The sequence below is a fragment of the Bufo bufo genome, chromosome 2, assembly GCF_905171765.1.
Source record: "Bufo bufo chromosome 2, aBufBuf1.1, whole genome shotgun sequence".
Classification (NCBI taxonomy): domain Eukaryota; kingdom Metazoa; phylum Chordata; class Amphibia; order Anura; family Bufonidae; genus Bufo; species Bufo bufo.
The window spans coordinates 25,552,339-25,680,117 of record NC_053390.1 but is presented as its reverse complement, the minus strand read 5'-3'; the positions used below and the strand labels follow the sequence as shown (position 1 = coordinate 25,680,117).

At 46.5% G+C, this 127,779-nt stretch overlaps 2 protein-coding genes and 3 long non-coding RNA genes across 9 annotated transcripts; 2 read left to right on the top strand and 3 right to left on the bottom strand.

Moving 5' to 3' along the window:
* Nucleotides 1–26,711: 26,711 nt before the first annotated feature.
* On the bottom strand, nucleotides 26,712–28,319 carry LOC120991154 (gastrula zinc finger protein XlCGF17.1-like). Its single transcript, XM_040420065.1, has one exon. The coding sequence runs from the start codon at nucleotides 28,316–28,318 to the stop codon at nucleotides 27,188–27,190; it is 1,131 nt and encodes a 376-aa protein (XP_040275999.1). The 5' UTR covers nucleotide 28,319; the 3' UTR covers nucleotides 26,712–27,187.
* Nucleotides 28,320–30,001: 1,682 nt separating this feature from the next.
* Nucleotides 30,002–35,480, bottom strand: LOC120991189. Its single transcript, XR_005776538.1, has 3 exons — nucleotides 35,423–35,480; nucleotides 30,355–30,479; nucleotides 30,002–30,040 (listed from the first exon to the last, which is right to left on the bottom strand). It is a non-coding gene; the product is annotated as an uncharacterized LOC120991189 (long non-coding RNA).
* A 278-nt stretch (nucleotides 35,481–35,758) lies between these two features.
* LOC120991171 lies at nucleotides 35,759–68,597 on the bottom strand. 2 transcript variants are annotated; one of them, XR_005776511.1, is made up of 3 exons: nucleotides 68,540–68,597; nucleotides 36,125–36,249; nucleotides 35,759–35,809 (listed from the first exon to the last, which is right to left on the bottom strand). It is a non-coding gene; the product is annotated as an uncharacterized LOC120991171 (long non-coding RNA). The 2 variants fall into 2 exon arrangements; XR_005776510.1 differs by lacking the exon at nucleotides 68,540–68,597 and adding an exon at nucleotides 36,626–36,688.
* A 36,645-nt stretch (nucleotides 68,598–105,242) lies between these two features.
* Nucleotides 105,243–110,140, top strand: LOC120991178. 3 transcript variants are annotated; one of them, XR_005776522.1, is made up of 3 exons: nucleotides 105,243–105,266; nucleotides 109,651–109,775; nucleotides 110,090–110,140. It is a non-coding gene; the product is annotated as an uncharacterized LOC120991178 (long non-coding RNA). The 3 variants fall into 3 exon arrangements; XR_005776520.1 differs by lacking the exon at nucleotides 105,243–105,266 and adding an exon at nucleotides 106,526–106,572; XR_005776521.1 differs by lacking the exon at nucleotides 105,243–105,266 and adding an exon at nucleotides 106,932–106,957.
* A 6,545-nt stretch (nucleotides 110,141–116,685) lies between these two features.
* LOC120991157 (gastrula zinc finger protein XlCGF17.1-like) lies at nucleotides 116,686–120,096 on the top strand. 2 transcript variants are annotated; one of them, XR_005776504.1, is made up of 3 exons: nucleotides 116,686–116,735; nucleotides 118,748–119,906; nucleotides 119,946–120,096. XR_005776504.1 is itself a non-coding variant. In XM_040420067.1 (2 exons), the coding sequence occupies exons 1-2, from the start codon at nucleotides 116,702–116,704 to the stop codon at nucleotides 119,824–119,826; spliced, it is 1,113 nt and encodes a 370-aa protein (XP_040276001.1). In that variant the 5' UTR covers nucleotides 116,686–116,701; the 3' UTR covers nucleotides 119,827–120,095. The 2 variants fall into 2 exon arrangements, 1 of the variants encoding a protein (XP_040276001.1); XM_040420067.1 differs by having other exon boundaries at nucleotides 118,748–120,095.
* Nucleotides 120,097–127,779: the final 7,683 nt, after the last annotated feature.

Below are 127,779 nucleotides of genomic sequence, written 5' to 3'. Positions count from 1 at the left end.
AGCGTGCGCTTGTAGTCGCGCATCTTCCGATCAGTAACAGATGTTTTCACTAAATTTAGTTCCCTGTCAGCAATGCAGAGCAGGGGTTCATTCACGGCAAAAGGGGGTTCTTGTCACCCAGCAATAGAACAGAGGATTTTGAGAGAATGAGGCCCATGTCACCCAGGCACAGGAGGGGTTCATTCACGGCAAAAGGGGGATCATGTCACCCAGCAATACAACAGACAATTTTGAGAGATTTAGGCCCCTGTCACCCAGGCACAGCAGGGGTTCATTCATGGAAAAAGGGGGTTCATGTCACCCAGCAATAGAACAGAGGATTTTGAGAGATTTAGGCCCCCGTCACCTACGCACAGCAGGGGTTGATTCACGGCAAAAGGGGGTTCATGTCACCCGGTGTCATGGTCTTACCTGCTTGCTGCTCTCCTTCGTTTGACATGTGCTGGCGGCCATCTTGGTTTCTGGGTGTCTTGTAGCCTTCCACCCTGCGGCTCCTCCTTCCCCTGGGAGGAGCTGGATGCCTAGCTCATATATATAGGAGGTCTGTGGCTTCAGTTCCTTGCTTGGTCCTCTTGTGTTCACATGCTTCTAAGACTGCTGCTGCTTCTGGTTCCTGATCCTGGCTTCGTCTGACTACCCTGCTGGTTCCTGATCCTGGCTTCGTCTGACTACCCTGCTGGTTCCTGATCCTGGCTTCGTCTGACTACCCTGCTGGTTCCTGATCCTGGCTTCGTCTGACTACCCTTCTGGTTCCTGACCTCTGGCTTCGCAAAGACTCTGCTCGGTTTCACCATCCGTTTGGACTTTTGCTTTACAGCTTTATTTTCAATAAAGCCTTCTTATTTTCACTTATCTCTTGTTGTACGTCTGGTTCATGGTTCCGTGACATTAGGACCAAGCCATGAATTCTGACGGTACAGGGCCATCCTCGCTACCCACGCTGGTTGCCAGACTTGATCAGCAGGATCACCTGTTGGGTCGGTTCGCTGTGGCGTTGCAAACCCTGCTTGAACGCACGGCTCATTTCGCTCCCGTTGCCGATGGGTCGGTTGTCGCTCCTGGGCTCGCTCCTACTGCCGCTCCGGTTGTTGCGCCAGAGTCTACCCCGACACCTGTTGTTGCGCCTGCGGTGTTTCGGGGTATGACCGGTTCTGCCCCTCTTCCACAGCGCTTTGGGGGAGAGCCAACTCAGTGCCGAGGTTTCCTTAACCAGGTGGGCATTTATTTCGAGTTGCTGCCACATGCCTTTCCTACTGAGAGATCAAAGGTGGGCTTCTTGATCTCGCTGCTCTCGGACAAGGCCTTGGCCTGGGCCAGCCCTTTATGGGAGAACAACAATCCGGTGTGTGACAGATCCATCTGTATAGACCTATATTGCTGGTTCGTCTGTTTGCCTTAATTTCGCTGGATTTCCTGCCCGTATGCCCCTGTTCGTGTGTTTCCCCAAATACCGATTGGAACTACTGAACGGACGGCCACCCAGGAGAAGAGTGTGCTGCTAGTTAACCCAAATGGCCTCATTGTTCACAAAGGACGTAAACTAACTTGAACTCCTGGTCTAATGCGTGCCATTTTGGGATGTTAAATGTCTGTGTATTGAAAAGGGTTGTGACATTGTATGTTTAAATGGTGATGTCTGTTCTGTTGTCCCCACGTGTGTATTGTGGTTTCCCTCTGTCTTGAGAGATAATGGGATTACTCCTCGGGTCTCAGGGCAGAGAGGAGGAGACCATGATGCATTGTGGGGGATGTATTGTCTCTGTAGTGCTGCATGTCTGCCCTGTGTCAGTCTCCAGTCTGGTCCCCTAGGGGCGTGTCCACCAGATGGAGACCTGCATAAATACGGGCGGCTAGCCCTCAATAAAATTGATTCCTGTTTGACTTTCAAGACGGAGCTTGGTCTCGTTTTTGGAGGGATTTATTATTGGGACAGCGCTTTCGTATATTGCTAGCTGTGGAAGGAGTTCGACTGAATTGCTGATCGGGAGTTGCCACTTCGTATGCTCCATTCGGGAGTTTGACGATCGGCTGGATTAAAAACTGCATTTCTGGAGAAAGGGGCTTATTCACTAAACGGCGGCTTCATCTACCTGGCGGTGAGTGTCGTAACAATTGGTGGCAAGCAACGGGATGAATCCCACCGCCCAGAAGGCCAGCTACAAATCCCAGGGTGGAAATGCAGTATGAGGAATTAAGGCGTGCTACCCTTAAAGATATATTGGAACGCAGAGGACGATCAGCGAGTAATCTCAAGAAGAGAGAGATTATTTCTATATTATTGGAGATGGATGCAGCACAGGGAACGGAGAGAGCTAATGTGCCTGGCATACTGGATTTAACACCCGAGGAGGTACAATTTAACCGGGCAGTCCAGATAAGGCTGGCACACTTTGGCCCCAACCCTGCAGCAGATATTGTGATCCAGGTGCAAGCAGCAGTAGCAGCACAACAGGCACTCCAGGGAAGAGGAGCTGCAGCAGCAGAGGTACCCCATAATAATAATGGAAGGAGAAAGGTACCTTTTGCTGCATTTAGACATTTTGTGGAAAGGGAGGGAGAGATTGACGGGTTCCTGGCCGATTTTGAAAGGCAGTGTGCCTTACACCAGGTACCCACAGAGAAATGGGTCACTATCCTCTCTGGGAAATTATCCGGCCGGGCCAGTGAGGCTTTTCGGGCCATCCCAGAGGAGGAACTTACAAGTTACCGGGCAGTAAAAGATACCCTTTTGGCCAGATACGCTGTCACCCCTGAGGCGTACCGGCGGCGATTCCGGGACACTAACAAGCAGGCTGGCGATTCTTATGTGGAGTGGGCATGCAGGGTACACCGCACCGCAGCCCACTGGATGGCAGGGTGTCAAGCGGTAACTGGGGAAGAGGTGCTGCAAGTATTTTTGTTGGAGCACTGCTTTGATCGGTTACCTGCAGGAGTCAGAGAGTGGGTTAGGGACCGCAAACCCGCTACCTTACCTGAAGCTGCTCGTCTGGCCGATGAATACACAGATGCACGGAGGCTAGACCAGACAGCAGCCAAGGTCCCTACCCGAGTGGAGTACAAACCGGCAGCACCTCCAACCACTACTGTGTATCACCCCCCAGCGCAACGCACCCCCACAATACCACCATCGAACAATTATGTTCAGCCAGCTCGGTTCAACGCCCGGGATTACTCTCAGCCTATCCGGTGCTATGGGTGCAAACAGTTGGGGCACAAGAGACCGGAGTGCCCATTGAACAATACCAACCAAGCGCAGTCGTGGAGAAAACCAGCCGGCGGACATCAGCAGCCACCCCAGTCTTCCGCTCACTGTCTTGAGCAGGAGGAATTTTGGGGTATACTACATGAGGCGGATCCAGTACAAGCAGCCCAGCAGGATAACCGGCAGCAACACAGGCAGACCGTTAGACTAAATGGCAAAGTGGTCACTGGTCTGAGAGACACCGGAGCCACTATGACCCTGCTCCAAAAGAACCTTGTTTCGGAACACCAACACACTGGAAATACTGTGGCAGTGAGGGTAGCAGGAGGCGCCGTGTTCCGTCTACCTGTTGCCCGGGTTCATTTGGATTGGGGAGTGGGCTCTGGACATGTGAATGTGGGGGTTATGAAAGACTTGCCTGCTGATGTCTTGCTCGGGAATGAACTGGCCCCTTTGGTTTCTGCTTATGCTCCAATGGGACCTGCTGATGTCAACCCAGTGACTACCCGGGCCCAGACCCGTGTTGCTGGAACCAGCCCACCTGCTGCTGAGACCCAGGTAAGACCCGATTCCCCGACTGATACCCTAGGACAGACCTTTGCTAGCTGGGATTCCCCAGAGGAGTTTGGGAGGGAAACTCAGGCAGATCCGACTCTCCAGAAGTATAGAGACAGAGCAGATACTGGAGAGGTAGGAGTAGATGGGGAGCGGTATGAATGGGTGGGGGACAGGTTATATAGGTTCCCTAAACCGTCCCAGAAAAGTGTTGCCCATCCGCCGAATCGACAGCTGGTGGTGCCCGCAAAATACCGGCAGGAGATTCTGCGGATAGGGCATGATGTTCCATTAGCCGGACATCTAGGGTCCCGTCGCACAGCCTATAGGATCATGCAGAACTTCTTTTGGCCAAATTTTAATCAGGCTGTGCGGATATATTGTAGTACGTGTGACACTTGTCAACGGGTAGGAAAGCGGGGGGACCACCCAAGAGCTAGGCTTATGTCTATGCCTATCATTGGGGAGCCCTTTGCCCGCATAGCCGTTGACATTGTGGGTCCACTGGCCAGGGCTAGTCCATCCGGTAAGAAGTATATTCTCACCGTGGTGGACTATGCCACTCGCTATCCAGAGGCAGTAGCGTTGTCTAATATAGAGGCAGAGACAGTTGCTGATGCCCTGGTTAGAATTTTTACTAGGGTCGGGTTCCCTAAGGAGATTCTCTCTGACCAGGGAACCCAATTTACCGCTGTGCTCACCCAGGAACTGTGGAGGGTGTGCGGCATTAAACCGATACTTAGTTCCCCGTACCATCCACAGACTAACGGCCTCTGCGAGCGATTTAACGGCACCCTCAAACAGATGTTGAGGACCTTTTCTGACACTTGCAGAGACTGGGAGCGATTCCTGCCTCATCTGTTGTTTTCTTACAGAGAGGTGCCCCAGGAATCTACTGGGTTCTCCCCCTTTGAGTTGCTCTATGGGAGGAGGGTCCGCGGACCCCTAGATCTCATTAGAGGCCACTGGGAGGGGGAGACAGAGCAGGAAGGGACCCCCATAGTACCGTATGTCCTGGAACTCCGGGACCGCATGGAGAAACTGTCCCTGATGGTAAGAGAGAATCTCCAGGTGGCCCAGGGGAGACAGAAGAGATGGTACGATCGGGGTGCCCGGCAGCGAGTCTTCCAGGTTGGGCAGAAAGTGCTAGTGCTCAAACCTGTGAAGGCGAACAAGATGCAAGCATCTTGGCAGGGCCCGTATAAGGTGGTAGCTCAGGTGTGTGATACTACCTACCTCATAGCCAGCTGTTCAGATGAAAGGATCCAGCGATCCTTTCATGTGAACATGCTAAAGGAGTATCAGGAGAGACCGGAGGATGTCGCTGCAGTATGTGCCCCTGCTGCAGACGATACAGAGAGTTTACCCTTACCCGATTTGTTAGAGAGGGACTCCCAGACTGACCTTACTAGTCTTGTACAGCTAGGGGATAGATTAAGCCCCACAGAGAAGGGACAGGCAAGACAGCTTCTGTGGGAGAAGCAGGCGACGTTCTCCCAAGAGCCTGGCTACACTACCCTAACTGTACATAAGGTAGAGACCCCTGGACAGAACCCCCTGCGACAGCCCCCTTACCGTATCCCTGAAGCAGTCCGAGAAGGAATGCGGAAGGAGATACAGGAGATGACCCTGCTTGGGGTCATCGAACACTCCGATAGTCCTTGGGCTTCGCCTGTAGTCCTGGTGCCTAAGAAAGATGGGACCACGCGGTTCTGTGTAGACTACAGGCGGCTCAACGAGCGGACCACCACTGACGCCTACCCGATGCCCCGGGTAGACGAATTATTAGATCGTATTGCCAGGGGACGCTATCTGACCACCATAGACCTGTGTAAAGGCTATTGGCAGATTCCCCTGGCCGAGGATGCTATCCCCAAGTCGGCCTTCGTCACCCCATTTGGCTTGTACCAATTTAAGGTCATGCCATTTGGGATGAAGAATGCCCCGGCTACCTTTCAGCGTATGGTGGATAGACTTCTCGATGGATTCCAGGAATTTGCGTGTGCATACCTGGATGACATTGCGATCTACAGTGGGTCCTGGGAGGAACACCTAGTACATGTAGGGGTAGTTTTGGACAAAATTCGGGCTGCTGGCCTGACATTGAAGCCAGAGAAGTGCCATCTAGGCATGGCTGAAGTGCAATACCTGGGTCACAGAGTGGGGTGTGGGAGCCAGAGACCGGAGCCGGCTAAGATAGAGGCAGTAGCTAACTGGCCCACACCTGTCACTAAGACCCAGGTGTTAGCCTTCCTAGGGACAGCAGGGTATTACAGACGCTTTGTCCCAGACTACAGCACTATTGCTAAGCCCCTGACTGACCTGACTAAGAAAAATCTCCCTAAGCAGGTCCTGTGGTCTCCGGCTTGTGAAGCTGCGTTTCAAGCACTCAAACAGGCTCTTGTAAATGCCCCTGTCCTGGCTGCCCCAGTCCCTAACAAACGTTTTCTCGTCCATACAGATGCTTCCATGTATGGACTGGGGGCTGTGCTGAGCCAGGTCGGGGAAGATGGAGGAGAGCACCCTGTCGCATATCTCAGTAGAAAGCTGTTACCCCGAGAAGTGAGTTATGCGGCAGTGGAGAAGGAATGCTTGGCCCTGGTCTGGGCATTGAAAAAGTTAAGCCCTTATTTGTATGGACAGGAATTTTCCCTTGTGACGGACCACAATCCCCTTGTCTGGCTTAACCGGGTCTCAGGAGACAATGGTAGACTGCTGCGGTGGAGTTTAGCTTTACAACCGTATAACTTCACCATCAGCTACCGACCCGGTAAGCAGAATGGGAATGCAGATGGATTGTCCCGGCAAACCGACGTTCTTGCTACCTCCTAGTCCGGTCATCCCCAAGTTGACCCGCTAAAGGGTCAAGTCGGGTCTGCCGGAGTGTCCCACAAGGGGGGAGCCGTGTGACAGATCCATCTGTATAGACCTATATTGCTGGTTCGTCTGTTTGCCTTAATTTCGCTGGATTTCCTGCCCGTATGCCCCTGTTCGTGTGTTTCCCCAAATACCGATTGGAACTACTGAACGGACGGCCACCCAGGAGAAGAGTGTGCTGCTAGTTAACCCAAATGGCCTCATTGTTCACAAAGGACGTAAACTAACTTGAACTCCTGGTCTAATGCGTGCCATTTTGGGATGTTAAATGTCTGTGTATTGAAAAGGGTTGTGACATTGTATGTTTAAATGGTGATGTCTGTTCTGTTGTCCCCACGTGTGTATTGTGGTTTCCCTCTGTCTTGAGAGATAATGGGATTACTCCTCGGGTCTCAGGGCAGAGAGGAGGAGACCATGATGCATTGTGGGGGATGTATTGTCTCTGTAGTGCTGCATGTCTGCCCTGTGTCAGTCTCCAGTCTGGTCCCCTAGGGGCGTGTCCACCAGATGGAGACCTGCATAAATACGGGCGGCTAGCCCTCAATAAAATTGATTCCTGTTTGACTTTCAAGACGGAGCTTGGTCTCGTTTTTGGAGGGATTTATTATTGGGACAGCGCTTTCGTATATTGCTAGCTGTGGAAGGAGTTCGACTGAATTGCTGATCGGGAGTTGCCACTTCGTATGCTCCATTCGGGAGTTTGACGATCGGCTGGATTAAAAACTGCATTTCTGGAGAAAGGGGCTTATTCACTAAACGGCGGCTTCATCTACCTGGCGGTGAGTGTCGTAACACGGTGGTTGCCGAGTTTTCCGGTTTTGTTGCTTCTCTTCGGAAGGTATTCGATGTGCCGGCTCGTGCTGCCTCTGCTGCGAAGCTCCTTATGTCCATCAGACAGGGTTCACGATCCGTAGCTGAATACGCCATTGAGTTTCGTACCCTGGCAGCAGAGGTGGGCTGGAATAATGAGGCTCTGGTCGCTGCTTTCTCTCATGGTCTCTCAGATGCCTTGAAGGATGAGGTTGCAGCTAAGGACCTACCAGTTGAGCTCGAGTCTCTTATTTCTTTCCTGATTTTGATTGACACCAGACTCAGGGAGAGACCTTCCTTTAAGGAGAACCTGCGGAGGTCTTCTAACAGATTGGTGCCTACGTTTGCTGTCCCACCCGTGCCTCCCTCTCCTCCCACGCCTCCTGGGGATGACTTGTCTGGGGGTGAACCCATGCAGCTGGGGTTTGCTCGCCTGTCCGAGGGGGAGAGGGCACTCCGGAGACGCGAGGGCCGATGCATGTACTGTGGTCTCGGTGGGCATTTTCGGTTGGCATGTCCGAACCGTCCGGGAAACGCTCGTACCCTGAGATCCTGTCGGGGGCAGATCTTGGGTGGAGTCTCCTCGTCCCCGGTTTCCCGTGTTGACAAACCACTGATCACTGTTGTCCTCTCCTGGGTCGGGGGCTCGGTGACGACCCAGGCGTTGGTGGACTCTGGTGCTGGTGGTTTGTTCATTGATAGTGTGTTCGTTGCCGCCAATTCCATTCCTCTGCAGGCTCGAGGTTCCCCACTGGCTCTTGAGGCGATAGACGGCAGACCCCTTCTGCCGCCACATGTGACTCATGAGACCCTTCCAGTGGGGATAGCCATTGGTGCCGTTCACAGAGAGTCGGTCTGCCTCCAGGTTATTTCGTCTCCACACTACTCGGTGGTCTTGGGGTACCCCTGGCTCCAGAAGCATAATCCGACTTTCGATTGGAGATCGGTCGAGATCCTCTCGTGGTCACCGCAGTGTGGGGCTAGTTGCATCCATGGGTCTGTCAAGTTGCTGTGTACTTCCTCGGACTCTCTGTTGCCTCCTGAATACGAGGAGTACCGGGATGTATTCGATAAGGTGCGCGCGGTTGCCCTACCTCCGCACCGCCCATACGATTGTGCCATAGAGTTACAATCTGGTGCCGTTCCTCCTTGTGGCAAAGTCTATCCACTGTCGGTAGCGGAGAATGAGGCCATGGAGGAGTACGTGAGGGAGGCGCTTTCACGCGGACACATTCGCAAATCTTCGTCCCCGGCAGGGGCTGGATTTTTCTTTGTGAAAAAGAAGGGCGGTGAGTTGAGGCCTTGCATCGATTACAGGGGTCTCAATCGCATCACGATCAAGAACGCTTACCCGATACCCTTGATTTCCGAGCTGTTCGATCGCCTTAAAGGGGCCACGGTCTTTACCAAACTCGACCTGAGGGCGGCATATAACCTGGTAAGGATCAAGGCGGGCGATGAGTGGAAGACCGCGTTTAACACCAGGACCGGTCATTACGAATCCTTGGTTATGCCCTTTGGGTTGTGCAATGCGCCCGCAGTCTTTCAGGAATTCATCAACGATGTTTTCCGTGACCTGTTGCAGCAGTGTGTGGTAGTCTATTTGGATGACATCTTGGTATATTCTGAATCCATGGAGGCCCACATTCTGGATCTCAGACGAGTGTTGCAACGGTTACGAGAGAACAAGCTGTTCGGTAAGCTTGAGAAATGCGAATTTCACCGATCCCAGGTAACCTTCTTAGGTTACATCATTTCCGCTGAGGGGTTCTCCATGGATCCTGAGAAGGTTTCGGCTGTCTTACAGTGGCCCCAGCCCAGTGGTCTTCGTTCCCTGCAGCGCTTTTTGGGCTTCGCCAATTATTATCGGAAGTTCATCAGGGACTTTTCCATGCTGGCCAAGCCTCTCACGGATCTGACCAGGAAGGGCAGTAATTCCCAGGTCTGGCCGCTCAAGGCCATCCGAGCTTTTGAGGCCCTAAAGTCCGCCTTTGTGTCGGCTCCGATTCTGTCGCATCCCAACCCTGGGTTGCCCTTTGTCCTCGAGGTGGACGCGTCTGAGACAGGAGTAGGCGCCCTTCTGTCTCAGCGTAGAACACCAGAGGGTCCTCTGCTTCCTTGTGGGTTTTACTCCCGGAAACTGTCTTCCGCGGAGTGCAACTATCAGATTGGTGACAGGGAGTTATTGGCCATCGTGCAGGCCCTTAAAGAATGGAGGCACTTGCTCGAGGGTTCGGTGGTTCCGGTTCTCATCCTGACGGACCACAAGAATCTGACCTACCTTTCTGAGGCCAAGAGATTGACACCACGTCAGGCCAGATGGGCTCTGTTCTTGTCTCGTTTTAATTACGTGGTCTCCTACCTACCCGGTTCCAAGAACATCAGGGCGGATGCCTTATCACGGCAGTACTCCGAGCTGTCCAGGGAGGAGTCGATTCCGACTTCGGTCATACCTCCGAATCAGATCCTGGCCGCCATTCGCACCAGCCTGACCTCTCCCCTGGGTGAGCAGATTTTGGCGGCTCAATCTGGTGCTCCCTCTGGGAGACCCAACGGCAGATGTTTTGTGCCTGAGGAGTTGCGCACTCGGTTGTTGCGAACCTACCATAACTCCAAGACCGCGGGGCATCCTGGAAAGAATCAGCTGTCCTGGGCTGTTTCACGTCTGTTCTGGTGGCCTTCCCTACGTTCCGACATCGCCGCATATGTAGCGGCATGCTCCGTTTGTGCCCAGAGTAAGTCCCCTCGGCACCTTCCGTTGGGCCTTCTGCAACCCATAGCCACCGGGGAGCGCCCATGGTCACACCTGGGGATGGATTTCATTGTGGACCTCCCTGCATCCCGAGGCCATACGGTCATTCTCATGATTGTGGATCGGTTTTCCAAAATGTGCCACTGTGTTCCTCTCAAGAAGTTACCCTCTGCACAAGAGTTGGCCACGATTTTTGCCAGGGAGGTCTTCCGGTTGCACGGTTTGCCCAAGGAGATTGTGTCGGATCGGGGGAGTCAGTTTGTGTCCAGGTTCTGGCGCGCCTTTTGCTCCCAGTTGGGGATTCATCTCTCCTTCTCCTCGGCCTACCACCCTCAGTCCAATGGGGCCGCAGAACGATCCAATCAGGCCTTGGAGCAATTCCTTCGTTGCTATGTCTCCGATCACCAAGACAATTGGGTTGACCTCCTGCCTTGGGCTGAGTTTGCCAGGAACACGGCGGTGAACTCTTCCTCTGGGACGTCTCCCTTCATGGCCAATTATGGGTTCCAACCCGCCGTGTTACCGGAGGTATTCTCTCCCCAGGATATTCCGGCTGTGGAGGATCACCTTTCCGTCCTACGTGCTTCTTGGGTACAGATCCAGAAGTCCCTTGAGGTCTCTGCGCAGCGCCAGAGACTCCAGGCTGATCGCAGACGAGCGCCTGCTCCTTCCTACCAGGTCGGAGACCGTGTATGGTTGTCCACCCGCAACCTCAACCTTCGAGTGCCCACTCCCAAGCTGGCGCCTCGCTTTGTTGGTCCCTTCCGAGTGCTTCGCAGGGTAAACCCGGTAGCCTATGCCCTTGCGCTTCCTCCTGGCATGCGGATCTCCAACGTGTTTCATGTCTCCCTGTTGAAGCCACTGGTGTGTAATCGTTTCACTTCCTCGGTTCCTCGGCCTCGTCCGGTCCAAGTGGGCAATCGTGAGGAATATGAGGTGAGCAATATCCTGGACTCACGCCTGGTCCGCGGTCGGTTGCAGTTTTTGGTCCATTGGCGTGGTTATGGTCCAGAGGAGCGTTCCTGGGTTCCCTCCGCAGATGTCCATGCTCCTGCCTTGCTCCGAGCCTTCCACGCACGCTTCCCTCAGAAACCGTTTTGTGCTCCGCGGAGGAGGGGCCCTTGAGGGGGAGGTACTGTCATGGTCTTACCTGCTTGCTGCTCTCCTTCGTTTGACATGTGCTGGCGGCCATCTTGGTTTCTGGGTGTCTTGTAGCCTTCCACCCTGCGGCTCCTCCTTCCCCTGGGAGGAGCTGGATGCCTAGCTCATATATATAGGAGGTCTGTGGCTTCAGTTCCTTGCTTGGTCCTCTTGTGTTCACATGCTTCTAAGACTGCTGCTGCTTCTGGTTCCTGATCCTGGCTTCGTTTGACTACCCTGCTGGTTCCTGATCCTGGCTTCGTCTGACTACCCTGCTGGTTCCTGATCCTGGCTTCGTCTGACTACCCTGCTGGTTCCTGATCCTGGCTTCGTCTGACTACCCTTCTGGTTCCTGACCTCTGGCTTCGCAAAGACTCTGCTCGGTTTCACCATCCGTTTGGACTTTTGCTTTACAGCTTTATTTTCAATAAAGCCTTCTTATTTTCACTTATCTCTTGTTGTACGTCTGGTTCATGGTTCCGTGACACCCGGCAATAGAACAGAGGATTTTGAGATATTTAGGCCCCTGTCACCCAGGCACAGCAGGGGTTCATTCACGGCAAAAGGGGGTTCATGTCACTTAGCAATAGAACGCCAAAAAAGAGAGATAGGGCTCGCACTCAATAATATAATGAATATATACATTTTTATTAGTGTCTCCATATGAGACAAATCGCAATAAAAACACATACAAAACAGTAGATGGTGAAAAATGAGCACACAGAATGACACGGAGCACAGCTAATATCTAAAGTGGCAAATGGAAACATCCACAGTGGGTATATAGAATATAGCACTAATGTGCATATGGGCCAAAAATAGAGTATCAGAAATACATATAATCAGGCAAGGCTATGGAAACTGAATAAAGGTATCACATGAAATGACAAGGATGTGCATATAAAGTGCATAGTGCAAATATCAAAGTACATGGATAGCGAAAGCTGGATAAATCATAATACAGCCATAGACAAAAATACCTGTGTAGTGCTCCTAGCAACCCCGACGTACGTTTCACGCAAGGCTTCTTCAGGGGGAGGTGTGTATACACACCATACCTTTATTCAGTTTCCATAGCCTTGCCTGATTATATGTATTTCTGATACTCTATTTTTGGCCCATATGCACATTAGTGCTATATTCTATATACCCACTGTGGATGTTTCCATTTGCCACTTTAGATATTAGCTGTGCTCCGTGTCATTCTGTGTGCTCATTTTTCACCATCTACTGTTTTGTATGTGTTTTTATTGCGATTTGTCTCATATGGAGACACTAATAAAAATTTATATATTCATTATATTATTGAGTGCGAGCCCTATCTCTCTTTTTTGGCGTTCTACCATACGTGCTGGCTCTGCACGGGTACTCACTTTTGTGAGTCATTTATTTTTGGTGTTTATTATCACTTAGCAATAGAACAGACGATTTTGAGAGATTTAGGCCCCTGTCACCCAGGCACAGCAGGGGTTTGTATATGCCAAAAATGGTAAAATGTCACCCGACAATTGAAAATAAGATTTTTTTCAATTTAGGGCACTAAAATTGGCACTTTTTTGCATTAAAATGGCTCTAAAATAGTCCTTGAAAAGGCTAGAGGGATGTAAAAGGCAGTAAAATGTGCTTAAGAGCATGGCAACTGCTCTGCAAACAAATGTGGATAGAGAAATAACTTAAAATGAAATAAAATAACGAAAAATTACAAATTATTAACCTGCAACTCAGAGAAGGAGGTGGATATGGAGTCGGAGGTTGAGGAGGCGGTGAATGTGGTGTTGTAGGTGGAGGCAGCAATGGAGGAGGAACAGGTAGCCAACAATGTTTTTTAAAATTTTTTATTGGGGTAGGTAGCCCCCAAAATATTGGGACAAATAAAAAAAAAAGAAAACAAAGAATCATTGCACTTGACTTGAGTACAAGAATGTATGTTTGATGGTGGTATGAATGTCTATTCTGCATGGTTCATTTTAATGAACGTGAGCTTGTCCACGTTGGCTGTGGACAGGCGGCTGCGCTTGTCTGTGATGATGCCCCCTGCTGTGCTAAATACACGTTCAGAGAGTACACTGGCTCCAGGGCAGGCCAGCACCTCCAAGGCATACAGGGAAAGCTCTGGCCATGTGGACAATTTGGAGACCCAGAAGTTGAATGGGGCAGAACCATCAGTCAGTACGTGTAGTCGTGTGCACAGGTACTGTTCCACCATGTTGTTCAAATGCTGCCTCCTGCTAACACGCTCCATATCAGCAGTTGGGGCCGGTTGTTGCGGCGAGGTGACAAAGCTTTTCCACATGTCATCCATGCTACCCCTGCCTTCTGAGGTGCTGGCGCTGACACAGCTGCGTTGGCGACCTCTTCCTCCTCCCCTGCCTTCGCCTTGTGCTTCCACTTGTCCCCCGGCGTCAGTCGGGAATGCTCTCAGGAGCGCGTCTACCAGCGTGCGCCTGTAGTCGGGCATCTTCCTATCACGCTCCAGTGTAGGAAGTAAGGTGGGCACATTGTCTTTGTAACGGGGATCCAGCAGGGTGGCCACCCAGTAGTCAGCACACGTTAAAATGTGGGCAACTCTGCAGTCGTTGTGCAGGCACTGCAGCATGTAGTCGCCCATGTGTGCCAGGCTGCCCAGAGGTAAGGGGCGTCCTCCGTATCCCCCCAGCCACGCACCAGTGATGGGCCCGAGCTGCGTTGGATACCACCCCGCTGTGAACATGCTTCATCCCCATCCTCCTCCTCGTCCTCCAGTAGTGGGCCCTGGCTGGCCAAATTTGTACCTGGCCTCTGCTGTTGCAAAAATCCTCTTTCTGAGCCACTTCTAAAAGACTGGCCTGAAAGTGTTAGAGAAGACCCCTCTTCCTCCTCGTCCTGGGCCACCTCCTAAGTGTTTTCTCAAGGAGACATAGAAGTGGTATTGTAACGCTGATAACGGCGTCATCGCCACTGGCCATGTTGGTGGAGTACTCGAAACAGTGGAACAGGACACACAGGTCTCGCATGGAGGCCCAGTCATTGGTGGTGAAGTGGTGCTGTTCCGCAGTGCGACTCACCCGTGGGTGCTGCAGCTGAAACTCCACTATGGCCTGCTGCTGCTCGCACAGTCTGTCCAGCATGTGCACGGTGGAGTTCCACCTGGTGGGCACGTCGCATATAAAGCGGTGAGCGGGAAGGCCGAAGTTACGCTGTAGAGCAGACAGGCGGCCCGCACTTTATGCAGCAGCTCTGACATGTCGGGGTAGTTGTGAATGATTTTCTGCACCACCAAATTCAGCACATGCACCAGGCAAGGGATATGCGTCAAACCGGCTAGTCCCAGATCTGCAACAAGATTTCGCCCATTATCGCACAACACCAGGCCGGGCTTGAGGCCCACTTGCAGCAACCACTTGTCGGTCTGTTGTTCTATATCCCGCCACAACTCCTGTGCGGTGTGGGGCCTGTCCCCCAAACACATCAGTTTCAGAATGGCCTGCTGACGTTTACCCCTGGCTGTGCTGAAGTTGGTGGTGAAGGTGTGTGGCTGATCGGATGAGGAGGAGGAAGCCAAGTAGGAAGAGGAGGCAAAGAATGTTGCCCTGCGATCCTTGGCGGACGAAGGACATGCGCCAAACAGCTCTCTGCCTGGGGCCCAGCCGTTACTACATTTACCCAGTGTGCAGTTAGGGAGATATAGGGTCCCTGGCCATGCTTACTGGTCCACGTATCTGTGGTTAGGTGGACCTTGCCACAGATGGCGTTGCACAGTGCACACTTGATTTTATCCGATACTTGGTTGTGCAGGGAGGGCACGGCTCTCCTGGAGAAGTAGTGGCGGCTGGGAACGACGTACTGTGGGACAGCAAGCGACATGAGCTGTTTGAAGCTGTCCGTCTCCACCAGCCTGAATGACAGCATTTCAAAGGCCAGCAGTTTAGAAATGCTGGCATTCAGGGCCAGGGATCGAGGGTGGCTAGGTGGGAATTTACGATTTCTATCAAAGGTTTGTGAGATGGAGAGCTGAACTCTGCCGTGTGACATGGTGGAGATGCTTGGTGACAGAGGTGGTGGTGTTGGTGGCACATCCTCTGTTTGCTGGGCAGCAGGTGCCAACGTTCCTACAGAGGCGGAGGAAGAGGGCGAGGCAGCAGCAGAAGAGGGAGCAGGAGGGGACCGAGTCCTTTCTTGGTTTTGAAGGAGCTTACTCCACTGCAGCCCGTGTCTCGCATGTAGATGCCTGGTCATGCAGGTTGTACTCAGGTTCAGAACGTTAATGCCTCGCTTCAGGCTCTGATGGCACAGCGTGCAAACCACTCGGGTCTTGTCGAAGGCACATTGAGTGAAGAAGTGCCATGCCAGGGAACTCCTTGAAGCTGCCTTTGGTGTGCTCGGTCCCTGTTGACGGTGGCCAGTAGCAGGCAAACTGTTTTGGCGACGGCTGCTCTGCTTTTGCACCCTGCTCCCGCTTTTGCTACGCTGTTGGCTCGGTCTCACCACTGCCTCTTCCTCCTAACTCTGAAAGTCAGTGGCACGACCTTCATTCCATGTGGGGTCTAGGACCTCATCGTCCCCTGCATCGTCTTCCACCCAGTCTTCCTCCCTGACCTCCTTTTCGGTCTGCACACTGCAGAAAGACATAGCAGTTGGCACCTGTGTTTCGTCATCATCAGAGACGTGCTGAGGTGGTATTCCCATGTCCTCATCAGGAAACATAAGTGGTTGTGCGTCAGTGCATTCTATGTCTTCCACCCCTGGGGAAGGGCTACGTAGATGCCCTTGGGAAACCCTGCCAGCAGAGTCTTCAAACTGCATAAGAGACTGCTGCATGACTTGAGGCTCAGACAGGTTCCCTGATATGCACGGGGGTGATGTGACAGACTGATGGGCATGGGTTCCAGGTGCCACCTGAGCGCTTTCTGCAGAAGACTGGGAGGGAGATAATGTGAACATGCTGGATCCACTGTCAGCCACCCAATTGACTAGCGCCTGTACTTGCTCAGGCCTTACCATCCTTAGAACGGCATTAGGCCCGACCAAATATTGCTGTAGATTCTGGCGGCTACTGGGACCTGAGGTAGTTGGTTCAGTAGGACGTGTAGCTGTGGCAGAACGGCCACGTCCTCTCCCTGCACCAGAGGCTCCACCAACACCACCACCACGACCGCATCCCTTATTAGATTTTTGCCTCATAGTTAGCATTCACAAAGCAAAGTAAAAAGTGGTTAAGTCTGTTAAAAATAATTAACCGCCAATAAAAACCCTGATGTAGGGTATTGCATTCTATTTTTTTTTTTTAACTCTATATGACAGCGGTTTTTGTGGCCTAAATAAGACACTCACATATGCATGTCTAATCCTAGATGTGCAGTATATCAGAGGGTTTTTTCACCCCAGTGACCAAAAAGCCATATTTCTGGCCTAAATGTGACAGTCACTTATGCTTGTCTAATCCCAGATGTGCAGAATATCAGAGGCTTTTTTCACCCCAGTATGCCAAAGCTGTATTTCTGGACTTGCAGATAGCCTGTGCTGGTGCACTATCGTTGCATAAAATGGCTGCCGATCATGTATTGATATTGACTAACTGAAGAAAAAAAAGTTCGTTTTCAGCAGTAGTTGGATCAGGGCAGGCTTAAAAAAATTGTGCATGCACCCACAAAACACTTTTTCTGTAGATCGCTGAGTGAATAAACCAGTTCTTGATAAGATTGCTCCCCGATCTCTCCCTCACAGCAGCTGCAGCCTCTCCCTACACTAATCCGAGCAGAGTGACGGGCGGCGCTACGTGACTCCAGCTTAAATAGAGGCTGGGTCACATGCTGCAGTTGGCTAATCACAGCCATGCCAATAGTAGGCATGGCTGTGATGGTGTTTTGGGGCAAGTAGTATGACGCTTGTTGATTGGCTGCTGTGCAGCCTTTCAAAAAGTGCCAAGAAAGCACCGAACACGGAACCCGAACTTTTACGTAAATGTCCGGGTGCCGAAAAACTTAAAGTTCGGGTTCGCTCAACTCTATTCACCATCACCCTTCTGAGGGTCCTACTCAGCCACTAAATTAGCATTAATTAAACTGTACAAGGTAAATGAACATTAGCTTTTCTCTACTAAACAACTTCAATGTAGAATCTATTCTTATCCTTTGTCGCCATCTACTGACCAAAGTAAATATTGCAGACATATTACAATTTAACATTTAACAGCATTATTTACCCATGCCCCACACCCTTACATGCCACCCCACTAAAATATTGGCTTCCTGACAACCCTACCAAATAAATTCATCTGCCACATAGCGCTGCGGGGGCGATACCTGCCTTGGAGCGTTCTGACCTGCGAAGGCATGCGTTCTCTGTCATTGGTGTAGGAACATGGCCCGACCCCTCCCAGGGTGGTAGCACATTCTAAGGAATAGTGTCCGCTACTGCACAATTGGGGGTGGACGACTAATCAGTCTGTGCTTCTTGGACTCACAGGCTTCGTTTGCCTCTCTAGGACACCTCCAGAATTATCTGCCGGGAACCGACCCTCTGAAAGACCAGGCCTAAGCATGTTATGGTGTAATCTTTGAGTTGGCCTATCAGAGTTTTCCCTTTGGACATCATAGATTGGGCCTTCCGGAAACACCTGCTGTTTCACAATATTTGGTTGCGGTTCCCAACGATCATCCAATTTATCTGTGGGCCGTTTAGCATGCACCAATACTCTGTCACCCGGCGACAAGGGTGTAGTCTGCACCGGTTGATGATCCCTAGGGGTTTGCTGTTGCAACTTCTCGTTGACCAACCGATGAACAGTCCTCAGTTTGTCTTGGTGCTCCTGCACCCATGAGTCACCTTCTGAAAGAGGTCCAAGGTTCATTTCGGCAACTTCTTGCCCTATGCGACCTAACAGCAGCATGGAGAATAGCCGGTAGTGTTATGAACATGATTATTATACGCCCAGAGTAGTTCAGGCAAATATTCGGGCCAGCGCAGCTTACGCTCTTTCTTCAGAGTACGGAGCATCTGTAAAAGCGTCCTGTTGAATCTTTCACAGGCCCCATTACCCTTCTGATAGTATAGCGTCGATCTTGACTTCTCAATCCCATGCACACCTCTTCCATCAACTTTCCTTGGAAGCAAGCTCCTTGATCAGAATGAATCCACTTCGGGCATCCGTACACATGGATGAAGTGCTTGCACACTGCATGGGCGGCGGATTCCGCCGTCTGGTCATGAGTAGGTACTGCCACAGAGAACATTGTAAAGGGATCAGTCATCACAAGGCAATACTGGTGGCCACTTACCGACTGGCCGATCAAGATGTAATCGATCATTAGGATCTCCAGTGGCACAGACGTTCTAATAACTTGATTCGGAGATCTCTGTTCAGGAGGCTTTGCATGCTCACACGCTCGACACTTCTGGCACGTTTCACAGACAATCTGCTCCAACTGCGGGCAGTATACGAATCTCTGTAACCACTTGTATGTCTTCTCCGCTCCAAAGAGAGCACCCTTTTCATGACCCTCGAGAGCCAGGCTACTAGGTATTACCATCTCCCACCTTTCTTCGAGATTGGTAGGCAGAAACACCTTCCGGTACATGATTCCATTTTTGTATTCGCAGCAGATCCCACCGCTGCAACAGCTTCTATCCGTCTGATGACAAGCGACTGCGCTGTTCAATCTTGGGCCATATCCCAGTATTCACCCAGTTTTTGATCTTTTTTAAGTCGGGATCATCATTTTGAACTTGCGCCTATTCTTCCTCAGTCTTCCCCAGAAACACTGTGCTGTCAATAGCCACCCCACTTGAGCTGGCCACGGGTGACTGCCGAGGTACTCTACCAAGATCTGGTATCTTAGTCCCTTCATCTTCTTCGTCAACCTCACCTACTGGGACATTCTAGGTGACTCTAGACAGTGCATCCGCATTTGCGTTATCTTTACCTACATGGTATTTGATGGTATAGTCAAACTTCATCAGTCTAGCCATCCATCTCTGCTCTAAGGCGTCCAGCTTTGCATTCTGTAGGTGGGCCAGGGGGTTATTGTATGTTCTTACTAGGATCTGTGCTCCGGTGAGATACCCTGAGAACCTCTCAGTCATTGCCAAGACTAACGCCAAAAACTCAAGTTTGAAGGAGCTATAATTTTTCGGATTGCGTTCAGAGTCCCGTAGGGATCGACTAGCATACGCTATGACTCGTTCTTGCCCGTCTTGTTCTTGGGCTAGTACTGATCCCAATCCATGCAGACTTCCATCAGTGTAGAGTGTGAGTGGTCTGTCATACTGAGTATATGCCAGGATGGGGGCACTAATCAGGGCTTTCTTCAACTCGTCAAATGCTTGCTGCTAAGACAGTCCCCATGATATGGGCCCAGTCATCGGACCGTGGGTTGTCCCCCTCAAGAGTTCATGTAGCGGTCCGACGATCTTCACAAAGCCCTTTATAAATCTTCGATAATACCCAGCCAATCCTAGGAATGCCTTCACTTCTTGAAGCGTCTTACTTACTGTCTCTACCTTACTCTCCGCAGGACAAACTCCCTCAGCTGATACGATGTGTCCCAGATACTCTAGGCTTGTTTGGAAAAGATGACACTTCCTCAGTTTGATCTTAAGGCCATGAGCACATGGCTTACTTAACACTTGCTGTAATCTCCTCAAATGTTCTTCAAATGTAGGGCCATGGACTACTACATCATCCAGGTAGATCAGAATTGACTCAAAGTTCAGTTCACACAGGCAGTGTTCTATTAGGCGTTGGAAAGTACTCAGGCGTTGGAAAGTGCCAGGCCAGCCCAGTGCATGGGAGAGTCTCTCACTCCAGCCTCTGGAGTAGCTCGAAATAATGGGAGACCCATGGGGGCAGCACCCCTTTTCCAATAATCAGACTGAACTGGGGCCATCGATGTGCCAATTGTCTCTGAATTTCTCCCAGGGATGCACTAAGTGCCTTCACTGCCTCTCGCAGATCCTCTTTATCAGAAGGAGTTTTTTTTACTTCCTGCAGCCTGCATCCTCATGGTATAAGCCCTATAAGCCTCTTCCTTGTCTCAGGCCACAGCCTCAGCTTGTATCTTCTGAAACTGCAATGTAGCATCTACCAGGATACATTCCCTAAGAGCCTGGTGAAGAGGAGGGCTACGCAATCCAAGGACAAACTGGTCCCAGAGGATTTGATCCCCATTTCCAAGAACGTTAGCACCATTTGCCTCTCTCTTCATGTGATCAGATCTCCTGGTGGGCGTTGGCAAACTGGTGGATCGTCTCATCTTCACGCTGGAAGAGAGTGAAGAAACGGGACCTAAGGGTGCCAGTACTCATCGTTTCTCCGTAAATAGACTCGAGAATATAGCATCCAGTGTCTTCCTTTCCTCTTCTGGATGTAGCATTACAGTGCTTCTAGCATCCCCTTCCAATGCTTTCAGAGCCACATCTGACTGTAAATCCGGAGCCAAATTGTATAACCTGAGGGTGCTCTCAAACTGTGTGGCCCAGTCTTCTAACATCATGTTTTGGCCATCAAACCGCACTAGTTGATTCAATATTGTCCCTGTGGGCAAACACATGGTCGGAGCTACTCCCACGTCAGGCGGGATGATGGGGACCACGTCCAGAGCCGTCTCGGAACCAGTTGGGTTCTGCATGGCAATAAATGTTACCTGCTCGCAGCACCAAATGAAAGGAGACCGAGGGCAGGGCCCATAAGTACAGAGGGTACACGATGCCACACAGACACAGACAGCGATTCTTTTCCAGTACTTGTCTTTGCTAAACAAATATAGTGAACAAGTAACTGAGCATATATAAGAAAACAGAACAGTAACAGAACATAAACACACAGTGAAGGTAATACTGCCTAACACTAAACCAGCTATTGAGAAATGTTTCCCGAAGTCCATACAGCAGCCTAGCTGCGCCTGAATGTTCCTGAGCTAGCTTCTCTTTGGGGTGCACCCTAAGTATAGCGCAGCAACGTGTTTCCCGGAGTCGTCGCGGTGAATCTTCCCTAGGTGCTGTTGCCAGACTCCACTGTGAGCCGTAAATCCTCTTCCAAGCTCTAAAGAGGTTCTCTCCTGACATCCTCAGCATTCAACAGGCAGACTTTTTCTGGTCACTTCCTGCTCTGACAGGAACCTCCTTCCTTGAGAGACTGTGATGCAGCAAGTGATTTTCCAAGTGCAACATCAAACCTGCATTTACAGTTCACTATCACACTTCTGAGGGTTCTACTAAGCCCCTAAATTAGCATTAATTAAACTTTAAAAGATAAATGAATATAAACTTTTCTCTACTAAAAAGCTCCAGTGTGACTATCTTATCCTTTGTCGCCATCTACTGACCAAGCGAATTATTTCAGGCATATACAAATTACATTTAACAGCATTAATTAACCATGCCCCACACCCTTACATGTATGTATGTAGTATAGTGTGTATACCTGTGTGTATGTATATAGTGATGGACAAACATCGGCTGGAGCGGTTCGTGAACGCGATCAAATGTTCGCGAACCACAAGTTCGCGGCAGACCCCATTCACTTTGAAGGCAGGTGAACCTGAAAAACCTTCAGCTCATATTTGCAGCCACCAAATACTTAGTAGAAGTGTACAAATAGTCCCAAAAAATGGACAGTGACATACTAGAAAGGGATCAATGACAAAAATTCCAACAAAAAATATATATCTTAATCAGGGGACATTTTTATGCGTCTTAAAGGGAAATTCTCAGAAATGTGCCCTGTTGGAGCCTACAAAAAATTTATTTTAGGCCACAGGAGTACGGGCCTTAAAAATTAGGCACTCACCTGACATAAAAGAAATTGCGATTATGTGGCTCGAGGTACATTATGCGGTCAATGGATAAAAATTTTACTTGAGACATGCAAACAATGGGCCCTTGTACGAGAATCACAAGATCCAGAGGTGACAATACTTTTTATTTTACCTCAAGAAAAGAACTGCAATGAATCCACATGACTCCCAAGTATCTAGAAGCCCCCCGAGTGAAAAGGGAGGGGGAGGTTTGCTGCTCCCTCCCCTCTATGTTATCTAAGTCCATCCCTCTTGGTTGGGCTTTAGGACCTTCCTCTACTAGTTAGTTTTCTATTTGGCAAGAAAGGGATGCAGATGAGTTCTTAACAAGCTCTGCCTCTAATGCCACCAGATGTAAGGCGGCTATACTATTAATCAATGTCCGACCCTTTAAATAGGCCTTAAGACTTGACTCGGATATTAAAGAGGACCTTTCATGGGTCCAAACATTGTAAACTAACTATCAGGATATGTAGTGCGGCGCCCAGGAATCTCACTGCACTTACTATTATTCCTGGGCGCTGCTCCGTTCGCCGGCTGTGACCCCCGGTATATTCTCCCGCTCTGTATGCTAATTGCTAGCATCGGAGCAATGGGGAGGAGACTGCTCTTTTTCTCAGTGGGCGTCTCCTTCTCACTGGCTGTGATCTGTCAAATCAAAGCGCAGAGCGTCACAGCCAGGGAGAAAAAAAAAACTCACCTTCTCCTTGGCTGTGACGCTCTGCGCTTTGATTGGACAGAACCCAGCTTTGCTATAACTCAACAATCCATTCACACACAGATATTCAGGGAGAAAGAGACATATTATAAATGCAATTGGCCATTTCTGACTAATAATGTACATTCTTCTTATCTTCTATCTGACTCTGCCTAACTACTGGAGTCTCATTTATTGAGAATGAACTAAGTCTCCACAGGCACACAGCACTCACAAGGAGATTCTTAGTTCAGGATAATCTGAATACAGGGTGTCCCTTTAACTGTGTCATCCATTTTCTTCAACATCCAAACTTCCAACCTTTATCAACAACTTGCTATACCTTTTCACTGCATCTCTACATTCTCTTTCTTACTCTCTCTCTCTCGCTATATTTGTTTGGCAATTTTTCTTTTTTTGTTCCCCGTAGTTACTTCATGTGGTCCCCATGGTCTGTTTCAGTTCAATCCCAGGATTTGGGTCTGGCTCACAAGGCACTTTAACACCTCAAATCCTTAATTACATAACTTGGCGGCCGGGCTTCCTCTAGGTCAGTGATGTCGAACCTTTTAGAGGCCGAGTGCCCAATTCAACCCAAAACCCACTTATTTATCGTAAAGTGCCAACACGGCAATTTAACCTGAATACTATAGTTCAATATAGTATATATTCCATGTACTTTATCATTTAGCTATTAAAGCCTGCCTACATTTAGTGCGCTGCCTGTGCTGTTCATAGTACGTCCTGCGCTGACGAATGGCAGGAAAAGTCTAAGGGATATTGGTACACCATAGACTTTTTTCACAGTGCGGGTGCCCACAGAGAGGGCTCTGAGTGCCGCCTCTGGCACCCGTGCCATAGGTTCGCCATCACTGCTCTAGGTCCTCCTCCCTCAGGATTATAATCCTTCTGGTACACCTAGTCAAAACATGCTCTAGGTCCTCTTCCCTCAGACAGTCTTTCTGGTACACCTAGGCAGGACAACTGCAGAGACCACCCTGGAGACCCACCAGGTCTATGATAATCTCAGCATAGGGTGTCCCTTACATTTTCCAGTCAGATAAACTATCAGTACATGCAATACTATCTCTACTTCCTCTATCACTATCTCAGACTTACTTCTATCCTTCCCCACATCTTCTCTGTATCTTCTTGGGCTTGTTTTTCAAACTGCAGAGTCTGGTCTTATAGCTTTGCCCTCTGATTTGGGAATCCCTCTCTTTCCCAAACAGACACTCAGGCCAAACAACTTACTCTTATTCTTTCGGGTTGACCCTGACTGCTATGATGGGATTCTGTCTTTATTCTCTCATGCGCCACATGATGAGTCTATGATGTGTTCGTGAAAAAGTCTCTTTTGACACCCTTCTTCGTGGAAGGTTCCCTTATCAGTTTCCTAAGACTTCACCATGTCCCCATGTACTTTTTCATCATGAAAATTTCCTACTGAGTATATTTCTCACACACATCCCTCTCCTTCTGTCTCCTTAAGGCCTGTTTCACACGGGCAAAATTTCCGCGCGGGTGCAATGCTTGAGGTGAACATTCATTTCTATGGGGCTGTGCACATGAGCGGTGATTTTCACGCATCACTTGTGCATTGCGTGAAAATCCCAGCATGCTCTATATTGTGCGTTTTTCACACAAGGCAGGCCCCATTGAAGTGAATGGGGCTGCATGAAAATCACAAGCATCCCCAAGCAAGTGCGGATACGGTGCGATTTTCACGCATGGTTGCTAGGAGATGATCAGGATGGGGACCCAATCATTATTATTTTCCCTTATAACATGGTTATAAGGGAAAATAAAAGCATTCTTAATACAGAATGCTTAGTACAATAGGGATGGAGGGGTTAAAAAAAAATAAAAATAATAATTTAACTCACCTCATCCACTTGTTCAGGCAGCCCGGCTTCTCTTCTGTCTTCTTCTTTGAGGACCTGGGAGGAAAAGGACCTGTGGTGACATCAGTGCGCTCATCACATGGTCTGTCACATGATCCATCACTATGGTAGTGTTTTAATTGACTGTGCTGCTCGTTGCACTTCAGGAATGCCCTAAGCCGCTTACAAAAACGTAGTCATGAGACATGATACCAGTTGCCCGTGACAACCCCTGGTCTGTGGAGACTGTGTCAACTCCACATTGGTAGTATAACATTAAACCAACATCACATCAATATCATAGTTCTTTGGACAGGACAATTATAACATGTAAGACTCACCCAGATCTTCGTAGTCAACACAGGAAGGGACAGAGGGTCATTTTGTAAGAATACATTTCTTACCGTGAATCTGCATTATGATCTGTCCGTCCCGTTGGAGGACTTGTCGATGTCGATCCGAACGGCCTTACTAGATGTCCTGCCCCACGTTGGGAGCCATTTTCTGTGGTCGCAAACAGACCTTCTCATGTGATGCTGTTTTGGCTTCTAATGAGGTCACCAATAACGAATACTACTCACAAAAAGTTAGAGATATTTGGCTTTCGGGTAAAATTTATGGAAAATGTAAAAATTTCACACCACAGGGATATTATAATCATGAAAGTAGAGCATTTAAATAAAAGCGTGCAATGGTTATTTCCTCATCTCAAACAATGTATTGAAACAAAAGCCAGCAACAGTGGTAGGTATACACCCCAAAAAATTGTAATATCTCAATAACGTGTCATGTGGCATTGAGCATCAATTACAGCTTGACAATGACATCTCATGCTATTCATAAGTCGACAGGTCTGGAGAAAGTGCAGGCCACTACATTTGAAGTACCCCAGCCATTCCCTAATGATGCAACCTTGATGAGCTTGAACATTGTCGTTTTTGAAGATGAAATTAGGCCTGGGTTGTTCAAGCAGAGGCACAATGACTGGATTAATGATGCTATTCAAGTAGTATGGACTTGTCACTATACCTAGACACACCTGCCCAAAATGCAACACCACCACCAAAGGCTTGTCTGGTGACAACTGTGGCTGATGCATAGCGCTCTTCTTGATGTCTCCAACATCATTGGAGGCCATCATTTCTGCTCAGCGTGAATCTACTTTCATCAGTGAACAGCATTGAGGCCCACTGGTCCATCGCCCTGCGTAGATGATCCCTGGCCCATGCAAGACGATTACACCTATGCATGGTGGTGTGGTCAGGTACCCTTGCAGGTCGTCTAGAACGCAGACCACGCTGACGTAAATGGTTTTGAATGGTCTGATGTGACACTTGGGTGCCTCTCACCTACCTTAAATGTGCCTGAAATTGTGTGGAATTCATAATTCGGTTCCACAGGGCATTGTTCACAATTAAGTGGTCATCAGTGTGGGATGTGGCCAAAGGATGTCCACTTCTAGGCCTTTCTGTGACTCTTCCAGTCTCTCTGTATCTTTGTTGCAACCTGCTGACAACAGTCTGTGACCCTCTAAGCTCAGTGGCCACTTCTGTCTGAGAACATTCTGGGTGAAGCCTTGCAATGGCGAGGTAGTGTTGATCAATTGTTAGGTGGTCTCATGACTAACTGTTAGGTGGTCTCGTCTTGGTCTCATGATTTCCTGGTTCTAATTGAACCAGGAAATGTATTGGGTAATTCAAGGATCAAACGCCTGTTCTGAATTTTGCAGTTATTAGAGAACAGCAAGTTGTGCAAAAGTACTGAAACTTTAAACAGCTGGACATGTGCACTCAAAAGTTTAGAGAAGCTATTACACTTTTGGTGATGTAAGGTGACAAAAAAAATATTTTTTTTAGCACTGTTTTTATTAAATTTTTTGACAATGTCCACCTGAGGGGTTAGGTCATGTGATATTTTTATAGAACTGGTAGATACAGATGAGGCGATACCTAATATGTCTACTTTTCTTTTTTCCCTATTTTTTTTACTTTATTTTGGGAAAAGGGCGGTTTTTGTTTTTTACTTGAAACTTTTTTTTTTTTTTAACTTCTTTTTTTCACTTTTTTTTTGTCCCACTATGAGACTTCAACATTTCAGGGTCTGATCCCTGTTTCAATACAGCACAATACATCTATACTGTGCTATATTGAACGGTCAGTGTCTTACACTTTAAGATGCTTACAGTTGCCTAGGAGACCCAGCCCTGGGGCTGGATCTCTTGGGCTTCCGTAGCTGGCAGTCCTGATGCCTGTTCAAGGCATCGGGGCTGCCATAGCAACCATCGGGTCCCCGTCACCCCAGCACGGGAACCTGAAGGGGATGTACAAGCTGCCGCAAACCCCCTGTATGCCGCAGTCAGCGTGACCGCGGCATAAAGGGGGTTAATCCGCCGGTATCGCTGTTTTCACCGATGCTGGCACAGCAGGGCATGTGGGGCAGCGCGTTAATCTTAGTACCTGCAAGTTAGGACGAGCATTATCGTACAGGGTCGTTAAGGTGTTAATTGGAATCGAAATCAAAGTCTAAATTCTGGAATTGTGATCGTATCCTTATTCTTCTGTGACTTCTCTCATGACTATCAAGATCTGATTTTTGCGTAAAACATTGCTCACATTCTGAACATGAATACGGCTTCTTTCCTGTATGAAGTTTCACATGTCTATTAAGATAGAGTTTCTTTGCAAAACATTTCCCACATTCTAAACATGAATACGGCTTTTCTCCTTTGTGACATCTCTCATGTCTAACAAGCTCCGATTTATCTGTAAAATATTTCCCACATTCTGAACATGAATTCGACTTCTCTACTGTGTGAAATAGCGCATGTTTAACAAGACTTTGTCTAAGTGTAAAACGTTTCCCACATTCTGAACATGAATACGGCTTCTCTCCGTGACTTCTCTTATGTGTAAAAAGATTGTATTTGTCTGAAAAACATTTTCCACATTCTGAACATGAATACGGCTTCTCTCCTCTGTGTCTTCTCTGATGTGCACTAAGACTTGAAGTCTGTGTAAAACATTTCCCACATTCTGAACATGAATACGGCTTCTCTCCTGTGTGAATTCTCTCATGTGACTCAAGATTTGCTTTCTGTGTAAAACATTTCCAACATTTTGAACATGAATACGGTTTCTCTCCTGTATGAATTTTCTTATGTCTATTAAGAGTTGAGATATCACTATAACATTTCCCACATTCTGAACATGAATACGGCTTCTCTCCTGTGTGACGTAGCGTATGTTTAACAAGAGTTTTTCTAAGTGTAAACCGTTTCCCACGTTCTGAACATGAATATGGCTTCTCTCTTGTGTGACTTCTCTCATGTCGAACAAGCGCTGATTTATATGGAAAATATTTCCCACATTTTGGACATGAAATCAGCTTCTGCGGTGTGCGAATTCTTCTGTCTGTAGAAAGAATTGATCTTTTTGTGATCTTTTGAAACCTTTCACCCCCTTTCTGACCAGCACTTGTGGTAGCAAACTGTGATTGGTCAGATGATTCCTCATGAACAGGGGGATTATATGATAGGTCTGTACTGTGAAGTCCTGGATGTACATTACGATTTTCTCCTGAAGAGCACTGCATGATGTCTTCATCTTCTGCTTCATAATTTTGTGACAACATTAAGTTTCCCTCAGAATTCTTATAGGAATTTTCTGCTAAAGATACAAAATGCAATTACTATTTTTTTTAAATCTAAATTACAGAGTCGACAAACTTATAACATTCTTATTATTGGGGTTGTCTCATCTCACTGTTACTAAGTCCAGATCACCAGCCGGCCGGGAAACAGCAGAGTGCTCCAGCGCCCACTGTTTTAGTAGCTCCTATTGCAGCGCATGAAAGTTATGGAAACTGAATAGACTGAATAGCACAGCAAACTATGCTGTTTCTGAGTTAGGGAAGCTGTGTGGCTAAAAACAAACTGCACAAAAACTGCACTTGTGATCCCAGCCTTATAAAGCTTCTATAACCTCCGGACCATGTCTGGAAACGAGCCCTGCCCTCTGCCAACACACTTTGCTTTTCATGGATAACTGGACAAATTTTTACTACAATAAGGAGCATCATGGTTGGAGCTGCTTTGCTCCTCAGGGTCTTGAGACCCGGCTACCATTGGGTGAACAAGGACTGGAGCTTAGATCTGCTGCACGGCGACACTTCTATTTCTATACTCCTATTGGTTGGCTTTTGTGTCACAATGGCGCATCTGGGTCTGCATTAGTGTTGCGCGTGAATATTCGATTTGCGAATTGTAATCGTGAATATCGCCACTATAAGAATTCGCTAAGATTTAGAATATAGTAATATATATTCGTATTCGCGAATAGTGTTGATCGCGAATATTACTCCTCCATTACATGTCACTGCACACACGTGTATACACTGCACATGACGGCTCTTACCTTGTGATATAAGAGGCTGGTGCTCCTCCATTACATGTCACTGCACACACGTGTATACACTGCACATGACGGCTCTTACCTTGTGATATAAGAGGCTGGTGCTCCTCCATTACATGTCACTGCACACAAGTGTATACACTGCACATGACGGCTCTTACCTTGTGATATAAGAGGCTGGTGCTGCTCCATTACATGTCACTGCACACACGTGTATACACTGCACATGACGGCTCTTACCTTGTGATATAAGAGGCTGGTGCTCCTCCATTACATGTCACTGCACACACGTGTACACACTGCACATGACGGCTCTTACCCTGTGATATAAGAGGCTGGTGCTCCTCCATTACATGTCACTGCACACACGTGTACACACTGCACATGACGGCTCTTACCTTGTGATATAAGAGGCTGGTGCTCCTCCATTACATGTCACTGCACACACGTGTACACACTGCACATGACGGGTCTTACCTTGTGATATAAGAGCCTGGTGCTCCTCCATTACATGTCACTGCACACACGTGTATACACTGCACATGACGGCTCTTACCCTGTGATATAAGAGGCTGGTGCTCCTCCATCATGGCCTCCTTGTACAGATCCTTGTGTCCTTCTATATACTCCCACTCCTCCATGGAGAAATAGACAGTGACATCCTGACACCTTAGAGGAACCTGACAACACAATGACACCGTCATCACCCAGACCCCTCCAGTGCTGTTACTGGAGAATTTCCCAGCATTACCAGCAGTGTCACCTCTCCAGTCAGCAGCTCCATCATCTTGTGGGTGAGCTCTAGGATCTTCTGCTCATGTATCAGGGGGTGAGGGGGAGGCTCTGTGATGGGGGGAGGGGTCCTGCTCCGTCCTCCTGACTCCTGGAGATGGATGATGGGAGTCACACAGTCCCCCGGTGTCTTCTTCACTATTGTGTACTCCTGTGGATGGAGAGAGACACTTAGGGAATAAACCCTTCAGGGGCCATGTGCTCTCCTCCGGCCCTTTCCTCCTGGTACAACGTGCCTACTTACCTTCTCATGGCTCCTACAACATGACTATTGGTCACCGGTCACATGATACATCACTCACCATATTGGGGGCTGATCTTCAGGTTGTCCATCACTTGGAAGGTCTGGAGGCCGTTCTACAGGACCCTGGACTCTTCCTATCACTTCCTATGATGGATTCTCCTCCCCGATGTCTGACTTGTTACAGAATACAATAAAGAGGAGAGAAATCTAGAAAAGTTTACCTCTCCGCTCAGCAGGGAGATGATCTCCAAGGTGAGGTCTAATATTCTTCTGCTGATCTCCTTCCTGTCCATCCTTGGTGGCTCATTCAGGAGAAGGCTCGTATTGCTGGTTTTCTTCATGACGCCTCCAAAAAAACAGGAATAAAGGTTAATCAGTGAGTCCCATGTCCCCGATAATGAGGCCGAGAAAAAGTACAACTCATCCCGCAAAACTCAGACCCTCATAAACCTGCACTGACAGGAAAAACCCTGAGCTCCGGGTGTATCTAAGCTCCTGGCAGTGCAGTGTGTATCTAAGCTCCTGGCAGTGCAGAGTGTGGAGGCAGTAGACATGTCCTGAGTATCTCGGCACGGCCCCCCGGTCTGTTGCTGGTCGGCGCGCAGAACACTGCACACACGGATCGCACACTGAGGAGAATACACTTGTGTAAATCAGGCCTAAAACGACCGTACACCTTCAATATCAGTCAGATTAACCCTTCTTCTCCTGGAAGCTCTTTTCTCATACAAATACTGCGGCGTCAGCTTCTATGTCTTTTGGATGGGGGGGCATCGAGCTGCTCTCAGACACCGCTAGTGGCAGTGAGGAGTGGGCATGCTGAATTCATTGTGCCCAGTGCCGAGTGTCCACCAGTGGAAGTGATTCTGGGGGCCTCCAATACTTACCAATGTCGTAGTTGGTAAATTTGGAGCATGTAAGCCCTGCCTCGAAAACGTCCCCAACCCAAGTGTGAACTTCAATTACTATGCTTTCCCTTTAAGTGCAAGGATGTGGTGTGTTATACAATAAATCATAACTACTGGTGTCCCTAGGACTATGTTACACCTATTGATCCTGCACCTACCTAATTAATTAAGACTTAACTTTTATTCATTGTGCTACTAATAATACTTGTGTTATTAACTAAGTCTTTAAAACTTTCAGTACATCGCAGCCTTTGTATCTATTTGATTTCCCTGTCCGGATATCACCTGACCAGGTTCCCTGCTGCAGGGTAAATTAACACTCGTGCCTGTCTGGCTGCGCGCTGCCAGTATCGTATGGAGGCACTGTGTTATACCTTAACACTATGCTGCTAAGCTGCAGAGATGTACTGTTTAAAAATCAGAGCTTTACGCTGCCCCCGACATGTTTCGCCGTGTACCGGCGTCTTCAGGGGTTAGGGCAGAGTGTAAGCGTGTCCCCTCCCGGCTGGCTTATAAGACCTTCGTTTGTGACGTCATTGCTGTGGGCTTCACTAATGGGCGTGGTTCGGATCCCTTATTGAGCTGATGATAGGACGCGCTACAGGACTCCACCCCCTGATGACGACGTCCTCCTATCCTATGTCATGAGGTTGTGCTGCGCATGTCCTGTGGACTTCGACGTTTCCCAATGTACGTCTTACTGCGCATGTCGGCGAACTTTATTCTCGGCCCTTCAGATTCCGGATGTCGCGCTTCCTTGCGGCGCATGCCCATGGACTTAGTCGCTGGCACTGGCGGCTCGATTGTTCATCATATGCATCCCGACTCCCTTTTTCCCCCCGGTATATTTTTGTCTGCGCAGAGCTTGTATCTTCTGCGCATGTCTCCATACTTAGGAGTTTATATTGTACTTGCATTTATTACTTTATCGTCTTGTGCACATGTCTGGAGACTGAGCTCCAGTCCATTATTGGTTTTCCTCATAGATATCAGGATGCATATCCATGGGCATTATTCTGCCCTATAAACAGTGCCTACTTATGCTCCATGTTATAATGCTTAGATGTTTTTAATGTCTGTCTATAAGCATCGCCAGCAACCCTACAAATTGCGTCCGCTCCCTTCAGCGTATGTTCCTGGACTTAGCTACTGGTACTACTGGCTCATTCAGCATCATATGCGTCCCGACTTATCCACCCAAGTGTTTTTGTCAACACTGGGATGAATATCTTCTGCGCGTTATCTCCATACTTAGTTTTTCATGTACAGCTCCTACACTTGCCACTTTGTGAACTTCTAAGTATGTCCGGAGGCAGGGCTCCAGGCCCTAGCGATACTCCTAGTAGCTGTCAGATTCGCATATCTATAGGTATGGATCTACCCTCTAGTTGGGTCCTGTTTGTGCGCATGATTATGGTACTTAGATGTTTTTTGTACGCGTCTGCAAGCATCCCAGCATCCCTTTAACTGGGCTGGTTTGTTTCCAATGCGTTGATTATCTCACCTCAATAGTGTCTCCCACTTCTCTCCCTATATATATGGCCTTTATCTGGACATGGCGTTCACTATACATTACCTGTACAGCAAATAGATGAGGCCTTTATAGGATTAGGATTCCTCTACCATATAGCCTCTTTAGGATATTTACATTAGCGCCACTCTCCATGTACAGTTGTATTGTTACCACAGATACTCAACTTCATTGTCGTATTTTTCTTTTTTGCTAGGTCTTGCCGTCGAGTGGGTTGCTCTATTTTTCTTAGAATGTGTCATTTTCGATTTTATTGTTTGTTTATAATGTTTTTTCTTTTTCATTTTCTTTCTTCCTAGGTGGGGGTCATGCCTATAGGAAGGACGAGTACGTGAACCCTTCATTCAGGCCTCTCGGAGATAGACTATTAAGCAGGTAAATCCATTTTGGTTCCTCCTGTTGGAGTTTTTTTTATCTATATCTCCTTTGTGTGGGCCTGACTTAACCTTCGTTAGTCCCCAGAATTTGAAATCTGTGCTTTGGTCCTTATGCTTATCTCTCATGTGTCTGGCCAGCCTGGTGTCTTCCCCTGTATTGATGCTGCTCTGGTGTCTTGAAATTCGCCTTCTTAGCTCCTTGGTGGTCTTCCCGACGTATAGTTTGGGACATGCACATCTGATGACGTAGGCCAATCAGAAGGCCAAGGATAGGAGGACGTCGTCATCAGGGGGTGGAGTCCTGTAGCGCGTCCTATCATCAGCTCAATAAGGGATCCGAACCACGCCCATGAGTGAAGCCCACAGCAATGACGTCACAAACGAAGGTTTTACAAGCCAGCCGGGAGGGGACACGCTTACACTCTGCCCTAACCCCTGAAGACGCCGGTACACGGCGAAACATGTCGGGGGCAGCGTGAAGCTCTGATTTTTAAACAGTACATCTCTGCAGCTTAGCAGCATAGTGTTAAGGTATAACACAGTGCCTCCATACGATACTGGCAGCGCGCAGCCAGACAGGCACGAGTGTTAATTTACCCTGCAGCAGGGAACCTGGTCAGGTGATATCCAGACAGGGAAATCAAATAGATACAAAGGCTGCGATGTACTGAAAGTTTTAAAGACTTAGTTAATAACACAAGTATTATTAGTAGCACAATGAATAAAAGTTAAGTCTTAGTTAGTTAATTAGGTAGGTGCAGGATCAATAGGTGTAACCCAAGTGTGAAGCCCTTTTTCTGGCGGGGCTTACATAAGCTCCATTCAGTTTTGGCCTGAGACAGAAGGAATCGGTATGTCAGTCCCTGCAAATTCAGGACCCTTGACAAATATGAACCCATCCTAAACTACATGGAGGCGCTGCCTTATATTGTTAGGCCTCATACACAGGAACGTCTGCATTGTAGCCACAACACAGTGCTCAGAAGAGAGGTGTATTTTATACCGCACTGTATCCATGTGCTATGTCTGACCGTACCTTTACATACGTGTAACATGTCTGATCATAACTCTGTGTATGCAGAACACACGGTGCATCCATAAAAAGGCAACAAAAACAGAAAAGTACCAACTGCCATTGCACAGAGGCTGCCGCTCCTCCATTACCTGTCACTGCACACACGTGTATACACTGCACATGACGGGTCTTACCTTGTGATATAAGAGGCTGGTGCTCCTCCATCACATGTCACTGCAGACACGTGTATACACTGCACATGACGGCTCTTACCTTGTGATACAAGAGGCTGGTGCTCCTCCATTACATGTCACTGCACACACGTGTATACACTGCACATGACGGGTCTTACCCTGTGATATAAGAGGCTGGTGCTCCTCCATTACAGGTCACTGCACACACGTGTATACACTGCACATGACGGCTCTTACCTTGTGATATAAGAGGCTGGTGCTCCTCCATTACATGTCACTGCACACACGTGTATACACTGCACATGACGGCTCTTACCTTGTGATATAAGAGACTGGTGATCCTCCATTACATGTCACTGCACACACGTGTATACACTGCACATGACGGCTCTTACCTTGTGATATAAGAGGCTGGTGCTCCTCCATTACATGTCACTGCACACACGTGTATACACTGCACATGACGGCTCTTACCTTGTGATATAAGAGGCTGGTGATCCTCCATTACATGTCACTGCACACACGTGTACACACTGCACATGACGGCTCTTACCTTGTGATATAAGAGACTGGTGCTCCTCCATTACATGTCACTGCACACATGTGTATACACTGCACATGACGGCTCTTACCTTGTGATATAAGAGGCTGGTGCTCCTCCATTACATGTCACTGCACACACGTGTATACACTGCACATGACGGGTCTTACCTTGTGATATAAGAGGCTGACGCTCCTCCATTACATGTCACTGCACACACGTGTATACACTGCACATGACGGCTCTTACCTTGTGATATAAGAGGCTGGTGTTCCTCCATTACATGTCACTGCACACACGTGTATACACTGCACATGACGGCTCTTACCTTGTGATATAAGAGGCTGGTGCTCCTCCATTACATGTCACTGCACACACGTGTATACACTGCACATGACGGCTCTTACCTGGTGATATAAGAGGCTGGTGCTCCTCCATTACATGTCACTGCACACACGTGTACACACTGCACATGACGGCTCTTACCTGGTGATATAAGAGGCTGGTGCTCCTCCATTACATGTCACTGCACACACGTGTATACACTGCACATGACGGGTCTTACCCTGTGATATAAGAGGCTGGTGCTCCTCCATTACATGTCACTGCACACACGTGTATACACTGCACATGACGGCTCTTACCTTGTGATATAAGAGGCTGGTGCTCCTCCATTACATGTCACTGCACACACGTGTATACACTGCACATGACGGCTCTTACCTTGTGATATAAGAGGCTGGTGCTCCTCCATCATGGCCTCCTTGTACAGATCCTTGTGGCCTTCTATATACTCCCACTCCTCAATGGAGAAATAGACAGTGACGTCCTGACACCTTATAGGAACCTGACAACACAATGACACCGTCATCACCCAGACCCCTCCAGTGCTGTTACTGGAGAATTTCCCAGCATTCCCAGCAGTGTCACCTCTCCAGTCAGCAGCTCCATCATCTTGTGGGTGAGTTCTAGGATCTTCTGCTCATGTATCAGGGGGTGAGGGGGAGGCTCTGTGATGGGGGGAGGGGTCCTGCTCCGCCCTCCTGACTCCTGGAGATGGATGATGGGAGTCACACAGTCCCCCGATGTCTTCTTCACTATTGTGTACTCCTGTGGATGGAGAGAGACACTTAGGGAATAAACCCTTCAGGGGCCATGTGCTCTCCTCCGGCCCTCTCCTCCTGGGTACAACGTGCCTACTTACCTTCTCATGGCTCCTACAACATGACTATTGGTCACCGGTCACATGATACATCACTCACCATACTGGGGGCTGATCTTCAGGTTCTCCGTCACTTGGAAGGTCTGGAGGCCGTTCTCCAGGACCCTGGACTCTTCCTATCACTTCCTATGATGGATTCTCCTTCCCGATGTCTGACTTGTTACAGAATACAATAAAGAGGAGAGAAATCTAGAAAAGTTTACCTCTCCGCTCAGCAGGGAGATGATCTCCAAGGTGAGGTCTAATATTCTTCTGCTGATCTCCTTCCTGTCCATCCTTGGTGGCTCATTCAGGAGAAGGCTCGTATTGCTGGTTTTCTTCATGATGCCTCCAAAAAAAGGAATAAAGGTTAATCAGTGAGTCCCATGTCCCCGATAATGAGGCCGAGAAAAAGTACAACTCATCCCGCAAAACTCAGACCCTCATAAAGCTGCACTGACGGGAAAACCCTGAGCTCCGGGTGTATCTAAGCTCCTGGCAGTGCAGTGTGTATCTAAGCTCCTGGCGGTAAAAACCTCATTCACACTAAGCAGATTCTCTGATCCAGCACAGAATGATGACAACCCCCACTATCCCCACTACTACTCCCCCCATCATACTAAGCTGAGGAGCGGAGAAGGATTCCTTGTGTGTAATGGAGGAGAACCTCCAGAGGTGACATGTCTGAGCTCTCCACCACACTGTCTCCTCACAGCTCATCTTACCTGCAGGCTGGAGGAATGGCTGATACCAGAGAGAACAAGAGCCCTGACTACCGACCAGGACCTGCCCAGTATCTGCTGCACTGCCAGAGCTGAAGGACCTGGGGTGACGTCACCGTCATGTGATCAGTGCAGGGGGCGGTGCTCAGCAGTGAAGAGGAGAAGAGGTGGGGAAGAAGTGATGTTAGTCATGTGACATGAGGGGCGGAGCTTACTATGGAGAAGGAACTGTAGGATTGATGAGTTTTTCTCTATACAGCCAAGGAAATGCTGGGAGTTGTAGATCTGTCACCTGATATCCTAAAATAACAACATGGACATGCTGGGAATTGTAGTTCTCTGATATTGTATAATAGCAGTCTGGATGTGCTGGGAATTGTAGTTCTCTCCTTTGATTTCTTATGATAACAGCCTGGACATGTTGGGAGTTGTAGTTCTCCTCTGTTTTCTGCACATGATTGCAGGGGCGGCCATCTTTCTGATGCTGAGAGCAGTATTTAGAGATAGGATTTATAGCAGCGACACGGACTATGGGCGCAGTAGACAGGAGAGGATTGTGGGCATGCTTTGTGACCTGAGCAGAGGTCATTGTGCAGGGAGGGGGAGGAGGTAAGCTGTGACACCTATTGTAAATGGTGGGTCCTGTCTTATCTATACTGAGGTGTTAAAAATGATAGAATTAGTCTCAAGTTGTATCTCCTCCTGTGGGCGCTGCAGGTCCCTAGTGAAGTGGGTTCAGTTCACACCAGACATAAAAAGCAAGAAGAACGGACGGCGCTGCTCCTCTAGGATCCACAAGCAGATTAGATACTAGACGGCTCCTCCTCCACTCCTTCTCCCTGCTGCCAAACACTGTTTCTTGTGTGGATTGCGGCATGGCTTCTACACGTTCCGTGTCCTCAGCTTCCCTCCCGGATCTTCTCTTCCTCTCCAGATCCCTCTATACCATTCAGACTCCTCCAGACTCCTCTCTGCTCCTGCAGACTCCTCTGTTCCCTTCCAGATCCCTCTGTCACCTACAGGCTCCTTTGTTTCCTCTATGGAAGCTTCTAGAAGGTTCTCTTTAAAAGAATGTAATGCTCATGGAAACCAAGCACTGCAGGGCAACGAGAGGGATAGGAGAAAAAAATGTAGACAAATATTATCCAACAGGTAATTGATAGACCGTCCAGCACCTCAGGATAATCAGCCTTAAGACTTCTTCTAAGAGCTCTCAGTTTCTAATGATTTGGAGAAGAAGATGAGTATTCAACCCTTACTCCGCTGAGTGGATTGTCTTGCAGATGAGAAGATTGGATTTGCCATTGAGATTGCCTCTGATATGAACTGTAGAAATGCTTCTCAAGTTGACCTCCACCCTACACACAATCTGTCTCCATTCTTCTGATAGGGAAAGGCATGTGTTTCCACCTTGTTTATGGGGGAAGAAGATCCACCATGTTGTCCATCTGAATCAGAATCCGTCTGAATTTAGGGCTGAAATATGAGTAAGGCCGATGTGATTGCCCTGAGTTTCTTCATGTTTGATGACAGGAGATCTGATGATTGCCACTTCTTTTGTACCCAATGAGTCTTGACATGGGCACCCCAACCTGATCCTGAAGTATCCATGGTGAGGAGGAACTTCTCCAGATGAAGAAAAGATTTCCTTGCAGACAAGTCGTCTTCTGCTACTTAGTTCAGATCTTTGTAAACACATAGGAGGATTCTAAAATGACTGGCCAGAGAGTTTGGATTCTTGTCCCAGACACAGAGGAGGTTACAATGCAGAGATTATGTGAGATATGGACCAGTGGACCTTCTGTATTGGTGACCAGGTCTACAACTCTTATTGAACTGTTCAATTTGACAGGCTCAAGAAATGACTTACCTCCTGGTGAATGGTAGATATCCTGTTTTTTTTAATACTAATCTTTTTATTGCATTTTAAAGAGTACAACAAACTCTTAAGGTAAAACAATACACAGACAATCCCACTAGCACAGTTAGTCCATTAGTCTCCCCTGAGCAGAGTCCGTATCGCTGGACAGGGTTACATTTACATAAGACATAATTCAGAGAAAAAAAATGGTATAAAAATCCCAATAGGAAATACAAAGTGCACAAACACAGTCATTCATACACACATCCACACAAACACTCACTCCCCCACCGGACCATACAAAAGAAATCCTACTCAATCGAGGTATTACTGTTTGAGCGTTGATCCAAGGATCCCATATTTTAAGGAAAACGGTCAGGGATTCCCCTGTGTTCATAAACAAGCTTGTATAGCCTTAAATTACAGTTAACCAGTTGTATCCAATGTTGTTTGGTGGGTATTTTCGGGGTCTTCTAGTTCAGAAGGATGGTTTTCTTGCATAATATAAAAGCAACCTGTATAGTCGCCTACTGTATTTAGTGGGGATAACATCATTAACTAATCCCAAGAGACCGGTCCTCGGCATGCAGACCTTTGGAACGCCAAGTTTAGTGTTTATATAAGTGTGTACCTCTGTCCAAAAGTTCTGAATAATCGGGCACTGCCCACCATGTGAAAGAAGCCTTCACTATCCTACCCGCAGCGGGTACATTGGGGTGTGGTTAATTTATGCATCTTAAATAGTCTGCCAGGTGTATAGTGCACCATATGTATCCATCTCAACTGTGTAAGTTGGTCTCTGGCACTAACAACTGTGGATCTCCACGTGTGGCTCAGTTCTCTCACATGAGAGGCCTCCAAATCTACTACATCGTGCCTCCATTTGGTAAAAGATCTGTCAATCGGAGAATCTTGCTCAGCCATGAATGTTGCATATAAAATGGACACTGGTTTAGTTAATTGTGCTCTTCTTATTACCGCCTCCACAGGACCACATTCCTGCCTCAGCGGACCTCTACCAAATGGAGTAAGGCAGGCATGTCTGAGCTGGAAGTATCTATACAGGCAATGTTGAGATAAATATTAAAAGACCTGAATAGACCCTTATCATAAAGTTGTGTGAGATACCGCAAACCTTTCTGAGGCCAAAATTCAAAGTCTGTCAGAGAGAATATTTCTGACAAATATTTATTCCTCCATATCGGCACTTACTGTGACCATTTCGTTTCACCATCCTGAACTGTATGTACACTCACCCACTTAACCCAAATCGCCATCGTCACAGCCATAGTAGGGGTATAATGGCGTGCTGCGTAGGCCCCATTTCTGTATACGAAGTTCGTACGGGCCTCATACGACCCCGCCAGAGCTGCTTCCAACACTACCTCTGGGTTGCCAGCATCAGATCTGATTCACCAATCCACATAACTCAACTTTACTGCCGCATAGTAAAGGGAAAGATTTGGCAGTGCCAAGCCTCCATGTCCATACGGCGCCTGAAGGGTATGTCTAGCTATTCTGGGACACATTTTGTGCCACAGAAATGGGGTAAACATCTTATCCATAAGAATGAAAGGTCTCTTCGGTAACGCCAGAGGTGCCGCTCTATAGAGATATAACAATTTAGGCAGTACGCCAGAGCTCTACTATTCTTATCCCCCTCAGAAAAACTGCTTGCCTCTGGGCCAGAAGTTTCTTCTGAGTATAATCAGTGAGGTGTAGACAGAACAGACACTGTGCTTCCAGCCAATCTCCCTGCTTCTTGTTACTGTCACGGATGTAGTAGGGGAGCACACCAAAAGACAGCAAGAAGGAAGGGAAAAGACACTAGGCCTCACCGCTACGGAAGGAAAAGGGTCACCACCTATAAAACCCTGCTCCTGGCCGTAACTCCTATCCGTATGGGCACCTCTCGATGGTAGAGATGCCCATACAAAGGAACCTAGAAAACCCTGGTGGCCCTCAGATGCCGTAAAGGTAATGAAAGGGCAGAGACAACCCGCTCCTTCCCTGGTGAAGGAACCAGCATCTCGCTGAGGCCTAGTAAACAACAAAGGGGGGGGGGGGAATACAAAACACAACAAGCGGAACACTTAACTTCTGAGGATGATGGATAAATAGGACTTGAACAAGACCACACTCCAGCTCTTCCAAAACCAAATGAAGCTATCCAGAGCAAGGAGTGATGGGTAAAGTCACACTAAATTGGGATAGGTAAAGGTCACATGATCCACACCTGAACAGGAGGTGTGGACATACCAACAACACACAAAGTGAAACCAAAAGAGGCTGTCAGATCACTAATGTGCAGATAATCTTTCAGACCTTCAAAAACCTGTCACCCTGTCACCGGTGTGACAGTACCCCCCCCCCCCCCCCTTCTACAGGTGACCTCCGGGCACCCAGGACCGACCTTATCAGGATGAGTTCTGTGGAAAGCTCTCACCAGACGACTAGCATTAACATCGGTCGCTGGAACCCACATCCTCTCCTCTGGTCCGTACCCTCTCCAATGAATGAGATACTGGAGGGATCTCCGAAGAACTCGGGAGTCCACAATCCTGCTGATCTGAAATTCTAAATTGCCGTCCACCATGAGGTAAGGAGGACAGCTCAACAGGTTCAACACCTTTCTTTAACAACGATTTATAAAAAACATTATGGATTTTCAATGCCTGAGGAAGTTCAAGACGGAAGGCTACAGGGTTAACAATGGCAGTGATCTTATATGGACCAATAAATCTTGGGCCCAACTTCCAAGAAGGTTCCTTAAGTTTAATATTTCTTGTAGATAGCCACACAGAATCACCCACTCTCAGGTCCGGACCACTCATACGTCTTCTGTCAGCCGATCGCTTATACCCGTTGCTCATCTATTTTAGGTTATTTGGGATTTTCCGCCAAATAGAAGACAAAGAAGAGGAAAATCGTTCCTTCTCAGGAATGCCGGAATTTTGAGCACCAGAAATGTACCAAACTGTGGATGGAACCCATATGCCCCAAAAAACGGCGACTTATCAGTGGGTTCCTGTCTACAGTTATTTATAGCAAACTCAGCTAACGACAAAAATGAAGACCACTCTTCCTGATTCTCTGAAACAAAACATCTCAAGTAAGTCTCCAGATTCAGATTAGTGCGCTCTGTCTGTCCGTTCGACTGAGGATGAAAAGCCGAAGAGAAGGACAATTGTACACCCAGACGAGTACAGAACGCTTTCCAGAATCTGGAAACAAACTGAGTCCCTCTATCGGACACCACATCAGAGGGAATGCCATGTAGTTTCACGATGTTGTCGACAAACACCTGCGCAAGAGTTTTAGCATTGGGTAGACTAGGTAATGCAATAAAGTGTGCCATTTTACTAAAACGATCGACAACCACCGAAGAATTCGGTATATCCGTGATAAAATCCAAGGACAAATGGGTCCAAGGTCTGGACGGGATGGGCAATGGAAGCAAAGATCCGGAAGGACGAGTATGTGTCACCTTAGCATGTGCACAGGTACCAGAGGCCGACACATAGTCCTCAACACACTTACGCAACCCCGGCCACCAGAATCTGCGAGAGATGAGATCGACAGTCGATCTGCTCCCAGGGTGCCCAGCAAGCACCGTAAAGTGATGTTCCTCAAACACCTTGTGACGTAATTCGGAGGGAACAAACAATTTCCCCTGAGGACAAGAGTCCGGAGCATCATCCTGTGCCTCCATCACCCTGGCCTCGAGATCAGGATAAAGAGCGGATATGACTACCCCTTCAGATAAAATGGGACTAGGGTCATTAGACTCACACCCCCCCCCCCCCCCCCCAGGAAAGCTACGTGACAAAGCATCCACCTTGACATTCTTAACCCCAGGGCGGTAAGTGACGATGAAGTTAAATCTGGTGAAAAACAATGAGCACCTGGCCCGCCTTGGGTTCAGTCGTTAAGCCGACTCCAGGTAGGCCAGATTCTTTTGATCCATAATTACTGTAATAGGATGAATTGCTCCTTCCATCCAATGCCGCCATTCCTCGAACGCCATCTTAATGGCCAGCAATTCCCTATTCCCCACATCATAAATCTTTTCAGCAGTCGAGAGTTTTTTTGAGAAAAATGCACATGGGCGCCATTTACTGGGTGAAGGACCCTGCGACAAGATTGCTCCTACCCCTACCTCAGACGCGTCAACCTCAACAATAAATGGCTGAGACACGTCCGGTTGCACCAGAATAGGGGCTGAAGCAAAACATTCTTTCACAGCAGAAAAGTCTTGTAATGCCGCATCAGACCAGATATAAATATCAGCACCCTTCCTAGTCATGTCTGTTAAAGGTTTAACCACCGATGAATAGTTCAAGATAAATTCACGGTAGTAGCTGGTAAACCCCAAAAACCGCATAAGCGCTTTCAGATTTTCGGGTCGATCCCAGTCCAATACGGCAAGGACCTTCTCGGGATCCATACGAAAACCTGAGGATGAAAGCAGGTAACCCAGAAATTGCACTTCCTGTACAGCAAATACACACTTTTCCATCTTACCATACAACTTATTCTCTCTTAGGATCTGTAACACCTGTCTCACATGATCCTGATGAGTCTCCATATTAGGCAAATAAATTAGTATGTGATCAAGGTATACAACGACAAACCTCCCCACCAGATGATGAAATATGTCATTGACAAAGTGTTGAAAAACCACAGGAGCATTGGTTAACCCAAAGGGCATGACCAGGTTTTCAAAATGACCCTCAGGGGTATTAAATGCGGTCTTCCACTCATCCCCCTTCTTGATCCTTACCAGATTATATGCCTCCCTCAGATCCAATTTAGAGAACACCTTGGCACCGACAATCTAACTAAACAAATCCGGAATCAAAGGAAGGGGGTACGGATCACGGACGGTAATACGATTGAGCTCACTGAAGTTCAGACATGGTCTCAGGGTACCATCCTTTTTCTTTACAAAGAAAAATCTAGCAGCCACTCGGGACTTGGATGGTCTAATATGTCCCGTTGCCAAACTCTCGGTTATATACTCTCGCATAGCCTTTCTTTCGGGTTCCGAAAGATTATACAACCGAGATTTGGGAAATTTAGCTCCGGGAATAAGATTGACGGGACAGTCATACTCCCGGTGTGGAGGCAACTCCTGATTACCACTCTCAGAAAACAAATCAGAAAATTCAGAAATGAACGAGGGTACAGTTTTAGTGGTAACCATAGAGAACGATGCATTAAGACAGTTGTCCTTGCAAAAATCACTCTAATCGCGAATCTGTCTCGCTTGCCAATCGATGCTAGGGTTATGTTTGCTTAACCATGGTAAGCCCAACACCAACGGAGCAGGCAGACCCTCCAACACATAACAGGAGATAGATTCCTGATGCAAATCACCCACTCTAAAATTAGTCATTTACTACCTGCGACAGGCATTTTTGGGCTAGAGGTGCTGAGTCAATTGAAAAGACAGAAATACTTTTCTCTAATGCATTAGTAGTCAACCCGTGAAGGCGTACAAACTGTCCATCAATCAAGTTAAATCCTGCTCCACTGTTGATAAATGCTTTGATTTTCACAGTTTTGGACTCTAGCGCCACCTCGGCAGACAGGAGAAAACGGGTACTACCAGTACAAGACAAAAGTAGGTTTTCTTGCTCCCCACCCACACTACCAATAGTAATTTGGGGATTAAACGTTTTTTCCTTTTTGTTTACACCTTGATGCTGCAAGTACGGACAAATATTCACAAAATGTCCCTTCTTGCCACAACAAAAGCAGACTCCTTTCACATGACCCAAGCTTTTGCCAGTAGTTCCAGTAGTAGCTCCCACTAACTGCATAGGCTCCTCGCAAGGCACAACCACCCGTGTCTCTCCACCATAAGTGTCAAAGGAAGCAGTACCCTTATTGGAAAGTACGTCCTGAAGGTGAGGACCCTTAAATCTCTCCCTCAGCCGTCTATCAAGACGTACCGCAAGGGATATAACTGCTTCCAATGACTCAGGATTTTCATGAAAAGCCAACTCGTCCTGCAGTCTCTCAGAGAGACCCTGACAGAATTGCCTATGGAGAGCAGGATCTTTCCACTCTGTATCGGTAGCCCATCACCTAAATTCAGAGCAATAGGTCTCCGCAGAACATTCTCCCTGCCTCAAACCCCGTAACTTGATCTCGGCCTGAGAGATCAGATCCTGGTCATCGTAGATAAGACCCAAGGCTCTAAAGAATTAATCTACCGACTGGAGGGACGGTGATACGGTCAGCAGAGAAAAAGTCCAAGATTGGGCATCCTCTTTAAGCAATGAAATAATCATACCCACACGTTGACATTCATCCCCAGAAGAGTATGGACGAAGCCTAAAGTATAATTTACATGACTCCCTGAACTGGATGAAATTGTCACTATCCCCGGAAAACCTGTCCGGGAGAGGCACCTTCGGTTCAGGGCAGGCCTGGGACCCGCCACTACCGGAACCAGCAGCCTGTAGACTCTGAATCTGCAAAACCGTCGCACGGAGGTCTGCTACCTCCAAAGTCAAATTCTGCAGCTGTTCGACCAGTGCAGACATAGTATCCATAGCTGCACAGATCAGAACAAAAATGACAGTATTTCGGCTCTGGATAATGTAACGGATGAAGTAGGGGAGAACATCAAAAGACAGCAAGAAGGAAGGGAAAAGACACTAGGCCTCACCGCTAGGGAAGGAAAAGGGTCACCACCTATAAAACCCTGCTCCTGGCCCTAACTCCTATCCGTATGGTCAGGGCCGGCGCTACCATAAGGCAGCCCAAGCGGCTGCCTTAGGGCGCGCCCTGCGCAGGGCGGAGGAATGAATGACTTTTTTTTATTTTTTATTATCACTTACTACTTGCGGCGATTGAATTTGTGCTGGCCGCTCCCAGCCCTCACTCACAGCAACAAGGTCACATGGGCTCAGGCAGGGACTAGAGGCGAGGCGAGCTGACTGACTGTGTCTGTGTTGTGTCTCGTCTGTCTCACACAGACACAGCCGCCAGCCAGATTGAAGACGCAGCCAGCAGCAGGAGTGACTCAGGAGTCAGACAGTCACAGCCCCACTCAGGTGTTAACTTAGGGTAGGTGCTCCATGAATCAATGGTAATATGGTGATGTCTGATGAATCAGTGATGATAAAAATGATGAGATGAGCGCTAGGATAGCACACTGACTAGCTAGCGCCAGAGCAGAGGCTGAGCCTGAGCACACAGCATTCAATGATGTTTTAAAAAAAAGTAATTACTCAACTACAATCATTAATATTGGGGGGGGGGGGGCAGGGGTGGTATGAACGTGACATGGAGGGAGGGTGGACAATGTAAATGTCTGTACAGAGTTGTACTCTGTCTCTCAGTATGTGACATGGAAATGGGGCCAGGCCGCCAGGAAGGGTCAGCCGGGGGGGAATGATGTGCCATGGGGGGGAAAAATTTGACACAATAGGGGGTAATGATGTGATCATGGATGGGGCCAGGGCTGTCCGGGCGGGGGGGGGGGGGGGGGGGAAATGATGTGCCATAGGGAGGGAGAAATGTGACACAATAGGGGGTAATGATGTGATCATGGATGGGGCCAGGGCTGTCCAGGCGGGGGAGATGATGTGACATGGCGGGGGAGAAATGTGACATGGCGGGGGAGAAATGTGACATGGAGGGGGGAGTAATGTGACATGGAGGGGGGAGAAATGTGACACGGAGGGGTGAGAAATGTGACACGGAGGGGTGAGAAATGTGACACGGAGGGGTGAGAAATGTGACACGGAGGGGTGAGAAATGTGACACGGAGGGGGTAGAAATGTGACACGGAGGGGGTAGAAATGTGCCATGGGGGTATGATGGCTGACATGGGGGAATGATGGCTGACATGGGGGGCATGATGGCTGACATGGGGGGCTGATCTGAGGTCTGATTAACATTGGGGGTCTGATTGCTGGTCTGACCTGAGGTGTAATGGAAAATATTTTTTTCTTATTATCCTCCTCTAAAACCTAGGTGCGTCTTAGAGGGCAAAAAATACGGTCCTCAAACCAGCGATTGTCTGAAGCAGAGAGAAGATACCAGGACCAACAGCCAGCTGATGCAGACAGGACCAGGGCCAGGTGAGCTGGGCGGGGGGGGGGGGGGGGGGGGGGGGGGGGGGGGGGGGGGGCAAAATGTAGCTTCGCATCTCAAAATCAGGAAAGAGGGCAATAAATATATATGTAGCACATTTACCAAACCGACATCCAAAAATAGTTTTATTCAGTTCTCCAGCTGCCATCTGCCGAATTGGCTGATTAATATCCCTGTTGGCCAGTTCGGTAGAATCAAGAGAAATTGTACACAAGAAGGTGATTTTGAGATGGAAGCTGTAAAAATGAAGAATCAGTTTTTAAACAGACAATACCCAGAGAAAATCTTAGACGAAGCAATAGAAAAAACAAGAAATAAAGACAGACAAACTTGGTTCCAGGAGAAAGAACTAACAAATAAAAAGACACAAGAAGGAGGCATAATTAATACTAGAATGATACTTCCCTTCAGTAATAATTATAAGAGATTGCAGAAAATCATCAGAACCCATTGGCACCATATTTTGAGTGATCGGGTGATCGGCCATTTAATGCCCACTGGGCCTCTTTTAACATTTACGAAAGCCCCTAACTTGGGACTCAAAATAGCCCCATCAATCAAAAAACCAACGAAACAGGTCAATACAACCATAGATACCTGGATGAAATTAAAAGGTTTTTTCAAATGTGGTAGGTGTATGGCCTGTAAGATCTCCCCGACACCGAAGAAAACATCAACTATTGCCTCTACACAGAATAGATATAAATGGGAGATAAAGGAATGTCTGACCTGCAATACCACTGGTGTGGTCTACCTGATCCAATGCCCCTGTAAAAGACAGTATATAGGACGTACTAAACGCCCCCTGAAAACCAGACTGGCCGAACACATCTCCAATATCCGTAAGGGATATGAGAAACATTGTCTTTCAAGACATTATAGAGATGTTCACAATAAAGATCCGTCCAGTCTCGTTTTCACGGCATTGGAGAAGGTAGACATACACTGGCGTGGTGGGAACTACATCAAACAGATGTCTAGGATGGAATCAAGACGCATCTATGAATTCGGATCTATGCTACCAGCCGGCTTAAATGCAGACCTCGAGATTTTTGGGTTCTTGTAGGCTGGGTGCCCCATATCCGACTCATACGCCGCAGTTTGGGTCGTTTACCGACACTGCGTCGTGGACTCGGTCTGGGGCCCCCAGCCCCCATACATCCAATCAATATGACATTCAATCAACATGTCCGCATGTCTTTTGTTATACATCTACTTCGCATTCATCTGTCATTGTAATCAGCTCTGACTAGTGGAATTGATGAAGATATAAAAGGGACATTGCTTTAATATAATGGTCGATCAGATCTCTGGGGTCCGTACCAGATCCCCAAAAAATATCTAGTCATGCTCTGTTGGATATATCCAATGTGACATACTTATTTTATATTTTTTATGTTACACAATTTTAAATGTTTTATGTGATTTTATGGATTTTATGTATTTTATGTATTTATATTGAAATATTCATAGTTTAACATATATGTTCACCTTTGAGATGGTCAGAACAAGATATGACAAATTACTGACCTGGATATTATAGAAGACATTATTGTTAATGAAATAATTGCCCAAGATGTTTTATCTTTGTTTAACAAGTAGATATAACAAAATGCTTTCTGATTCTAAGTCCATATGTAACAGCAGAATTGTATAGCACAGAAAACGCATATATGCTCAATAAAACCGCATGAATACCGCATGCATAGAAATTGGAAAACGTATTCCAAAATGGAAATCCAGGAATCCACAGTTTTGGTGTGACATTCAGGATATAAAAGGTGGAGGTCCACAGGTGTCAAGGCACCACTGAGGAAGGGAAGGCTAATTCCCGAAACGCGTCTGGGCCGGACACCTGTGAGCAGCACCTCCGTGATCTTTAGCGTGGCCACGCTACTTCCAACTGCAGCCGCAGTCAACCTTACAGGAACAAATAAACACAGACCGAAGAGGTAACTTCTTTGTTCCAGCCGGAGGATTATCACACACGGACGCATCAAGTCCCGCTCCAACTCCCGCGTTAGTTCGGGACTAGCAGCGTGAACAGTGTGGAGCGTGACGCCGGCATTAACCGGCACCGCTTGCGACCGAGTCCACGACTAACTTGCACCGTCAGCCGTTTGTGTGAATAAGAAGGAAGGTAAGATACCATTCCTCCCCAAAGGATTGACTTTCATCGTACGGTATGATCAATACCTATAGCCATTAAGCTTGTGTTTAATCCCACTGCACCGACAGCCCTGTGGAGGAGATATACTATCTTAATCATATCTTGGCTATCTATTTGTGCTTGATGTGTCCCATATATGGGATAAAGATTGACAATCATATTTGAGGATTGACATTTTTGGAATCGACACTGTGACAGTGGATTTGTGCTCAGTTACTTGCTGTGGCAGTCCACACTGCTTGGACAATTTCAATACTTCATTTTAAGTGTGGAAACTCAACATATGCATTCCCATTGGTGATTATAATTCATGTTATGTTTTATATCTATCTTAAATGGTTTTATGACTAGTACATGTACTAATAAATTGATTTAATTAAATTTTATCAAGTCCAAGTGCTTGAGTGCTCACCCACTACCTTTTTATTTATTAGCTTCGCATGTGTTGGCAAAAATCCTTGCACCGGCCCTGCGTATGGGCACCTCTCGATGGTAGACATGGCCATACCCAGAAGCCTAGAAAACCCTGGTGGCCCTCAGATGCCCTAAAAGGTAATGACAGGGCAGAGACAACCTGCTCCTTCCCTGGTGAAGGAACCAGCGTCTCACTGAGGCCTAGTAAACAACAAAGGGAGGGGGGAATACAAAAAGCGGAACACTTATCTTATGAGGATGATGGATGAACAGGACTTCAACAAGAACCACACTCCAGCTCTTCCAAAACCAAATGAAACTATCCAGACCAAGGAGTGATGGGTAAAGTCACACTAAATAGGGATAGGTAAAGGTCACATGATCCACACCTCAACAGGAGGTGTGGACATACCAGCAACACACAAAGCAAAACCAAAAGAGGCTGTCAGATCACTAATGTGCAGATAATCTTTCAGACCTTCTAAAACCTGTCACCGGCGTGACAGTTACTTGGATATTTTAAAAATTCTCGCTCCTTATTGGAGACTGCTACCTCTAGCTTAGTCCGTGTTATGCGTAATTCTTTCCTGTGTGACGCTATTGCATGAATTGATGTTCCCCTCATCACAGATTTAAATGCATCCCATTCCACCAGAGGGTCTAAGGACCCTTCGTTCTCCATCCACTATTGTTCCATAGTCTCGTAGGAACTACTCGCCACTGGCAGGACATCTAGCCATATCGGCCACCATCTTGTGGGAGGGGTCAATGGCTGCGATAAAATCAAGAGATGGGGGGCATGATCCGAAATACCTCTAGGCAAATAATCACTGGTTCTAATATAAGGTAATAGATTTCTATTGACAAAAGCTAAGTCTATACGAGACATAGAACCAGTGGAGGCCGAGTAGCATGAGAATTGTGTAGAGTTGGGATAAAGGTAGCACCATATCTCTATGAGCCCATGTGGTTCCGCCCAATGTATGAGAGGTCTATTGTGTGCAGCTTGTGGATGTAACCTATCTCTGAGTGGATCCAAAGTTGCATTGTAATTGAAGGAAGTCCGAGGGCTGGGCCCACAGATACAGAGGGTACACGATGCCACATGGACACAAACAACGGTTTGTTCCCAGCAGTTAAGTTACTGAACAAACTTAATGAACAACTAGCTGGGCATATATAAAACAGATTGATAACAGAGCATAAACACACAGTATAGGTAACACTGCCTAATGCTAAACCAGCTATTGCGAAATGTTCCCCAAAGTCCATAAAGCAGCCTAGCTGCGCCTGAATGTTCCTGAGCTAGCTTCTTGTTGGAGTGCACCCTAAGTATTGCACAATACTATTTGTAATCCAAAGGAATGCGGAGTATGTTTCTTGTAGCTTTCTGGTATATCCAAAATGTCACTTATAACGTGTGGTGCGATATGACGAGGCAAAGCCGCACTTACAGTTCCTTGGCAGGCTCTTGGTTTTTTCTGATCCACTGGTCCACTCCAGAACTAGACCGTACAGCCACGTGTTTCCCGGATTCGTCGCGGTGAATCTTACCTAGGTGCTGTTGCCAGACTCCACTGTGAGCCATAAATCCTCTTCCAGGCTCCACAGAGGTTCTCTTCTGACGTTCTCAACATTCACCAGGCAGACTCCGTCACCACTCACTTCCTGCTCAGCACCGGAACTCCTCCCCTTCGCAGGGAGAGTGTGATGCAGCAAGTGATTTTCTAAGTGCAGCATCAATCCTGCATTTACAGTTCACTATCACCCTTCTGAGGGTCCTACTCAGCCCCTAAATTAGCATTAATTAAAGGGCTTCTGTCACCCCATTGAACTAATTTTTTTTTTGGTGTACTTATAATACCTATCCTGCCATATTGCCATACATTATGTTATTAATAATTTTCGTTCAGTAGATTTAGCAAAAAACGTACTTTTATGATATGCTAATTACCTTTCTATCAGCAAGTAGGGCGTCTACTTGCTGGTAGCAGCCGCAGAAAACCGCCCCCTCCTCTTGTTGATTGACAGGGCCAGCCGTGATCTCCTCCTCCGGCCAGCCCTGTCGGCATTTCAAAAATCGTGCGCCTGTGTTGATTCAGCGCAGGCGCTCTGAGATAAGGACGCTTGGCTCCTCAGCACTCCCTCAGTGCGCCTGCGCCGATGACGTCACCGAAAGAGAAGACGTCATCGGCGCAGGCGCACTGAGGGAGTGCTGAGGAGGCAAGCGTCCTTATCTCAGAGCGCCTGCGCCGAATCAACACAGGCGCGCGATTTTTGAAATGCTGACAGGGCTGGCCGGAGGAGGAGATCGCGGCTGGCCCTGTCAATCAACAAGAGGAGGGGGCGGTTTTCTGTGGCTGCTACCAGCAAGTAGACGCCTACTTGCTGGCAGAAAAATAATTAGCATATCATAAAATTATTAATAACATAAAATGTATGGCAATATGGCAGGATAGAGATTATAAGTACACAAAAAAAATAAAAAAAAGAGTTTAGTGGGGTGACAGAAGCCCTTTAAACTTTACAAGGTAAATGAACATTAGCTTTTCTCTACTAAACAACTTCAATGTAGAATCTATTCTTATCCTCTGCCGCCATCTACTGACCAAAGTAAATATTGTAGACATATTACAATTTAACATTTAACAGCATTATTTATCCATGCCCCACACCCTTACATGCCACCCCACTAAAATATTGGCTTCCTGACAACCCTACCAAATAAATTCATCTGCCACATAGCGCTGCGGGGGCGATACCTGCCTTGGAGCGCTCTGACCTGCAAAGGCCTGAGTTCTCTGTCATTGGTGTAGGAACATGGCCCAACCCCTCCCGGGGGGGTAGCACATTCTCAGGAATAGTGTCCGCTACTGCACAATTGGGGGTGGACGACTAATCAGTCTGTGCTTCTTGGACTCACAGGCTTCGTTTGCCTCTCTAGGACACCTCCAGAATTATCTGCCGGGAACCGACCCTCTGAAAGACAAGGCCTAAACATGTTATGGTGTAATCTTTGAGTTGGCCTATCAGAGTTTTCCCTTTGGACATCATAGACTGGGCCTACTGGAAACACCTGCTGTTTCACAATATTTCACAATATTTGGTTGCGATCATCCAATTTATCTGTGGGCCGTTTAGCATGCACCAATACTCTGTCACCCGGCGACAAGGGTGTAGTCTGCAGCGGTTGATGATTCCTAGGGGTTTGCTGTTGCAACTTCTCATTGACCAACCGATGAACAGTCCTCAGTTTGTCTTGGTGCTCCTGCACCCATGAGTCAGCTGTCCTAGGGAACTCTACCGAAAGAGGTCCAAGGTTCATTTTGGCAACTTCTTGCCCTGGACGACCTAACAGCAGCATGTGTGGAGTATAGCCGGTAGTGTTATAAACATGATTATTATACACCCAGAGTAGTTCAGGCAAATATTCGGGCCAGCGCAACTTACGTTCTTTCTTCAGAGTACGGAGCATCTGTAAAAGCGTCCTGTTGAATCTTTCACAGGCCCCATTACCCATCGGATAGTATAGCGTCGATCTTGACTTCTCAATCCCATGCACACCTCTTCCATCAACTTTCCTTGGAAACAAGCTTCTTGATCAGATTGAATCCGCTTCGGGGATCCGTACACATGGATGAAGTGCTTGCACACTGCACGGACGGCGGATTCCGCCGTCTGGTCATGAGTAGGTACTGCCACAGAGAACTTTGTAAAGGGATCGGTCATCACAAGGCAATACTGGTGGCCACTTACCGACTGGCCGATCAAGATGTAATCAATCATTAGGATCTACAGTGGCACAGACGTTCTAATAACTTGATTCGGAGATCTCTGTTCAGGAGGCTTTGCATGCTCACACGCTCGACACTTCTGGCACGTTTCACAGACAATCTGCTCCAACTGCGGGCAGTATACGAATCTCTGTAACCACTTGTATGTCTTCTCCGCTCCAAAGAGGGCACCCTTTTCATGTGCCTCAAGAGCCAGGCTACTAGGTATTACCATCTGACACCTTTCTTCTAGAATGGTAGGCAGAAACACCTTCCGGTACATGATTCCATTTTGTATTCACAGCAGATCCCACTGCTGCAACAGCTTCCATCCGTCTGATGACAAGCGACTGCGCTCTTCAATCTTGGGCCACATCCCAAACTTCACCCAGTTTTTGATCTTTTTTTAAGTCGGGATCATCATCTTGCACTTGCGCCCATTCTTCCTCAGTCTTCCCCAGAAACACTGTGCTGTCAGTAGCCACCCCACTTGAGCTGGCCACGGGTGACTGCCGAGGTACTCTACCAAGATCGGGTATCTCAGTCCCTTCTTCTTCTTTGTCAACCTCACCTACTGGGACATTCCAGGTGACTCTAGACAGCGCATCCGCATTTGCGTTATCTTTACCTGCATGGTATTTGATTGTATAGTCAAACTTCACCAGTCTAGCCATCTATCTCTGCTCTAAGGCGCCCAGCTTTGCATTCTGTAGGTGGGCCAGGGGGTTATTGTATGTTCTTACTAGGATCTGTGCTCCCGTGAGATACCCTGAGAACCTTTCAGTCATTGCCAAGACTAACGCCAAAAACTCAAGTTTGAAGGAGCTATAATTTTCCGGATTGCGTTCAGAGTCCCCGTAGGGATCGACTAGCATACGCTATGACTCGTTCTTGCCCGTCTTGTTCTTGGGCTAGTACTGATCCCAATCCATGCAGACTTCCATCAGTGTCGAGTGTGAGTGGACTGTCATACTGAGCATATGCTAGGATGGGGGCACTAATCAGCGCTTTCTTCAACTCGTCAAATGCTTGTTGCTAAGACTGGGCCCATATCATGGGGACTGTCACCGGACCGTGGGTTTCCCCCCAACAAGTGTTCGTGTAGCGGTCCGGCGATCTTTGCAAAGCCCTTTATAAATCTTCGATAATGCCCAGCGAATCCTAGGAATGCCTTCACTTCTTGAAGCGTCTTAGGTTGCGACCACTTACTCACTGTCTCTACCTTACTCTCCGCCGGACAAACTCCCTCAGCTGATACGATGTGTCCCAGATACTCTAGGCTTGTTTGGAAAAGATGACACTTCCTCGGTTTGATCTTAAAGCGAACCTTTCACCTGCATTTCACTTAATAAACTATCAAAAGTACCTTATAGATCATCCTCATTGTGTTAGCATACGGTCTTGTCCCGCTTTTCTGCCATGTATATGCATGAAAAAATCGCCTTATAAAGTACTCTTCTCCAGCTCCTGAAGTCACGATAGAAGTCAAGGGGGTAGCCCTTCCCTCACTCCAGGCTGTAACTCCCCTGCCCTAACCCCTCCTCTAAGTAGTGTAACTGACACCCGGCTCAGCCGCCGGGACCGCGCTTGTACAGGCGGTGCATGCACCTGCTCTGAATCACGCATACGCCGTCTCCGATGCCTGCCTGTCTTCAAGATAGCCATCTAATTAAATCTGGGTTTGTCACATGTGTATATCTATGTATAGATAGATAGCCCCATGAAATATGCAGAGTTTTTGACATATAATACCTGCTGAATATGATAACAATGCTCCAGATGATCACTGGCTTGCGATCTGCGGCAAGTGAACAGTGATCACGTGGACGCATGGAGCGTGAAGATAGGGGCGCGCGCGCGCGTGAGGAAGAGAGGACTGGCAGGCATCGGGGACGGCGCATGCGCGATTCAGTTACAGGATCGCGCTTGAGTCCGACGGCGTATGCGCCGCCTGTACAAGCGCGGTCCCGGCGACTGAGCCGGGTGTCAATTAGACTGCATAGAGGCGGGGTTAGGGCAGGGGAGTTACAGCCCGGAGTGAGGGAAGGGCTACCCCCTTGACTTCTACCGTGACTTGTGGAGCTGGAGAAGAGTACTTTATAAGGCGATTTTTTTCATGCATATACATGACAGAAAAGCGGGACAAGACTGTATGATAACACAATGAGGATGATCTATCTATAAGGTACTTTTGATAGTTTATTAAGTGAAATGCAGGTGAAAGGTTCGCTTTAAGGCCATGAGCACATGGCCTACTTAATACTTGCTGTAATCTCCTCAAATATTCTTCAAATGTAGGGCCATGGACTACTATATTATCCAGGTAGATCAGAATTGACTCAAAGTTCATTTCACCCAGGCAGTGTTCTATTAAGCGTTGGAAAGAACTCAAGCTTTTATCAGCCCAAAGGGCATTCTGTTGAACTCGTACAGACCCATGGGCAGAATAAAGGCTGTCTTCTGTCTATCCTTCTCTGCAACAGGTACTTGCCAGTAGTCACTCGCCAAGTCCAGAGTTGAGACATACTTGGCCCGCTGTAGTGTCGTCAATGACTCTTCAATCCTCGGAAGGGGAAAAGCGTCCTTTACTGTGGCAGCGTTCAACTTCCGATAATCCACACAGAATCTCAAGGACCCCTCTTTCTTCCACACCAAGACCACTGGTGCAGCCCACGGGCTTTGGCTCTCTTTTACCACCCCACTATCTAACATCTGTGACAGCATCGTTTTTCACCTCTTGGTAGAGAGTGAGCAGGATCTGTCGGTACCTTTCTCGAATTCGGTGAGTATCCCCAGTCGGTATTTCATGTTCTATATCAGGATATGTAGTGCGGCACCCAGGGATCTCACTGCACTTACTATTATTCCTGGGTGCCGCTTTGTTCGCCCTCTGTGACCCCCGGAATATTCTCCCGCTCTGTATGCTATCGGAGCAATGGAAAGGAGACTGCCCTTTTTCTCAATGGGCATCTCCTTCTCACTGGCTGTGAGCTGTCCAATCAAAGCGCAGAGCGTCCCAGCCAGGCAGAAAAAAAAAACTCACCTTCTCCTTGGCTGTGACGCTCTGCGCTTTGATTGGACAGAACCCAGCTTTCCTATAACTCAACAATCCATTCACACACAGATATTCAGGGAGAAAGAGACATATTATAAATGCAATTGGCCATTTCTGAATAATAAATATAAAGTCTCTTTAGACACCCTTTTTTGTGGAAGGTTCCTTTATCAGTTTCCTAAGACTTCACCATGTCCCCAGTGTACTTTTTCACCATGAAAATTTCCTACTGGGTATATTACTCACACACATCCCTCTCCTTCTGTCTCCTTAAGGCCTCTTTCACACGGGCGAGATTTCCGCGCGGGTGCAATGCGTGAGGTGAACGCATTGCACCCGCACTGAATCCGGATCCATTCATTTCTATGGGGCTCTGCACATGAGCGGTGATTTTCACGCATCACTTGTGCGTTGCGTAAAAAACCCAGCATGCTCTATATTGTGCATTTTTCACACAACGCAGGCCCCATAGAAGTGAATGGGGCTGCGTGAAAATCACAAGCATCCGCAAGCAAGTGCAGATACGGTGCGATTTTCACGCATGGTTGCTAGGAGATGATCAGGATCTATTTTCCCTTATAACATTTTAACTCACCTCATCCACTTGTTCACGCAGCCTGGCTTCTCTTCTGTCTTCTTCTTTGAGGACCTGGGAGGAAAAGGACCTGTGGTGACGTCAGTACGCTCATCACATGGTCCGTCACATGATCCATCACCATGGTAGTGTTTCAACTGACTGTGCTGCTCGCTGCACTTCAGGAATGCCCTAGGCCGCTTACAAAAACGTAGTCATGAGACATGATACCAGTTGCCCGTGACAACCCCTGGTCTGTGGAGACTGTGTCAACTCCACATTGGTAGTATAACATTAAACCAACATCCCATCAATATCATAGTTCTTTGGACAGGACAATTATAACATGTAAGACTCACCCAGATCTTCGTAGTCAACACAGGGAGGGACAGAGGGTCATTTTGTAAGAATACATTTCTTACCGTGAAGCTGCATTATGATCTGTCCGTCCCGTTGAAGGACTTGCCGATGTCGATCCGAACAGCCTTACTAGATGTCCTGCCCCACGTTGGGAGCCATTTTCTGTGGTCACAAACCGACCTTCTCATGTGATGCTGTTTTGGCTTCTAATGAGGTCACCAATACCTAATACTATCCACAAAAAGTTAGAGATATTTGGCTTTCGGGTAAAATTTATGGAAAACGTAAAAATTTCACACTACAGGGATATTATATCATGAAAGTAGAGCATTTAAATAAAAGCGTGCAATGGTTATTTCCTCATCTCAAACAATGTATTGAAACAAAAGCCAACAACAGTGGTGGGTATACACCCCAAAAAATGGTAATATCTCAATAACTTGTCATGTGGCCTTGAGCATCGATTACAGCTTGACAATGACATCTCATGCTATTCATAAGTCGACAGGTCTGGAGAAAATGCAGGCCACTTCATTTGAAGTACCCCAGCCATTCCCTAATGATTCAACCTTGATGAGCTCGAACATTGTCGTCCTTGAAGATGAAATTAGGCCTGTGTTGTTCAAGCAGAGGCACAATGACTGGATTAATGATGTTATGACTAGATTAATGATGATGTAATTACTGGATTAATGATGTTAACCACCTCCGGACCGCTGTACGCACAGACGCGTCCTGGAGGTGGTTGTTTCATTCCTCCTGGACGTGCCGGCGCGTCCTCTCGCGAGACGCGAGATTTCGGTCACAGCCGGCCCGCGCATGCGCATCGCGGGCCGGCAAAAGTTAAAGGACTATTGCATCAGCAACCTGCCAGCCAATGATCGTCGCTGGCAGGTTGCTGATTTTTTAAAAATCGAATCACAAGCCAGATAACAGATCATATTAGTAAATATGATCTGTTATATGGCTTCTCTGCTTCTCTGCTGGTCCTTTTCGTCGGTTGGATCCAGCAGAGGAGCAGACATCACTGTGAGTACACACAAAACACTACCCTTAGCCCCTGATCACCATCCATCACCCCCATCATCCAAATTAACCCCTTGATCGCCCCCTGTCAATCACTTAGTGAAAGACAAAAAGTGATCAGTGTAAACTGACACTTTTTTTTTTCACTAGTATTGGCTGTTAGGTTTTAGGATAGTTTAGGCCCCTTTGTTAGGTAGTTAGCGTCAGTTAGCGCCCACCCCACCGCACCGCAGTCACTTTTATTCGCTGTTTAGCGTATCGCTAATCAGCATTTGTACTTTTATAGTATCTGTAAGTGATCAAAACTGATCACGGTCAGATCTATAATAGTATTAGTGTCACCTTAGCTCGCCCTCCACCCAAAACGCAGTGTTTGCCCGATCAGGCCTGATCGGTCGCCCACACGTGCGTTCACCCACGCCCGCCCCACCGCAGTGACAAAAAATTAATTTTTTTTGATCACTGCACATTCACTTTACACGCACTGCGGCGATAAAAAAAATCAGTTTTGATATTTTTTATCAACCGCAGCGGCCTCCGGTACTTCGCTAGCCTCCCCTTTGTAAGACAGGCTTGCTTTTTTTCTTGGGTAGTCTCAGGGAATACCCCTAAATTTAGTAGTCCAAAATGTCAAACAGGGGGTATTCTTCTGAAGAGGCCTACAGGATTCTGACCCAGTCGGATGAGGAGTGGGAACCCTCATCTGACGAATCTAGCGGGTCAGAATATGAACCTGTAGAAAGCAGTGGCTCTCTGACCCAAAGTTCGGACGAGGAGGTTGAGGTCCCTGGCAGCACCAGGCGTACCCGGCCCCGTGTCGCTAGACCACAGGTTGTGCAGGATCCGCTTCAAGAGCAGCAGAGTGGGGCTGTCGCTGCCGGATCACGTGGTGAGGCATACACCAGCAGCGCAGCCCTCCCTGGACCTAGTACCAGCACTGCCGTACAACATGGTGAAGTAGCGAGCACCAGAAGGGCAGTTGAAGCTGGTACGGTGGCACGTGCAGTAGTTACCCCGTCGCAGCCACCGCACAGACAGGCCCGTAGAGCCCCTAGAATCCCTGAGGTGCTGGCAAACCCTGATTGGCAGTCACCAACTTCAGCCGCACCATTAGTTCCCCCTTTCACCGCCCAGTCTGGAGTTCGGGTTGAGACGGCTCAGATCAGTACAGCCCTGGGATTTTTTGAGCTGTTCTTGACTGCGGAGCTCTTGGACTTAGTCGTGGCAGAGACAAACCGGTATGCCACACAATTTATAACCGCAAACCGGGAAGCTTTTATGCCCAGCCTTTCCGGTGGAAACCAGTCCAAGTTTCCGAACTTAAAATTTTTCTGGGCCTTCTCCTCAACATGGGTCTAACCAAAAAGCATGAATTGCGGTCATATTGGTCCACGAACCCGATTCATCACATGCCCATGTTCTCTGCTGCTATGTCCAGGGCACGATTTGAGGCCATCCTCCGTTTCCTGCACTTTAGCGACAACACCACCTTCCGTCCCAGAGGCCACCCAGCTTTTGACCGGCTCCACAAAATTCGGCCCCTCATAGACCATTTCAACCAGAAATTTGCAGATTTGTATACCCCTGAGCAAAACATCTGCGTAGACGAGTCCCTAATACATTTTACCGGGCGCCTTGGCTTCAAACAATACATCCCAAGCAAGCGTGCCCGGTATGGGGTCAAATTGTATAAGCTCTGTGAAAGGGCCACAGGCTATACCCACAAATTTCGGATCTATGAGGGAAAAGATCAGACCCTGGAGCCGGTCGGTTGCCCTGACTACCTGGGGAGCAGTGGGAAGACAGTCTGGGACTTGGTGTCACCCTTATTCGGCAAGGGGTACCATCTTTATGTGGACAATTTTTACACAAGTGTGGCCCTCTTTAGGCATTTGTTTATAGAACGGATTTGCGCCTGTGGCACCGCGCGAACTAGTCGCGTGGGCTTCCCCCAACGGCTTGTAACCACCCGTCTTGCAAGGGGGGAGAGGGCTGCCTTGTGTAACGAAGAACTGCTCGCGGTGAAATGGAGAGACAAGCGTGATGTTTACATGCTCTCCTCCATTCACGCAGACACGACAATCCAAATTGAAAGGGCAACCCGTGTCATTGAAAAGCCCCTCTCAGTCCACGACTATAATGCGCTCATGGGAGGGGTGGACTTCAATGACCAGATGTTGGCTCCCTATTTAGTTTCCCGCAGAACCAGACGCTGGTATAAGAAGGTGTCTGTATATTTAATTCAATTGGCGCTGTATAATAGTTTTGTTCTCTACAGTAAGGCTGGGAGAACTCGATCCTTCCTCAAATTCCAGGAAGAGATCATCTAGAACCTCCTTTATCCAGGAGGTTCCGTGGCCCCATCCACCAGTGTAGTTAGCCGTCTACACGAGCGACATTTCCCCAGTGTCGTTGCTGGTACCTCAACCCAACCGCCACCCCGAAAAAAATGTCGTGTCTGTAGCAGGAGTGGAATAAGGCGTGAAACCCGCTATTTCTGTCCTGACTGTCCGGACCACCCTGCCCTATGCTTAGGAGAGTGTTTCCGGAAGTACCACACACAGGTACACCTAGCATGGGGATCACATCTCACCAGGACAGGCACACAGGGCTATTAGGGCCCTTTCTCTCACAGCTGCTGCAAACCTCTCCTTTCACCTGGGATAAAGTGCATAACGTACTTCGCCACATCTTTGGGCGATTTGCGCTTTGCACATTGTCCCATGGGGAAGGAGAGGTTTGTTCTATAAAGGTAAAAAAAAAAAAGAAAAAAAAACACCAGTAAGCAAAAAGGTTAATGTTTAGTTCAAAAAGTTAAAGTTAATATGTTCTCTTCCAAAGTTAATAAAATTATTGTGTTGCGGCCTGGTTTTTTCTTTTTTTTTTTTACCTTCCAGGTGGACCAACCGATCGACTAGCTGCAGCACTGATGTGCATTCAGACAGAAGCATTGCGCTGCTGTCAGATTACACGCAAGTCGGTGTATGCGGCGCTGCAAGACGAGATTTCTCCTCTGCAGTAAAAGATACGTTTGCCGAGGCATATGAGCTGAGGAGGTGGCGGTGTTCCTATGCTTTGGCAAACACTTTGTATATATAAAAAAAAAAAAATCCCGGCAAGGATTTATTCATCCACATCGATTGATGTGAATGGAGAAATCTGGTTTGCCAGGGCATACGAGCTAAGTGGGTATGGATGTTGGGCGGAGCTCCTATGTCCTGGCAGACGCCTTTCCCCTCCTTTTTCTTTTTTTGGCAGAGATTTTTTCATCCACATTGATCGATGCGAATGAAGAAATCTGTGCCGTTCATTTTTTTCTTTCAGCCCAGAGGCTGAACGGAAAAAAAAAATCTCATTACCCGTATGCTCAATATAAGGAGAATAGCAGAAACTCCTAATGCTGACCATACATGTAATGATTGCGGAGACCCTCAAATGCCAGGGCAGTACAAACACCCCACAAATAACACCATTTTGGAAAGAAGACACCCCAAGGTATTCGCTGAGGGGCATATTGAGTCCATGAAAGATTGAAATTTTTGTCCCAAGTTAGCGGAAAGGGAGACTTTGTGAGAAAAAAAATCAAAAAAATCAATTTCCGCTAACTTGTGCCAAAATTTTTTTTTTTCTATGAACTCGCCATGCCCCTCATTGAATACCTTGGGGTGTCTTCTTTCCAAAATGGGGTCACATGTGGGGTATTTATACTGCCCTGGCATTTTAGGGGCCCCAAAGCGTGAGAAGAAGTCTGGTATCCAAATGTCTAAAAATGCCCTCCTAAAAGGAATTTGGGCCCCTTTGCCCACCTAGGCTGAAAAAAAGTGTCACACATGTGGTATCTCCGTATTCAGGAGAAGTTGGAGAATGTGTTTTGGGGTGTCATTTTGCATATACCCATGCTGGGTGAGATAAATATCTTGGTCAAATGCCAACTTTGTATAAAAAAAATGGGAAAAGTTGTCTTTTGCCAAGATATTTCTCTCACCCAGCATGGGTATATGTAAAATGACACCCCAAAACACATTCCCCAACTTCTCCTGAGTACGGAGATACCAGATGTGTGACACTTTTTTGCAGCCTAGGTGGGCAAAGGGGCCCATATTACAAAGAGCACCTTTCACTGGTCAGTTTTTACAGAATTTGATTTCAAACTCCTTACCACACATTTGGGCCCCTAGAATGCCAGAACAGTATAACTACCCCACAAGTGACCCCATTTTGGAAAGAAGACACCCCAAGGTATTCCATGAGGGGCATGGCGAGTTCCTAGAATTTTTTATTTTTTGTCACAAGTTAGTGGAAAATTATGTTTTTTTTTTTGTTTTTTTTTCATACAAAGTCTCATATTCCACTAACTTGTGACAAAAAATAAAAAAACTTACATGAACTCACTATGCCCATCAGCGAATACCTTGGGGTGTCTTCTTTCCAAAATGGGGTCACTTGTGGGGTAGTTATACTGCCCTGGCATTCTAGGGGCCCAAATGTGTGGTAAGGAGTTTGAAATCAAATTCTGTAAAAACTGACCAGTGAAATCCAAAAGGTGCTCTTTGGAATATGGGCCCCTTTGCCCACCTAGGCTGCAAAAAAGTGTCACACATCTGGTATCTCCGTACTCAGGAGAAGTTGGGGAATGTGTTTTGGGGTGTCATTTTACATATACCCATGCTGGGTGAGAGAAATATCTTGGCAAAAGACAACTTTTCCCATTTTTTTATACAAAGTTGGCATTTGACCAAGATATTTATCTCACCCAGCATGGGTATATGTAAAAAGACACCCCAAAACACATTCCTCAACTTCTCCTGAGTACGGAGATACCAGATGTGTGACACTTTTTTGCAGCCTAGGTGGGCAAAGAGGCCCATATTCCAAAGAGCACCTTTCGGATTTCACAGGTCATTTTTTACAGAATTTGATTTCAAACTCCTTACCACACATTTGGGCCCCTAGAATGCCAGGGCAGTATAACTACCCCACAAGTGACCCCATTTTGGAAAGAAGACACCCCAAGGTATTCCATGAGGGGCATGGCGAGTTCCTAGAATTTTTTATTTTTTGTCACAAGTTAGTGGAAAATTATGATTTTTTTTTTTTTTCATACAAAGTCTCATATTCCACTAACTTGTGACAAAAAATAAAAACTTCCATGAACTCACTATGCCCATCAGCGAATACCTTGGGGTCTCTTCTTTCCAAAATGGGGTCACTTGTGGGGTAGTTATACTGCCCTGGCATTCTAGGGGCCCAAATGTGTGGTAAGGAGTTTGAAATCAAATTCTGTAAAAAATGACCAGTGAAATCCGAAAGGTGCTCTTTGGAATATGGCCCCTTTGCCCACCTAGGCTGCAAAAAAGTGTCACACATCTGGTATCTCTGTATTCAGGAGAAGTTGAGGAATGTGTTTTGGGGTGTCTTTTTACATATACCCATGCTGGGTGAGATAAATATCTTGGTCAAATGCCAACTTTGTATAAAAAAAATGGGAAAAGTTGTCTTTTGCCAAGATATTTCTCTCACCCAGCATGGGTATATGTAAAATGACACCCCAAAACACATTCCCCAACTTCTCCTGAGTACGGAGATACCAGATGTGTGACAATTTTTTGCAGCCTAGGTGGGCAAAGGGGCCCATATTACAAAGAGCACCTTTCGGATTTCACTGGTCAGTTTTTACAGAATTTGATTTCAAACTCCTTACCACACATTTGGGCCCCTAGAATGCCAGGGCAGTATAACTACCCCACAAGTGACCCCATTTTGGAAAGAAGAGACCCCAAGGTATTTCGTGATGGGCATAGTGAGTTCATAGAACTTTTTATTTTTTGTCACAAGTTAGTGGAATATGAGACTTTGTAAGAAAAAAAAAAAAATCATCATTTTCCGCTAACTTGTGACAAAAAATAAAAAGTTCTATGAACTCACTATGCCCATCAGCGAATACCTTAGGGTGTGTACTTTCTGAAATGGGGTCATTTGTGGGGTGTTTGTACTGTCTGGCCATTGTAGAACCTCAGGAAACATGACAGGTGCTCAGAAAGTCAGAGCTGCTTCAAAAAGCGGAAATTCACATTTTTGTACCATAGTTTGTAAACGCTATAACTTTTACCCAAACAATTTTTTTTTTACCCAAACATTTTTTTTTATCAAAGACATGTAGAACAATAAATTTAGAGCAAAATTTATATATGGATCTCGTTTTTTTTTGCAAAATTTTACAACTGAAAGTGAAAAATGTCATTTTTTTGCAAAAAAATCGTTAAATTTCGATTAATAACAAAAAAAGTAAAAATGTCAGCAGCAATGAAATACCACCAAATGAAAGCTCTATTAGTGAGAAGAAAAGGAGGTAAAATTCATTTGGGTGGTAAGTTGCATGACCGAGCAATAAAGTAGTGTAGGTCAGAAGTGTAAAAAGTGGCCTGGTCTTTCAGGGTGTTTAAGCACTGGGGGCTGAGGTGGTTAATTAAGTAGTTTGGACTTGTCACTATACCATTCACAAAGTGTAGGGCAGTTCTGTATTGACTAGACACACCTGCCCACACTGTAACACCAACATCAAAGGCTTGTCTGGTGACAACTGTGGCTGATGCATAGCTCTCTTTTTGATGTCTCCAACATCATTGGAGGCCATCATTTCTGCTCAGCATGAATCTACTTTCATCAGTGAACAGCATTGAGGCCCACTGGTCCCTCGCCTATGCAAGACGATTACACCTATGCATGGTGGTGTGGTCAGGTACCCTTGCAGGTCGTCTAGTATGCAGACCACGCTGATGTAAATGGTTTTGAATGGTCTGATGTGACACTTGAGTGCCTCTCACCTACCTTAAATCTGCCTGGAATTGTGTGGCATTCATCATTCGGTTCCACAGGGCATTGTTCACAATTAAGTGGTCATAAGTGTGGGATGTGGTCAAGGGATGTCCACTTCTAGGCCTTTCTGTGACTCTTCCAGTCTCTCTGTATCTTTGTTGCAACTTGCTGATTACACTCTGTAACACTCTAAGCTCAGTGGCCACTTCCGACTAAGAACATTCTGGGTAAAGCCTTGCAATGGCGAGGTAGTGTTGATCAATTGTTAGGTGGTCTCATGACTAACTGTTAGGTGGTCTCGTCTTGGTCTCATGATGTCATGATTTCCTGGTTCTAATTGAACCAGGAAATGTATTGGGTAATTCAAGGATCAAACACCTGTTCTGAATTTTGCAGTTGTTAGAGAACAGCAAGTTGTGCAAAAGTACTGAAACATTGAACAACTGGACATGTGTATTCAAAAGTTTAGAGAAGCTATTACACTTTTAGTGATGTAATGTGACAAAAAAATAATTTTTTTAGCACAGTTTTTATTTTATTTTTTTACGGTGTCCACCTGAGGGGTTAAGTCATGTGATATTTTTATAAAACCGGTCGATACAGATGCGGCGATACCTAATATTTCTACTTTTCTTTTTTCCCTAGATTTTTTTACTTTATTTTGGGAAAAGGGCGCTATTTTTTTTACTTTAAACTTTCAATTTTTTTTAAACTTTATTTTTTTTTACTTCTTTTTTCACTTTATTTTTTGTCCCACTATGAGACTTCAACATTTCAGGGTCTGATCCCTGTTTCAATACAGCACAATACATCTGTATTGTGCTATATTGAACTGTCAGTGTCTTACACTTTAAGATGCTTACAGTTGCCTAGGAGACCCAGCCCTGGGGCTGGATCTCTTGGGCTTCCGTAGCTGGCAGTCCTGATACCTGTTCAAGGCATCGGGGCTGCTATAGCAACCGTCGGGTCCCCGTCACCGCAGCACGGGGACCTGAAGGGGATGTACAAGCTGCCGCAAACCCCCCGTATGTCGCGGCCAGCGCGACCGCGGCATTAAGGGGGTTAATCCGCCGGTATCGCTGTTTTCACCGATGCTGGCAGATACAGCAGGGCCCCTGCTGCTGATCGCTAGGGCATGTGGGGCAGTGCGTTAACCCAAGGACGAGAATGCTCGTCCTAGTGTCTGAAGTACCTGCAAGTTAGGACGAGCATTATCGTCCAGGGTAGTTAAGGTGTTAATTGGAATCGAAATCAAAGTCTAAATTCTGGAATTGTGATCGTATCCTTACTCTTCTGTGACTTCTCTCATGACTATCAAGATCTGATTTTTGCGTAAAACATTGCTCACATTCTGAACATGAATACTGCTTCTTCCTTGTATGAATTTTCACATGTCTAATAAGATAGCTTTTTTTTACAAAACATTTCCCACATTCTAAACATGAATTTGGCTTCTCTCCTGTGTGACTTCTCTCATGTCTAACTAGCTCTGATTTATCTGTAAAATATTTCCCACATTCTGAACATGAATTCGGCTTCTCTACTGTGTGACGTAGCGCATGTTTAACAAGAGTTTGTCTAAGTGTAAAACGTTTCCCACATTCTGAACATGAATATGGTTTCTCTCCGTGACTTCTCTTATGTGCAAACAGATTGAATTTTTCTGTAAAACATTTTCCACATTCTGAACATGAATACGGCTTCTCTCCTCTGTGACTTCTCTGATGTGCACTAAGACTTGAAGTCTGTGTAAAACATTTCCCACATTCTGAACATGAATACGGCTTCTCTCCTGTGTGAATTCTCTCATGTCGATCAAGAATTTCTTTCCGTGTAAAACATTTTCCACATTCTGAACATGAATACGGTTTCTCTCCTGTATGAATTCTCTTATGTCTATTAAGAGCTGAGATCTCACTAAAAAATTTCCCACATTCTGAACATGAATATGGTTTCTCTCCTGTATAAATTCTCTTATATCTATTAAGAGTTGAGATCTCACTAAAACGTTTACCATGCTCTGAACATGAATATGGCTTCTCTCTTATGTGACTTCTCTCGTGTTGAACAAGCGCCGATTTATAGGCAAAATATTTCCCACATTTTGGGCATGAATACAGCTTCTCCCGTGTGCGAATTCTTTTGTCTGTAGAAAGATTTGATCTTTTTGTGATCTCTTGAAACCTTTCACACCCTTTCTGACCAGCACTTGTGGTAGCAAACTGTGATTGGTCAGATGATTCCTCATGAACAGGGGGATTATATGATAGGTCTGTACTGTGAAGTCCTGGATGTACATTAAGATTTTCTCCTGAAGAGCACTGCATGATGTCTTCATCTTCTGCTTTATAATTTAGCGACAATATGAAGTTTCCCTCAGAATTCTTATAGGAATTTTCTGCTAAAGATACAAAATTAATTTATTTTATTTTTTTTAAATCTAAATTACAGAGTCGACAAATTTATAACATTCCTATTAAAGGGGTTGTCTTATCTCACCAGCCGGCCGGGAAACAGCAGAGTGCTCCAGCGCGCCCACTGTTTTAGTAGCTCCCATTTCAGCGCATGAAAGTTATGGAAACTGAATAGCACAGTAAACTATGTTATTTCTGAGTTAGGGAAACTGTGTAGCTTGCTGTGCTATCCTGTTTCCGTAGCTCCCATGTGCCAGTGCTCTCTATTGTATACCGGCTGGCTGGTGGTCTAGACTGTGTCTCATCTCACCTTAGCAACCGCAACACAAGACAACCCCTTTAGGCTGGAAGAAGCCATTCACTTTGAATCCTCTCCTGGCTTTGGCTAAAAACAAACTGCACAAAAACTGCACTTGTGATCCCAGCCTTATAAAGCTAATAAAAACCAAAGAATAACAGCAGCACAGTGCAAAAAGTAGTTAGGGTGCAAACTCCTCGGGAGAGGTGGACAACCTTTCCTCAAATATAGTATATTCAAAGAATAGGCAGCAATCCACTTGGAGTGCTGCCTATTCTTTGGATAGCCTTATAAAGCTTCTATAACTTCCTGACAAAGTCCAGGATTACGGTTTACAATCGGTCCTGACTTTTATTACATACAGTAAATCATGACTTGATAAAACTCAAAAATGTTAAAAGCCGGACGATGTCTGGAAACGAGCCCTGCCCTCTGCCAACACATTTTGCCCTTCAAGAATAACTGGACAAAATTTTACTACAATAAGGAGCATCATGGTTGGAGCTGCTTTGCTCCTCAGGGTCTGGAGACATGGCTACCATTGGTTGAACAATGGCTGGAGCCTAAATCTGCTGCACGGCGACACTTCTATTTCTATACTCCTATTGGTTGGCTTTTGTGTAACAATGGCGCATCTGGGTATGCACATGACGGGTCTTACCTTGCTGGTGCTCCTCCATTACATGTCACTGCACACACATGTATACACTGCACATGATGGGTCTTACCTTGTGATATAAGAGGCTGGTGCTCCTCCATTACATGTCACTGCACACACATGTATACACTGCACATGACGGCTCTTACCTTGTGATATAAGAGGCTGGTGCTCCTCCATTACATGTCACTGCACACACGTGTATACACTGCACATGACGGCTCTTACCTTGTGATATAAGAGGCTGGTGCTCCTCCATTACATGTCACTGCACACACGTGTATACACTGCACATGACGGCTCTTACCTTGTGATATAAGAGGCTGGTGCTCCTCCATTACATGTCACTGCACACACGTGTATACACTGCACATGACAGGTCTTACCTTGTGATATAAGAGGCTGGTGCTCCTCCATCATGGCCTCCTTGTACAGATCCTGGTGTCCTTCTATATACTCCCACTCCTCCATGGAGAAATAGACAGTGACATCCTGACACCTTATAGGAACCTGACAACACAATGACACCGTCATCACCCAGACCCCTCCAGTGCTGTTACTGGAGAATTTCCCAGCATTCCCAGCAGTGTCACCTCTCCAGTCAGCAGCTCCATCATCTTGTGGGTGAGTTCTAGGATCTTCTGCTCATGTATCAGGGGGTGAGGGGGAGGCTCTGTGATGGGGTGAGGGGTCCTGCTCTGCCCTCCTGACTCCTGGAGATGGATGATGGGAGTCACACAGTCCCCCGATGTCTTCTTCACTATTGTGTACTCCTGTGGATGGAGAGAGACACTTAGGTAATAAACCCTTCAGGGGCCATGTGCTCACCTCCGGCCCTCTCCTCCTGGTACAACGTGCCTACTTACCTTCTCATGGCTCCTACAACATGACTATTGGTCACTGGTCACATGATACATCACTCACCATACTGGGGGCTGATCTTCAGGTTCTCCGTCACTTGGAAGGTCTGGAGGCCGTTCTCCAGGACCCTGGACTCTTCCTATCACTTCCTATGATGGATTCTCCTTCCCGATGTCTGACTTGTTACAGAATACAATAAAGAGGAGAGAAATCTAGAAAAGTTTACCTCTCCGCTCAGCAGGGAGATGATCTCCAAGGTGAGGTCTAATATTCTTCTGCTGATCTCCTTCCTGTCCATCCTTGGTGGCTCATTTAGGAGAAGGCTCGTATTGCTGGTTTTCTTCATGACACCTCCAAAAATAAAGAAGAGAAGGAATCAGCTCTGTGTGTATCTGAGATTCTGGCACTGCAGTGTGTGGAGGCAGGAGACCTTGAGCTGTGTGTATCTAAGGCTACTTTCACATTAGTGTTAGCAGGGTACGGCAGGCTTTTCCGGCAGCATACTTCAGTTTTTGTCCGGCCACCTCTCAGCATGTTTGCCGTGCTGCGGCCGCAACTCCAGCCCGTCCCCATTATAGGTAAAGGGGTCGGAGCGGACTTCTGGCTGCACACATGGGCACAGTACGGATCGGGCAAGCTGTTCCCTGCCGGACCCTGCTAACGCTAATGTGAAAGTAGCCTAAGCTCCTGGCAGTGCAGTGTATGGAGGCAGGAGACTATGAGCTCCGTGTGTGTCTAAGCTCCTGACGGTGAAAACCTCATTCACATGGAGCAGGAGAATCTCCAGAGGTGACATGTCTGAGCTCTCCACCACACTGTCTCCTCACAGCTCATCTTACCTGCAGGCTGGAGGAATGGCTGATACCAGAGAGAACAAGAGCCCTGACTACCGACCAGGACCTGCCCAGTATCTGCTGCACTGCCAGAGCTGAAGGACCTGCGGTGACGTCACTGTCATGTGATCAGTGTAGGGGCGGGGTCAGCAGTGGAGAGGAGAAGAGGTGGGGAAGAAGTGATGTTAGTCATGTGACATGAGGGGCGGAGCTTACTATGGAGAAGGAACTGTAGGATTGATGAGTTTTTCTCTATACAGCCAAGGAAATGCTGGGAGTTGTAGATCTGTCACCTGATATCCTAAAATAACAACATGGACATGTTGGGAGTTGTAGTTCTCCTCTGTTTTCTGCACATGATTGCAGGGGCGGCCATCTTTCTGATGCTGAGAGCAGTATTTAGAGATAGGATTTATAGCAGCGACACGGACTATGGGCACAGTAGACAGGAGAGGATTGTGGGCATGCTTTGTGACCTGAGCAGAGGTCATTGTGCAGGGAGGGGGAGGAGGTAAGCTGTGACACCTATTGTAAATGGTGGGTCCTGTCTTATCTACAGTCGTGGCCAAAAGTTTTGAGAATGACACAAATATTAGTTTTCACAAAGTTTGCTGCTAAACTGCTTTTAGATCTTTGTTTCAGTTGTTTCTGTGATGTAGTGAAATATAATTACACGCACTTCATACGTTTCAAAGGCTTTTATCGACAACATTTATGCAAAGAGTCAGTATTTGCAGTGTTGGCCCTTCTTTTTCAGGACCTCTGCAATTCGACTGGGCATGCTCTCAATCAACTTCTGGGCCAATTCCTGACTGATACTAACCCATTCTTTCATAATCACTTCTTGGAGTTTGTCAGAATTAGTGGGTTTTTGTTTGTCCACCCGCTTCTTGAGGATTGACCACAAGTTCTTAATGGGATTAAGATCTGGGGAGTTTCCAGGCCATGGACCCAAAATGTCAACGTTTTGGTCCCCGAGCCACTTAGTTATCACTTTCGCCTTATGGCACGGTGCTCCATCGTGCTGGAAAATGCATTGTTCTTCACCAAACTGTTGTTGGATTGTTGGAAGAAGTTGCTGTTGGAGGGTGTTTTGGTACCATTCTTTATTCATGGCTGTGTTTTTGGGCAAAATTGTGAGTGAGCCCACTCCCTTGGATGAGAAGCAACCCCACACATGAATGGTCTCAGGATGCTTTACTGTTGGCATGACACAGGACTGATGGTAGCGCTCACCTTTTCTTCTCCGGACAAGCCTTTTTCCAGATGCCCCAAACAATCGGAAAGAGACTTCATCGGAGAATATGACTTTGCCCCAGTTCTCAGCAGTCCATTCACCATACTTTCTGTCCCTGATGTTTTTTTTTGGAGAGAAGTGGCTTCTTTGCTGCCCTTCTTGACACCAGGCCATCTTCCAAAAGTCTTCGCCTCACTGTGCGTGCAGATGCGCTCACACCTGCCTGCTGCCATTCCTGAGCAAGCTCTGCACTGGTGGCACTCCGATCCCACAGCTGAATCCTCTTTAGGAGACGATCCTGGCGCTTGCTGGACTTTCTTGGACGCCCTGAAGCCTTCTTAACAAGAATTGAACCTCTTTCCTTGAAGTTCTTGATGATCCTATAAATTGTTGATTGAGGTGCAATCTTAGTAGCCACAATATCCTTGCCTGTGAAGCCATTTTTATGCAATGATGGCTGCACGCGTTTCTTTGCAGGTCACCATGGTTAACAATGGAAGAACAATGATTTCAAGCATCACCCTCCTTTTAACATGTCAAGTCTGCCATTTTAACCCAATCAGCCTGACATAATGATCTCCAGCCTTGTGCTCGTCAACATTCTCACCTGAGTTAACAAGACGATTACTGAAATGATCTCAGCAGGTCCTTTAATGACAACAATGAAATGCAGTGGAAAGTTTTTTTGGGGATTAAGTAACTTTTCATGGCAAAGAAGGACTATGCAATTCATCTGATCACTCTTCATAACATTCTGGAGTATATGCAAATTGCTATTATAAAAACTTAAGCAGCAACTTTTCCAATTTCCAATATTTATGTAATTCTCAAAACTTTTGGCCACGACTGTATACTGAGATGTTAAAAAAGATAGAATTAGTGTTAAGTTGTATCTCCTCCTGTGATCGCTCCAGGTCCCTAGTGAAGTGGGTTCAGTTCACACCAGACATAAAAAGCAAGAAGAACGGACGGCGCTGCTCCTCTACGATCCACAAGCAGATTAGATCCTAGAAGGCTCCTCCTCCACTCCTTCTCCCTGCTGCCAAACACTGCTTCTTGTGTGGATTGCGGCATGGCTTCTACACGTTCCGCGTCCTCAGCTTCCCTCCAGGATCTGCTCTTCCTCTCCAGATCCCTCTATACCATTCAGACTCCTCTCTGCTCCTGCAGACTCCTCTGTTCCCTTCTAGACCCCTCTGTCACCTACAGGCTCCTTTGTTTCCTCTATGGAAGCTTCTAGAAGGTTCCCTTTAAAAAATGTCATGCTCATGGAAACCAAGCCCTGCAGGGCTAGGTAGGGTTAAAGTGGCTTCTGCTTGTCCCCGGTCTTCTTCAGGACTTGGGAACGAGAGGGATAGGAGAAAAAAATGTAGTCAAATATTATCCAACAGGTAATTGATAGACCGTCCAGCACCTCAGGATAATCAGCCTTAAGACTTCTTCTAAGAGCTCTCAGTTTCTGAATAATTTGGAGAAGAAGATGAGTATTCAACCCTTACCCTGCTGAGTGGATTGTCTTGCAGATGAGAAGATTGGATTTGCCATTGAGATTGCCTCTGATATGAACTGTAGAAATGCTTCTCAAGTTGACCTCCGCCCTACACAGAATCTGTCTCCATTCTTCTGAAAGGGAAAGGCATGTGTTTCCACCTTGTTTATGGGGAAGAAGATCCACCATGTTGTCCATCTGAAATAGAATCTGTCTGAATTTAGGGCTGAAATATGAGTAAGGCCGATGTGATTGCCCTGAGTTCCTTCATGTTTGATGACAGGAGATCTGATGATTGCCACTTCTTTTGTACCCAATGAGTCTTGACATAGGCACCCCAACCTGAGCCTGAAGTATCCATGGTGAGGAGGAACTTCTCCAGATGAACAAAAGATTTCCTTGCAGACAAGTAGTCTTCTGCTACTTAGTTCAGATCTTTGTAAACACATAGGAGGATTCTAAAATGACTGGCCAGAGAGTTTGGATACTTGTCCCAGACACAGAGGAGGTTACAATGCAGAGATTATGTGAGATATGGACCAGTGGACCTTCTGTATTTGTGACCAGGTCTACAATTCTTATTCAACTGTTCAATTTGACACATAAAGTTAATAAATAAAATATCCAGCTCACTGTGTATCCTTTATCCTGGTAAGTATCCTAGATAAGTTCCGCAAATATAAACAGCAGAAAAAAGTTCCAGCACTATTGAAGATTCTGTTGCTTTGTCTTTATTACAAATTACATCATGTTAGACACCATCTCACACCCCCGCACATTGACGCGTTTCGAACTATACCGTTCTTAGTCGTAGGCTCAAGAAATAACTTACCTCCTGGTGAATAGAGATGTCCCGAACTATTCGCCGGCGAACATCGCTTGTTCGCGCTCGCCGCGGCGGGCGAACATATGCGATGTTTGGTTCGCCCCCTATACGTCATCATTGAGCAAACTTTGACCCTGTACCTCACAGTCAGCAGACACTTTCCAGCCAATCAGCAGCAGACCCTCCCTCCCACCTCCTTTTAAAAAGCAAGGACAGCATCCATCTTAGATTCATTCAGAAGCTGCAGTGTTAGTGAGAGGAGGGACAGTGCTGCTGCTGCTGATTTAATAGGGAAATCGTTAGCTAGGCTAGTGTTCTGTGTCCACTCCAGTCCTCAAAGACTCATCTGATCTGCTGTAAGGACAGCGTCCTTACAGCACCCCAAAAAGCCCTTTTTAGGGCTAGTACATCAGTCTGCTTTTTTTTTTCTCTGTAATATAATTGCAGTTGCCTGCCAGCGTGTGTCAGGCCCACAGAGTGTACTGTGCCCACTACTGCCAATGTGTGTCGGGCCCACAGAGTGTACTGTGCCCACTGCCAATGCCCACCACTCATATCTGGTGGCACAGTAGCTTGCATTTAAAACAGTAAAACAATTTTTTCTCTGTAATATAATTGCAGTTGCCTGCCAGCATGTGTGTCAGGCCCACAGAGTGTACTGTGCCCACTGCCAGTGCCCACCACTCATATCTGGTGGCACAGTAGCTTGCATTTAAAACAGTAAAACAATTTTTTCTCTGTAATATAATTGCAGTTGCCTGCCAGCGTGTGTGTCAGGCCCACAGAGTGTACTGTGCCCACTGCCAGTGCCCACCACTCAGATCTGGTGGCACAGTAGCTTGCATTTAAAACAGTAAAACAATTTTTTCTCTGTAATATAATTGCAGTTGCCTGCCAGCGTGTGTGTCAGGCCCACAGACTGTACTGTGCCCACTGCCCACCACTCATATCGGGTGGCACAGTACCTAGCACGCATAGTACCACTAATCAAAAAGAAAATGACAGGCAGAGGCAGGCCACCCCGCAGGGGCCGTCGTGGTCGTGGTGCTGTGATTTCCTTTGGCCCTAGAATAATGCCTAGTGTTCAGAGGCCACATACCCTGAACTTGAAAAGTTCTGAGGACATAGTTGACTGGCTAACACAGGACACCCAATCTTCTACAGCTTCCGCTCGGAACCTTGACGCACCATCCTCCTCCAGCTCAGCTTCGGGCAACTCTCAAGTTACCACTCGCCCGCCTGCCGCCACCACCAACACTAGCACCACAGCCGCTTCACTTGATCTGTCAGAGGAGTTATTTACACATCAGTTGGAAGAAATGAGTGATGCGCAACCATTATTGCCACAGGATGTAGATAACAGGGATATGTCTCAGTCAGGCAGTATTACACACATGGACGTACGGTGTGATGATGATGATGATGATGATGATGTTGTACCCGCTGCTGCTTCCTTTACTGAGTTGTCAGATACAAGTGAAGCGGTTGATGATAACGATGTGTCCGTGGATGTCACGTGGGTGCCCGCTCGAAGAGAAGAAGAACAGGGGGAAAGTTCAGATGGGGAGACAGAGAGGAGGAGGAGACGAGTTGGAAGCAGGGGGAGGTCGTCGCAAGGAGCTAGTGGCACAGTCAGACAGCATGTATCGGCACCCGGGGTCAGCCAGACAGCACGCCAATCAACGCATGCTGTTGCCACCACCAGAATGCCGTCATTGCAAAGCTCAGCAGTGTGGAATTTTCTTTGTGTGTCTGCCTCTGATAACAGCGTTGCCATTTGCAACCTGTGCCAAAAGAAACTGAGTCGTGGGAAGTCCAACACCCACCTAGGTACAACTGCTTTGCGAAGGCACATGATCTCACAGCACAAACGCCTATGGGATCAACACATGATGAGTACAAGCAGCACACAAACTCAAAGCCACCATCCTCCTCCTGGTCCAGCATCTTCAGCCACGTCAACCACTGCTGTCCTCCTTGCCCCCTCTCAACCACCCGCCACTCCGCCTCTCACCTTCAGCAGTTCCTGCTCATCTGGCCACAGTCAGGTGTCTGTCAAGGAAATGTTTGAGCGTAAAAAGCCAATGTCACAGAGTCACCCCCTTGCCCGGCGTCTGACAGCTGGCTTGTCGGAACTCTTAGCCCGCCAGCTTTTACCATACAAGCTGGTGGAGTCTGAGGCCTTCAAAAAATTTGTAGCTATTGGGACACCGCAGTGGAAGGTACCCGGCCAAATTTTTTTTTCACAAAAGGCAATCCCCAACCTGTACTTTATTGTGGAAAAGGAAGTCATGGCATGTCTGGCACACAGTGTTGGGGCAAGGGTCCATCTGACCACTGATACTTGGTCTGCAAAGCACGGTCAGGGCAGGTATATCACGTACACTGCACATTGGGTAAACCTGCTGACGGCTGCCAAGCATGGAATGCGTGGCTCTGCAGAGGAGTTGGTGACACCGCCACGACTTGCAGGTAGGCCTGCTGCCACCTCCTACTCCATCCTCTTCGCTAACCTCCTCGGCTGAGTCCTCTTCTGCTGCTGCGACTTGCTCCACATCAACTGCACCCCCCCAGCTCCCCAGGGGTATTCCACATCCCGGATACGACAGTGTCACGCCGTCTTGGGGTTGACTTGCCTGAAAGCAGAGAGTCACACCGGACCAGAACTCCTGTCCGCCCTGAACGCACAGGTGGATCAGTGGCTGACCCCGCACCAACTGGAGATCGGCAAAGTGGTGTGTGACAACGGAAGCAATTTGTTGGCGGCATTGAATTTGGGCAAGTTGATACATGTGCCGTGCATGGCACATGTGTTGAATCTGATCGTACAACGCTTTGTCCATAAGTACCCAGGCTTACAGGACGTCCTCAAGCAGGCCAGGAAGGTGTGTGGCCATTTCAGGCGTTCCTACACAGCCATGGCGCACTTTTCCGATATTCAGCGGCGAAACAACATGCCAGTGAGGCGCTTGATTTGCGACAGCCCAACACGTTGGAATTCAACACTCCTAATGTTCGACCGCCTGCTTCAACAAGAAAAAGCCGTCAACGAGTATTTGTATGACTGGGGTGCTAGGACAGCCTCTGCGGAGCTGGGTATTTTTTTGCCACGTTACTGGACGCTCATGCGCAATGCCTGTAGGCCTATGCGTCCTTTTGAGGAGGTGACAAACCTAGTCAGTCGCACTAGAGTGCTGGATCAGGCCGTAGATGAGCGTGAAGAGGAAGAGTTGTGGTCACCATCACTACCAGAAACAGCCTTATCAGCATCACTTGCTGGACCTGCGGCAACGCTGGAAGAGGAGTCTGAGGAAGAGGAGTCAGAGGAGGAATGTGGTTTTGAGGAGGAGGAAGACCAACCACAGCAGGCATCCCAGGGTGCTCGTTGTCACCTATCTGGTACCCGTGGTGTTGTACGTGGCTGGGTGGAGGAAGAGACCTTCAATTAAATCAGTGAGGACGAGGAACGGGACATGAGTAGCTTGGTATCAGACCTTGTGCAAATGGGGTGTTTGCGGTTGTGCAAATGGACTGTTTGCGGTGCGTTAAACGGGGAGTTTGGTCTGTCAGAGTTTGGTCTGTCACTGTGAAGTGGGCGTAACCCTTACACTACCTGATCGATACAACATCATACCTGATATTTTAAAGCACGTTATTCCAAACAATTTAGGAATGTTAGGTGATTTATGCCCTTTATGGATTAAAACCCGACTCTGCGTCAACTGCGTAATTTTCCATGGGAGTTTTGCCATGGATCCCCCTTCGGCATGCCACAGTCCAGGTGTTAGTCCCCTTGAAACAACTTTTCCATCACTATTGTGGCCAGAAAGAGTCCCTGCGGGTTTTAAAACTCACCTGCCTATTGAAGTCTATGGCGGTTCGCCCGTTCGCGAACATTTGCGGAAAGTCGCGTTTGCCGTTCACGAACTGAAAATTTTATGTTCGCGACATCTCTACTCAAGACGAGAAGAGCCTCACAGCCGCCTCCCAGGAAGCAATCAACTGTATCTTGAGACCATGATTTATTTTTACTCCTCATTGAACATCTGGCAAACCCTGTTCATGTAAATAGTTTCACATATGAGCTGTACATATAGGAACTTTTGCGCATCACTACTACAGATCCTATAAAAAAAAGGTATTCACCCCCACCAGCTGTCACGGCCACGGTTCTGGCCGTGACTCCTTGGGAGCCGCATACAGTTGCCCGCGGTTTGGGTTGTTGTTTCAACCGCAGCTTGGGGCTTGATGTAGTTTGCCTCAAGTGCGGTTGCCGCGGACAACAGGTATGTGTGCGGTCCCTTTGGAGTTTGTGTGTCTGTATGCATGCACTTATGTATGTCTGTGTGCACTCTGTCTAATGTTTGGTGTGCACTGGCATCTTCTCCTCACTGTGGTTGCCGCTGGCAACAGTATGTACAGGGAGTGCAGAATTATTAGGCAAGTTGTATTTTTGAGGATTAATTTTATTATTGAACAACAACCATGTTCTCAATGAACCCAAAAAACTCATTAATATCAAAGCTGAATATTTTTGGAAGTAGTTTTTAGTTTGTTTTTAGTTTTAGCTATTTTAGGGGGATATCTGTGTGTGCAGGTGACTATTACTGTGCATAATTATTAGGCAACTTAACAAAAAACAAATATATACCCATTTCAATTATTTATTTTTACCAGTGAAACCAATATAACATCTCAACATTCACAAATATACATTTCTGACATTCAAAAACAAAACAAAAACAAATCAGTGACCAATATAGCCACCTTTCTTTGCAAGGACACTCAAAAGCCTGCCATCCATGGATTCTGTCAGTGTTTTGATCTGTTCACCATCAACATTGCGTGCAGCAGCAACCACAGCCTCCCAGACACTGTTCAGAGAGGTGTACTGTTTTCCCTCCTTGTAAATCTCACATTTGATGATGGACCACAGGTTCTCAATGGGTTTCAGATCAGGTGAACAAGGAGGCCATGTCATTAGATTTTCTTCTTTTATACCCTTTCTTGCCAGCCACGCTGTGGAGTACTTGGACGCGTGTGATGGAGCATTGTCCTGCATGAAAATCATGTTTTTCTTGAAGGATGCAGACTTCTTCCTGTACCACTGCTTGAAGAAGGTGTCTTCCAGAAACTGGCAGTAGGACTGGGAGTTGAGCTTGACTCCATCCTCAACCCGAAAAGGCCCCACAAGCTCATCTTTGATGATACCAGCCCAAACCAGTACTCCACCTCCACCTTGCTGGCGTCTGAGTCAGACTGGAGCTCTCTGCCCTTTACCAATCCAGCCACGGCCCATCCATCTGGCCCATCAAGACTCACTCTCATTTCATCAGTCCATAAAACCTTAGAAAAATCAGTCTTGACGTTTCAACTTGTGTGTCTTGTTCAGTGGTGGTCGTCTTTCAGCCTTTCTTACCTTGGCCATGTCTCTGAGTATTGCACACCTTGTGCTTTTGGGCACTCCAGTGATGTTGCAGCTCTGAAATATGGCCAAACTGGTGGCAAGTGGCATCTTGGCAGCTGCACGCTTGACTTTTCTCAGTTCATGGGCAGTTATTTTGCGCCTTGGTTTTTCCACACGCTTCTTGCGACCCTGTTGACTATTTTGAATGAAACGCTTGATTGTTCGATGATCACGCTTCAGAAGCTTTGCAATTTTAAGAGTGCTGCATCCCTCTGCAAGATATCTCACTATTTTTGACTTTTCTGAGCCTGTCAAGTCCTTCTTTTGACCCATTTTGCCAAAGGAAAGGAAGTTGCCTAATAATTATGCACACCTAATATAGGGTGTTGATGTCATTAGACCACACCCCTTCTCATTACAGAGATGCACATCACCTAATATGCTTAATTGGTAGTAGGCTTTCGAGCCTATACAGCTTGGAGTAAGACAACATGCATAAAGAGGATGATGTGGTCAAAATACTCATTTGCCTAATAATTCTGCACGCAGTGTATGTGTGCACTTGTTTTTTTTTGTTATTGTGTGCATTTCCCCTTTAAGTTGATGTCTTCCCTTCCCTGGTGTTCGAAGGGTTAACTTCCTTCCTAGTGTGTGTGTGTGCACTGGGTGTGTCCGATTGTGGGTGTGGCTGCATGGGCTATAAAGCCTCAGTTAAGACATGATGTCTGAGGGGTACTCCAGCCTTGTTGTAAGCTGGAGGAACTCTCCTGGTCACATTTCCATCTGCCAGTAAGGGCCACCCTTGTGGTCATAAATTGTGATACACCTTGTTATGTGATGTTCAGTTGATATTTTCCTGTTGTATATTGGTGCAGCTATGGATCTGGGTTCCTGTGTGTGGTTGTGTGTTTGCTGGGTTCATTGAATGTTGTGTGGACTTCAGCTTGCCTGCACAGGGATCCAGTCAGCAAGGCTGTGGCAGGTAAGTGGAACTTGTTCACATTACCTGCCATATCCATAGGACTGTTTGTGTTCCCCTTTTTCCCAGCAGCTTGGCCAGTGAGACTCCTCTTCCTTCGTGTCCAGAAGGAACAGGTCGTCTTACCCTGCTCCTAGGTGAGGGCCATCTTGAGGGCTAGCAGGGACTTCTAGGTTACGGAGCATGAGCCCTCCTACCATCAAGGTTGGCTCATGTAGCTAGGAGTCAGGGTCAGGTTAGGGATGCATTTAGGAGGTGACCTGCTCCCTAATCCTGTCGTCCTGGTCGAGCAGCGACCATCATCTCTGTTCATCGCACGGCTGAGGGTTTTCCCCATCCTCAGCCGTGACACCAGCTCTTTCCGGTTGCATTGAATAGTGGAGGATTTATTCAGACCTTATGTGCCTTAAAGGGGTTTCCTCATTACAGACAAACTTGGGATATGAGAGCCTCCAGATGAGGTTGCATTTGGCCGACGATTGGGGAAATTCAGTGTGACATGGGAGCCATTTAGATGTCATAAATAGCCCAAGTCAACCACAGTGAGAGTAATGCTAGTTTATCAGCTCTCCACTGGGGCTTATTGAGGAGTTCCATTAACCTCCTCAGGACCGCCGTACGCAGGATTGCGTCTTTGCGGCGGCCCTGCTCTTCTGGGTGGACGCGCCAGCGTGTCCTCTCACGAGACGCGAGATTTCCTGTGAACGCGCGCACACAGGAACGGAAGGTAAGAGAGTGGATCTCCAGCCTGCCAGCGGCGATCATTCGCTGGCAGGCTGGAGATGTGCTTTTTTTTAACCCCTAACAGTTATATTAGACGCTGTTTTGATAACAGCGTCTAATATACCTGCTACCTGGTCCTCTGGTGGTCCCCTTTGTTTGTATCGACCACCAGAGGACACAGGTAGCTCAGTAATATGTTGCACCAAGCACCACTACACCCCCCCCCTGTCACTTATTAACCCCTTGATCACCCCATATAGACTCCCTGATCACCCCCCTGTCATTGATTACCCCCCTGTCATTGATCACCCCCCTGTAAAGCTCCATTCAGATGTCCGCATGATTTTTACGGATCCACTGATAGATGGATCGGATCCGCAAAACGCATACGGACGTCTGAATGGAGCCTTACAGGGGCGTGATCAATGACTGTGGTGATCACCCCATATAGACTCCATCATCACCCCCCCTGTCATTGATTACCCCCCTGTCATTGATCACACCCCTGTAAAGCTCCATTCAGACGTCCGCATGATTTTTACGGATCCACTGATAGATGGATCGGATCCGCAAAACACATACAGGCGTCTCCCTGGAGCCTTCCAGGGGGGGTGATCACCCCATATAGACTCCCTGATCACCCCCCTGTCATTGATCACCCCCCCTGTCATTGATCACCCCCCTGTCAGGCTGCATTCAGATGTCTGTATTTTTTTTACGGATCCACGGATAGATGGATCGGATCCGCAAAACACATACAGACATCTGAATGGAGCCTTATAGGGGGGTGATCAATGACAGGGGGGTGATCACCCCATATAGACTCTCTGATCACCCCCCTGTCATTGATCACCCCCCTGTCATTGATCACCCCCCTGTAAGGCTCCATTCAGACATTTTTTTGGCCCAAGTTAGCGGAAATTATATATTTTTTTCTTACAAAGTCTCATATTCCACTAACTTGTGTCAAAAAATAAAATCTCACATGAACTCACCATACCCCTCACGGAATCCAAATGCGTAAAATTTTTTAGACATTTATATTCCAGACTTCTTCTCACGCTTTAGGGCCCCTAGAATGCCAGGGCAGTATAAATACCCCACATGTGACCCCATTTCGGAAAGAAGACACCCCAAGGTATTCCGTGAGGGGCATATTGAGTCCATGAAAGATTGAAATTTTTGTCCCAAGTTAGCGGAAAGGGAGACTTTGTGAGAAAAAAAAATATATATATCAATTTCTGCTAACTTGTGCCAAAAAAAAAAATTTCTATGAACTCGCCATGCCCCTCATTGAATACCTTGGGGTGTCTTCTTTCCAAAATGGGGTCACATGTGGGGTATTTATACTGCCCTGGCATTCTAGGGGTCCTAAAGCGTGAGAAGAAGTCTGGGATCCAAATATCTAAAAATGCCCTCATAAAAGGAATGTGGGCCCCTTTGCGCATCTAGGCTGCAAAAAAGTGTCACACATCTGGTATCTCCGTATTCAGGAGAAGTTGGGCAATGTGTTTTGGGGTGTCATTTTACATATACCCATGCTGGGTGAGATAAATATCTTGGTCAAATGCCAACTTTGTATAAAAAAATGGGAAAAGTTGTCATTTGCCGAGATATTTCTTTCACCCAGCATGGGTATATGTAAAAAGACACCCCAAAACACATTGCCCAACTTCTCCTGAATACGGCGATACCACATGTGTGACACTTTTTTGCAGCCTAGGTGGGCAAAGGGGCCCACATTCCAAAGAGCACCTTTAGGATTTCACAGGTCATTTACCTACTTACCACACATTAGGGCCCCTGGAAAATGCCAGGGCAGTATAACTACCCCACAAGTGACCCCATTTTGGAAAGAAGACACCCCAAGGTATTCCATGAGGGGCATGGCGAGTTCCTAGAATTTTATATTTTTTGTCACAAGTTAGCGGAAAATGATGATTTTTTTATTTTTATTTTTTTCCCTTACAAAGTCTCATATTCCACTAACTTTTGACAAAAAATAAAAACTTCCATGAACTCACTATGCCCATCACGAAATACCTTGGGGTGTCTTCTTTCCAAAATGGGGTCACTTGTGGGGTAGTTATACTGCCCTGGCATTCTAGGGGCCCAAATATGTGGTAAGGAGTTTGAAATCAAATTCTGTAAAAAATGACCAGTGAAATCCGAAAGGTGCTCTTTGGAATATGGGCCCCTTTGCCCACCTAGGCTGCAAAAAAGTGTCACACATCTGGTATCTCAGTATTCAGGAGAAGTTGGGGAATGTGTTTTGGGGTGTCATTTTACATATACCCATGCTGGGTGAGATAAATATCTTGGTCAAATGCCAACTTTGTATAAAAAAATGGGAAAAGTTGTCTTTTGCCAAGATATTTCTCTCACCCAGCATGGGTATATGTAAAATGACACCCCAAAACACATTCCCCAACTTCTCCTGAGTACGGAGATACCAGATGTGTGACACTTTTTTGCAGCCTAGGTGGGCAAAGGGGCCCATATTCCAAAGAGCACCTTTCGGATTTCACTGGTCATTTTTTACAGAATTTGATTTCAAACTCCTTACCACACATTTGGGCCCCTAGAATGCCAGGGCAGTATAACTACCCCACAAGTGACCCCATTTTGGAAAGAAGACACCCCAAGGTATTCGCTGATGGGCATAGTGAGTTCATGGAAGTTTTTATTTTTTGTCACAAGTTAGTGGAATATGAGACTTTGTAAGAAAAAAAAAAAAAAAAAATCATCATTTTCCGCTAACTTGTGACAAAAAATAAAAAGTTCTATGAACTCACTATGCCCATCAGCGAATACCTTAGGGTGTCTACTTTCCGAAATGGGGTCATTTGTGGGGTGTTTGTACTGTCTGGCCATTGTAGAACCTCAGGAAACATGACAGGTCCTCAGAAAGTCAAAGCTGCTTCAAAAAGCGGAAATTCACATTTTTGTACCATAGTTTGTAAACGCTATAACTTTTACCCAAACATTTTTTTTTATCAAAGACATGTAGAACAATAAATTTAGAGCAAAATTTATATATAGATGTCGTTTTTTTGCAAAATTTTGCAACTGAAAGTGAAAAATGTCATTTTTTTGCAAAAAAATCGTTAAATTTCGATTAATAACAAAAAAAGTAAAAATGTCAGCAGCAATGAAATACCACCAAATGAAAGCTCTATTAGTGAGAAGAAAAGGAGGTAAAATTCATTTGGGTGGTAAGTTGCATGACCGAGCAATAAACGGTGAAAGTAGTGTAGGTCAGAAGTGTAAAAAGTGGCCTGGTCTTTCAGGGTGTTTAAGCACTGGGGGCTGAGGTGGTTAAAAATGGCCATGTCTCCCTGTTGGGAGAATTCCATCAAAGGTAGCAAGTATGGTAATGTCAAAAGCAAAGCATTACATTTTTATTTTTTTTGTGAGAAAAGAAACCGTAAAAGGTCTATGAGATATCCTGACATCACACTGTCATTGTCACTCATAGACAGAAAATAAGATGTAGCTTTTATTCTATCTACATGTTTGATGTTAGTGTAGAGAGACTCTACATCACATTACGAGTAACATATCCGGGTCTAAATTGAGCCCATAAATTTTCTCAAGTAGGTCAGAAGTGTCTCGTGTGTATGAAGGAAGGCATTCGACCAATGGTTTTAGTTTATGATCCAAGAATCACCCGGGTTAAAGTTTCGGACCCGAGCCTGCTGATTATAGACCCTACTCTGGGCTCGCTGCGCTGCCTCCATATGCTCCCTAACCAGAGGTAACACTGTTTCCATCCATCCCTGCATCTGGGTGACTTAATCAACAACACTTTTGTGCGGTGTGGGTTGTTGTTTCCACGCCTCTTTGGCGACGTCCAACAAACCGCGAGGGTGTCTGCCGTATAGCAGTTCGAAGGGCTAGAACCCGGTAGAGGCCTGGGGCACTTCTCGCACTGCGAACATGAGATAGGGCAGAATAAGGTCCCAGTCCCTCCCATTCTTAGACACCACTCTTTTCAACATATTTTTTAACGTCTGGTTAAACCTCTCTACCAGGCCATCCGTTTGCGGATGATACACGGATGTCCGTAACTGTTTTATGTGGAGCAACTTAGAGTTCCCTCATGACCTTGGACATAAACGGGGTCCCTTGGTCAGTTAGAACTTCCTTAGGCAGACCCACTCGAGAAAACATCTTCATTAACTCCTTAGCTATGAGTTTGGCTGACATATGATGCAGTGGCACCGCCTCCGGGTACCGCCTGGCGTAGTCGAGGATGACCAGGAAGTGCTGGTGCCCTCTAGCTGACTTCGGTACTGGGCCTATGAGATCCATAGCGATCCGCTCGAATGGAACCTAAATAATCGGGAGAGAGACCAGGGGACTACGGAAATGTGGCTGGGGGCTGGTTATCTGGCAGGTTGGGCAAGACTTACAATACTCTTCTACCTCTCTGAACACACTGGGCCAGTAGGACTGCTGTAGAATCCGGTCCTGCATTTTCTGCTGGCCGAGGTGTCCCCCAAGAACATGTTGGTGGGCTAAATCCAACACGAGCTTGCGATACACCTTGGGCACCACCAGCTGTTCAATATGCTCACCCCGTAGTTGATTTACTCGGTACAGCATCTCCTGTTAAACCACAAAACGGGGGAACATAGACTTGGCCCCCGGTTGTTGCGGCTCACCGTCAACCACTACTACATTTTCCCAGTCTCAAGATAGAGTCGGGTCCTGGTGCTGTACTGTACCAAAATTATCTCCGGAGACGTTGAGGTCTGGCAACTCTGGACCCGGCGGCAAGTCCTCCACGTCTCCTACCATCACACATAGCGGGGTTGTCTCCCCCTCCTCCACAGAAGTGGCGGTCACCCCTACCGCTGGCCCTTCGGACTAAGGTTCCCAGGGTTCTGGCCTCCCCCCTGAGCCGGGCCATTCTGCTAGGGTTACATCTCTCTCATGTGTATTGGTAACTCTCGCCTCAGGCCACAGTGACGGGAAACCGGGGAAGTCTCTCCCAATTATTAATTCATAATGTAGCCCTGTGGCGACGGCCACCTCATGAGTCCACCTGCCGGTCACCGTTGAAAACAGACCAATGCGGTGGCATAGTCTTTTAAGTCCCCATGGATACAGACTACGTGACCTTTCGGCCAGTATACTTGGCAGGTCGCACCAGGGCAGCTCTTGGCTATTGTCCATAGTCTCTTAGGTTCCTGTGGCACACAACGTTCTGGCATATAATGAGTGGCGGTAGCCATAGTTGGTGTCCATGGGTTCCCCCTGATGGGGACAGTCGGCCCTTACAGTGGGATGCGAAAGTTTGGGCAACCTTGTTAATCGTCATGATTTTCCTGTATAAATCGTTGGTTGTTACGATAAAAAATGTCAGTTAAATATAACATATAGGAGACACACACAGTGATATTTGAGAAGTGAAATGAAGTTTATTGGATTTTCAGAAAGTGTGCTATAAATTGTTTAAACAAAATTAGGCAGTTGCATAAATTTGGGCACTGTTGTCATTTTATTGATTCCAAAACCTTTAGAACTAATTTTTGGAACTCAAATTGGCTTGGTAAGCTCAGTGACCCCTGACCTACATACACAGGTGAATCCAATTATGAGAAAGAGTATTTAGGGGGGTCAATTGTAAGTTTCCCTCCTCTTTTAATTTTCTCTGAAGAGTAGCAACATGGAGGTCTCAAAACCACTCTCAAATGACCTGAAGACAAAGATTGTTCACCATCATGGTTTAGGGGAAGGATACAGAAAGCTGTCTCAGAGATTTCAGCTGTCTGTTTCCACAGTTAGGAACATATTGAGGAAATGGAAGACCACAGGCTCAGTTCAAGTTAAGGCTCGAAGTGGCAGACCAAGAAAAATCTCGGATAGACAGAAGCGACGAATGGTGAGAACAGTCAGAGTCAACCCACAGACCAGCACCAAAGACCTACAACATCATCTTGCTGCAGATGGAGTCACTGTGCATCGTTCAACCATTCGGCGCACTTTACACAAGGAGATGCTGTATGCGAGTGATGCAGAGGAAGTCTTTTCTCCGCCCACAGCAGAAAAAGTGCCGCTTGAGGTGGGCTAAAGCACATTTGGACAAGCCAGCTTCATTTTGGAATAAGGTGCTGTGGACTGATGAAACTAAAATTGAGTTATTTGGCCATAACAAGGGGCGTTATGCATAGAGGAAAAAGAACACAGAATTCCAAGAAAAACACCTGCTACCTACAGTAAAATATGGTGGTGGGGCTGTGTGGCCAGTGCAGGGACTGGGAATCTTGTCAAAGTTGCGGGACGCATGGATTCCACTCAGTATCAGCAGATTCTGGAGACCAATGTCCAGGAATCAGTGACAAAGCTGAAGCTGCGCCGGGGCTGGATCTTTCAACAAGACAACGACCCTAAACACTGCTCAAAATCCACTAAGGCATTTATGCAGAGGAACAAGTATAACGTTCTGGAATGGCCATCTCAGTCCCCAGACCTGAATATAATTGAAAATCTGTGGTGTGACTTAAAGAGAGCTGTCCATGCTCGGAAGCCATCAAACCTGAATGAACTAAAGATGTTTTGTAAAGAGGAATGGTCCAAAATACCTTCAACCAGAATCCAGACTCTCATTGGAACCTACAGGAAGCGTTTAGAGGCTGTAATTTCTGCAAAAGGAGGATCTACTAAATATTGATTTCATTTATTTTTTGTGGTGCCCAAATTTATGCACCTGCCTAATTTTGTTTAAACAATTATAGCACACTTTCTGTAAATCCAATAAACTTCATTTCACTTCTCAAATATCACTGTGTGTCTCCTATATGATATATTTAACTGACATTTTTTATCGTAACAACCAACGATTTATACAGGAAAATCATGACGATTAAAGAGGTTGCCCAAACTTTCGCATCCCACTGTATGTGTCCAGGCTCCTGACAATGCCAGCAGACCACCGGGGTTGGATCTACAGGGGGTACGTCCCAGGCTGGCCTAGCTGGCACCGGCCGCCGGGTCTGGGGTGGAGATTTCCAGGGTTTGACTTGCCCCCTCCCAAAAGAACCCCCCTGTAAATTTCTGGTGGCCTCGTAGCGCTCGACCAGGTCTACCATCTCCAAGGCATTACCCGGATACACCTGGCCGATCCAGTGCTGGAGAGGGTACGGCAAAGCCCTCCAGAACACATCCGCCAGCAGACGGTCCAGCATAGCAAATGGGAGTCAAAACGTCAGTGTAATGACCGATGTCACGCACAGGGAGGAAAACAGGGAAAGCCCTGCCCAAGGGAGAGGGAAAGGTGGTGACCCCTAACTCACCTTGCGGCTGGCACCTGACTGCCCTGACGTCCCTAGACGGGTTCCTCACCCGTGCGGCGATCACGTGCCTAAACCCTGGCTTTCCCTAATATGAGCCCTAGATAGTGAACGGGCCGGTGGGATCGCTGGTCCGCACCACTATCACTAAGAGGGAAACACCAGGGAGAGGACAGACAAAACAGACAAACACATACACCCAGGTGGGCGACCACAATAAACCAAAAAGGTCCAACAGGGATCCGGAGGGTAGCGTTCTGGACCAACTACCAGAGAACGCAGCAACACAGCTCCAGAAGGTCAGAATAGATGTCCAGGGAGGAAGCTCTATCTCTGGCAACCAGAGAAGTGTGAGAGAGGAATATAAGGAGGTCTGGGAGTGCTGGACAAGGAACAGCTGAGGAGAAGGAGCTACGGATCCCTGAGTGAGCCAAAAGGGTTTGCAAAGCAAACCCAGAAAGCTACCATAAGGAAAACAGCCCCATCTTAAATAGAGCGTGCAGCCAACCGCTGCGACTTCCTGACCCCGGGTATAACGGAGTCAGGCGTGGTTCTCGATACCCTCGTGACAGTCAGGCTGCAGCCATTTTTGCAACCGGTGTAATAGTTCATAGTACTGTGGCCTGGCAGGTTCAGCCGGGTTAAATTCCCACTGTTGCACCAGCTAGGCCCGGACCAACACATTCACCCCCAGTCTCGCCAGGATCTCACCTTTTACGGTCAGGTAGTCGGCCGCTTGATCATCAGGGAGATCAAAAAAAACTTGCTGGGGTCCAGACGCCAGGAACAGAGCGACGACCTCAGCCCACTGGTCTCGGGGTAATTTTTCCTTCACGGCCACCTTTTCGAATATCGCCAGATAGGTCTCAATGTCATCCGAGGGGGTCATCTTAGGGATCGCCGCACGGACAGCTTTCCGGGCATTGTGGACATTGTGGGACGCTCCTGCAGCTTGCAACGCCATCACATGTTGCAATACTAGCTGGTTAGTTTCCTGCTGCTTGTTAGTCTCCCGCTGCTGCAAGTTAGCCTCCACAAGGGCCTTCACGACCGCCTCCATTTTGTCAGGGGACACGGATCGCAACCTTGCCGGCTTGATATGAGACATGCACTTGATATGAGGCCTGCCTCACTGCGTTTGCCTGCATTCACCAAAAATGGGGATTCGCTCTGGTAGGCAGGGTAAGCGGACGTAGTACAGAGGCAAAAACAAGGTTGTAAGGCAAAGTTCAGTGTTTATTCACACATAGGAAAAAACAAGCCAAAAGTAACAGTGTTCAGTTTTGGGGAATGTTCAAACCACACAAAGTCCACAGTGCAAAAAGCCTTCACCTGGTCAACAGATTTCCACCAGCAGTCCACAGCAGGCTTTAGAGGCCCGTTTTCCCTGCATGCAGCTCTCACAAATAGATTGCCTCAGTGTCTCAAGACACAGACTCCACAGCTTCTCTGTCATGGAGGATAATCCACACCAGCTGAACGTGCTGGCTGTGTTTTTATATCCCAACTAAAACCCGGCCTGGAACCGTGGGGAACAGCCACCCACCCTGCTCTTTGGCTGCTCCCAATAAGAACCGGCCCGGATCGACTTTAAAGCCATACTAACAGCTGAAGTTTCAGACTACAACTGCAAAACTGACAGAAAACCCGGTTCTTACCTCACCGAGGCCAGGAACCTCGGTGACATGTATCTTCCGTCAATGACGGCCCCTTGATCCTTCTTATATTACTCTCCAGGGTCTTTTTACAGAGTACATTCATAGATTATTTGTATATCTATGTTTTTTGTAACCTATATAACAGTTTGAAAAACAAGCCCAAGAAGATACAGAGAAGATTTAGGGAAGGATAGAAGTAAGTCTGAGATGGTGATAGAGGAAGTAGAGGTAGTCACTATAGTATTGCATGTACTGATCGTTTATCTGGCTGGAAAAATGTAAGGGACAGGCCTCATGCACACGACCGTTTTTTTTTTAAGGTCCGCAAAAACGGGGTCGGTAGGTACGTGTTTTCGTCCGTGGGTCTTCCTTGATTTTTGAAAGATCCACGGACATGAAAAAAAAGTCATTTTGGTGTCCGCCTGGCCACCAATGAATCTACAGTACTATAGGGGAGGGAGGGGGGCCCACTGGCCACCAATGAATCTACAGTACTACAGGGGAGGGAGGGGGGGCCCACTGGCCACCAATGAATCTACAGTACTACAGGGGAGGGAGGGGGGCCCACTGGCCACCAATGAATCTACAGTACTATAGGGGAGGGAGGGGGGCCCACTGGCCACCAATGAATCTACAGTACTACAGGGGAGGGAGGGGGGGCCCACTGGCCACCAATGAATCTACAGTACTACAGGGGAGGGAGGGGGCCGCACTGGCCACCAATGAATTTAAAACTGCGGAAGGGAGGGGGGTCTGCCCCCTTCTGCCTGGCAGCACCTGATCTCTTACAGGGGGCTATGATACGCACAATTAACCCCTCAGGTGCAGCACCTGAGGGGTTAATTGTGCGGATCACATCCCCCTGTAAGAGATCGGGTGCTGCCAGGCAGCAGGGGGCAGTCATGTACACAGTTCGTAGTATATTCTAACTAGAAGCGTCCCCATCACTATGGGAACGCCTCTGTGTTAGAATATACTGTCGGATCTGAGTTTTCACGAAGTGAAAACTCAGCTCTGAAAAAGCTCTTATGCAGACGGATCTGCGGATCCGTCTGTGTGAAAGTAGCCTACGGCCACGGACCACGGGCGCGGATGCCAATCTTGTGTGCATCCGTGTTTTTTCACGGACCCATTGACTTGAATGGGTCTGTGAACCATTGGCCGTCAAAAAAATAGGACAGGTCATAATTTTTTGACGGACAGGAAACACGGATCACGGATGCGGCTGCAAAACGGTGCATTTTCCGATTTTTCCACAGACCCATTAAAAGTCAATGGGTCCGCGAAAAAAAACGGAAAACGGAACAGCCGCGGATGCACACAACGGTCGTGTGCATGAGGCCACACCCTGTGTTGAGGTTACCATAAACCTGGTGGGTCTCCAGGGTGGTCTGTGCAGATGTCCTGCCTAGGTGTACCAGAAAGACTGTCTGAGGGAGGAGGACCTAGAGAGTGTTTTGACTAGGTGTACCAGAAGGATTATAATCTGAGGGAAGAGGACCTAGAAGAAGCCTGGCCGCCATAGTATGTAATTAAGGATTTCAGATGTTAAAGTGCCTTGTGATCCAGCCTCAAATCCTGGGATTGAACTGAGACATGGGGACCACATGAAGTAACTACGGGGAACAAAAAAGAAAAACTGCCAAACAAATATAGCGAGAGAGAGAGTAAGGCCCCATTCACACTTCCGCATTTTGCGGAACGGAATTTGCGAACCTATTTATTTCTATGGGGCTGCACGATGTGCTGCCTGGATACGGAATTGCGGACCCCCACTTCCGGGTCCGCAATTCCGTTCCCGAAAAAAATAGAACATGTCCTATTCTTGTCCGCAATTGCGGACAAAAATAGGCATGGTCTATTAGTGCCGGCGATGTGTGGTCTGCAAAATGCGGAACGCACATTGCCGATGTCCGTGTTTTGCGGATCCACGGATCCGCAAAACACGCTACGAACGTGTGAATGGACTCTAAGAAAGAGAATGTAGAGATGCAGTGAAAAGGTATAGCAAGTTGTTGAAAAAGGTTGGAAGTTTGGATGTTGAACAAAATGGATGACACAGTTAAAGGGATACCCTGTATTCAGATTGTCCTGAACTAAGCATCTCCTTGTGAGTGCTGTGTGCCTGGGGAGACTTAGTTCATTCTCAATAAAGAAGACTCCAGTAGTTAACCACTTCACATCCGGGCCATTTGCCCCCTTCCTGACCAGGCCTAATTTTGCAAATCTGACATATGTCAATTTATGTGGCAATAGCTTTGGAACGCTTTTACTTATCCAAGCCATTATGAGATTGTTTTCTCGTGACACATTGTACTTCATGATAGTCATAAATTTGAGTCAATATATTTCACATTTATTTATGAAAAAATCCCAAATTTACCCAAAAATTTGAAAAATTAGCAATTTTCAAAATTTCAATTTCTCTGATTTAAAAAAAGAAAGTTATACCTTATAAAATATTTATTACATTCCCCATATGTCTACTTTACGTTGGCATCATTCTGTAAATGTCATTTTATTTTTTTAGGATGTTAGAAGGCTTAGAATTTTAGAAGCAATTCTTAAAATTTTTAATAAAATTGCCAAAACCCACTTTTTAAGGACCAGTTCAGGTCTGAAGTCACTTTGTGGGGCTTAAATAGTCGATACCCCCATAAATGACCCCATTGTAGAAACTACACCCCTCAAGTTACTTAAAACTGATTTTACAAACTGTGTTAACCCTTTAGGTGAGATCAAATTAAAAAAAAATTATCTTTAACACATCGAGGGTTAACAGCCAAACAAAACTCAAAATGTATTACCCTGATTCTGCAGTTTACAGAAACACCCCACACGTGGTCGTAAACTGATGTAAGGGCACACGGCAGGACGCAGATCAAAAGGAGCGCCATATGGTTTTTGGAAGGCAGATTTTGCTGAACTGGTTTTTAGATGCCATGTCCCATTTGAAGCCCCCCTGATGCACCTTTACAGTAGAAACTCCCAAAAAGTGACCCCATTTTGGAAACTAGGGGATAAGGTGCCAATTTTATTGGTACTATTTTGGGGTACATACGATTTTTAATTGCTCTATATTACGTTTTTTGTGAGGCAAGGTAACCAAAAAATTGCTGTTTTGGCACTGTTTTTATTTTTATTTTTTTACAACATTCATCTGACAGGGTAGATTTTTTTCTATTTTTATAGAGCAGGTTGTTACGGATGCAATGATATCAAATATGTCTGCTTTGTTTGTTTCAGTTTTACATAATAAAGCATTTTTGAAAAAATTATGTTTTTGTGTCTCCTTTTTATAAACGCCATATTTTTTTATTTTTCTGTCAATCGTCTTGTGCAGGGGCTCATTGTTTGCAGAAAGAGTAGACATTTTTATTGGTACCATTTTTGGGTACATATGATTTTTTGATCATTCATTATAACACTTTATGGGGCAAGGTGACCACAAAAATTGGCAGTTTTAGCACAGTTTTTATTTATTTATTTTTACAGCATTGACCTGAGGTCATGTGACATTTTTATAGAGCAGATCGTTACGAACGTGGCGATACCTAATATATATACTTTTTCTTATTTATTTAAGTTTTACACAATAATAGCATTTTTGAAACCAAAAAAATTATGTTTTAGTGTCTCCATCGTCTGAGAGCCATAGCTTTTTTATTTTTTGACCGATTGTCTTAGTTAGGGTCTCATTTTTTGCGGAATGAGGTGACAGTTTGATTGGTGCTATTTTGTGTTGCACTTTATGTGATTTTAGGTGACAAAAAATTGCTTTTTTGGCACAGTTTTTATTTAAATTTTTTATGGTGTTCACCCGAGGGGCTAGGTCATGTGATATTTTTATAGAGCTGGTTGTTACGGATGCGGCGATACCCAATATGTATACTGTTTTTTATTCATTTCACTTTAACACAATAATAGCATTTTAAAAAAAACTAAAAAATGATGTTTTAATGTGTCCATGTTCTGAGAGCTATAGTTTTTTTTATTTTTTTTTAGCAATTTTCTTATGTAGGGGCTCGTTTTTTTCAGAATGAGGTGACTGTTTTATTGGTACCATTTTGTGGGACATACGCCATTTTGATCACTTGGTGTTGCACTTTTTGTAATGTACGGTGACAAAAATGCCTTTTTTTGACACAGTTTTTATTTAATTTTTTAATGGTATTTATCGGACTGGGTGGATCATGTGATATGTTTATAGAGCCGACCACGGACGCGGCAATACCAAATATGTCTATTTTATTTTATTTATTTCTATTTAAAAAAAATATATATGTAATTCCTTACTTTTTAAGATGTGAAACCTTTTTTTTATTTTTACACTTTATTTATTTGTTACACTATGCATCCCCCATAAGGTCATACAAGACCTCTGCGGGACATTTAACTTCACTTTTTTTTTTTCCCCCCACTATTGAATTCTCCTGTAACTGGGGCTGACATAGTAGCCCCAGTTACAGGGGAAATACACCCCCCAGAGAGGCTGTACAGCATTAAATTACGCTGTACAGCCTCAGTGCAGGGCTGATCGAGGTCTGTAGAAGACCCGACAGCTCCTGTACTCTCCCGGCCCCCGCATAGCGCTTCTTGATCTGTATACACAGCGCTCGGTGAGGCAGGCAATCTAGAAGGCAGGGACACCTGGGAACTGTCCCTGCCTTCTCTCTGGGTTGCCCTGCTGTCACTGACAGCGGGCAACCCGCTCTGCAGCTGCACGATTAGAGTGCAGCTGGTATCTCTGAATGGACGTTTTAAAGCGTCCATTCAGAGATAGAGATCCACCTCCCGGACGTTTAGGCCTCTTTCACACGGGAGTCGCGTGTGAGGGCGGGACAAGATGCGGGTGCGTTGCAGAAAAATGCGCGAGTGCAAAGCATTTTAATGCGTTTTACAGGAGCGTGAGAAAAATTGGCATGTTTGGTACCCAGACCCGGACTTCTTCACAGAAGTTTGTGTTTGTGTTAGGTGTTCTGTAGTTTTTATTATTTTCCCTTATAACATAGTTATAAGGGAAAATAGCATTCTTAATACAGAATGCTTACTAAAATGTCGATTGAGGGGTTAAAAATAATAAACAAATTTAACTCGCCCCATCCACTTGATCGCGTAGCGAATCTCCTCTTCTTTCTACTTTCTTCAGGACCTGGCTAAAGGACCTTTGGTGACGTCACTGCGCTCATCACATGGTGATGGCCCTTAGGTCCCATTTCTTCACTCTCTTCTAGCATGAAGATGAGACTATCCTCCAGTTTGCCAACGCCCTCCAGGAGATCTGGTCACATGTACGGAAGAGAGAGGCCAACGGTGCTAACGTTCTTGGAAATGGGGATTAAATCCTCCGGGACCAGTTCGTCCTTGGATTGCGTAGCCCTCTTCTTTGCCAGGCTCTCAGGGAACGTATCCTGGTGGATGCTACATTGCAGTTTCAGAAGATACAAGCTGAGGCTGTCGCCTGAGACAAGGAAGAGGCGTATAAAGCTTATACCATGAGGATGCAGGCTGCAGGAAATCAAAAAATTCCCTCTGTTTAGAGGATCTGCGAGATGCAGTGAAGGCACTTAGTGCATCCCTTGGAGAAATTCAGAGACAATTGGGACAGTTACAGGCTCCATCGATGGCCCCAGTTCAGTCTGATAATTGACAAATGGGTGCTGCCCCCATGGGTCCCCCACTATATGGAGCTGCTCCAGAGGCTGGAGTGAGAGACTCTCCCATGCACTGGGCTGGCCTGGCACCACCTACAGAGGGACAGTTGTGTGGTCATCCAAGGGACCGGAAGACAAGGGGCCCGCAGTGTTGGATTTGCAGAAAAAGAGGACATATCTCCCGTCAATGCCCACAAAGGGTCCTGCATCCAGAACAGCTGCCGTTAAACAGGAACCCCTCGCGGTAGTGGGGCACACCGCGTTGGAGGCCAGTTGCCAGGTTACCCCTAACGACCCCCGGTGACCAAAAGCCCCCACTTACCAGTACAGATTGAAGAACAGATGGTGAAGTGTCTTGTAGGCACAGGGTTGGAAGTAACCACGATGCCAGTAGAGTTCTTTGAAACATGCTTCAGCCACCTGATGAGGCCTGACAAGGGCACTGTGATCAAGCTGACGGTGGTAAATCAGACTGCAATACCTGTGTTCGGAGTGGCATGAATGAGAATGAAGCTATGCGGACAAGATGTCGGCAAGAAGGGAGTGGTGCTTGTGGAGAAACCAGCTCGGTGTGGGGCTACCGTCGCATTGGGGATGAATGTTCTGCGGGAGTTGGACCAGCTCATGTTCACAAAGGAGAGCCTGAGTTATTGGAAGAAAATGACTTCCCACAAGCCTACCCAGTTAGCATTCCAGAGGTTGATCCAGACGTGTGGTATCTGCAAAAGCACCCCTGCGGATAAGCCAGTGGGAGCAGTGTATGCCCCATACGGAGGTGCCTGTACTGTACCTCCGTGACAGGAGAAGATGATACGGATGCCTGTCGGAAGCCGGCGTTAACTGAATGGGATAGGGGTGCTGACAGAGCCTCTAGGCGTGTCGGAAGCCGGACGGAGCCCAGTGGTCGCTAGGACCATCGTGACAGTAATGAAGGACCATGTGCTAGTCTGGTTTGTCAATATACATGATCATGAAGTTACCTTCCATGCTGGAGAGAAAGTGGTTGAGTTATATGTGCTGCAAGGAGAACCACTCGCAGGTAGCCAATTCACCCTACGGGCTGTCGAAAATGATGCCTGGACTTTGGCAGTGGACCAGAACTCTGTGGAGCAACCCACGCCTGAGTGGAATGGCCGGCGGATCTTGGAGCAAATGGAGATTGATGCAGACCAATTCACCGCCGATCAGATGGAGAAGATTGAAGCGGTACTGTGGGAGTTCCAATCCACCTTTTCCCTGTGTGAAGAGGACTTCGGGTGCACAACGGCTATAGAACATGAAATACCGACTGGGGATACTCCCCCAATTCGAGTAAAGTAACGGCAGATCCTGCCCTGCCCACCAAGTGGTGAAAACTATGCTGTCACAGATGTTGGATAGTGGGGTGGTAAAAGAAAGTAAAAGCCTGTGGGCTGCACCAGTGGTCTTGGTGCAGAAGAAAGAGGGGTCCTTGAGATTCTGTGTGGATTATCGGAAGTTAAACGCTGCCACAGTAAAGGAGGCTTTTGCCCTGCCGAGGATTGAAGAGTCATTAACGACACTACAGCGGGCCAAGTATTTTTCAACTCTGGACTTGGCGAGTGGCTACTGGCAAGTACCTATAGCAGAGAAGGATAGACAGAAGACAGCCTTTATTCTACCCATGGGGCTGTAGGAATTCAACAGAATGCCCTTCAGGCTGACAAATGCCCCGGGTACTTTCCAACGCCTAATAGAACACTGCCTAGGTGAACTGAACTTTAAGTCAATTCTGATCTATCTGGATGATGTAGTAGTCCATGGCCCTACATTTGAAGAACATTTGAGGAGATTACGGCAAGTGTTAAGTAGGCTACGTGCTCATGGCCTTATGATCAAACCGAGGAAGTGTCCTCTCTTCCAAAAAAAACTAGAGTATCTGGGACACATCGTATCAGCTGAGGAAGTTCATCCTACGGAGAGTAAGTTAGAGGCAGAGAGTAAGTGGCCGCAACCTAAGACGCTTCGAGAAGTGAAGGCATTCCTAGGAATGGCTGGGTATTATCGAAGATTTATAAAGGGCTTTGCAAAGATCGCCGGACCGCTACACCAACTCTTGAGGGGGACAACCCACGGTCCGATGACACGGCACATATCATGGGGACTGCCTCAGCAGCAAGCATTTGACGAATTGAAGAAAGCCCTGATTAGTGCCCCCATCCTGGTATATGCTCAGTATGACAGACCATTCACACTCTACACTGATAGAAGTCAGAGATGGATGGCTAGACTGGTGAAGTTTGACTATACCATCAAATACCATGCAGGTAAAGATAATGCAAATGTGGATGCACTGCCTAGAGTCACCTGGGATGTCCCAGTAGGTGAGGTTGACGAAGAAGATGAAGGGACTGAGATACCCGATCTTGGTAGAGTACCTCGGCAGTCATCTATGGCCAGCTCAAGTGGGGTGGCTACTGACAACACAGTGTTTTTGGGGAAGACTGAGGAAGAATGGGCGCAAGTGCAAGATGATGACCCTGACTTAAAAAAGATCAAAAACTGGGTGAAGACTGGGATGTGCCCCAAGATTGAAGAGCGTATTTGCATTTCATCAGACGGATGGAAGCTGTTGCAGCAGTGGGATCGGCTGCGAATACAAAATGGAATCATGTACTGGAAGGTGTTTCTGCCTACCAATCTCAAAGAAAGGTGGCAGATGGTAATACCTAGTAGCCTGGCCCGAAGAGTGGCTCTTGAGGGACATGAAAAGGGTGCTCACTTTGGAGCGGAGAAGACATACAACTGGGTACAGAGATTCGTATACTGCCCACAGTTGGAGCAGGTTGTCTGTGAAACGTGCCAAAAGTGTCAAGCGTGTGAGCTGGCGAAGCCTCCTGAACAGAGATCTCCGAATCAAGTTATTAGAACGTATGTGCCACTGGAGATCCTAATGATCGATTACATCTTGATCGGCCAGTCAGTGAGTGGCCACCAGTATTGCCTTGTGATAACTGATCCCTTTACAAAGTTCTCTGTGGCAGGAATCTGCCGCCTGTGCAGTGTGCCAGCACTTCATCCAGGGGTACGGATGCCCGAAGCGGATTCATTCTGATCAAGGAGCTTGCGTCCAAGAAAAGTTGATGAAAGAGCTGTGTCGGCTGCATGGGATTGAGAAGCGAAGAACGACGCCATACTATCCGCAGGGTAATGGGGCCTGTGAAAGATTCAACAGGATGCTTTTATAGATGCTCCGTATTCTGGAGAAAGAATGTAAGCTGCGCTGGCCAGAGTATTTGCCTGAACTACTCTGGGCATATAATAATCATGGTCATAACACTACCGGCTATACTCCACACATGCTGCTGTTTAGTCGTCCAAGGCAAGAAGTTGACGAAATGAACCTTGGACCTCTTTCGGAAGAATTACTTAGGACAGCTGACTCATGGATGCAGGAGCACCAAGACAAACTGAGGACTGTTCATCGGTTGGTCAACGAGAAGTTGCAACAGCAAACCCCCAGGGATCATCAACCGCTGCAGACTACACCCTTGTCGCCTGGTGACAGAGTATTGGTGCATGCTAAGCGGCCTACAGATAAATTGGATGATCGCTGGGAACCGCAACCAAATATTGTGAAACAGCAGGTGTTTCCGGAAGGCCCAGTCTATGATGTCCAAAGGGAAAACTCTGATAGGCCAACTCGAAGATTACACCATAACATACATTGAGCAAAAGCACATGAGCTCATAGAGATATTGTCGGGATTCGAACCCGTGACCAGCCACATCCCAGGCGGTAGCCCTGCTTACTAGGCTACCGTCCTCTCTGGACATTACTCCCTGAAACCTATTATGTAACCTCAGTCTTGCCAAGCCTTGCTCATCACCCTTGATTCCCCACACCTGGTACTTCCCTATATAAGTCCAGCCCCTTGCACTCTAGCTTGCTGATTATTCTGTAACAGTCCTACAGGCTCACCTGAGTCAGAGGACCGCTGGCTGGAGGTAGGAGTGGAGCCCAGTGGCAAGGACCGCAGGCAGGTAGTAGGTGCAGGAAGTCTGGCAGAGGCGTAGTCGGTAGGCAGGCGGTGGGTCAGGGAAGGCGGCAGTAAGCGTGGTCAGACAATCCGGATGCCAACGGTGGTAGCAGTTCAGTAGGTAGGGACAAGCAGAAGAGTAGTCGGTAGGCAGGCGGTGGGTCAGGGCAGGCGGTGGGTCAGGGCAGGCGGCAGTAAGCGTAGTTAGACAATCCGGATGGCAACGGTGGTAGCAGTTCAGTAGGTAGGGTCAAGCAGAAGAGTAGTCGGTAGGCAATTCCTGGTCAGCAGTGGACTTCCAGTTGTAGCAAGAGCAGCAGATGAGGAGAAGCTTGATCAAGGCTCAGGAGCTCAATAATCAGCAAGCTAGAGTGCAAGGGGCTGGACTTATATAGGGAAGTACCAGGTGTGGGGAATCAAGGGTGATGAGCAAGGCTTGGCAAGACTGAGGTTACATAATAGGTTTCAGGGAGTAATGTCCAGAGAGGACGGTAGCCTAGTAAGCAGGGCTACCGCCTGGGATGTGGCTGGTCACGGGTTCGAATCCCAACAGATATATCGCTACCTTTATCGCAACTCTACACAATTCTCATGCTACTCGGCCTTCACTGGTTCTATGTCTCGTATAGACTTAGCTTTTGCCAATAGAATTCTATTACCTTATATTAGAACCAGTGATTATTTGCCTAGAGGTATTTCGGATCATACCCCCCTCCTCTTGATTTTATCGCAGCCATTGACCCCTCCCATGAGATGATGGTGTCTAAATCAGATATAGCTAGATGTCCTCCCAGTGGCGAGTAGTTCCTACGAGACTATGGAACAATACTGGATGGAGAACTAAAGGTCCTTAGACCCTCTGGTGGAATGGGATGCCTTTAAATCTGTGATGGGAACATCAATTTATGCGATAGCCTCACACAGGAAAGAATTACACATAAGAAGCTTCTGGCCCAGTATTTTTTTTTTGAGGGGGATAAGAATAGTAGAGCTCTGGCGTACTTAACTTGCTCAGAAACCCCCCAAAAGTAATAGACAGTGTTATGTCTGACCAGGGTGAAATGGTGGTCGAACCCCAAGATGTGTGTCTACAATTTGCTTCTTACTATTCTACTCTATGTGCTTCTAAAACTACTTGCACTGCAGCAAACATAACCTTTTTAGCCATAATTCCACTTCCCACTCTCACACGAGAGGATGGGGGAGCCTTGGCGGCACAGATCACCGATGTGGAGATTAAACTAGCTATTAACTCACTGGCAGTGAGAAAGGCTCCTGGTCCGGATGGATTCCCGGCTGAATGGTACAAACTCCACTCTAAGGAACATAGCGCCAGACTCCAGAAGCTTTTTGATTATGCTTTTGAACATGGCTCTTTACCTCCTTACTTTTCAGAGGCTACCATTGTGGTGATACACAAGCTGGGAAGACTCCAGGACCAATGTAGCTCATACAGACCTATCTTGCTCCTAAACCTAGATGTAAACATTTTAGTGAAGGTACTGGCATTACGATTGAGTGAGGTGATCCTCTCTGTAGTGGGAGTGGACCAGTCTGGCTTTATGCCAGGGAAAACTACTGACATAAACCTGAGACGCTTGTACACTAATCTTCAGGTACAACATGACAATAGGGGTATGAGGGTCCTAGCATCATTAGATAATGAAAAGGCGTTCGACTCTGTGGAGTGGGACTTTATGTGGGCCACGCTCAAACAGATGTGCTTCCTCCAGAGCTTCTTATGCTGGTTACAAATACTTTACAAATCTCCAACAGCCAGGGTCAAGGTAAATGGGTATATCTCAGACTCTTCTCCCCTTGGAAGGTGCACCAGATAGGGTTGCCCTCTTTCTACTTTTTGCACTAATAATGGAACCCTTGTCCCTACTCATTTCTTTTAGAAACATAGAATGTGTCGGCAGATAAGAACCACTTGGCCCATCTATTCTGCCCAATATACTGAATACTATGAATAGCCCCTGGCCCTATCTTATATGAAGGATGGCCTTATGCCTATCCCATGCATGCTTAAACTCCTTCAGTGTATTTGCAGCTACCACTTCTGCAGGAAGGCTATTCCATGCATCCACTACTCTCTCAGTAAAGTAATACTTCCTGATATTACTTTTAAACCTTTGCCCCTCTAATTTAAAACTATGTCCTCTTGTAGCAGTTTTTATTCTTTTAAATATTCTCTCCTCTTTTACCTTGTTGATTCCCTTTATGTATTTAAAAGTTTCTATCATATCCCCTCTGTCTCGTCTTTCTCCCAAGCTATACATGTTAAGGTCCTTTAATCTTTCCTGGTAAGTTTTGTCCTACAATCCATGTACTAGCTCATCTATAGAAGGCTGGGAGGTGGCGGGGATAACCAAGAAACTTTCCCTTTATGCGGATGACATGTTGGTATTCTTAGCTCTATGAATGACCTCTTAGATACTGTAGATGAGTTTGGTAGCTTTTCTGGTCTGCGGGTAAATTGGGCTAAATCAAGTCTCTGCTGGATAGATCATTTTGATTCATATTTCAACGCAGTCCAAACTCCAAGTTGTAGAACAGTTTAAATATTTTGGGATTACTATCCATAGAGAGGCCACAAAGTTTTACCAGCTTAATGTAGTTCCCACCATGGCATATATCACTAGGAAAATTGAGGCATGGGAAAATCTGCCACTGACTCTTATAGGTCGTGTTAATGTAATAACGATGATCCTCCTGCCTAAATTGTTATATCTCTATAGAGCGGCACCTCTGGCGTTACCGAAGAGACATTTCATTCTTATGGATAAGATGTTTACCCCATTTCTGTGGCGCAAAATGTGTCCCAGAATAGCTAGACATACCCTTCAGGCGCCGTATGGACAGGGAGGCTTGGCGCTGCCAAATCTTTCCCTTTACTATGCGGCAGTAAAGTTGAGTTATGTGGATTGGTGGATCAGAGCTGATGCTGGCAACCCAGAGGTAGTGTTGGAAGCAGCTCTGGCGGGGTCGTATGAGGCCCTTACGAACTTCGTATAAAGAAATGGGGCCTATGCAGCACGCCATTATACCCCTACTATGGCTGTGACGATGGCGATTTGGGTTAAGTGGGTGAGCGTACATACAGTTCAGGATGGTGAAACGAGATGGTCACCGTAAGTGCCGATATGGAGGAATAAAGATTTGTCAGAAATATTCTCTCTGACAGACTTTGAATTTTGGCCTCAGAAAGGTTTGCGGTATCTCACACAACTTTACGATAAGGGTCTATTCAGGTCTTTTAATATTTATCTCAACATTGCCTGTATAGATACTTCCAGCTCAGACATGCCTGCCTTACTCCATTTGGTAGAGGTCCGCTGAGGCAGGAATGTGGTCCTGTGGAGGCGGTAATAAGAAGAGCACAATTAACTAAACCAGTGTCCATTTTATATGCAACACACATGGCTGAGCAAGATTCTCCGATTGACAGATCTTTTACCAAATGGAGGCACGATGTAGTAGATTTGGAGGCCTCTCATGTGAGAGAACTGAGCCACACGTGGAGATCCACAGTTGTTAGTGCCAGAGACCAACTTACACAGTTGAGATGGATACATATGGTGCACTATACACCTGGCAGACTATTTAAGATGCATAAATTAACCACACCCCAATGTACCCGCTGCGGGTACGATAGTGAAGGCTTCTTTCACATGGTGGGCAGTGCCCGATTATTCAGAACTTTTGGACAGAGGTACACACTTATATAAACACTAAACTTGGCGTTCCAAAGGTCTGCATGCCGAGGACCGGTCTCTTGGGATTAGTTAATGATGTTATCCCCACTAAATACAGTAGGCGACTATACAGGTTGCTTTTATATTATGCAAGAAAACCATCCTTCTGAACTAGAAGACCCCGAAAATACCCACCAAACAACATTGGATACAACTGGTTAACTGTAATTTAAGGCTATACAAGCTTGTTTATGAACACAGGGGAATCCCTGACCGTTTTCCTTAAAATATGGGATCCTTGGATCAACGCTCAAACAGTAATACCTCGATTGAGTAGGATTTCTTTTGTATGGTCCGGTGGGGGAGTGAGTGTTTGTGTGGATGTGTGTATGAATGACTGTGTTTGTACAATTTGTATTTCCTATTGGGATTTTTATACAATTTCTTTCTCGGAACGATGGACTAACTGTGCTAGTGGGATTGTCTGTGTATTGTTTTACCTTAAGAGTTTGTTGTACTCTTTAAAATGCAATAAAAATATAGTATTAAAAAAAAAAAAAGGATATCTACCATTCACCAGGAGGGAAGTCATTTCTTGAGCCTACGACTAAGAACGGTATAGTTCGAAACGAGTCGATGTGCGGGGGTGTGAGATGGTGTCCACATGATGTCATTTGTTATCGAAAATAAAGACAAAGTAACAGAATCTTCAATAGTGCTGGAACTTTTTTCTGCTGTTTATACCTGGAGAACTTACCTAGGATACTTACCAGGATAAAGGATACACGGTGAGCTGGACATTTTGTTTATTAACTTTGTGTAAAATTGAACAGTTCAATAAGAGTTGTAGACCTGGTCACCAATACAGAAGGTCCACTGGTCCATATCTCACATAATCTCTGCATTGTAACCTCCTCTGTGTCTGGGACAAGAATCCAAACTCTCTGGCCAGTCATTTTAGAATCCTCCTATTGGTTTACAAAGATCTGAACTAAGTAGCAGAAGACGACTTGTCTGCAAGGAAATCTTTTCTTCATCTGGAGAAGTTCCTCCTCACCATGGATACTTCAGGATCAGGTTGGGTACAAAAGAAAAGGCAATCATCAGATCTCCTGTCATCAAACATGAAGGAACTCAGGGCAATCGGATTGGCCTTAATCATATTTCAGCCCTAAATTCAGACGGATTCTGATTCAGATGGACAACACAGTGGATGTTTTGTTCCCCATAAACAGGGTGGAACAAGATGCCTTTTCCTATCAGAAGAATGGAGACAGATTGTGTGTAGGGTGGAGGTCAACTTGAGAAGCATTTCTACAGGGAGCCTTCTAGAAGCTTCCATAGAGGAAAAAAAGGAGCCTGTAGGTGACAGAGGGGTCTGGAAGGGAACAGAGGAGTCTGCAGGAGCAGAGAGGAGTCTGGAGGAGTCTGAATGGTATAGAGGGATCTGGAGGGGAAGAGCAGATCCTGGAGGGAAGCTGAGGACACGGAACGTGTAGAAGCCGTACCGCAATCCACACAAGACACAGTGTTTGGCAGCAGGGAGAAGGAGTGGAGGAGGAGCCGTCTAGGATCTAATCTGCTTGTGGATCCTAGAGGAGCAGCGCCGTCCGTTCTTCTTGCTTTTTATGTCTGGTGTGAACTGAACCCACTTCACTAGGGACCTGCAGCGATCACAGGAGGAGATAGAATTAGTCTCAAGTTGTATCATTTTTAACACCTCAGTATAGATAAGACAGGACCCACCATTTACAATAGGTGTCACAGCTTACCTCCTCCCCCTCCCTGCACAATGACCTCTGCTCAGGTCACAAAGCATGCCCACAATCCTCTCCTGTCTACTGCGCCCATAGTCCGTGTCGCTGCTATAAATCCTATCTCTAAATACTGCTCTCAGCATCAGAAAGATGGCCCCCCCCTGCAATCATGTGCAGAAAACAGAGGAGAACTACAACTCCCAACATGTCCAGGCTGTTATCATAAGAAATCAAAGGAGAGAACTACAATTCCCAGCACATCCAGGCTGTTATTATAGAATATCAGAGAACTACAATTCCCAGCATGTCCATGTTGTTATTTTAGGATATCAGGTGACAGATCTACAACTCCCAGCATTTCCTTGGCTGTATAGAGAAAAACTCATCAATCCTACAGTTCCTTCTCCATAGTAAGCTCCGCCCCCTCATGTCACATGACTAACATCACTTCTTCCCCACCTCTTCTCCTCTCCACTGCTGACCACGCCCCCACACTGATCACATGACGGTGACGTAACTCCCAGGTCCTTAACCATCCTCTCTCTCCACTGCTGACCCCGCCCCCTGCACTAATCACATGACGGTGACGTCACCGCAGGTCCTTCAGCTCTGGCAGTGCAGCAGATACTGGGCAGGTCCTGGTCGGTAGTCAGGGCTCTTGTTCTCTCTGGTATCAGCCATTCCTCCAGCCTGCAGGTAAGATGAGCTGTGAGGAGACAGTGTGGTGGAGAGCTCAGACATGTCACCTCTGGAGATTCTCCTCCATTACACACAGGAATCCTTCTCCGCTCCTCAGCTTAGTATGATGGGGGGAGGAGTAGTGGGGATAGTGGGGGTTGTCATCATTCTCTGGCCCCTGACTGTCCTGGTGAGGGGCCCCTGCATCCAGGAGGAGAATGAATGGAGCGGGGCCCGGCCTGGCCTGTGCTCTCTCCAGTCTCTTTTCTAGGAGTTGTGGACACAGCTGAGCACAGCCCAGAGGTGGGACCTGCATCTACCAGACATTTATCTCCTGTGGAGCCACCAGAAATCTCCATGTTGGGGCCCCTGGAATCCATGTGGTGGGGGCTCTGAGAAGAGGGGCCCCTCCGGGAAGTGCGGTTCTGGAGGTGACATCTGGTCTTGTCCCCTGGATGATTTCCTCTCCTCTTCTCATAAAGGCGCCTGCAGTACTAGAAGCCTGCAGCTCCTCCAGTTCTCTCCTCTTCTCCTGAATGACCACCAAGGATGGACAGGAAGGAGATCAGCAGAAGAATATTAGACCTCACCTTGGAGATCATCTCCCTGCTGAGCGGAGAGGTAAACTTTTCTAGATTTCTCTCCTCTTTATTGTATTCTGTAACAAGTCAGACATCGGGAAGTAGAATCCATCATAGGAAGTGATAGGAAGAGTCCAGGGTCCTGGAGAACGGCCTCCAGACCTTCCAAGTGACGGAGAACCTGAAGATCAGCCCCCAGTATGGTGAGTGATGTATCATGTGACCAGTGACCAATAGTCATGTTGTAGGAGCCATGAGGAGGTAAGTAGGCACGTTGTACCAGGAGGAGAGGGCCGGAGGAGAGCACATGGCCCCTGAAGGGTTTATTCCCTAAGTGTCTCTCTCTCCATCCACAGGAGTACACAATAGTGAAGAAGACATCGGGGGACTGTGTGACTCCCATCATCCATCTCCAGGAGTCAGGAGGGCGGAGCAGGACCCCTCCCCCCATCACAGAGCCTCCCCCTCACCCCCTGATACATGAGCAGAAGATCCTAGAGCTCACCCACAAGATGATGGAGCTGCTGACTGGAGAGGTGACACTGCTGGGAATGCTGGGAAATTCTCCAGTAACAGCACTGGAGGGGTCTGGGTGATGACGGTGTCATTGTGTTGTCAGGTTCCTATAAGGTGTCAGGATGTCACTGTCTATTTCTCCATGGAGGAGTGGGAGTATATAGAAGGACACCAGGATCTGTACAAGGAGGCCATGATGGAGGAGCACCAGCCTCTTATATCACAAGGTAAGACCCATCATGTGCAGTGTATACACGTGTGTGCAGTGACATGTAATGGAGGAGCACCAGCCTCTTATGTCACAAGGTAAGACCCGTCATGTGCAGTGTGTACACGTGTGTGCGGTGACATGTAATGGAGGAGCACCAGCCTCTTATATCACAAGGTAAGAGCCGTCATGTGCAGTGTATACACGTGTGTGCAGTGACCTGTAATGGAGGAGCACCAGCCTCTTGTATCACAGGGTAAGAGCCGTCATGTGCAGTGTATACACGTGTGTGCAGTGACATGTAATGGAGGAGCACCAGCCTCTTATATCACAAGGTAATAGCCGTCATGTGCAGTGTGTGCAGTGACATGTAATGGAGGAGCACCAGCCTCTTATATCACAGGGTAAGAGCCGTTATGTGCAGTGTAGACACGTGTGTGCAGTGTGTGCAGTGACATGTAATGGAGGAGCACCAGCCTCTTATATCACAGGGTAAGAGCCGTCATGTGCAGTGTATACACGTGTGTGCAGTGACATGTAATGGAGGAACCCCAGCCTCTTATATCACAGGGTAAGACCTGTCATGTGCAGTGTATACACGTGTGTGCAGTGACATGTAATGGAGGAGCACCAGCCTCTTATATCACAAGGTAAGAGCCGTCATGTGCAGTGTATACACGTGTGTGCAGTGACATGTAATGGAGGAGCACCAGCCTCTTATATCACAAGGTAAGAGCCGTCATGTGCAGTGTATACACGTGTGTGCAGTGACATGTAATGGAGGAGCACCAGCCTCTTATATCACAAGGTAAGACCCGTCATGTGCAGGGTATACACGTGTGTGCAGTGACATGTAATGGAGGAGCACCAGCCTCTTATATCACAAGGTAAGAGCCGTCATGTGCAGTGTATACACGTGTGTGCAGTGACATGTAATGGAGGAGCACCAGCCTCTTATATCACAAGGTAAGACCCGTCATGTGCAGTGTATACACGTGTGTGCAGTGACATGTAATGGAGGAACCCCAGCCTCTTATATCACAGGGTAAGACCTGTCATGTGCAGTGTATACACGTGTGTGCAGTGACATGTAATGGAGGAGCACCAGCCTCTTATATCACAAGGTAAGAGCCGTCATGTGCAGTGTATACACGTGTGTGCAGTGACATGTAATGGAGGAGCACCAGCCTCTTATATCACAGGGTAAGACCCGTCATGTGCAGTGTATACACGTGTGTGCAGTGACATGTAATGGAGGAGCACCAGCCTCCTATATCACAAGGTAAGAGCCGTCATGTGCAGTGTATACACGTGTGTGCAGTGACATGTAATGGAGGAGCACCAGCCTCTTATATCACAGGGTAAGACCCGTCATGTGCAGTGTATACACGTGTCTGCAGTGATATGTAATGGAGGAGCACCAGCCTCTGTGCAATGGCAGTTGGTACTTTTCTGTTTTTGATGCCTTTTTATGGATGCACCGTGTGTTCTGCATACACAGAGTTATGATCAGACATGTTACACGTATGTAAAGGTACGGTCAGACATAACACATGGATATAGTGCGGTATAAAATACATTTCTCTTCTGTGCACTGTGTTGTGGCTACAATGCAGACGTTCCTGTGTATGAGGCCTAACAATATAAGCCAGCGCCTCCATGTAGTTTAGGATGGGTTCATATTTGTCAAGGGTCCTGAATTTGCAGGGACTGACCTACCGATTCCTTCTGTCTCAGGCCAAAACTGAATGGAGCTTATGTAAGCCCCGCCAAAAAAAGGGAGTCACACTTGGGTTGGGGACGTTTTCGAGGCAGGGCTTACATGCCCCAAATTTACCAACTACGACATTGGTAAGTATTGGAGGCCCCCAGAATCACTTCCACTGGTGGACACTCGGCACTAGGCACAATGAATTCAGCATGCCCACTCCTCGCTGCCACTATGCGTGTCTGACAGCAGCTCGATGCCCCCCCCGTCCAGAAGACATAGAAGCTGACGCCGCAGTATTTGTATGAGAAAAGAGCTTCCAGGAGAAGAAGGGTTAATCTGACTGATATTGAAGGTGTACGGTCGTTTTAGGCCTGATTTACACAAGTGTATTCTCCTCCGTGTGCGATCCGTGTTTGCAGTGTTCTGTGTGCCGACCGGGGGGCCGTGCCGAGATACTCAGGACATGTCTCCTGCCTCCACACACTGCACTACCAGGAGCTTAGATACACCCGGAGTCTCTGTCACGATCAGTGTGGGGGGAAAACTCTACACTGAACACAGGAAGGAAGGGGAACAGTAACTGGGCCTGGAAACTAGGGAAGGAACAGATCACCTCCTAAACAACCCTAATCCGGGCCCTAACTACCTATCAATATGAATAGACCTTGAAGGTAGGAATATTCATATGCTGTATACCTAGGCCCTTATTTCCCTATAAGGCCCTGGAATGAGGTTAGGACCAGAGACAACCCATTCCTCCCCAGATGACGAAAGGAAGTCTCGTTCTCAGGCCCAGATACAAACAACAGGGAATATAACAAACCCAAAACAATAAGAAAAGACAAGACTTATCTGAAAGTAGAAAACTGCCAACTCCAGAAGCACCAGAAGTACAACCGACCAGCTAGTTAGAAAGCAGGAAGAAAATCTATAAACCGCATCTCCAAGAGTGAGAAGCGGCTACTTATGGGAAAGGTAATTTACCAACAAGCAACACCTGAAGCAAGGGGTGTGACATTAATCAAAACACAGACACAATAAGATCCACAAGGAACTTGTCAATTTAACCCATGTGTTGCCAGTCTCTCTGATCTCCTGGTATCTGCCACGGGAACGTCCGTGACCGTCTCCAGTCTCCACACACTACACTGCCAGGAGCTTAGATACACACAGAGCTCAGAATCTCCTGTCTCGACACACTGCACTGCCAGGAGCTTAGATACACACTGCACTGCCAGGAGCTTAGATACACCCGGAGCTCAGAGTTTTTCCCGTCAGTGCAGCTTTATGAGGGTCTGAGTTTTGCAGGATGAGTTGTACTTTTTCTCGGCCTCATTATCGGGGACATGGGACTCACTGATTAACCTTTATTCCTTATTTTTGGAGACTTCATGAAGAAAACCAGCAATACGAGCCTTCTCCTGAATGAGCCACCAAGGATGGACAGGAAGGAGATCAGCAGAAGAATATTAGACCTCACCTTGGAGATCATCTCCCTGCTGAGCGGAGAGGTAAACTTTTCTAGATTTCTCTCCTCTTTATTGTATTCTGTAACAAGTCAGACATCGGGGAGGAGAATCCATCATAGGAAGTGATAGGAAGAGTCCAGGGTCCTGGAGAACGGCCTCCAGACCTTCCAAGTGATGGAGAACCTGAAGATCAGCCCCCAGTATGGTGAGTGATGTGTCATGTGACCAGTGCCCAATAGTCATGTTGTAGGAGCCATGAGAAGGTAAGTAGGCACGTTGTACCAGGAGGAAAGGGCCGGAGGAGAGCACATGGCCCCTGAAGGGTTTATTCCCTAAGTGTCTCTCTCCATCCACAGGAGTACACAATAGTGAAGAAGACATCGGGGGACTGTGTGACTCCCATCATCCATCTCCAGGAGTCAGGAGGGCGGAGCAGGACCCCTCACCCCATCACAGAGCCTCCCCCATACCCCCTGATACATGAGCAGAAGATCCTAGAGCTCACCCACAAGATGATGGAGCTGCTGACTGGAGAGGTGACACTGCTGGGAAATTCTCCAGTATACGATTATATATATAAAAAATATGTCCCACATTTATAGTAGTAGATGACTGCATATAGAAAAAATCTGACCAGGCATATATATCAGCAATAAGGTACTTGGCACTACGTATATGTGTATACAATACAATACTACGTATGAGTATACGCAATCCAGTATTATGGATAACAGATGGAAATATGGTTTGACCACTTATTATGATCACCACTCACGGTTTGTTGTATAGAAGATGCGTGATTTTGGTATCCAGACAACCGGGTGATCCATTGGATCCGTGGTAGTCCCTTTGTCTGCTGAAAAAAGTGGATCCAGATAATGCTTAGTTGCTGATCAAGTGGGAACAAACACTGACGGAAAGCTCCCTGAACCTCATGAGATTATTGCTCACAGAGGAACGTATCACCCTAGAAAGGACATCAACGAGACTCAAAACACTAATTGACCAGACACTAAAATATAAGGACGATCCGGAATTCCCTAAAAAAGAAAATAATCTACAAACCTCTGTGGAGAAATACCACATTTCAATCAAAGAGAGAAAGCATAATCAATATAAGAAAGACCTCCTGGAATTCAAAGAAAAAAGAGCGTATTTACATCTAAACGATCAAATAAAATGACCCTCAAAAGAAATCTCTTCATCTGAAATAGAGTCTTCAGATACAGAAAGATCAATAGATAATATATATCGTGGGAAACCCAGATATAGAGGTAACGGAAGACAAAGAGGCCCCAGAACCAGAAATCAAAAATGGGGAAATCAATCCAGGAACAACCAAAGGGCCACTTGCCCAGAGGGACCCATCTCCTCTGGACCTTCTGGCTCATCCTCCAATTTTTTAGAACTTGGGGGAGCCCCGTACCACCTCAGGGACCGCCCCAGACAAGAGAAATAGATTCCATCCAGAAAGGCCAGATAATCAACCTAACCAAAAAAACTTTCTCTGAGGCAGAGATGCAAGTACTCACCAAGGGTATATCCTTTATACCTACAACCAGATTTAATTCTTTTCTCTGGGTTAAAGACCTTCATCTATTCTGCCGTAAGCTTAAATGGCACAAGTTCTTTAGGCACAATGACCTAGAGGAAAGCATTAAATTAGGTATTCCCCTTGATGATCTCCCACTGGCCAGAACAATGGCGGAACTCCTCGCTGAAGGAGATAGAAACATCGGGGAGGGCCCTTTTACTAACCTAAAACCTAAAAGTATTAAATCACCACCCCCAATGGAATCCAATACGATAGATCTCTTTCAGAACATAGTAAGTAAAGAATTGGAAAAGTTGGATCAAAAAAGAATTAAGAGCAAAATGAATTTAAATAAAGATGAAACGGAGGCCATGATCAAAATTCAGGAAGACCTCAGATAAATGGGGGAATTTAGTTGTCATGGATCATATTACTTATCAACAGATGTGTAATTCCATCCTAAATGATAAAAAATGTTATAACATCCTCGGGAGGGACCCCACATCTGATTTCAAAAATGACCTGGAGACCCTACTAATACAAGCTCTTGATAACAAACTAATATCAAATGATGAAATCAAATTCATGCTCATCCCCTATCCTCAGACCGCCACCTTCTACACAATCCCCAAAATCCATAAAGGACTTACACCACTCAAGGGATGTCCCATAGTATCAGGGATAAATTAGATAACCCAAAACATCGGGATATACGTTGATAAGATACTGAGGTCTTTTGTCTCAGCACTCCCACCGTATATCAGAGACACCTCGGACCTATTAACAAAAATTGATGCGTTACAATTAGAGGATGGTACCCTACTAGCCTCAATAGATGTTGAGGCGCTTTATAGTAACATCCCCCATGATCTGGGACTACATGCAGTTGAGTACTTTCTAAAAACCAGGGGTACCAAATTCACAGCCCACAACGAGTTCATCTGTAAACTAACAGAGTTTGTCCTAAGACATAACTACTTTCTCTTTGATTCCAGGTACTTCCACCAGCTCAGAGGCACGGCAATGGGGAGCCCTTGTGCCCCCACTTATGCCAACTTGTTCCTGGGCTGGTGGGAGGACACCCTGGTATTTACAGAGGATAGCATCTGGACGTCGAGGATTGTCTTCTGGGGCCGATATATCGATGATATACTGATATTCTGGAGCGGCTGCAGAAGACAGTTCTCGGACTTTGTAGCTGACCTAAATAACAACAAAATAGGAATGCATTTTACCTCAGAGGTCAATGAACACAGACTGGATTTATCCATTACTCTAAACCATGGCATGATTTCCACCAAAACATACATGAAACCCACAGCTACAAATAATCTACTAAGATGGGAGAGCCATCATCCCATAAATCTCAAATGCGGTATCCCTAAGGGACAATATCTGCGGATCCGCAGAAATTGTACTACGAAAACAGACTTTCATAACCAAGCTAGAGACCTGAGAACCAGGTTCAATCAAAGGGGATATCCGGATCGTCCATTACAAAAAGCCTTTAAATCGGCACTACACTGCGTGCAGAATTATTAGGCAAATGAGTATTTTGACCACATCATCCTCTTTATGCATGTTGTCTTACTCCAAGCTGTAAAGGCTCGAAAGCCTACTACCAATTAAGCATATTAGGTGATGTGCATCTCTGTAATGAGAAGGGGTGTGGTCTAATGACATCAACACCCTATATCAGGTGTGCATAATTATTAGGCAACTTCCTTTCCTTTGGCAAAATGGGTCAAAAGAAGGACTTGACAGGCTCAGAAAAGTCAAAAATAGTGAGATATCTTGCAGAGGGATGCAGCACTCTTAAAATTGCAAAGCTTCTGAAGTGTGATCATCGAACAATCAAACGTTTCATTCAAAATAGTCAACAGGGTCGCAAGAAGCGTGTGGAAAAACCAAGGCGCAAAATAACTGCCCATGAACTGAGAAAAGTCAAGCGTGCAGCTGCCAAGATGCCACTTGCCACCAGTTTGGCCATATTTCAGAGCTGCAACATCACTGGAGTGCCTAAAAGCACAAGGTGTGCAATACTCAGAGACATGGCCAAGGTAAGAAAGGCTGAAAGACGACCACCACTGAACAAGACACACAAGCTGAAACGTCAAGACTGGGCCAAGAAATATCTCAAGACTGATTTTTCTAAGGTTTTATGGACTGATGAAATGAGAGTGAGTCTTGATGGGCCAGATGGATAGGCCCGTGGCTGGATTGGTAAAGGGCAGAGAGCTCCAGTCCGACTCAGACGCCAGCAAGGTGGAGGTGGAGTACTGGTTTGGGCTTGTATCATCAAAGATGAGCTTGTGGGGCCTTTTCGGGTTGAGGATGGAGTCAAGCTCAACTCCCAGTCCTACTGCCAGTTTCTGGAAGACACCTTCTTCAAGCAGTGGTACAGGAAGAAGTCTGCATCCTTCAAGAAAAACATGATTTTCATGCAGGACAATGCTCCATCACACGCGTCCAAGTACTCCACAGCGTGGCTGGCAAGAAAGGGTATAAAAGAAGAAAATCTAATGACATGGCCTCCTTGTTCACCTGATCTGAACCCCATTGAGAACCTGTGGTCCATCATCAAATGTGAGATTTACAAGGAGGGAAAACAGTACACCTCTCTGAACAGTGTCTGGGAGGCTGTGGTTGCTGCTGCACGCAATGTTGATGGTGAACAGATCAAAACACTGACAGAATCCATGGATGGCAGGCTTTTGAGTGTCCTTGCAAAGAAAGGTGGCTATATTGTCACTGATTTGTTTTTGTTTTGTTTTTGAATGTCAGAAATGTATATTTGTGAATGTTGAGATGTTATATTGGTTTCACTGGTAAAAATAAATAATTGAAATGGGTATATATTAGTTTTTTGTTAAGTTGCCTAATAATTATGCACAGTAATAGTCACCTGCACACACAGATATCCCCCTAAAATAGCTAAAACTAAAAACAAACTAAAAACTACTTCCAAAAATATTCAGCTTTGATATTAATGAGTTTTTTGGGTTCATTGAGAACATGGTTGTTGTTCAATAATAAAATTAATCCTCAAAAATACAACTTGCCTAATAATTCTGCACTCCCTGTAAATGCAGAAAGAGCAGAATTATTGTCTCCTAAACTAGTGAAAAAATCCACAACAGATCCTACTTTTCCTATTGTAGGCACATTTGATAACTGCAATAGACAAGTCAGGGACATCCTCCAGAAATACTGGGACTTGCTGCTCACTGACCCTGACATTTAGGACATCCTTCCTCCCTACCCGGCAATTACATACCGTAGAGGAAGATCACTGGGGGACAGATTTGTACACAGCCATTACACACCGATCAAAAAACCTGGAACCTGGCTGGATAGAAAACCCCTAGGCATGTTCAAGTGTGGCTCATGCATAGCCTGCCCACATATTACGAAGACAAAAACCTTCACTAGTAATACCACCAAGAAAGTATATACTATCAGGGATTTTGCAAATTGCAAAACTACAGGGGTTGTATACTTATGCACCTGCACCTGTAACCTTCAATACGTGGGTAAGACCAAAAGAGAACTCAGGAGGAGGATTGGGGATCATTTGGGAGACATTAGACACCAACGAGATACTCCAATCGCAAGACATATACAGAACTTCCATGATGGAGATTCTAGGTCACTGAAGTTCTGTGTAATCGAAGTGATACGTCCATCCCCCAGAGGTGGTGACCTCAATAGAAAAATATTGCAGAAAGAGACAGAATGGACTCATAGGCTAAAAACACTGAGCCCATTTGGCCTAAATGAAATATTGTCCTTTGGATGTTTTATCTAGCCCCGATGTATCTAAATACTCCAAACCAACTGACAAGTGTAAAGATAAAAGAATATGGACGGGATAGGAAATACAATACATCTACCGCGATAGGTTATATTTACAATTATCAAAAAAGCGGGGGGGGTCAACAATGGTCCAGGGTACATCAGTAATTTCTTATATAATGCACTTGACCCCAGACTAGCCGTCCTCTCACTCCAAAAAGTCCCCCACCCACGTACCGGTGTAGCCCCCCAAAACTAATATACCCAAGACCATATGTAGATAACATTAAGGAATGCCTTTGGATCAAATTGCAGGATAACCGTGTCATATAACTAACCTTTCATAATAGACCAGATCATTTGCATCTGGACTATTTATGATATTTAGGCACCATGCATAAATAAACACATGTATTTTGCATGCATCCCTGCACATTTGGCTATATAACCTATATTTAGATCTAAACCATCCATTCATTGCGTCCCCATCGGACCTCCTGAGACGCATTAATATGACGTCCATGCGTTCCACAGTATCACGTGGTACCGCCATGTGCTCATACTGACGTCGATGCGTGGTATCCTAGGTCGAGCCTGGACGCATGACTTTGACGTTATGCATTCCACAGCGGACCCTGTCAACTACTGCGCACGCGCAGAGTGACATATTTCCGGATCCGGCTCCAACCAAATGGAACGCACGCCGGGATGCGATGTAAGTGCTAAATTGCATACTAATTAAAGACAATATGACGGTATATTTAAGGGGGCAGTTTCAGACATCTGTCTGGACTGCATCTATTCAGCTGGGACACCATCAAGAGCGATCGAGCTAACGGTTATTACACCGTATTTACATCATCTCTATAACCCCTGATGAATCTGACAGCATTGCCTGTCAGAGGCAACGCGTCGGGAACGACTACTGAAAAAATATCTGACTAGGCCAGCATCAGGAGACAACAAGAGGGTCAGAATAATAGGGCCAGCCATCGAGAAGTGGGGTCGGTCCTTAGGGGGTGATTCTCCCGCATATAGGCGGGAGACCTCTCCGCTTTTAGGCAGGGAAAAAAACAGTTCACCAGGGACATTCTCCTACCTGCCTGACCTATTACCTAAGAGACTCAGCAACTAAGCATTATCTGGATCCACTTTTTTCAGCAGACAAAGGGACTACCACGGATCCAATGGATCACCCAGTTGTCTGGATACCAAAATCACGCATCTTCTATACAACAAACCGTGAGTGGTGATCATAATAAGTGGTCAAACCATATTTTCATCTGTTATCCATAATACTGGATTGCGTATACTCATACGTAGTATTGTATTGTATACACATATACGTAGTGCCAAGTACCTTATTGCTGATATATATGCCTGGTCAGATTTTTTTCTATATGCAGTCATCTACTACTATAAATGTGGGACATATTTTTTTTATATATATAATCTGATAAAAGTTAAGTTTTAGTAGGCTAACAAACCAGTGATACAGTTAAATTGCACTGGAGGGGTCTGGGTGATGACGGTGTCATTGTGTTGTCAGGTTCCTCTAAGGTGTCAGGATGTCACTGTCTATTTCTCCATGGAGGAGTGGGAGTATATAGAAGGACACAAGGATCTGTACAAGGAGGCCATGATGGAGGAGCACCAGCCTCTTATATCACAAGGTAAGAGCCGTCATGTGCAGTGTATACACGTGTGTGCAGTGACATGTAATGGAGGAGCACCAGCCTCTTATATCACAGGGTAAGAGCCGTCATGTGCAGTGTATACACGTGTGTGCAGTGACATGTAATGGAGGATCACCAGCCTCTTATAGCACAAGGTAAGACCCGTCATGTGCAGTGTATACACGTGTGTGCAGTGACATGTAATGGAGGAGCACCAGCCTCTTATATCACAAGGTAAGAGCCGTCATGTGCAGTGTATACACGTGTGTGCAGTGACATGTAATGGAGGAGCACCAGCCTCTTATATCACAAGGTAAGAGCCGTCATGTGCAGTGTATACACGTGTGTGCAGTGACATGTAATGGAGGAGCACCAGCCTCTTATATCACAAGGTAAGAGCCGTCATGTGCAGTGTATACACGTGTGTGCAGTGACATGTAATGGAGGAGCACCAGCCTCTTATATCACAGGGTAAGAGCCGTCATGTGCAGTGTATACACGTGTGTGCAGTGACATGTAATGGAGGAGCACCAGCCTCTTATATCACAAGGTAAGAGCCGTCATGTGCAGTGTATACACGTGTGTGCAGTGACATGTAATGGAGGAGCACCAGCCTCTTATATCACAAGGTAAGAGCCGTCATGTGCAGTGTATACACGTGTGTGCAGTGACATGTAATGGAGGAGCACCAGCCTCTTATATCACAAGGTAAGAGCCGTCATGTGCAGTGTATACACGTGTGTGCAGTGACATGTAATGGAGGAGCACCAGCCTCTTATATCACAGGGTAAGAGCCGTCATGTGCAGTGTATACACGTGTGTGCAGTGACATGTAATGGAGGAGCACCAGCCTCTTATATCACAAGGTAAGAGCCGTCATGTGCAGTGTATACACGTGTGTGCAGTGACATGTAATGGAAGAGCACCAGCCTCTTATATCACAAGGTCAGACCCGTCATGTGCAGTGTATACACGTGTGTGCAGTGACATGTAATGGAGGAGCACCAGCCTCTTATATCACAGGGTAAGAGCCGTCATGTGCAGTGTGTACACGTGTGTGCAGTGACATGTAATGGAGGAGCACCAGCCTCTTATATCACAAGGTAAGAGCCGTCATGTGCAGTGTATACACGTGTGTGCAGTGACATGTAATGGAGGAGCACCAGCCTCTTATATCACAAGGTAAGAGCCGTCATGTACAGACCCAGATGCGCCATTGTTACACAAAAGCCAACCAATAGGAGTATAGAGATAGAAGTGTGTCGCCGTGCAGCAGATCTAAGCTCCAGTCCTTGTTCACCCAATGGTAGCCGGGTCTCCAGACCCTGAGGAGCAAAGCAGCTCCAACCATGATGCTCCTTATTGTAGTAAAATTTTGTCCAATTAGTCTTGAAGGGCAAAGTGTGTTGGCAGAGGGCAGGGCTCGTTTCCAGACATGGTCCGGTTTTTCAAATTTTTGAGTTTTATCAAGTCATGATTTACTGTATGTAATAAAAGTCAGGAACGATTGTAAACCGTAATCCTGGACTTTGTCAGGAAGTTATAGAAGCTTTATAAGGCTGGGATCACAAGTGCAGTTTTTGTACAGTTTGTAGTCAGCCAAAGCCATGAGAGGATTCAAAGTGAATGGCTTCTTCCAGTCTAAAGGGGTTGTCTTATGTTGCTGTTACTAATGTGAGATGAGACACAGTCTAGACCACCAGCCGGCCGGTATACAACAGAGAGCACTGGCACACTGGAGCTACGGAAACAGGATAGCACAGCAAGCTTCCCTAACTCAGAAACAGCATAGTTTGCTGTGCTATTCAGTCTATTCAGTTTCCATAACTTTCATGCGCTGCAATGGGAGCTACTAAAACAGTGGGCGCTGGAGCACTCTGCTGTTTCCTGGCCGGCTGGTGGTCTGGACTTAGTAACAATGAGATGAGACAACCCCAATAATAAGAATGTTATAAGTTTGTCGTAATTTAGATAAAAAAATTATAATTATAATTTTGTATCTTCAGCAGAAAATTCCTATAAGAATTCTGAGGGAAACGTCTTGTTGTCACCAAATTATAAAGCAGAAGATGAAGACATCATGCAGTGCTCTTCAGGAGAAAATCTTAATGTACATCCAGGACTTCACAGTACAGACCTATCATATAATCCCCCTGTTCATGAGGAATCATCTGACCAATCACAGTTTGCTACCACAAGTGCTGGTCAGAAAGGGTGTGAAAGGTTTCAAGAGATCACAAAAAGATCAAATCTTTCTACAGACAGAAGAATTCGCACACGGGAGAAGCTGTATTCATGCCCAAAATGTGGGAAATATTTTGCATATAAATCATCTCTTGTTCGACATGAGAGAAGTCACACAGGAGAGAAGCCATATTCATGTTCAGAACGTGGGAAACGTTTTAGTGAGATCTCAGCTCTTAATAGACATAAGAGATTTCATACAGGAAAGAAACTGTATTCATGTTTAGAATGTGGGAAATGGTTTACACAGAAAGCAATTCTTGATCGACATGAGAGAATTCACACAGGAGAGAAGCCGTATTCATGTTCAGAATGTGGGAAATGTTTTACACAGAAATCAGGTCTTGATGCACATCAGAGAAGTCACAGAGGAGAGAAGCCGTATTCATGTTCAGAATGTGGGAAATGTTTTACAGAAAAAGTCAATCTTTTTGCACATAAGAGAAGTCACGGAGAAAAGCTGTATTCATGTTCAGAATGTGGGAAACGTTTTACACTTAGACAAACTCTTGTTAAACATGCGCTACGTCACACAGTAGAGAAGCCAAATTCATGTTCAGAATGTGGGAAATATTTTACAGATAAATCAGAGCTTGATAGACATGAGAGATGTCACATAGGAGAGAAGCCGAATTCATGTTTAGAATGTGGGAAATGTTTTGCAAAGAAACGTTATCTTATTAGCCATGTGAAAATTCATACAGGAAAGAAGCCGTATTCATGTTCAGAATGTGAGCAATGTTTTACGCAAAAATCGGATCTTGATAGTCATGAGAGAAGTCACAGAAGAGTAAGGATACGATCACAATTCCAGAATTTAGACTTTGATTTCGATTCCAATTAACACCTTAACGACCCTGGATGATAATGCTCGTCCTAACTTGCAGGTACTTCAGGCACTAGGATGAGCATTCTCGTCCTAAGGTTAATGCGCTGCCCCACATGCCCTGCCGCGATCAGCAGCAGGGGCCCTGCTGTATCTGCCAGCATCGGTGAAAACAGCGATACCAGCGGAATAACCCCCTTTATGCAGCGGTCACGCTGACCGCAGCATACAGGGGGTTTGCGGCAGCTTGTACATCCCCTTCAGGTCCCCCGTGCTGCGGTGACGGGGACCCGATGGTTGCTATGGCAGCCCCGATGCGTTGAACAGGCATCAGGACTGCCAGCTACAGAAGCCCAAGAGATCCAGGCCTCCTAGGCAACTGTAAGCATCTTACAATGTAAGACACAGCTGTATTGTGCTGTATTGAAACAGGGATCAGACCCTGAAATGTTGAAGTCCCATAGTGGGACAAAAAAAAATGTGAAAAAGAAGTTAAAAAAAAAAAAGTTACAAAAAAAAAGCCCCTTTTTCCCAAAATAAAGTAAAAAAAATAAATAGGGAAAAAAGAAAAGTAGACATATTAAGTATTGCCGCATCCGTATCGACTGGTTTTATAAAAAATATCACCTGACCTAACCCCTCAGGTGGACACCGTCAAAAAATCAAATTAAAACTGTTAAAAAATTATTTTTTTTGTCACCTTACATCACTAAAAGTGTAAATACTTCTCTAAACTTTTGAATACACATGTCCAGCTGTTCAATGTTTCAGTACTTTTGCACAACTTGCTGTTTTCTAACAACTGCAAAATACAGAACAGGTGTTTGATCCGTGAATTACCCAATAAATTTCCTGGTTCAATTAGAACCAGGAAATCATGACATCATCGAACCAAGATGAGACCACCTAACAATTAGCCATGAGACCACCTAACAATTGATCAACAGTACCTCGCCATTGCAAGGCTTCATCCAGAATGTTCTCAGACGGAAGTGGCCACTGAGCTTAGAGGGTCACAGACTGTTGTCAGCAGGTTGCAACAAAGATACAGAGGGACTGGAAGAGTCACAGAAAGGCCTAGAAGTGGACATCCTTTGGCCACACCCCACACTGATAACCACTTAATTGTGAACAACGCCCTGTGGAACCGAATGATGAATGCCACACAATTCCATGCACATTTAAGGTAGGTGAGAGGCACCCAAGTGTCACATCAGACCATTCAAAACCATTTGCATCAGCGTGGTCTGCGTACTAGATGACCTGCAAGGTTACCTGACCACACCACCAGGCATAGGCATCATCGTCTTGCATGGGCCAGGGAGCATCTACGCAGGGCGAAGGACCTGTGGGCCTCAATGCTGTTCACTGATGAAAGTAGATTCATGCTGAGCAGAAATGATGGCCTCCAATGATGTTGGGAGACATCAAGAAGAGCGCTATACATCAGCCACAGTTGTCACCAGACAAGCCTTTGGTGGTGGTGGTGGTATTACAGTGTGCACAGGTGTGTTTAGTCAATACAGAACTGCCCTTCACTTTGTGAATGGTATAGTGACAAGTCCATACTACTTAAATAACATCATTAATCCAGTCATTGTGCCTCTGCTTTAACAACACGGGCCTAATTTCATCTTCAGGGACGACAATGATCGAGCTCATCAAGGTCGCATCATTAGGGAATGGTTGGGGTACTTCAAATGGAGTGGCCTGCACTTTCTCCAGACCTGTCGACTTATGAATAGCATGAGATGTCATTGTCAAGCTGCAATTGATGCTCAAGGCCACATGGCAAGTTATTGAGATATTACCATTTTTTGGCTCCCAACGTGGGGCAGGCATCTAGTAAGGCCGTTCGGATTGACATCGGCAAGTCCTCCAACGGGACGGACAGATCATAATGCAGCTTCACGGTAAGAAATGTATTCTTACAAAATGACCTCTGTCTCTCCCTGTGTTGACTGCGAAGATCTGGGTGAGTCTTACATGTTATAATTGTCCAGTCCAAATAACTATGATATTGATGTGATGTTGATTTAATGTTATACTACAAATGTGGAGTTGACACAGTCTCCACAGATCAGGGGTTGTCACAGGCAACTGGTATCATCTCTCATGACTACGTTTTTGTAAGTGAGTACTAACATTGTTAAGTCTGGAGTTGAGACAATCTATGGACGCCGGGGTGTGTTTTTCGATAACCGGTCTACGAGTCTTACGGCTATATTTTGGCAAGCGGCTCTGGAGTGCAGCGAGCATTGTAGCCCCATATCAGAATTAACAACCCAACTGTATGAATTATACATTTATTGTCATTTATGTAAAACATCTGTTAGGACTATACATAGAAATGTAAGTGGGGAATTCTTCATCTTGTTAGTGGGTTGCAGTGTGATAATAAGGTCAGGTAATTTATGAAGTAAATTTCCATTTGAATAGCTATAGACTGAATGGTGTTTTATGAGAATCCCTGAATGATAAGGTGAAAGAGTGTGAGGGATATATGATGGACAAATTAATAAGTCCCTGATTGATGAGGGAATCCAGTAGGTGTGACGTCTTGTATGTGACAAGACGAGTCTGTCTCCCTTAACCACCCCAGGACCGCCGTACGCAGGATTGCGTCTTTGCGGCGGTCCTGTTGTTCTGGGTGGACGCGCCGGTGCGTCCTCTCGCGAGACGCGAGATTTCCTGTGAACGCGCGCACACAGGCGCGCGCGTTCACAGGATCGGAAGGTAAGCGAGTGGATCTCCAGCCTGCCAGCGGCGATCGTTCGCTGGCAGGCTGGAGATGTGATTTTTTTAACCCCTAACAGGTATATTAGACGCTGTTTTGATAACAGCGTCTAATATACCTGCTACCTGGTCCTCTGGTGGTCCCCTTTGTTTGGATCGACCACCAGAGGACATAGGCAGCTCAGTAATATGTTGCACCAAGCACCACTACACTACACCCCCCCCCTGTCACTTATTAACCCCTTATTCACCCTTGATCACCCCTGATCACCCCATATAGACTCCCTGATCACCCCCCTGTCATTGATTACCCCCCTGTCATTGATCACCCCCCTGTAAAGCTCCATTCAGATGTCCGCATGATTTTTACGGATCCACTGATAGACTGATCGGATCCGTAAAAATCATACGGACGTCTGAATGCAGCCTTACAGGGGAGTGATCAATGACTGTGGTGATCACCCCATATAGACTCCCTGATCACCCCCCTGTCATTGATTACACCCCTGTCATTGATCACCCCTCTGTAAAGCTCCATTCAGATGTCCGCATGATTTTTACGGATCCACTGATAGACTGATCGGATCCGTAAAAATCATACGGACGTCTGAATGGAGCCTTACAGGGGAGTTATCAATGACTGTGGTGATCACCCCATATAGACTCCCTGATCACCCCCCTGTCATTGATTACCCCCCTGTCATTGATTACCCCCCTGTAAAGCTCCATTCAGATGTCCGCATGATTTTTACGGATGCACTGATAGATGGATCCGATCCGCAAAACGCATACGGACGTCTGAATGAAGCCTTACAGGGGCATGATCAATGACTGTGGTGATCACCCCATATAGACTCCCTGATCACCCCCCTGTCATTGATTACACCCCTGTCATTGATCAACCCCCTGTAAAGCTCCATTCAGATGTCCGCATGATTTTTACGGATGCACTGATAGATGGATCCGATCCGCAAAACGCATCCGGACGTCTGAATGAAGCCTTACAGGGGCATGATCAATGACTGTGGTTATCACCCCATATAGACTCCCTGATCACCCCCCTGTCATTGATTACACCCCTGTCATTGATCAACCCCCTGTAAAGCTCCATTCAGATGTCCGCATGATTTTTACGGATGCACTGATAGATGGATCAGATCCGCAAAACGCATCCGGACGTCTGAATGAAGCCTTACAGGGGCGTGATCAATGACTGTGGTGATCACCCCATATAGACTCCCTGATCACCCCCCTGTCATTGATCACCCCCCTGTCATTGATCACCACCCCTGTCATTGATCACCCTCTGTAAGGCTCCATTCAGACATTTTTTTGGCCCAAGTTAGCGGAATTTTATTTTTTTTTTCTTACAAAGTCTCATATTCCACTAACTTGTGTCAAAAAATAAAATCTCACATGAACTCACCATACCCCTCACGGAATCCAAATGAGTAAAATTTTTTAGACATTTATATTCCAGACTTCTTCTCACGCTTTAGGGCCCCTAGAATGCCAGGGCAGTATAAATACCCCACATGTGACCCCATTTCGGAAAGAAGACACCCCCAGGTATTCCGTGAGGGGCATATTGAGTCCATGAAAGATTGAAATTTTTGTCCTAAGTTAGCGGAACGGGAGACTTTGTGAGAAAAAAATTAAAAATATCAATTTCCGCTAACTTGTGCCAAAAAAAAAAAAATTCTATGAACTCGCCATGCCTCTCATTGAATACCTTGGGGTGTCTTCTTTCCAAAATGGGGTCACATGTGGGGTATTTATACTGCCCTGGCATTCTAGGGGCCCCAAAGCGTGAGAAGAAGTCTGGTATCCAAATGTCTAAAAATGCCCTCCTAAAAGGAATTTGGGCACCTTTGCGCATCTAGGCTGCAAAAAAGTGTCACACATCTGGTATCTCCGTATTCAGGAGAAGTTGGGGAATGTGTTTTGGGGTGTCATTTTACATATACCCATGCTGGGTGAGAGAAATATCTTGGTCAAATGCCAACTTTGTATAAAAAAATGGGAAAAGTTGTATTTTGCCAAGATATTTCTCTCACCCAGCATGGGTATATGTAAAATGACACCCCAAAACACATTCCCCAACTTCTCTTGAATACGGCGATACCACATGTGTGACACTTTTTTGCAGCCTAGGTGGGCAAAGGGGCCCATATTCCAAAGAGCACCTTTAGGATTTCACAGGTCATTTACCTACTTACCACACATTAGGGCCCCTGGAAAATGCCAGGGCAGTATAACTACCCCACAAGTGACCCCATTTTGGAAAGAAGACACCCCAAGGTATTCCGTGAGGGGCATGGCGAGTTCCTAGAATTTTTTATTTTTTGTCACAAGTTAGTGGAAAATGATGATTTTTTTTTTTTTTTTTTTTTTTCATACAAAGTCTCATATTCCACTAACTTGTGACAAAAAATAAAAACTTCTATGAACTCACTATGCCCATCAGCGAATACCTTGGGGTCTCTTCTTTCCAAAATGGGGTCACTTGTGGGGTAGTTATACTGCCCTGGCATTCTAGGGGCCCAAATGTGTGGTAAGGAGTTTGAAATCAAATTCTGTAAAAAATGACCTGTGAAATCCGAAAGGTGCTCTTTGGAATATGGGCCCCTTTGCCCACCTAGGCTGCAAAAAAGTGTCACACATCTGGTATCTCCGTACTCAGGAGAAGGTGGGGAATGTGTTTTGGGGTGTCATTTTACATATACCCCTGCTGGGTGAGAGAAATATCTTGGCAAAAGACAACTTTTCCCATTTTTTTATACAAAGTTGGCATTTGACCAAGATATTTATCTCACCCAGCATGGGTATATGTAAAATGACACCCCAAAACACATTCCCCAACTTCTCCTGAGTACGGAGATACCAGATGTGTGACACTTTTTTGCAGCCTAGGTGGGCAAAGGGGCCCATATTCCAAAGAGCACCTTTCGGATTTCACAGGTCATTTTTTACAGAATTTGATTTCAAACTCCTTACCACACATTTGGGCCCCTAGAATGCCAGGGCAGTATAACTACCCCACAAGTGACCCCATTTTGGAAAGAAGAGACCCCAAGGTATTCGCTGATGGGCATAGTGAGTTCATGGAAGTTTTTATTTTTTGTCACAAGTTAGTGAAATATGAGACTTTGTAAGAAAAAAAAAAAAAAAAAATCATCATTTTCCACTAACTTGTGACAAAAAATAAAAAGTTCTATGAACTCACTATGCCCATCAGCGAATACCTTAGGGTGTGTACTTTCCGAAATGGGGTCATTTGTGGGGTGTTTGTACTGTCTGGCCATTGTAGAACCTCAGGAAACATGACAGGGGCTCAGAAAGTCAGAGCTGCTTCAAAAAGCGGAAATTCACATTTTTGTACCATAGTTTGTAAACGCTATAACTTTTACCCAAACCATTTTTTTTTTACCCAAACATTTTTTTTTTATCAAAGACATGTAGAACAATAAATTTAGAGCAAAATTTATATATGGATGTCGTTTTTTTTGCAAAATTTTACAACTGAAAGTAAAAAATGTCATTTTTTTGCAAAAAAAATCGTTAAATTTCGATTAATAACAAAAAAAGTAAAAATGTCAGCAGCAATGAAATACCACCAAATGAAAGCTCTATTAGTGAGAAGAAAAGGAGGTAAAATTCATTTGGGTGGTAAGTTGCATGACCGAGCAATAAACGGTGAAAGTAGTGTAGGTCAGAAGTGTAAAAAGTGGCCTGGTCTTTCAGGGTGTTTAAGCACTGGGGGCTGAGGTGGTTAAGGAGACAGAAGGAGGGATATGTGTGAGAAATATACCCAGTAGGAAATTTTCATGGTGAAAAAGTACACTGGGGACATGGTGAAGTCTTAGGAAACTGATAAGGGAACCTTCCACGAAGAAGGATGTCAAAAGAGACTTTATCATGAACACATCATAGACTCATATGGCGCATGAGAGAATAAAGACAGGAAATCCCATCATAGCAGTCAGGGTCAACCCGAAAGAATAGGAGTGAAAGTTCTTTGGCCTGAGTGTCTGTTTTGGAAAGAGAGGGATTCCCAAATCAGAGGGCAAAACTATAAGACCAGACTCTGCAGTTTGAAAAACAAGCCCAAGAAGATACAGAGAAGATTTAGGGAAGGATAGAAGTAAGTCTGGCCTAGGTGTACCAGAAAGACTTTCTGAGGGAGGAGGACCTAGAGCATGTTTTGACTAGGTGTACCAGAAGGATTATAATCTGAGGGAGGACCTAGAGGAAGCCCGGCCGCCAAATTATGTAATTAAGGATTTGAGGTGTTAAAGTGCCTTGTGAGCCAGACCCAAATCCTGGGATTGAACTGAGACAGACCATGGGGACCACATGAAGTAACTACGGGGAACAAAAAAGAAAAACTGCCAAACAAATATAGCGAGAGGGAGAGAGTAAGAAAGAGAATGTAGAGATGCAGTGAAAAGGTATAGCAAGTTGTTGATAAAGGTTGGAAGTTTGGATGTTGAAGAAAATGGATGACACAGTTAAATGGACACCCTGTATTCAGATTATCCTGAACTAAGAATCTCCTTGTGAGTGCTGTGTGCCTGGGGAGACTTAGTTCATTCTCAATAAATGAGACTCCAGTAGTTAAAGAGTCGAGCAGAGTCGGATAGAAGATAAGAAGAATGTACATTATTATTCAGAAATGGCCAATTGCATTTATAATATGTCTCTTTCACCCTGACTATCTGTGTGTGAATGGATTGTTGAGTTATAGGAAAGCTGGGTTCTTATATGAAGGGAGACAGTGGGAGCAAGTAGTTGTGAGAGGAGTGACCTCATGAGCCTGAAATGGGATAATGGAATGTGTAGCTGAAATGCTGCAGTCATAAATCTTTCATTGACTGTTTGAGTGTGTGTTTTTATAAAATGTGGATGGATCTCCAGAAAAACTTTTTGTTTGTCATGAGTTCAAGGAACTTGTATGTGTGTGTGTTAATGTATTGAAAACGTTTCTTTATGTCTGTCCCCAGATGATGTTTCTATGTCTGTTCTACGTTAAATGTTGTGTCTATTCCTTTTTATGTCTGTGTGGACCAGAGTTCTGACCTTGTGGGTTGCCAAATAGATTTGGGGGGTACTATCTCTCCTTGGTGAGAGTGCGCCTCGATTGGTGTGAAACAGCTGTATGCAGATGAAGTGCTGACCTATTTAAAGAGGACCTTTCATGGGTCCAAACATTGTAAACTAACTATCAGGATATGT

Excerpts from the sequence above, each read along its gene's own strand:
- LOC120991154 (XM_040420065.1), bottom strand. The coding sequence starts at position 28,318 with ATGTTGTCACAAAATTATGAAGCAGAAGATGAAGACATCATGCAGTGC.
- LOC120991157 (XM_040420067.1), top strand. The coding sequence starts at position 116,702 with ATGATGGAGGAGCACCAGCCTCTTATATCACAAG. Across the intron at positions 116,736-118,747 it reads CCAGCCTCTTATATCACAAG|AAAATTCCTATAAGAATTCT; the intron begins GTAAGAGCCGTC and ends TATCTTCAGCAG.